The 144,179-nt window shown below is 40.1% G+C and overlaps 1 protein-coding gene and 1 pseudogene across 2 annotated transcripts; one reads left to right on the plus strand and one right to left on the minus strand.

Annotated features, from left to right (window-relative positions):
* Positions 1–47,755: 47,755 nt before the first annotated feature.
* Positions 47,756–116,776, minus strand: GPRIN3 (GPRIN family member 3). 2 transcript variants are annotated; one of them, XM_078068961.1, is made up of 2 exons: positions 116,519–116,776; positions 47,756–58,963 (listed from the first exon to the last, which is right to left on the minus strand). In XM_078068961.1, the coding sequence occupies exon 2, from the start codon at positions 58,847–58,849 to the stop codon at positions 56,498–56,500; it is 2,352 nt and encodes a 783-aa protein (XP_077925087.1). In that variant the 5' UTR covers positions 58,850–58,963; positions 116,519–116,776; the 3' UTR covers positions 47,756–56,497. The 2 variants fall into 2 exon arrangements, with proteins under 2 accessions (XP_077925087.1, XP_035941726.2); XM_036085833.2 differs by lacking the exon at positions 116,519–116,776 and adding an exon at positions 68,709–68,764.
* On the plus strand, positions 75,939–76,614 carry LOC118531684 (peroxiredoxin-1 pseudogene; annotated as a pseudogene).
* Positions 116,777–144,179: the final 27,403 nt, after the last annotated feature.

The raw sequence follows: 144,179 nt of genomic DNA on the forward strand, positions 1-144,179 counted from the left end.
AGGACAAAATAGTATAAGGTGAAACCTTAATTATTATTAAAAAATATAATTTAAAAAATGCACTTCTTAATCCCCAAACCAAAACTATTTGTACTAAAAACACTATATTCTATTAAAATGGAAAGGGCTCACGGGGAAGATGAGGCTGCCTTGAGAATCACAGCTGTAGGAGGCCGCTATCAATCCTAGGGCTGGAGGACACTGGGAAGAGATGCTTTTTTTTTACTAGGGCCCAGGGCAGCAGCCTCAGCAGCTGGGACCCAGAGGAGATCCTACTGAATGGTAACCTCCCTTTCTCTCCGTGCCTCTCAGAATCTGAAAATTCCCAGAAGCCAGTTGGCAAGGGAGTGTGAGAAATAGTTTGCAGGGATTAGCTCCCTGTGATACAAAGCAGAGCTAGGGGGAGAAGGTAATGTATTTGAGAGCAAATAGGTGAATGACCAGCACTGTCATATAACAAATCCCCATTGAAACACATAAAGTACAAAATACTCTGTTTCTGTGAGTTTGATTTTTTTTTTTAAGGATTCCACAGGTAAAGGATACCATGCAGTACTGTCTTTGTGTGTCTGGCTTATGTTACTTAGCAGAATGTCCTCAAGTTCCATCCATGTCACAAATCACAAATGGCAGGGCTTCCTTCTTTTTTGTAGCTGAATAATATCCCATTGTGTGTGTACACACACACAGACACACAGACACAGACACAAAGACACAGACACACACACCACAGCTTTGTTATCCATTCATCCATTTATGGACACTTAGGTTGTTACTGTACCTTTGCTATTGTGGATAATTCTGCAATGAACATGGAGGTGCTGATATCTCTTCAAATCCAATTAACATTTCCTTTGGATATCTACAGAGAAGTGGGATTGCTGGATCATGTGGTAAAGTGGAGGGAATAGGAACAGGTTGGTAAAAGGGAACCAACTTTCAGCTATAAGATGAATAAGGTCTGAGGAGCTAATATAAAACACGATGACTATAGTTTATAACACTGTATTACATAATTGAAATTTGCTAAGCGTAGAACTTAAATGTTTTCACCCCTTCTATCTCACAAAAAAAGACAAATATGTGAGGTGATGTATGTGCTAATTAACTAGATGGGGAGAGGGGATCCTTTCACAATATATATGCATATCAAATTACCACAGTGTACACTTTAAATGTCTTACAATTTTACTTATCAGTTTTACCTCAATAAGGCTGAACAAATACAAAATAGTTGTTATAAATGAAAACAAAAAGTGCTTATTAAGCCAAAGGAGGAGTATTCAACACTTAAAAAAGTATAATTCTCATAGCCCAATTGAGTGTTTTCAGTATTTTACTGCATTACATATTGAATTAATTACTTTACATCTGCTAATTCCTTTAATCTTCAACAAGGATTTAGGTACTATTATTCATATAAAACAGAAATAATAAAGATCAGAGAGATTTAGTAATTTCCCCAAAATTATTTAGTTAATTAAGCAAGAAAACTGAGGTTTGAACCAAGCTCTGCCAGACTCCCATACCACTTCTACTATGTCATGATATAAACATATTCACTAAATAACCACTAAACAAATGAAATATGCATATATATTATATACTTACTGAAAATTTGGGCTATATCACTAAAAAAATTATAATTAATCTAAACTAGATAAAACCAATGTAAATTTATGATATTTGGTCTCAGGTTCATGTTTTTTTACTGAACCAGCATTTCCCAGTATGTTCTCTGAATCATTTGGAAAGCTTGTTATAAATTTAGATTTCAGGGACTCACTGAGCAAGAGTCTCTGGGAGCAGTGCCTGGGAATCTGCATTTGAGATAATCTCCATCATGGATTCTTAAGCACATTAAAGTTTGACAATCCCTATACTGACTCTCTATTTGGTCATACTAACTTTTTTTACCAAGAGTTATTTTTAAATAATTTTCCTTAAAAAAGGACAAAAAAATCAAAACAACCAAAAAAGACTAGAAATAGCAAGTACTGGTGAGAATGTGGAGAAAAAGGAACAATCATGCACTGTTGATGGGAATGTAAATTGGTGCAGCCACTGTGGAAAACAGTGTGGAGGTCCCTCAAGAAATTAAAAATAGAGCTACCATATGATCCAGCAATTCCACTTCTGGGTATTTTTCCAAAGAAAATGAAAACATAACTCAAAAAGATATATGAACCGCCCTCCCCCCACTTCACTGCAACATTATTTACAATAGCCAAGATAGGGAAACAACCTTAGTGTCCATTAGTACATGAATGGATAATGAAGATATGGTATACAATACGTAGACAGTGGAATATTATTCAGCCTTAAAAAAGAATGAAATCTTGTCATTTGTAACAACATGGGTAGAACTCCAAGAGCCTTATGATAAGTGAAATAACTGAGACAGAGCAAGACAAATACCATATGATTTTTCTTATAATGTGAAATAAAAAAAAAAACATAAAACAAACTCATAGATACAGAGAAGAGAGACTGGCGGTTACAGAGGTGGGACAGAGGGTGGGGTGTGGAAGAAAAGGACGAAGGGCGTCAAAAGGATAGATGGATGGATGGATAGATAGATAGATAGATAGATAGATAGACAGACAGACAGAAAACAAAATGGCCAAAGGGAACAACAAAACAAAAACCCACAAAAACCAATTGACTACATTTTATGTAGAACCTTAGTTCAAAGATGATCAAGCCTATTCAGGTTGGTAGTATCTTTAAAGAGTAGTATGTCTTCTATAATTTAGACATCTGACTTCTGAGAAATTTTGTCAAGTTACAAACATCCCAGGCCAAGTAGTAACTCTAAAATTTGATAATCCAAATATGCAAGAAAACAGAAACTCCAAGGTACAATATTTTAATGAACAACCTAAACTCTTTTTTAACTATCAAATAATTCATAATAAAAATAAATAAATAAAAAATAAAGTACCATCTGATTATTTTATAGGATTATTTTTACTATCAGCAGCAATGGAAACCTAGTTCTAGTCACATTAAAATTAACTTAGTTATCTAAGTTAAATTTGCTCTTACTTGAACCCAGTATTCTGATTCTATTAATACATGAACAATTGGGACTTTGACATCAAATATATACATTTCATTTTTATCCTTCTGATATTGCTTTCCCCAGTCTTCTAGTTTGAGAAAATCTCAACATGCAATAAGCTGGTTTTATGATACGGAATCGTATAAGACTTATGATACACCTTGGGCAGTCAATACATTATACAACATATATATCATCTAATCCAAATCACAAAGCATTCACTCATTCAATCAGTCAGTGAATATTTATTGAACACCTACACTCTGCAAGGAGTTTCCCCGACTCTTTTTTTAATTTTATTTTTTAAATTTTTAAAAAAAGATTTTATTTATTTGACAGAGAGAGAGACACAGCGAGAGAGGGAACACAAGCAGGGGGAGTGGGAGAGGGAGAAGCAGGCTTCCCGTCCAGCAGGGAGCCTGATGCGGGGCTCAATCCCAGGAGTTGAAGGCAGATGCCTAACGACTGAGCCTCCAGGCACCCCAGTCTCCCAGACTCTTGGGATGCACTGGGGAAAGAATAAAAATCACTGCCCTATTGGAGTTTGCATTCTAGCAGATAGAGACAAAAAACAATAAGTGTAATAAAGAACCAAATTAAATAGTATGTTAGAATGTAACAAGTGCTATTGGATAAAAGAAAAAGTAAGGCAGAATCAAAAGAAAAAGATTTAGAGCGAATTCTCCAAATCTAGGTATTCAACACAACAAACAACAATAGCACAAAACTCAAAAAATTCTTTCTCAAAGGGTGGATTATCATTAATTCTTTTCTTGGCATAAATTTAGACTTTAGCCCAAGAGAAGTTTTGAAAGCTAGTAAACTCTTATTAACATTTTGTACTTGGTTTCCATCCGTGAGAATGTTAAAAGCAAGATTAAAATTAAAAAGGTGCTAGAAAAGTTGCTAGGCACTTTGGTATAAGTACTGCATGGTATCAGCAGGAACCAACTTGATCTTCTGGATGTGTGTGACACATTTGATGTGTTTGACACAGCAACTCTTGGAACATGTACCAAAAAGTTTTTGAGAAATTTGTAGGAAATGCCTTGCAAATGATCTACATTAACATTTTCAGACTTTGCTGACCAATCAGTTGCAACCACTGAAATGACAAACGTTTTCCAGTGTGACCTGGAACTCTAGAGGTCTCCACGAAGTCATGGGAGAAGGAATTTTCCCACCCAGACTGGAACCCAATTTATGAAAAGGACCAATAGCCAATGAGCAGCATAAGCTTGTATAATTTACTGGCTTTCTCCCAAGAGAGTACAAATGAATAGACAATTCAAAAACCAAGGATCTATTTTTCTTTTTAATCTTTACCTTTTTTAAAAAAAAAAATTATTTTATTTGTTTTTGAAGTCAACTCTACCCCCAACATGGGGCCTGAACTCACAACCCCAAGATCAAGAGTTGTGTGTGCTCTACTGACTGAGCCGTCCAGGCGCCCCTTTACCTTTTTTTAATATATAAAGTTATCAGGTTTTGTTTTAGTCTTGTCAAAAGATGAGTACGTGTTAATCAAAAGGGGAATGGAAGAAAGAGCTACCCCTAGCATGGAACCATTCCGTATCTTTTTCTCTGTCTGTGAACAAACAAAATTCTCACTCTATTGTCTAGTGCACAGATAAATCTAGCTTTGAACTCATTTCTGCTTCCATTCTGACCGGTCTTTGCAGTGACTGTTGGAAAATGATTCCTTTCTGTACTCCTTTTAGCAGCTAAAATGAATTTACAATCTATTGACGCTTAGTTGATGGTTTTAAAGGTGCTCAAATTCCAGGAAATGTTGTGTTATATAAGTTTTATATTGTCAGGTTGTTCTTTGACAAAATATTTTTTGGGTACACTCTTTTTGGGAATCATATTGAGGACATTTTAGGAAAAATAAAACTGTGTTGAGAAAGCATTGTTTACTTGTTACTGAATTGGTGTTTTCGAGTATCTTTTATGAATCAGGCATGTTGTTAGATACAAAGTGTTATTCCAAGAATTATATAATGTTTCTGTTAAAGAGGCTGTATTTGTGGTAGTTAAGAATATGGGTTCTAGAATCGAGTGGATCTGTTTTAATTCAGGCTTCATCATTTACTAGCTCTCTGTCCTTAACAGGATATTTAAAAGTGTTTAAACCTCCGTTTGCTCATTTGTAGAGTGAAAATAAAAATTGTATCTCACAGGGGTAGTGTGGGGTTTAAATGAGATACTATATGTGACATAAAGGTACTAATTTATATTTCATTTTCCTTATTGTATAGAAATCAGCAGGAACAGGACTGTTACTGTTTTATTTACTTCCTTTCTTTCCTCTCCCCTCCCTCCCTCCTTCTTCTTCTTCCTCTCCAGGGTGGCCTGAATTAAACTCCTCTATTTCTGTGGAGAGGGTGGAATGGGCATGAAGACAACTTCCTTTTATCTTTCCTTTTATGGTGATGGGTTTCACAACATGCTACCCCCAAATATGGCACCTTGGCATACTGCATATTTTAGGCTGAAGGAATTGGAAATAATGGCAGAAGGTCACTCTGATCTCCCTCATCCCTTTCCCTCTGAAACAGGTCATAAAACCCTCCTGTGAGAGGTGCCCTCCCTATACCCAGAGGAAAGGAGATCCTTATTTCCGAAGACAAAGGGATGCCAAAAAAAACATCTGAACAAACAGGCCTTGCTAAGTTTCCCCCAGTTACTACACTTAACCAATCCTATTCCTCCACAACCATGCACTCTTCATCAAACCTAGCATAAAACCCTCAGGTCTAACTGTTTCTTTGGGACTTTATTTCCCTATGAAGTTTCCCTGTCAGGTAAAACAAGTCAATGTGTATGCTTTTCTCTGGTTAATCTGTCACTGGCGGTATTATTTTTAGACCCAGGCAAGGAACCTAACGTAGGTGAGGAAAATTTTGTTGGCTTTTTTGTATGTGTGTAAACTGGAACTCATTGTGGGAAATACATTAAGAAGGGAAAGCAGAAGCAGCAAGAAGGAGAGAGATTTTTTTTCCCAGGGTGGGAAGGGCCTAGAGATCTTCCAGACCCAAGGGGAGCAGAACCCTGAGCCCAGATCCATGGAGGTTGTTGTGGCTGGAGGGGGCACGAGCTCGGTAGGTACTTGCAGGGTGCTCCTCATAGGCTGGACCCACACACCCAGACCCCCGGCTGTGAGATGTCCCCACAAGCAGGTTTGGCACAGACATGCTAGGGCTGCCTGTTGGCAAAAGACCAAAGGGTTTGAGCAATTTTATGAGTGTTTATGATGGCAGCAATAAAAATGGACCAAGGAACGAAGAAGCTGTTCCCTGTTTTTGGGAAATCACATAAACTGTACTCATTTTTGGGTGACAAAGGGAAGAAGTACAACTCCATAATGACTGAGATCGAATTTCCTAATCAGTTTGGTGGGATTGGGTTTGGTATATAATCTGATTTAAAGACAATAGATATATAACTTTTTAATTTTTTAATACCAGGCTCCTGTACATAGAACATTTAGCACAGTGCCTGGCAAATGGTAAAGCACTTAATCAATGACACCTATTATTATGGCATCTTTAATTTCTGTAGAAAAACATTTTTATTACCTTAATCTTTCTAAAGCATTAGCTGTTTGGAAAGCTTGTGAAACTTTCTGTGCAGCATTAACCACCAATATCTGAGTAGTTCATGTGCTTCCAAGTATTGTAGAACGGACATAACATCCCAGTTGCAGCATCACAAGAATGTAAAAAATACCATGTTCTGTTTAAATAGGGTATTTTAAGTGCATTAAAGATATGGAATGGGAATTGTCAGATATCTGAAATTATCACCCCACTGTCAGCTAAGGGTCCAATTCACGTGCTGATGTTAATGAGGCAGACCTCTTCTGAAGATTCCAGGGCCAGGCCATGAAGAGATCTATGTTTCTCTGGTCTCTCTGGCCATCTAATTGAACTTTGAAGCTCCGAGCTGGAAGAGACACTATTATGTGGGGGGAATGGAATAAATCCCCAAGGGTTCTAACCAAGTCCAAGTTTAAGCCAGCTGCAGGAAAGTTCACTTAACTTGCAGATCTTCGCATTTGCTTCTGACAAGCTCCTCCTTCCTGAGGATTGTATCGTCAGCATTTATCCCTCACCCTTACCCAGGGAATGGTCTTCTGACACGTATCCAAGAACCAGAGAAACACAGAAGTGAGATCAAATGGCTCTGGCACTGCCGATATGGAATCACCAATAGTCCAAATGTCAGAATTCTCAAAAAAGAAAAAAACTTTGTATTTTCTAATTCATTGTTTGTGCAAAGTCAAGTTTTTTATTTTTATTTTTTCGTATTTGTATTTTAGCTGTGTTACTGACTCCCTTTTTATTCCCAATAATTTTTCAGTAGCTTTTCTTGTCGTTTCAGGTAGACAACTATACTACCTGCAATATTGGTACCTGCTGCCTATATATATTTATGAGATGAAGAAAAATAATTTTACTGATTAGCATTTCTAAGCCCACCATAAATGAGCAGCCTAGTCTCTATCCTGACTTCAATCAAATTCTATTAAGGTTGCATTTTTTAACTTCTTTTTTTTTTTTTTTTAAAGAGTTATTTATTTGAGTGTGTGTGTGTGTGCACGTGCACAAGCCGGGGTGGGCAGAGGGAAAGAGAATTTCAATCAGACTCCATGCTAAGCATGGAGCTGGACTCAGGGTTCCATCGATCCACCCTGAGATCATGACCTGAGCTGAAACCAAGAGTCCCACGCTCAACCAACTGAGCCACCCACGCGCCCCAACATTTTTTAACTTTTCAAAAGCCGAAGCCCCTAACTACCTTATCGTTCTATCTTTTGCATATCTCACACTGAATAAAATGTCAACTTTTGCTTTCTGGTGTTAAAGAAAAAAGTAATTATTCATGACACTTGTTAAAGAACGATCAGGCAGACTGTTGAGGAGGGCTATTGCAATAGGTGTAGGGAGCACCACCATGGGATTTTGCAGAGGGCCAGAAAGATTGGGCTCAACTCCAAATATGGAAGCCCAAAATCAGGGCCTAGCTGAGAAGAGAGCTCAGATGAGCCTGACTAAATTTTGGTCAAGGAGAGATTCTTTGTCACCAGTCTTTTTTTTTTTTTAAACTATGAAAACAATAGATTGCATATATATATATTTTCTTTAATTTTTTTTTTTTAAGATTTTATTTATTTATTTGAGAGAGAGAGAATGAGAGACAGAGAGCATGAGAGGGAGGAGGGTCAGAGGGAGAAGCAGACTCCCTTGCATATATATATATTTTCAAACTATATCACTTTCCTTCCCAACCCCACTCCAGTCTGAAACACCCTGGCTGACTAGTTTGGAGGCTGTAGTTAAGAATCACTGTTCAGGGGCGCCTGGGTGGCTCAGTCGTTAAATGTCTGCCTTTGGCTCAGGTCAGGATCCCAGGGCCCTGGGATCGAGCCCCGCATCGGGCTCCCTGCTCCGCGGGAGGCCTGCTTCTCCCTCTCCCACTCTCCCTGCTTGGGTTCCCTCTCTCACTGTGTTTCTCTCTGTCAAATAAATAAATAAAATCTTAAAAAAAAAAAAAAAAAGAATCACTGTTCAGCTTTTCACCATGTGGAATGATTCCAGTGTTTGTTTGTTGAATCTTTAGTTATTTTGAAAGGTTTAGTAAATAGTATTAGTGTATCTTATAATCTTGAACTATAACCATATTACTGGAATGAACCCTTTATTTACATTATATATTGTTCTTTCAATATAGTGTGACACATAAGGGTTTTACTTTAAAGTAAGAAATTTCCTGTAGCCCCTTATAGCATGTAACAAATCATAAACTTCTTAACAGAATGGTTTCAGGCAAACTGATTCAAATAACTGATTAGATATTTAGAGTCAATTTTTGATCAATTAGAAGTAAAAGGAAAAGCAGGAATTCTGAAATTATAAAAAAAGAAATCCAATTTACAAGAATCTGAGCTACCTACATTTTCTATGCATTAAATAGCTTTGAATATAACTATTTGGGGGATAATTCCCTGAGGTAGGCACTTTGATGGGTTTCCAAAACAAAGCACCCAGAAGTTTAAAATGGTTCTGCTTACTAAGTTTTCAACCTACAGTGAAAACTGCAAGAATCATGTTTTGTAAAGAAAAGTAAAACAAATGTAGGGGCGCCTGGGTGGCTCAGTCGTTAAGCGTCTGCCTTCGGCTCGGGTCATGATCCCAGGGTCCTGGGATCGAGCCCCACATTGGGCTCCCTGCTCAGCGGGAAGCCTGCTTCTCCCTCTCCCACTCCCCTTGCTTGTGTTCCCTCTCTCGCTATGTCTCTCTCTGTCAAATAAATAAATAAAATCTTTAAAAAAAAAATAAAACAAAGGTAGTATTAGCTTAGAGAAATGAAAATTTCATGGACATTTTCCAAACCTCTTAACTCTTACGTTAAGTTTAAATCAGAGTCATTCTATCAGGTAGATTGTCAGTTACCTTGGCATAATAAAGACTGAGTCAGCCAGCACTTCCCAAGACCCTCCTGTGGTTATCTTTCCTTGATGGCCCATTTAAATTCTAAATCCAGTTTAGTTATCTCAGACTAGTTGCAATATAGTTGTCAGATTACTTAATGTTTTAGTCCAGTCAGGCTGCTATTATAAAATACCACAGACTGTGTAGCTTATAAAGCAACAGAAACTTTTTTTTTCACAGATCTGGAGGCTGGAAATCTGTTATCAAGGTGCCTGGATGGTCAGGTTCTATGTCTGGTGAGAGTCTCCGTCCTGGCTCATAAATGGCTGCCTTTTCCCTGTAACCTCACATGGTGGAAGGGGCTAGGGAGCTCTGTGGGACCCATTCTTTCAGGGCATTAATCCCAATCTCCTAGTCACCTCCCAACGACTCCATCTTTGGGAAGTAGCACCGTTACTTTGAGGATTAGAATTTCAACATTTGAATTTTGGAAGACATAAACATTCAGGCCATTGCATTCAGTTACAGCAGATGGCCAGATGACCATTGTTTATTTTGTCTTGCGGGGGAGAAGGGGTGAGAGAGGAAAGAAGTGGAGTACATTAAGGAATACTTAATGCTCCACTTCTCAGGGAAATGGACAATTTTCAGATAAATGGGTGAATTTCTGGATTTTTAGATTAATAGCTATCCCTTCATCTACTTATAGGGCCTGGAAGAAAAACAAACAACCAATAAAATGAAAATAATCTAGAAGACTTAACTTCAGTTAACTTAGTTTACTAAAAATTTTGATAAGCCAGTGTTTTTGTGCCAAAGAACAGAGTTTTGTGGCATTTTGACTAATGTACATGCATTTAAGGAAGTTGGTGGTGAAGAACTCATAGTCAGCATTTAAAGTGAATTTATCTCAGTTAGAACAATAAGGAGATGTGGTTTCCTCTTAGCAGGTTGGGAGGGTGGTAGTACAATCTCCTGGTGGGACAGTACCAGTGCCACTTCAGTTGGTGGGGTGAAAAAAGAACCTGAAGAAGAAGGCGAAAAGTTAGAAAAGAGAGAGGAAGGAGTAGAATTGTGAAGAACGCTTTTCATAATGCTATAATAATAAAGAGGACTTCCAAACTCATTGCTGTAAAATATATAAGAATATTTTAGAAATCACTTGGAAATTTTTATGGGCTGAATTGTATCCCCTCCAAAATTCAAATGTTGAAGTCTTAGTCCCTAGTGCCTGAGAATGTGACTGTATTTGGAAATAGGGTGTTAAAGAGGTATTTAAATTACAATGTGGTCATTCAGATGGACCCTAATCCAAAATAGCTTGTGTCCATATAAGAAGAGGGGGACTCAGACACAGACAAGCACCAAGGAACCATATGAAGATAGAAACAAAAGTTGGCCCTCTACCAGCCAACGAGAGAAGCCTCAGAAGAAACCAACCTGGCCAACCCACTGACCTCAAACTTCCAGGCTTCAGGACTGTGAGCAATACATTTCTGTTGTTTAAGCCACCCAGAGTGTGGTACTTTTATGGCAGCCTTAGCAAACTAAAGAAGCAAAGTTATATACCCATCTGATATGAAAGTGAAAAAAATGTAACAATCTGAAAAAGAAGTGATACGAAACTAACCTTGATTCCACATTCCTTTTTTCTCCCAATGAAACTTCATTTTTGGTAGATTGCTGTTGCAGGTCTTGAGTTGGTCAAGCACTGAATAACGTCATGGACAGGGAGAGGACAATTACACCATCATGGTGGAATCCTCACAAGCCCAGGATGACTGTGGTCCCAGGTCAGGGTTTCCAGGCTCCACCCGATTGAGTCCAGGCAGTCTTCCCTGAGTGGATGGAGGATGCTGAGGATGTAGCACTTTGAAGAAAGAAACCCAATCTTAGGAAGATCTATAGGAGACTCAGAGGTGTATTAGTAGCTTGGTGGCTTGCATTTACTTCAAATTATAGGGTTCCCTTTGATGGAGCTCAGGACACACTACATCAAAATATGGCACCTTGGCATATGAAACATTTTAAGCCGAAGGAATTTGAGAAAATGGCAGAAACAGGAAGGAAACTGACCTGAATCAGATCATAAAACCATCATGAGAGAGGTGCTCTCCCTATACCTGGAGGAAAGGAGCTTCCTTATCTCTGAAGACCAAGGGATGCCAAGAAGAATCTGAACAAAGAGGTCTTGCTAAGTTTCTCCCAGTTTAAGACACTCACTTCATACTCCTTAACCTATCATAGTCCTCCACGGCTATTCACCTGTCATCCAACCTAGCATAAAACAGATGTTTCTTTGTGTCTTCATTTTCTTATGAAGGCTCCTGCACATGTAAAACTTATATTAAATAAATTTGTATGCTTTTCTCCTGTTAATCTGTCTTTGACAGTTTAATTTTCAGACCCAGACAGAGACCCTAAGAGGGTTGAGGAAAACTTTTTCTTCCTCTACACCTTGATATCCTTCACATCTAAGTAGAGCTTTTTGAACTGTGAATTCCTCTAAGAGAAACAGCTTCCTCATCTCCCCTTATCAAGAAACAGTGCTGCACACAAATGAGCAGTAAGAGCACCAGCTTCATCCATGTTCCTCCCCCTTTTCCAGAGACATCATCCAAGGTAAATGGATTGAGGTAAGAGGGTGTATTTTGTTGTATTGCCTTAGGAAACTAAGTCAGGGTGGTATCTCTAGGAAAAAAGTTTTTCTTCTGACCTTGCCATGTATCTTCTTACATCTTTTTCTGTCAAGAGTGAAGCATGTCTTTGTAAAAACAGGATTCTGGCAACATGGATAAATTGGTATGACCTTCAGTGATCTGCCAAGTAGATGTCTGTCTCGTTAGACAAGTTCGTTAGTCTGAAGGCAAATAGGTGACAGGGTTATCTGCTCATGCTGAAAAGCAAATATAAAAGGGGTGACTGTGTTAGTGAAAAAAGAATAAAAGGAGGCTTTGACAAGGCACCTGCTTTATCAAGCGTCCTGTGCTACCCGCCTTTTCTGCATTTTTAGATGCGGAAATCTGGGTTACTATGGCTTCCAGTAGCAGTAATAAAATATAAGTTCTTGATGCATGTTTGCTTATAATAAAATGTAAATATATATATTTGCTTTAAGCACATTGGAGTAAGGGGCTCCTTCTATTTAGGTTTTGCTAACACTTTTGTAAACAGTTGTCCCCTTTTTAACAAACTTACCAGGCAGCACATGATCACCAGGAATTGCCATCCTGTGACACCCCTTCTTGGTTCACAGATTTTCTTGTTTCTTGCACTATTTTTTGTGCTTCCTAACACAAACTTTGATTATAGTAACCCAAATTGGGATTAAGGTTCTGACTACAGACCAGCTATAATAGGTACTGAAATACTATTGGTGCATTTAAATTTCCCTGGAAATATAATGACATGGAGAAAATTATGTTCATCAGAATTCTTCTTAGGAAGGGTTCTGTATGCAATTGGAAAAAATACTTCGATATTGCACCCTCCAGTTAGCAATGCACATTTGCACTTGCCAGCCTTCCTTTTAGAAGGGTGGCCCTGGTCGAATGGAGGATTTGATTTTGCTGAGTGGGGTATTAAGTGTGGGGCCAGAGTGGAATTGTTAGAGATAAAAAGAGAAAGGCCACCTGCTCTCCATGAAGCTTTAAGCATCACTTCCATATGACTATCAATGAATATGAAAAAATATATATGGTCCAATAGAAATATGGAGAAAGGCCGAATTGGCAGATCACAGCACCGGGAACCAAACAGCAAATAAACACGTGGAAAGATGCTCCACTGCACTGGTCATCAAAGAAATGCCAACTAAAGCCACAGGGATGTTGTTTTGTATTCGTCATATCATCAAAGTTAAAGCTGATCATATTAGGGTAGACAGAAGTTCATTATGGTATTCTCTATAAATTTTGCTTTGTTTGTGAAACATTTCAGCAAAATGGATTTGAAAAAATAATGATTTGAAGGGGTTCCCACGATGCCCATGTGTCTCAGTCTGGCTCTGTGTTAACAACTTGTTTCATTTGGCCTCGTGTCAGGGCAGGTGCAGAAAACAGTCTCATCAAATGTTCTCGTGGAAATTCCTTTAAGGCACTAGCATTTTAGGTTTCAGGCATTTTTTTTAAAGATCTTATTTATTTATTTGATCGCTGAGTCACCACTTGGAGGAGAGCCACGCAGGAAAGCAAGATAACTGGGAGCGTCTGCACTGAGACTGGGTGTGTATGCAAGAAGTACATCTTTATTGTGTTAGGCTGCTGAGATTTGGGGGCTGTCACAGAAATGAGCCTATTTTGACTTTCCCTGGAATTTCTTATAGTAAAATATAGTTACTTGAATGTCTCAGGAAGCCCTTCAAATGTGCCAGGACCTCTTCTCAGCTAACTTAGAATTGTTTTCATGATTAGCTAGACATTTAAAATAAAGGACTTTGAAATGACTCATCTGTTTTCCCTGCATGGTCAGTATAGGGGAGAGACAATGCCAGGAATTTGACATGCTTTACGAAGTGATAAAAAAAAAAAAAAAAGCTGAAGAGGAAACTAGATTTTATTTTTGAGTATCTATTTCATATGTATACAGAACTAAGCAGTGGAAACAACCAAAAGTATGTAACACGATGTATGTAAATCTCAGTATACATTCTTTAAAATATACAGGAAATTTTATTTATAAGGAAAGAGAACCTGTATGAAGCTGTTGCATTTCTTTGGGCTAAATTTTCTGACACTAGGGGGCGTTTAATCATTCACTTGTGACCTCTCTTTCTTCATTCCATTTCTGAAGAGAAACTCTGAAAGAGGACTGGACAGAAGAGCAAATCTAAACTATCTTGGAGGAAACTAGATTTTTGAACTCTGCTGTATATATCTCAAGGTTTGGTATTAGGATAAACTTCCTATTTCCTCTGATGTGTTCTGTGCAAATGATTTCCTGGGGCATGCATGGGTCGGTCTGCGCCCGCTCTTTCTAGTGGTGGTAGCTCACCCAAATACATTTCTGACTGACCTGACTTCTTAGATTTTATCAGTATTTAGCCTTGGATTATAGCTGCGACTAGGAGCTGGGATTTTAGTTTTGTTTTATATGGGGGGAGGGGTTTCCGCTTTTCAAGTTGGGTGACAAGATTTGAGATGTAGTGAATTTTTAAGGATAGATCTGAGCAAATCATACCAAAGTTTAGATACTGACTGGAGCATCGATCACCTGAGACCAGAAAGGAATAACTATGTGTGAGGGTAGATAAGAGCATCCCCGACGTGATGAAGCCATGGCTCATATATCCAACTGCCTCCTCAACATCTACCCACGGATGCCAAATAGTCCTCTCAAAATTGACATGTTCAAACATGGAATTTGGTTCCCCTTCCCACATACTGGTAAACAGCCCCTTCATCTACCTCAGCATCATCCTTGACTCTTCTCTTTCTTTCTCCCTTCTCATCCAATCTGTCAGGATATTCTGCGGTCCTTCTTTCAAAATACGTCCTAAATCAAACCCTTTCTCAGTCATCCCTTCCACTATTTCTTTCCTGGATTATTTTAATAGCTTCCAGACTTTTCTGCCTGTTTCTGCCTTTGCTCGAGGTTTTTCCCATGTCATTTGGATAAAGCCAGTGCTTCCAGGTTATCTCATCTGTGCCCTTCTCTCCTCCTAAGCCTTTTCTACCTCATCACTGATCCCTCACTCCAGTACTCACTTTGTTCCAGCCATGCTGACTTCATTGCTCTTCCTAGAACATAGCAGGCATGACCCATAAACCTCAGGGCCTTATATTTGCTGTTCCCCCCATTTGGAACACTCTTCCCTCATTGATGCATGTGGATTAAATGTCACTCAACTGTCACGTCACTGGTGAGGACTTCCCTGACCACCCTTAACCTAGCAAATCCTTTCTTCAGCACCCCATCCTCTGAAGCCCATACTTCCATCCACCCTGCCAATGGGTGCTTCCTAGCTCTTCCTACTTGTTTTCTTTTCCTCTGTAACACTTATTCCCATCTGATATTCTTATGTTTCCTTTTCTCTTTTTTTTTTTTTTTGGTTACCATCTTAACCATTTTTAAATGTACAGTTCAGTAGTGCCAAATATATTCACAGTCTTGTACAATAGACACAGAAAAAAACAGAAAGATTCTTTAGAACTCTTTCATCTTGCAAAACTGAAAATATCCTCATTAAACATTAACTTCCCCTCCCCCCAGCCCTAGGCAACCAGGTGTCTACTTACTGTTTTTATGATTTTGACTACTTTAGACACTTTGTATGAGTGAAATTATACAGTATCGTCATTTTTGATTGGATTATTATGCTTAGCAGTAATATCTTTGAGGTGCATTTGTGCTGTTACATGTGATAGGACTTCTTTTTTTAAGGCTACATAATATCCCATTGTATGTATACACACACACACACACACACACATTTGCTTTATTCATTCATCTGTCAATTGACATCTAAGTTGCTTCCACCTCTTGGCTGTTGTGAATAATGCTGCAATGTACGTGGGTGTCTACATATCTCTTTATGATCCAGCTATGAATTCTTATACACACACACACACACACACACAACCAGAACTAGGATTTGACTCTCTTCTGTTTTTAAATCTATTATCCTCCCATAGAATGTAAGCCCCAACAGGGAATGCTCTTTTACTTACCACTACATTCCCAGTGCCTGGAACAGATAGGCACTGAAAACATACCTGTTAAAATCAAATGAATATTACCTTTTTGTGTGCTGTGTGCCTCTACTAGACTGAAGGCCCCCCCCCACCCCAAGGGCAGGATCACTGTTTGTTTTGTTCACTGCAACAGCCTCAGTGCTGAGAATAGTGCTGGGCTTGCGCTAGCTTGTCAGTAAATGTTTTTAAAATGAATTAATTAAGGTCTTGACATGGGCAGATAGATAGTAGAGAAACAAATCTAAATTGCCACAAAAATATGAAAAAATAGTCATCCTCACTAGTAATAAAAATGCAAATCTCAATAGCATCATTTTGAGCTATCAAATCAGCACTTTTTCAAGCATGTTTTTTCAACTTCAAACTTTCAAGAACAGTACAATGAGCACCCATATACTCTTCAACGAGATTTGTCTTTGTTAGAAATATGCCAAATTTGCTTTTTTCTTTCTCTTTCCGTGTGTGTTATAAACAAACAAACAAAATTTACTGTACCATTTGCGAGTTTGTTGTAGACATCATGATACTTTACCCTTAAGCACTTTGGTCTGTATCTTATAAGAAAAAGGAAATTTTATATAATCACTATTCAAAACCACGCTCAGATAATTTATCATTAATATAATGAATGCTACTAGGTAACATATGGCCCATATCCAAACTTCACTTGTCCCAACCATGTTCTTTATCAGTATCTTTTTCAAACTAAAGATCTAATCAAGAATTATTCATTGCATTTACTTGTTGTATCTTCCCAGTCTCCTTTCATCTAAAGCAGCCTCCCACCCCCTTTCTTCCTCTTTCATGACACTGACATTTTTGAAAGTCCAGGCTAGTTGCTTTGCACAATGTCTCTCAATTAGGATTTGTCTGAATGCTTCTTTATCATTATATTCAGGTTGATCAATGTCTTAGTCTCTTCAGGTTACTATAACAACCATGCCATAGACTGGGTAGCTTATGAACAGCAAAAAAATTTTTCTTATAGTTTCTCATAGATCTGGAGGCTCTAAGTCCAAGATTAAGGTGCAGGCAGATTCAAATCTAGCGAGGAACTGCTTCCTGGTCCATATACATCTGTCCTCTCATTATGTCTTTATATGGCAGAAGGAGCTCTCTGAAATCTCATTCATCAGGGCTCTGCCCTTATGACCTACTCACCTCCCAAAGGCCCCACCTCCAAGTACCATCACATTGTGGTTAGGATTAACTTTGGCGGTGGGGTCACATTCAGTCAATTACAATAGTTTTTACAGTAATACTATCTAATTGGTATTTCATCCTCAGTGCATTCTATGAGCGGCACATAATGCCAGTTTGTCCCAGACTAAAAAACCGTTAACTCCAGGCTTAGCAAGAGTGCAGTTTATAGGGACATAGACTGCTGTGCATAAAGCTCACCAATGATGTCCACATTATCAAGTTTTTAAAAAATTGCATGAATGTTAGATAGCATATTTAGCAAGTAGATCTTTTCTTTTGGAAGAAGCAAGGTCCAATGTTTCCCCTCTCCTCTGGTAACAGAAAATGGAAACATTTGCTAAGCAGATACTGCAAATGTTAGTGAAGAGAATTATAAATCTGAGATTCTGAGCACTGCAACAGTTCTTGTCATTATGGTCCTTGGACAAGCCATTTAGTTGTTGGTCACCTTTTTCATTTTCAAAATGATGCAAAACCATGCTTGTTGCTTCCCTAATCTCTCTCACAAAGGTTGTGGTGGTCTGGGCCAAGCAAAGGCATTAAAGGGAGCACCGATTTTGTAATTTAAATGAAAGACACAAAGAGAGGCAACACTCCAGTATTATACAGACTGTTTTCATAATTAGCTTAACAGCATTCCTTGGAAACTGCAATTTCAATATATTGTACATTTACTAAAAAAGTAAGCAACAGATGAGACTGGTACAAGCATATCCTCAAGAGAAAATAAAACACTTATCTCCAAAATCTCTCCTACAATTAAAAATTTACCATCTTAAATACAATCCTGTAATTAAAATGAAGTCCGTTTTTATTAAGAAAAATTAATGGTTTTTTTGGTACAAGAGTAGTTTACAAGATGAACGGATCAAATTCTACCAGAGTAGATATTCTCATAGTCCTAAGTGTCAAGGCTTTGTTGGGGGGGGTGGGAGGGGTAAGGGTGGAGGTGGAGGCATTGCAATTATTACACTGGAATCTGTAGAAAACAGACACCATGTAGTTGAACAAAATTAACCATGTTTTAGCCAGTTACCTTCTGAGATAAGGTCTATACATTTTTAAAAAATGCACCTAACTCACCTAACTATTCACTGCCTTGACTAGAATCTGATTCTTGACAGATTCTATGCAATTTGTTTTTCCAGATCTCATGTTCCAAAGGGTCATGAGTGGGGCTGGCACTCTTCTGGCTGTCCATTGCTTCCAGACTTCGGCAATTCTACCTTTGTGAAGTTTAGGCATCTAGGCAGAACCATCAAAGTCCCTTCTCTGTCAATGACCTGGCAAGCTAGGTTTCCCAGGAAGCAGATTTGGAGATGCAGATTAACATAAAGGTTTATGGGGATTGTTGTTGGTGTGACCACTGGGTAGGGGGGAGAAGCTAGGTTCTGATGTGGTTTCAATGAAGACCTCCCTCTGATACCAGAGTAGCCTTTAGCGTTGTCCTAACTTGAGGCAAGGGAGCCACGCTTCCATATAACTGTTAACTGTCACCAGGTAATGAGATTCCCCAAGAGAACAACACAGCCTTGGGAGGGCTGACTCTCTCTAGCCAAGGAAATTCCAAAGAGAGTCTACAGCTGAGGGTTATCTTTCAGCAGCTAGGGGAATCTGGGTGGTACACTACAGCATGCCCTACAACTATCCATCCAACCATTTAGCCCTTAGTTCTTCAAGAATTATTCTTTTAATAGCCTCAAAGCATTCCAGGGTATCTTTTCATTGTGTGGACTTGCTTCACCTTCGAAATTTTTATATCCTCACTCTTACTGCTGTAGCTGAGTTAATATATGTTTGCCACACAATTTCCTCTTTCTTGGGACAAAGAAAGTTACCTTTCCCTTGTATTTACATTGAAACTGAGTCCAGAAATATGAGTGGATATAATGTGTCGCCTCCCATTTGAGACAGTTAAAGGTAGGTGTGAGTTCCATACACTCTCTCCCCCCACCCCAATTAATTGAATATAAAGATCCCCAGGATGGCAGAGGTACAAGATAGAAGTGTTCCAGGTCCATGGGTCACTTTTGGAAGAGACCCTTGAGGGACAGTTGTCTCTACCATATTGGACTGTGATGACACTGACTGAAGCACTGCTCTTCCACTTAAACAAAACAAAACAAACAACAAAAAACATCAAATAAACTCACATTTATATGGTCAATTAATTTTCAACAAAGGAGGCAAGAATATGCAATGGGAAAAGACGGTCTCTTTAAGAAATGGTGTTGGGAAAACTGGACAGCCATGTGCAAAAGAATGAAACTGGACTACTTACTTACACCACACACAAAAATAGACTCAAAATAGATTAAAGATCTAAATGTGAGACCCTAAACCATATAAATCCTAGAAGAGAGCACAGGCAGTAATTTCTCTGATGTTGGCCATAGCAACATTTTTCTAGATATTTCTCCTGAGGCATGGAAAACAAAAGCAAAAATAAACTATTGGGACTACATCAAAATAAAAAGCTTCTGCACAGCGAAGGAAGCAACCAACAATTCTAATAGGTAACCTACTGAGTGGGAGAAGATATTTATAAATGATATATCTGATAAAGGGTTAGCATCCAAAATATATAAAGAACATACACAACTCAACACACAAAAACCCAAATAATCCAATTAAAAATGGGCAGGAGACATGAACAGTCATTTCTCCAAAAAAGACATATAGATGGCCAACAGACACATGAAAACATGCTCAATATCACTCATCATCAGGGAAATGCAAATCAAAACCACAATGAGATATCACTTCACACCTGTCAGAATGACTAAAACCAATGACACAAGAAACAACAGGTGAGGCGCCTGGGTGGCTCAGTCGTTAAGCGTCTGCCTTCGGCTCAGGTCATGATCCCAGGGTCCTGGGATCGAGCCCCGTCCCTCTCCCACTCCCCCTGCTTGTGTTCCCTCTCTTGCTGTGTCTCTCTCTGTCAAATAAATAAATAAATCTTTAAAAACAAAAAAACCCCAAAAAAACAAGAAACAACAGGTGTTGATGTGGATGTGGAGAAAAAGGAAACTAATGCACTGTTGGTGGGAATGCAAACTGCCACAGCCCCTGTGGAAAACAGTATGGAGTTTCTTCAAAAAATTAAAAATAGAAAAACCATATGATTTAGCAGTTCTACTTCTGGGTATTTATCTGAAGAAAACAAAACCAATACTTCAAAAATATATAGATACTCCTATGTTTCTTGTAGCGTTATTTATAATAGCCACGACACAGAAGCAGTCCAAGTGTCCATCAGAAGATGAATGGATAAAGAAGATGTGGTATATATATACAATGGAATATTAGCCATAAAAAAATGAAATCTTGCCATTTGCAATGACATGGATGGATCTAGAGGTTATAATGCTAAGTGAAATATGTCACTCAGAGAAAGACAAATACAATATAATTTTACTTATATGTGGAATTTAAGAAACGAGCAAAGAAAAAAAAAGAGACAAACCAAAAAACAGACTCTTAACTAAACAAACTGGTGGTTATCAGAGAAGGTGGATGGCGGATGGGTGAACTAGGCGAAGGGGATTAAAAGTACACTTATTGTGATGAGCACTGAGTAATGTATAGAATTGTTGAATCACTATGTTGTACACCTGAAACTAATATAATACTGTATGTTAACTATACTGGAATTTAAAAAAATAAAAAAGAATGACTTGCATTTTGGTGTTTTTTCCCCCTGCTTTGCCTAGAATTCAATCCTCAGCTCAACCAATAAATGTAGAAATTAAAAAAAAAAAAGACAACCTACTGAATGAAAGAAAACATTTGTAAATCATATATCTGAGAAGGGGCTAATATCCAAAATATGTAGGTAAAGAACTCCTACAACTCAATAGCAGAGGAACCAAACAATCCAATTAACAAATGGGCAGAGGATCTGAATAAACATTTTTGCAAAGAAGACATACGGATGGCTAATAGGTACATGAAAATGTGCTCGACAGTACTAATCATCAGGGAAATGCAAATCAAACCACAGTGGGATAACCTCACACCTGTTAGAATGGCTATTATTAAAAAGATAAGAAATAACAAATGTTGGCAGGAATGTTGCATAGGGAACCTTTGTGCACCACTGCGGAAATGTTAATTGGTGAAGCCACTATTGAAAACAGTGTAGAGGTTCCTCAAAAAATTAAAAATAGAACCACCATATGATCAGTCATTCCACTTCTGGATATTTATCTGAAGAAAACAAAATCACTACTTCAAAAAGACATAGGCACCCCCATGTTCACTGTCACATTATTTACAGTAGCCAAGATATAGAAGCAACTAAAATGTCCATCGATGAATGAATGGTAAAGAAAAAGCGGTACATATATACAATATACAGCCATAAAAAGGAAGGGGGAATCTTTCCATTTGTACAATATGGATAGTCCTTGAGGGCATTATGCTAAATGAAAAAAATCAGACAGAGAAAGACAAATACCATATGCTCTCACTTGTTCTGTGGAATCAAACCCCCCAGCAACGCACCAAAAAAACTGAACTCATAAATACACAGAACAGATTGGTATTGCTGGAGGCAGAGGTAGGGTGAGGCAGGTCAAGGGGATCAAAAGGTACAAATTTTTAGTTGTAAAATAAATAAGACATGGGGATGTAACATATAAGATGGTGTAGTTAATAAGACTGTAGAGGATATTTGACAGTTGCTAAGACAGTAGACCTTAAAAGCTCCCTTCACAAGAAAAAAAAGCGTAACTGTGTGGTGATGGATATACAACAGAGTTATTGTGGTGATCACTTTACAAATACAAATATTGAATGATTATGTTGTGTACCTGAAACTACTACAGGATTACATGTTAATTATATTCCCCTGCCCCCCAAAAAGAAAGAGAATTAGTGTGCTGTCTGGTTTGAGCTGCTGCACTTTAGGACCTCTTTGTTATCACAATTTAGCCCGCACTCTAATCCAAGCCATTCATTTATATGAATTATTTTTTAAATTATTGTAAAAGTTTTACTTATGAGAAAAATACATTGTTCTCAATTCTTTGGTGAAAATTTGTTGTGAAGCTACACATTTGTATTCCAATATGGTTCACCATTATTGCATCACTTCCTTAATAAGGATATATCAGATTTTAAAGTATGAGACTTTTATTTCAGGAACAAAATACATTATGTTTAAAAGGGGGAAAAAAAGAGGTCACCTCTTTGGAAAGGAGAAAAATCCAATAAGAACAAAGCACAAATTTATAACTTAGTTGTGTGTTTTGCCGCTCTCAGTTGCATCTACATCCATCCTGCTTTCCTTTCTCTAGGCTTAAGGTAATGTAGTAACCCTGACTTTTATCTTATTTTTTTCCTCCCATGAAACCTTGATCAGGAATGAGTTTTCTTTTTGCAGCATCCTCAACACTTCTCTCTTCTTTATTCATCCTGGAAACACACCTCAGTCTCACTCTAAAAATTGCCCTCCGACTGCATGTGCTTTTGAGCACGGCCCACTTCTCTTCTCATATCCAAACACCCTCAGAGAATCAGTCTTCACTTGCTTACATTCACAGCCAGCCCTTAACACCAGCTGTCCTCGGACCACAGTTGATTGAAAGGGCAGCTGCGAAGCTCACTTGTGACTTCCAGTTGCCAATGCCAGTGGAAACATTTTAATTCTGATTTGACTAGACTACTTCACTGCATCGGAAATTGTTGATTAGCACTTTTTCTGGGAATCGCCTATACCATTTCTACTTACATCCATAATCTTTCTTTGACTCCTTTGCTGGTTTGTCTTTCTCTGGGGACCCCTAACATGTTGGTGAGTCCCAGGAATTGATCAAGAATCACAGCTTTTCTCATTGTATTCACTCCTCCTGAGTGATTTTATCCATTCTCATTTTTTTTGAAATAGGTAAAAGGTGGCTTGAACATGTACATCTAATGACTTTTAAATTAAAATATCCAAACCTGAGGTTGCTACAAAGGTTCAGACTTTCATTTCCAGTGGTCTCTTGGGCATCTGTCTAGGTGAGGAACAAACTTACTCTCAGAAACCCATATGTAGACATATTTGGCAAATTCCTAGTGCCTTATAATGATATTGATATATTACTTTAAAATACTGTCTCATATGGGTTAGCCGGGGGTGGGTATTAAGGAGGGCACGTTCTGCATGGAGCACTGGGTGTTATGCACAAACAATGAATCATGGAACACTACATCAAAAACTGATGATGTCATGTATGGTGACTAACATAATAAAATAAAATTAAAAAATAAAATAAAATACTGTCTCATAGATACTGTGAAAGTATTTATGTGCTGAATATCTTAGAGATCTTCCACAAACTTTCATAAACAGAGCATCTAAGTTTAATGAGCCCTATAAACTGTAACTTTTGGGATGGTGTTCTAAGTTAAAGCTCTAAAGTGGCCCATGGACCTGAGATAGTCCTGATTCTTCGACACCATATATTAAAAAAATAATAATTAGTCAAATCCCATCTCTGGAATGGTATTACACGTTCCTCAGGTGAAGCTTTTCATGAAAAGTGTTTTTGGAGGAACAAAAAGGACATAGAGCTGAGACTTCATCATTCTTAAAGAACAGGTTGCATATCTCTGTTGTGCTGGTTTGCTAATTAGTGGTAAGTTGTATTTTCCATGGATGACTGAATAATCTGTAATGTGACCTTGTCACTTCCTCATCGAGTTACAGGACCTTATTTCTTCACCCCGTTGAATACGGATAGGCCCTGTGGCAGCACTGGTGATAGAATATGGCAGACATGACTGTGTTGCATGGGTATAGCCCTTAGTCGCCCTCCTCTCAGACTCCATGCTGTGGGCAGCCCCCACCACATAAAGAAGATACGCACAGGTGTTCTGGCCCTGGCTGGGTTACCTACCAAGGGCAGCATCGAAACCAGCCATGTGAAGAGCAACCTCGGATGTTCAATCCATCTGTCTCCAGAACCCAGGAGACAGGACTCCTGAGAGGCTCGAAGGAAAAACCACCCAGCTGAGATTAGTCATACCTCAGAACAGTGAGAGATTAATAGTAAGATTGTGTTTTCAGTCCCCGAAGTTTTAGAGCCATTATGAGAATTGATGGCCTGTCACTAATGCCTGCATTTACAGCAGAATTTGGTCTGAGACTTGCTTTCCTTATGACCTGGTGTGGAAGTAGTGGGGAAACTTAGCCCTTATCCACCTACCTCCAAATATTGTTGGCTATTGAGGTACAACAAAAAGAACCTAAGTGTTGTATGTGACCGAATGGCCTTGGGGAGATAAGGCATCTTCAGCAGTGCTAACCCTGAGCAGTGTGGCTGTGGACTAGCAGAATTACAGCTTCACATGTTACCGTAAGTTGCTGGGCACTGACAGACGGCTGGGAGTGAAAATGTCAGCAAGCCCAGAGATCTAGAATTCTTTTGTCCTTGTGGACAAAGCGTCCGTATAGATTGCTAAGATTCTGCATTTGTGTGCATCTCCTTGCGGTGAAAAGGAGACAATGAGGAACTGTATCAGCCATTTTCATCCTTATTTTTGCATTGCTTATTTGCTGTTTCCAGAGCAAGCCAAAGCAAGAGCAACCTTGAATGTGTCCAAGTCAATAGTCTCATCCATCCTTAAGCCTGGACCAGGTGGCCTGGTACAATATCTCCACCTGAACACTCCACCGGCATCTCAAATGCATTGTATTCCAAACTGAGCATATCATATTTCCTCCTAAACCTACTGCCATTACTACCGTCTCAGTCTCAGTAGGTATTAATCTCCATCCACCTGTTCCCCAGATTTCTCCTTCTACCTCTCTTGCCACATCCAAACAGTATCCGAGGATGGCTAATACAACTTCCTTAGCAGTTTTCAGGAATCTCTTCCTAATGTTTCAAGATCATGGCCTTAATCAAGTCTCATTTGGATCTTCTGATTCATCTCCCTGCCTCCAGTCCCATTTAAAACTCCCCCTCTACTCTGTCAGCAGAGAAAGCTATCTATGATGCAAATCTGACCACGTTCTATCTTTGCCCCAAATCTGCTATCCTGACAGCAGCGCATGGCCTCCTTGCTCTCCTCGCTGGCCTCATTTCCCACCACTGACTCAGAACACAGCATGCTTACGACGCTGCCCTCTCGCAAAACCGAAACTTGTGTCTTAGGCATCCCATACCAAACTCTTTCTTGCCTCAGTGCCTTTGCCCAAGCTGTTCTCCGCCCGACGTACCTTCTCTCCATGCCCGTCCCCACCTTCTTTGTTTTCAGCCTGGCTAGTCTCTGCTTAGTCTTTAGAATGGTGGCGTTTGAAAAAAATCCTAACGCCTAGGCAATACCCCAGGCCAATTACAGTAGAATTTATGTGATGGCTCCCAGAAGTGAGTATTTTTTCAAGTTCCCCAGGTGATTCCTGTGGCAGCTGAGGCTGAGAACACTGCCTTAGAGTCATGATGCTCCTGTTCTCCCCAGATTGAAATGCTCTTTTATGATCCCGTAACGTTCTGTAATATCTCTATTATTGCACATTTCACAATGCATTATAAGGAGCTGTTTACAAGTTTGTCTCCCTAGAGGATATGAGCTCCTCTAGGGTAGAAGCTGCGTTTTTTTCAAATTTGTGTTTTTAGTAGTTACCTTAATGGCTGGTAGGTGCCAAACAATCAAACACTATGAATAGATGAATGAGAAACAACTAATGTTAGCAAACATTTTCAGAATAATAGTCATATAAAAAGGGAAAATCTCATCCTATTTTACTCCAACACTATCCATTTTTTTGTTAAGTCCCAAAGCACATAGGCATCAGTAGGGTTAGAATACACGGTTTGCTTTATGATTAGGAATGAAAGTCTTAACAAACCAATGCAAGCATGGCAGATTTTGAGTAGGGTCCCCTCAAAGAGGTACTGACAGGCCCAAGAATGTGACACAAGCTAGTGGGCGGCAGTGGGAGGTACAGTTGCTTCAAAGACAGAAATAGAAAAGGGAAACAGTTAGGGTTTACTCAATAAATTTGTAGGAAAAAAAAAACCCAAAATGCTTTTCTCCTACTTACTGTAGTTTGATGAGAAACTTCAGTGGGTTGGGCTAGATAGAACATGAATGTGTACTTTTGAGAATTGAAAACACCATAAAGCAGACAATAACAATTTAGAGCAGAATACTGAATAAAATCAGAATGACAAGCTTATCAACCTGTAGAAACGCATTCTGAAACCATTTCAATTCACTAACCCATTTCTGAGCATCTGCATTTCAAGTTTCTGTGAACTTGATCAAGAAAGTCCCTGACACCAGGAAACTTAGTCTAGTAATAATGGTAATGGGAACAATAACATAAATAGTTTGAGCATCTACTGTGTGATAGGCTTTGCCCAAAGATCTTTGTGTATATATTACATCTGAACTATGGCTAACAGTTATTTTTGCTTTTTTTGATGAAGAAGCTAAGGCTCAGGGAGATTAAGGCATTTGCCCAAATTTGGTAGAACTAGGATTTAAATTTCTCTCTCTCTCTCTCTTTTTTGTTGTTGTTGCTCTAACCCATTCTGCCTTCCTAATAGTGGACAGGAAGCATGTACAGCAGTGATAAAAGTTAGAACATGATATGTGCTGTCAGGAAACAGAAGGCCACGAGAGTACACAATGTCGGGTTTTACCCCTCACTACCGGGGCCAGGGAGGCGAACAAAGCAGACATCATGGGGAAGAGATCTGATTCAGCTTCTACGTGAGGAGTAGAAATTTGTTGTGGTTGTGCTAAGTTTAGTAGCTCTCCTCGAGTTTTTTTTTTCCTTTAGTTGGTTTTATTATGAAATATATTTGGATTTATGGAAGAGCTGCAAAGACAGCAGGAGAGCTCCCTGGTGCCCTTTACCCAATTTCCCCCACGTTAACATCTTACGCACCCTTGGCACAAGAATCAAAACCAGTAAATTAATATCGATACAATACTATTTACTAAACTACATCTTTTATTCAGATTTTCCCCACTAATGTCCCCTGTCTGTTCCAGGCTCCGAGGAATAGAATTTGATCAGGAGAAGATGGAAGAGGAGAATATTCCAGGAAAGGAGATGTCCCTGAACAATGAAAACCAAAACAGTCCAGGGCACTTCTTCTAAGATGATCAATAACATTTATTAAATCTAAATTACTGTTCTAGCAAGTGGAGAATTCCCCATTGCTGTTTTCCTTCCTGTCAGTCAGCTCTGTCTGGCTGAACATAAAGTGATAGAGAGGAAAATAATTTGTGTTATTCCCTTGCTGTACTGCTGTACTTTCCTTTTGCATCACCAATAATGCAAACTTCCGCTGTGCACATTTCCGTGGTAAAGCACTCTCAACGGCTTTTCTGTCTGGGTCTGACATCTCTGGCTTCGTGGCAACATACCACAGATCTGAGGAAAATAATGCTGGTCTAGGCCATGCTTCCCCAAATAACTTTTTCATTTTGCAGGGTGGAAGGAACCTGCTCTATAAAAAAGGATAAACAAAGCTATTAAGTTCATCGTAGGTCTTTTTTTTTTTTAATATTTTATTTATTTGACAGAGACACAGCGAGAGAGGGAACACAAGCAGGGGGAGTGGGAGAGGGAGAAGCAGGCTCTCCGCCAAGCAGGGAGCCCGATGCGGGGCTCGATCCCAGGACCCTGGGATCATGACCTGAGCCGAAGGCAGACGCTTAACGACTGAGCCACCCAGGTGCCCCATCGTAGGTCTTTGAAAAGGCTTTCAAAACAGTCATATTAACAAAACAACAACTAGGATCCCCATAGAGTGGTAATACCCCAGACATAAATTTCAAGAGTATGTCTCCATTGAAAACAATTATGACAAAAACATTCACCTAAGTCTCTGGGAAAATATAAATGATAGGAACTCTTAACTTTGCCAAGTTCTATGTGAAGAACCCAGAGAGTACTTTCTCAGAGAAATAGCAAACATGTCTCCAATTTAACTTCCTTTTTTCTTACTGGATTTGATGCATTTCAGCCACATTTAGCTACTTTTCCACCTTGCCCTGGAGATGGATCATCGGTTTATATAACTGTAAAGGTGAATCAAGGAAAGTTTATTTTTTAAATAAAAGGGTTACTGTCAACTTCCCTTCTTTGACTTTAAAACGTGTGACATATTCTGGCAAGATCCAATGCAGAGGCCAGGCTGCGAGCTAGGTGTGCCCCCGTTATCATGGACAATGACTCAAAGGTCACCAGACATTACTATTTCCTGTTGTTGGTGAAATTGCAAATGGGCACATTTTTAGTGACATTACTCATAACCACACTACAGTTGTTTAAATTGGAAGGAATGATAATGAGAGTAATTTGTGGGTAATTAAGCCTCTCTTTTCCACCTGTCAGTTATGCAAACTGCAAGGACATGAACAGCATAGTCATGTGTTGCTTCAATTAGGAAAAATTTCACGAGGACCTTGAATAACATGGGGAGCCTATTAGAATGTTAAAGAGGAGAAAGTTCAAATCTGTTACTCTTTTAAAAAGTTTTATTGAGATATAATTTACATATCAGAGAAGTCACCCATTTTAAGGAGATAATCCAATGAATACTAGTTTGTTTACAGTGTTGTACAATCATCCTCCAGAATCTAAAGTTCGAACATTTCCATTGCTCTAAGAAAAAACTTTGTGCCCATTTAGCCACTCCTTTTTCCCCACCCCCAACCGTTAGCAAACCACTAGTTTACTTTCTGTATATGTTTGCCTTTCTAGGACATTTCACACAAATAGAATCATGCATATTGATGTTCTTTTGTGTCTGGTATCTGTCACGGAGCGTTTTGGGTTTCGTGCACGTTGCAGCACACATCAGAGCCTCATTCCTTTCTAATGCTGAATAGTTTTCCATTCCATGGATTTACTACCTTTTATCTATTCACCACTTGATGGACATTTGAGCTATGTCCATTTTTTCACTATTGTGCATCATGCCGTTATGAATATTTGTGCACACGTTTTCTGTGTGGACATATGTTTTTATTTCTCTTGGGTAGGCACCTAAGAGTGGACTTGCTAGGTTAAATGGTAAGTCTAACTTTTTAAGGAAACTGCCAAGCTGTTTTCCAAAGTGGCTTACTTCATTCTACATTCTTACCGGGAATGTATGAGAATTCCAGTTTCTGCACATCCCTGGCCACACTTCTTATTGTTTGTTTTTTTGGTATACTCATCCGAGTGGGTGAGAAATGGTATCTCATTATGGTTTTGATAGGCACTTCTCTAATGAATAATGATGTTGAGCATCCTCTCATGTTCCTATTGGCTTCTCGGTACAGTTTATTGGTGTAGCTTCCTTGGTTTTGTGTCTATTCAAATCCTTTATCTATTTTAAAATTGGGTTATTTGCTTCTTCCACCTCCCTGTCTCTTCCTGGAAGAAAGCCCTATCTCAAATTTTAGTGTTCTTATTCCCTTACATCTAAAAAATTGTTTTTATAATGTATTGCATTGAAAAAATTGTTTTATCATGTAATCCTAAACAAAACGTTGTTTGGCTTCCTCTTAAGTTTTAAAAAATGGATTTATGTTGTATATAGTCTTCATTAATAGAATCTTGAATGTTCTTATAAATTAAATTTTCATGTTGGGTAAAACCAATTGTTTTCCAACAGTGGTACTAGAAAACACAGAAAGGTTTTCTTCTTTTTCTTTTCTTTCTTTCTTTCTTTTTTTTTTTAAGTGGGCTCCATGTCCAATGTGGGGTCTGAACTCGTGACCCTGAGATCAAGAGTTGCATGCTCTACTGACTGAGCCAGCCAGCAGCCGAAAGTTATTTAAAAAAAAAAAAAAAAAAAAAAAAAAGACTATAAATGAGAACATGTAGCAGCTGATTCTTGTCTTTTGGAATATTTAACAGTTATTATAAGTGACAAAAGTTGCCCCCAGATGCCCCCAGAATTTATGAACATCAACTACTGTACCAATTTTTTATTAGAATATAGAACTATTTGCCTCTAAATAGTCCTATCCTCCTGGGAATTTTTCAGTTTGCAAGACTCATTTTATAGTTTTCTCGTCTCTTTTTTTCTCTGAATCTGATAATTGCAACTTGCAGTCCTCTCATTGCTTTCAGCATGCTGTTTCCTCTCTGACAGAGATTTAAAAAACATAATCTAGAGTTAGGTTCAATAGTTAGGCTCTGATTAAGAGCCTGGGGGATTCCTTTGGAGATGGGTTAATACACCTTAGTGCCTAGATTATGTGAAATATATTTTGGTTGCTGAGGCCTCTTTTTGTTTCCTTCTTCTTAGCTTTTTCTGAGGAGAGATTTCAGAGTATAGTTTTGAAGTTGGATTTGGTTTTGAATCCTTGCTCTGCCATTTTATTAGCTATGAACAAATCACTCCATTTTCTTTATCCTCTAATGAGGGTAGGGATGTGTTCATCACAGTATGACATAAAATAAGAGGGTATCTCTCAACATCTAATATAAGCACTCAGTAAATTTGTGGACATTACCATCTTTTTTATAATATTAAAGAAGCTTACCAGCAATATCAAGCTCTCAAATTGCTCTTTGGTGATGGAGAACAGGGAAACCAGAAACAGTGTAGACAATAAAGACTGTACTTCACAGAGAAGATATGGAATGCTTGTTAGGACAAGAGAGGGAAGAATCAAGAACAAGTTTTTGATGGTGGGAGGTGGTAATGGTAGGAATGGTGATAGGGAAGAAGTATTTCAGGAAAGCCGGATCAGGAAGACTCCCACTTCCTGGTGAGGACAAGTTAATGCCAGGAGGACCATACCATCAAGAAAGTTCTGAAAGGGGGCTTAAGTATTATCCAACTCAGAATTCTCAAATTTTATCACCACCAAGATTTTCTTTTATTACTTCTTCCTCCACTGACTCCGTTGAGTAAGTCTGTTCATCAAGAGATCTGATGTGCCAGTGAATTAACTAATTTGTGTGGGTGAACAAAATCTAGAGAGAAGAATGATTTTTTTCCCCTTTCTCCTCTCCAGAGAATGGAGAGGGGGTGAGGTAGGGCCTCAGAGGCTACAGAAAGCATGGGGACTCTTCTCTAGCTCTCCGCTTGGCTAGGGTCCATAGGTCCATCTGAGCTTTATACAGAGAAGCCATTCCTCCTCCTTCTGTGCTGAATCTGGCTTAGCCTAAGTGAAGTAAAATCTATAAGGTATATGAGCTTGTCAGCAATTCAAGGAGACAACCTCACGAGCTTGGCAGACAGCCCTAGAAAGTGCCTGTAACCAGGGTGGTGGTATTTGCAATCTCAGACAGATTTGCAGACAGCAGACACTGTCTAGTTGACAGGAGGACAAGAATAGGATTTCACTGGTTTGTGGGCATTTGTGGAACTCCCCAGGTATTCTCAGAAGTAACTATGGGAGAGATGATTAAGGAGGTAGCTGAAGCTATATAGATGAGGGTGACAAATCAAATAATTTTTGGCTTCAATGATAACATATAGTCATTTAAATCCACAGAGAGATGAGGTTCCAAGATTTTTGAATTATTTAAATAATTCACAAATTAAAACAAAAATAACCAAATGTATTAATCTAGGATAAAATTATTTTAATTATATATTTTTTTACTAAAAATTAGATAATTACAATTAAGGTCTTCAGAATTACAATGTTATAGTTAGCGTATGCATTGCCATTCATGCATAGGCCCTTGGAGTTCATTAATCTTTTTATTACATTCTAGAATCTAGGGGTCTAAGGACCTTAAATTGGGAATAGTGATATAGTTTCCATTCAGACATGGATAAATAGGGCAGTGATAAAGCTAGTATCAGAACTCAGCTCTCTTTCTAACTCAGTGCTTTTTTTTTTTTTTTCGGTCTTGAACTGTTTCTTCTAACCCTTTTTAATATCCATAGCCCATAGCTGTCTGTTACAAGAAAGTAACTCAGCAAATGTATAGAGCAATTAGTGAATTGTATAGCAGTCAGATATGCTGGTAGCCCATTCCACTCATCTCAGCTGTAAAGATGAAGTATTTTGTTGTTTTGGATGGAGGCGGGGGAGGGAGAGATGGAGCGGGCTTGTGGCAGAACGGCTCCATGATTAGTAACTGGGGAAAGCAGGAATGCCAAGGTTTCCTTAGCGCTGCTGAAGACGCCGCAGTACAGATCTTGGGAGAACAGAGAACCAGCATGGTGGCAGGTTGGAACAGGGAGAGTAGAGACAATAGCAACCAGCTAGAGAAGGTATTTATGGGTTTAGTTGGCTGAGGGAGAGTGGAGGAGAACTGGCATCGGGGTGGTACCAAGAGTCTCAGAGAGGCTGGTCATCCAGGCCTTCCCAGCAGAGGGCGGTCACAGCTTGTTTTTTCTCAGGCAGCTCTTGGTTTCATTCCTTGGCTTTCCCTGCCAAATCTGAGCTAACTCTGGAGTCCCAGGACAGGGTGGAAGATAGCGCCCTCTCATTCGGGGGTGGGGGTGTGGGGATGGTGGGGAGTCTTCCCCAATCTGTATAGAGGGAAAAAGATTTATATTGGGATCTCAAATTCCGAAGAGGATCTTGGTGAAAATCTAGCTACATTGTCTTGTTCAGGGCACAGAATGGAGAGGCCATCCATAGAGATTATCCTTCTGCTTCTTTGCTTCAGGTTTGATCAGCTTTCTATTTGGAATATGTCCATTCAGACTTCAATATGTTTTAGACAAAGGCCTGACTGAAGGTATGGTTGCTTAACTAAAAGTGTCTTATAAGGGAGAAAAATATAGAGATGCTGGAAGGTGGAAATTTTTAAGTATTTAACAGATTTTTAAAAATGTATCAGGAAAAAAAAAACCCTCCCTGCTGAAGACTTCAAACACCTGGAAGGCACTTATTTAAATAACTATTTTGCTTATGATTCTTGATAATGAAGGGTAGCAGAATATGCTATTTCAAAATATGTCACTTTTAGTATATTGATTATTTCGAGCTGTAGGCACTTGAAAAACAGCAAGTGCAGGGAAAGGCTTTCTCTGACTCTCCTCCTTTGCCTTAAGACAGATCCCCCAAAGGGGGACTCAATGATCTCCCGCCCAGGAGTCTCTTCACTTGAGAGGAGACTAGAAGTCCATACCACTGCCAAACCAGCTTTCTCACAAACTATCAGATTTCCCATCTATTCTTCTAAGCGACCATTCATATTTCCTATAAATCATTTATGCTCTCCCCTAAAAAGTCTACTCCCCCCTTTTTCTTTTCTTATTAAGATGATATTTAAGCCTGAATTTTAAGTCACCTCAGAGAGTTACTCGTTTTTTTCCCTGGGTTTCTCCCATGTACACACGAGGTATGTATGTTAATAACTGTTTTTTTTTTTTTTTCTTGTTGATCTATTACTAACGGGGTCTCAGCTAAGAACTCAGAAATGTAGAGGGAATATTACTTTTCCTTCCCTACAATAATTTACTGAAGCCCACAGTCTACAACTCTTTTGTGTATTTAAAAATAAGAAAATGGAATGTTACGCTATTTTTAACAGCAACTAGGTTTCAGATGATTATGTTGCACAAAATATTTCAATTAATTGCCATTTCTTTCTCTTATTTGAATTTAGGTTTTAGTGTGTATTTTAGCCAAATTATTCAAACTCTTTTTTTCTGATTCTAAAGGGAAATTAATTCAAGAGACTCACCTCCCAATAAACTTCCAAGTTTACCATAAAGCCTTAATTATTGCATTCTTAATTGGGTACATTTAAATGTTATTCATTTCTGGCCATACTTTCAGGATGGATATAAAGTTACTAGTTACTGATATTACAACACAGTAAAGTAACTCTTTGGTTCCAAGTAGTAATATATGTCAAGTGTTCTACACCCAATTCCCATGTGTGTGTTTGGGGGCTGTTCCCTATATCACCAAGCAACCGGGATCCCAGCTGACTGTTTTGTAATTCAACTCAATTCTGACACTATTTATCTGCAGATAGCATCAGATCCCACAGGTTAAAGTGCTCAGTCTACAAGACTGCTCCCCTTTCAACTAAGAATTAAGTCCAGGTTGTCACCAGTGTCACCAACTGGCTATAGATCAGAGGTTCCAAATATTCTCCCCTTGGGTTTAATTTGCTGGAGTGGCTCTCAGAACTCAGAGAAACATTTTATTTACTACTTCACCAGTTTATTATAAAAAGATATAATTCAGGAACAACCAGATGTTAGAGATACATAGGGAAAAGTATGGGGAAAGGGTGGAGAGATTTCATTCCCTTTTTTCAAGTGTATGACTCTCCTTGGAACTTCATGTGTTCACCAACCTAAAAGCTCTCTGAACTGTCCTTTTGGGTTTTTATGAAGGCTTCATTACTTAAGCATGACTGATTAAATCATTGGCCATTGACAACTGATCCTTCGCAAGAGGTCAGGGGGTGGGACTGAAAATTTCAACCCTCCAATCACATGGTTGGATCCGCTGGTAACCAGCCCCTGACCTTACAAGTTGGGTCCAAAAGTCCTCATTAACATAACAAAAGAAACCCTTATATCTCTCATCACTTAGGAAATTTTGAGGGTTTTAGGAGCTCTGTCTCAGAAACAGGATGAAGACCAAATACAGTTGACTGTTGTATAACACTGGGGGTTAGGGTTGCTCATCCCCTATAGTCAAAAATCTGCATATAACTTTTGACTCCCAGAAAATTAACTACCAATAGCCTACTGTTGACCAGAAGGTTTACTGATAACACAAACAGCACATATGTTGCATGTTATATGAAATAGAGAAATAGGCAAGAGAAAAAAAAACTATTTAAAAATTCATAAGAGGGACGCCTCGGTGGCTCAGTTGGTTAAGAGTCTGCCTTCGGCTCAGGTCGTGATCCCAGGGTCCTGGGATAGGATCCCCACATAGGGCTCCTTGCTCAGCAGGGAGCCTACTTCTCTCTCTGCCTCTGCCTGCTGCTGCCCCCTGCTTGTGCTCTGTCAAATAAATAAATAAAATCTTAAAAAAAAAAATTCATAAGAGAAAATACGTTTACAGTATTGTACAATATTTATTGAAAAAATGCATGTGTAAGTGGATCCAAGCAGTTCAAACCCATGATGTCCAAGGCTGAACTATATATATATCTCTTATTATTAATCACAATACCACAAAAATCCAATTTGAAACTTGAGTCCACAATCTATATCCTAACTCTGACAACTCCTAACATTAACCTTGGTTTAAAGATTCCCATTGATGGATTTGGCAGAAACAAGTTTATATACCTCCAGCTGGATATAAATATACAACTTTAAATTTTTTTTAAGAGATTTTATTTATTTATTTATTTATTTATTTAATTTATTTTTGAGAGAGAGTGAGAGCGCACAAGCAGGGGGAGCGGCAGGCAGAGGGAGAAGCAGACTCTCCACCGAGCGGGGAGCCTGATGTGGGACTCGATCCCAGGACCCTGTGATCATGACCTGAGTGGAAGGCAGACACTTAACCGACTGAGCCACCCAGAGGAAACATTTTGTCTATTCTTCTAAGAGGATGAATATGATTATTTTTCCTACTCTTGAGTAGGAGAGAAAGGTTATTATTTTCTATGGACTGGGCCCTCCTTGCCTTGGAGGGAGGGTATGACAGACTATAGATTATATTCAATCTCATATGCTTTTCTTACAAAGTGATTGACACTCCTCTCAATGGGGTTTATGCTCCCTTCCCTCCTTGAATCTGGGCAGGGCTTATGACTGCCTCGACTAATGGAATATCTCAGAGAAGGGATGCTATGTGATTTCTAATCCTAAGTCATAAAAAGGATGCAGTTTCTTTCTCTCTCTCTCCTGGAGGAATAGAGGAGTTGTGTGCCCAGGTGTAAGGGGTATTGAGAGAGGAGTGGTAATGATAGCTAAAAACTCCAATATATTTGAGGAGCCAATTTATACTGTAGGTAGCATAAGAGCTCAAAGGACTTTGGTGTTAATCCTATTCATGTTATGAGGGCAAAAACTCTCTGAAATCTACAGATTAGTCAAATAGTGAAAAGAGGAGGTTTGCTCCTCCCTGACCCTTTTAAATTAAACTGAGAGAGTTTTCATTTTGAAGACTCTCCAATATCCCAAGAGTGGAAGTAAAGACTGAGAAAGAAAACCCAGGTCACAGTAACCTTGTCTTTCTCAGTGACTAAAATGTGATACACATGAGATAAACATCATGAGGTAGAATTGTGCAACCATTGACCATTTAGTACAAGGTCAGAAAACAACTGTGAGATCTCTCAAGAACTTGAAAGGACATGTTAGAGAGTTTTCAATTAATGGCATACATTTTGATTGATTCCTGTTGCTTCTTGGAAACTCATTTTGAGGGTCATCAACAAGCAAGACATAGACAGTGAGGAGCCCTGTCATCTGAAGGGGCTGCTAACATGCACTGGTGTCTTTTACTACATGAGCATAGTCATTAAATTGCTCTTGCCTTAAATCTTCACATACCATATTCCTGATGGCTGGTGTGTGGACAGGTGGCATACTAAGGAGGTCCTGTAATTCCTAGGGGGCATACTGAGCACCTTGGGGTATATTATATTAGAGAACCCTAAAGCTGAGCACAATGAGAAGTAAACATTTCTGTTTCACACCAATTTTGTGCTGACCTACATGGCTTCTCCATTCAAGGACATCATGTGATTTATTGTTTTTGTATTAATAAACACTGGTAGGTCATTTTTGTAATCCTGCACTGACATCTGGCATTCTTTGTTATGCTTATGTTCCAGAGATCTCAAACACAATAGGTCCCATATGTTTTATAGAAAAAAAAAAAAAAAAGGATACTCTTAGGTATTCTTTTCATCCAAATGTGTCGTCCTCAATTACTGGTTCCAAACATGATTCAGGAGCTTTGCATAATGAAGGTTCATCTATCTCTTCATATCATATCTCATCGTATATTGTCTCCTCATATTTTATATATACACATATTTTATACTATATATATATATATACTATTTTTCTTTTCAGTGTTCACACAATGATTTCTTGTGGTACTATCACTTAAAACTATTACATCTCACCAATTAATGTGTGACTAAAAAAAGTACATTAAAATTTACCAATATGGTGATATTATATATCTAGTGGCAAATAATTTGATATTATAATACACGATACTCTAATTACACAGTAGTGCAAATATACACTTTAACATTCTATGCACTGTCTTTTCCTGTTTCTATTTTTTATCTTCTTGACTGAACTCTATAAGCAGGAGTTAGCAATTCATCTTCTGAGCTCCTATAGTAACTGATAATTGCTTTTTTGTGTGTGTTGGTTTGTTTTTGTTGTTGTTTTTTATATATACTCTTGTGTTTTATGGTTTATGTATCCGGGAACCTCTGAAAGGTAGTATCTGTGGGTCATTCATGTTTCTAACACCCGTATGTTACATATATGCTTGGTGCAGATGCTTAATTTATGTCTACTGAATGAAAGCATGGTTCTTTTGATGTCATTTTGCTTAAATCTATTTTGGGTTCTTAGATTAAGATTCCGTTTGACTTTTAACCTAGTGTATAAAAATTCTCCCAATTCGAGTCAGGGTTGATATGCCCTGTAAAGTTCTCAGAAGTAGATATAATCTGTTTCTGCTTTGACAAAATTGAGAATTTATCTGCCAAGTCATCTGTGTCTGTGCTTATTTTTCTAGAATTTCTATTATTTTTCTGAGAGGAAGTATAAATATATTGTGTCTGTGCTTCCTTTCCTTCTTTATCCACAAACATATTGATGGTTCCTGTTTTATTACAATATAACTCCTTGGAAGATAAATCTAAAACCTTCTCAAAATTAAATGATTATATCACATATAAATTCATAATGACTTTAAATATCTCAGTCCATATATCTGGCCAATGTTATGAGTATTAGTATCTTTAGATGAGCATTTCACCTTAAAGGGGGAAAAAGTTACACCAAGCTTTGGTTCTTTCATAAAGGAAGCTATAATTTAAAATTTATACCTTCCAATAATTTTATTAATTCTCTTAAAATACGCTCAAGGCTTGTTCATATGATTTATGAGTTACATTTATAAAGTTCATAAAAATTTAATAATTATTAAAATACTTTTGAGGGTAGAAAGCAATCTCATTTCTACAAGAGATAAGAAATAATGTTCAGGGAAGTGGATCCAAGATGGTGGTGGAGGAAGACGCTGCATTCACCTTCTCCCACAGACACACTAAATCTATATCTCCATATGGAGCAATTCCTCCTAAGAAAGAACCAAAGGCTGATTCAACAGCTTCTGCACAATGAACAACAGAGAGCCCACATGAAAAGGAGGAGAGATGGAGACACAGTAATGACTGGAACCCCAACCCAAACATGTAGTAGGGAGGGATATCACTGATGGGCCTACACACAGACTTGCCTGCCCTGAGGCACACTGAAAAAACAGCAGTCTAAAGAGAAACTAGATTATAAGTGAAGGAAATCCATTTATTAACCCTAGAGTATCTGCCAAATGGATGGAGAACTGTTGGATTTCTCTCTGGGTTTGGAGGTGCTGGTGAGCACCATTTTTAGTTCCCCCTTTACCTTGATAGCACAGGTGCCCTATTCCACCCTGCCCAAGCCCATTCTAGCTCCAGCCCTCCCATCAAGGCCCCACTGGAGTAGCATGCCTTGGGACACTTCCAGTCTACACCTGCTCTGGACCTAGTTGTCCCACCAAGGCAGTGGTAGTGGGTTCTAGGACCCCTCTGGACCACATCTGCTTTGGCTCTGGCCACCCTGCCAGTACAGCATGCCTGGGCACCCCCTGACCTGTGCCTACTCCAGTTCCAGTTGCCTTGCCAAAGCTGCCAGGCACATGCGGGCTACACAGGGGAGGAGCCTATAGAAATCCACTCCTTCAAGACTGAGAGAGGTGGCTATTCTGCCTAATTCACAGAAACAAATGCAGAAAGTCAAACATGATGAGGAGACAAAGGAATATGTTCCAAGTAAAGGAACAAGATAAAACCCCAGAAAAACACCATAATGAAATGGAGAGAAGTAATTTACTTGATTAAGTAGTTGAAAGTTAATAGTCATAAAGATACTCACTGGATTTGGGAGAAGAATGGAGGAACACAGGGAGAACTTCAACGAAGAGATAGAAAATATTAAAAAGAACCAGTCAGAGCTGAAGAATATAATAAATAAATTAAAAATACACTAGAAGGAATCAATAGCAGATTAGATGAATTAAAGAATAAATCTATGATCTGGAATACAGAATAGCAAAAATCACCCAATTACAACAGCAATGAGAAAAACAAGAAAGTGGGGACAGTTTAAGGGATCTCTAGAACAACAGTAAGTGTACTAACGTTCTCATTATAGAGGTCCCAGAAGGAGAAGAGAGAGAGAAAGAAGCAGAAAACTTATTTGAACAAATAACAGACTGAAAACTTCCCTAATCTGGAGAAGAAAACAGACATCCAGGTACAGGAAGCACAGAGAGTCCCAAAGAAGATGATACCAAAACCAGATGAAGGTACCACAAAAAAAGAAAATTACAGGCCAGTATCGTGCTGATGAACATAGTTGCAGAAATCCTCAACAAAATATTAGCGACCTCTATTCAAAAACAGATTAAAAAGATCATTCACTATGATCAAGTAGGATTTATTCCAGGGGTGCAAGGATATTTCAACATCTGCATATCAATCAGTGGGATATATCACATTAGCCAAACAAAGGATAAAGACAAGGATCCCACTCTTGCCACTTTTATTCAACAGAGTATCAGAAAGTCCTTGCCACGGAAATTAGGCAAGAAAAATAAATAAAATGCATCCAAATTGATACGAAAGAAGTAAAACTGTTGCTATTTGCAGATGACATGATACTGTATTTAGAAAACCCTACCAAAAAAGTGTTAAATCTAATAAATGAATCCAGTAAAGTTATAAGATGCAAAACTAACAAACAGAAATTTGTTGTATTTCTATACACTAATAATGAGCTATCAGAAGAGAAATCAAGAAAAAAATCCCATTTACAACCACATCAAAAAGAATAAAATACCTAGGAATAAATTTAACCAAGCAGGCGAAAGACTTCTACTCTGAAAACTCTAAGATGTTAATGAAAGAAACTGAAATGAGACAAATAAATGGAAAGATATACCATGCTCACAGATTGGAAGAATTAATATTGTTAACACGTCCATACTACCCAAAGCAACCACGTTCAATGCTATCCCCATCAAAATACCAATGGTATTTTTCACAGAACTAGAAAAAAAGAATTCTAAAATTTCTATGGAACCACAAAAGTCCCTGAATAGCCAAAGTAATCTTGAGAAAGAACAAAGCTGGAGGTATCAGGCTCCCTGAGTTCAGACTATACAACAAAGCTATAGTAATCAAACCAGTATGGTACTGGTAGGAAAGCAGTCACTTGAATGAATGGAATAGAGAGCCCAAAAATAAACCCATGCATAAACAGTCAATTAATCTATGACAAAGTAGGCTAGAATATACAATGGGGAAAAGACAGTTGTTCAATAAATTGTGTGGGAAAACTGGACAATTATATGCAAAAGAATAAAACTGGAGGGGTGCCTCGGTGGCTCAGTCGGTTAAGCGTCTGCCTTTGGCTCAGGTCATTAACCCAGGGTTCTAGGATTGAGCCCTGTGTTCCCTCCTCAGTGGAGAACCTGTTTCTTCCTCTCCCTCTGCCCCTCCCCCTGCTCGTGCTCGCTCTCTCTCTTGCTCTATCTCAAATAAATAAATAAAATCTTAAAAAGAAAAGAATAAAACTGGATCACTATCTTACACCATACACAAAAATAAATTCAAAATGGATAAGGACTTGAATGTAAGACCTGAAACCATAAAACTTCTAGAAGAAAATAGGCAGTAAACTCTGACAATATATCTTTAACAATATTTTTTTGGCTCAATCTCCTCAGGCAAGGGCAGCAAAAGCTAACATAAACAAAAGGGATTATATGGGGTTTACAAAGTAAAAAGATTTTGCGCAGTAAGAGCAACTGTCAACAAAATGAAAAGACAATCTATTGAATGGGAGAAGATATTTGCAAATCATATATCCAATAAGGGGTTAATATCCAAAATATAGAAAGTACTTACACAATTTAAAATAAAAAAAATCCAAACTCCATAAAAATTGAAAAAAAATTAAAAAACCAAAAAACCCAATAAAAAACCAAAACAATAAAAACAAGGGTTTGAATAGATATTGTCCCAAAGGACATATACAGAAGGCCTAGGCACCTGAAAAGATGCTCAGTTTCACTAATCGTCTTGGAATACAAATCAAAACCACAATGAGATATCACCTCACATTGATCAGATTGACTTTTATCAAAAAGACAAAAAATAACAGGTGTTGGCTAGAATGTTAAGGAAAGGGAACCATTGTACACGGTTGCTGGGAATGTCTACTGGTACAACCAGTAGGGAGGTTTCCCCCAAAATTAAAAATAGAAATACCATATGATCCAGCAATTCCACTTCTGGGTATTTATCTGAAGAAAATGAAAACACCAGTTCAAAGAGGTATTTGCACCTTTATGTTCATTGCAGCATTATTTACAATACTCAACATGTGGAAGCAACCTAAGTGTTCACTGAGATAAAAGGATAAAGAGATGTGGTCTATATATACAATAGACTACTACTCAGCCATAAAAAAGAGTGAAATCTTGTCACTTGTGACAACATGAATGGACTTACAGGGTATTATGCTAAGTGAAATGAGTCAGACAGAGAAAGGCAAATACTTACATGTGGAATCTAGAAAACAAAACACGCCAAACAAAAAAGTAGAAGCAGACCCATAACACAGAGAACAAACTAGTGGTTGCCAGAGAGTTGAGGGTGGGATGGGCAAAAGGGGTAAAGGGTAGTGGGAGGTACAGGCTTCCAGTTACAGAATGTGTAAGTCATGGGGATGAAAGGTACAGCATTGGGAATATAGCCAATGGTACTGTAATAGTGTTGTATAGTGACAGATGGTAGCTACACTTGTGAACATAGCATAACATATAAACTTGTAGAATTACTGTGTTGTATACCTGAAACTAAGTGTGTGTCAATTATACTTCAAAAAAAAATTAAAGTGATAAAGAAGGACATTATATATTGAGAAATTCAAAAATTCATCAAGAAGATATAACAACTCTAAATGTATATGTGTGTAATAAATCAGTCCAAAATATATGAAGAAAAATGATAAAACTGATAGACATTTGCATAATATTTAGAAACTTCAACATCCCACTTCCAATAATGAATAGAAAACCTAGAGCAAAGATCAATAAGGAAACATAGGACTCCATAATAAAGTGATAATTCTCACTTCCAGATTGGTATATATAATACAGTAATATTATTATAAGTTTTGAACTTGAGAATATCAATTTCAAGTAAATCACAGGCTCATAACAAAGCAAGCAATATTCTTTGTCTGTGACATATAATTCTGTTTATGGGTAAACAATTCCTCTATATGGACCTCACATTTTTCCTCTGTGAAACGGTTTAATAACGTGTTGTAGATGTTGACGGATCTAATGAGCTAATTTGCAAAGTAGTATCTTTATAACTAACACTTAATAAGCGTAACGGGCATAGCTAGAAGAAGCCAGCCCAAAGAGAGAAATTTATCCGAAATCTCATGTTTTAGCATTAAAAATGGTGAATGTATCCTTTGACTCCTCTATCATAGGATTCTGGTAGGAAACACCAGACAGGTTGAGGTTACGTATATCACTCTTAGGCCTGAGGAGTCCAGGAAAGGCGGAGTAACCAGAATTCAGCCTACCGAAAAGGTCTGTCTGGTAGGGGTTCTGACTTTGTTGAACACGATGCAGACAACACAAAGCACCCGAAGAGGGGTATCCGGGAAATAAATGTCCCAACCTTACTCCTCCCTGCCACCCATCTCCAGCCTGCACCTCTGACAGGCTGAAAGCAATGGGTATAGCAGCATGGCAAGGGGGCCTGTGGGACCCGTCTATACCAGTCAGCCTGAAGTGCACAGCAAGATGCGAAGGGTTAGGCGGGTGGACAAGAGCGAACGGAAGATCTCCAGCACATCTACCTACGTACATTTATGTTTGTTTCAACATTAAAGTGACTTACGTACTTACCCATTAAAACTCCCATCTAACATTTCAGGAAAACTGTTTCTTCAGGATAAAAGGGTTCGTGTATCCTAGTTTGGGTAGCATAGAAAGAAACAAATTCTTGACTGCGAAGTTGATCTTTGGCAATTTGGAATCCCTAATTGAGTGCTGCGTTCGTTTTCTCTTGCTGTGTAACAAGTGACCGGAAAATCAGCAAATCCGAGCGGTACATATTTGTTATCTCACAGTTTCTGTGCTCAGATGTATGGGTGTAGCATTTCTGGGTTCTCCGGGATCCACCCGTGGGGCTTGCCTGACAGGAATCAAGGTGTTGGTGGAGGGCTATGGTTTTCACCCGAGCGGGAGCTTCTCTATCCAAGCTCACGGGCTGTAGGCACAATGTATTTCCTTGTTGCTGTAGAGCCAAGTAGCCGTCTCTCTTCTGGCTACCAGCTGGAGACTTCTCTCAGCTCCTCGAGGGTGTCCACAGTTCCTTGCCATGTGGCCTCCATTTGTAGTTTGCAACACGGAATGCTTGTTTTCTTACAGGCCTGCTGGAGTGTGTCTCTCCGATTCCCGGGACCAGCTGGAGAAAACTCTCCTTTTAAAGGGCTCACGTGATTCCGTTACATGCAGATAATCTATTTTAAGGTGAACTGATTTGGGACCTGAACTACATTTATAAAATCACTTCACAGCAGTGATTGATTGAATCACTGGGGGGGAAGGTGCGTGTACATCAGGGGCCAAGAATTTTGAGGACCATCATGGAATGTTGCCTACCACCGTGGGCCTGAATAAATCAAAGTGCAATCACCTGGGACCTTCCTGCCACAAGCTCTGCAAGGTCTAAAATGTATGGGATTTTGGGGTCTCCAAACTAGCAAGAGCTGCAAATGCAGATGCTTTCAGGGGCCAGAAAGGTAGCACGGCTCTGTCACATGAATTTCCAGTATTTTCTGTTCACACAAAGCTTCCTGTCAGGTGGCAAGGTCATTATTATTGACATTGTTTATTTCAGTTTTGGGGACCCCACCTAGATTCAGCAGATACAGGTCATTCAAATTGTAAATGCAGTCTCAACTGAAATTTAAAATGCCCAGTCTCATGTAAGCATCCTTATTTTGTTTATAATTTAAAGTTCTCTTTTTTTTTTATCAGCCCTACAGATCCACATGAAGAAGGGGGCTGTGACTGGGATTCTTGTTTCTTTCCACCCCTTAGAGATTCTAATCTGCCAAATAATCTGGTTGAAGACCAGGGAGAGAGAGAGAGAAACAGAGCGGATCTGGAAAGGTCATAATTTCCTCAGTGTTGCACACCCTGGCGGGTGTTTACATCTAACCTCTCTCATGAGCTGTCTGAAGATTCTTTAGAGAAACCTCCCCCTCCAGTCTCTCCTTTTCCTTTAAATGTTTGTGTGCAGGCTCAGGCGCACACACACTCCTTCCCTCCCTCCCTCACCTGCGCACATCACTGGAGATCTGCAACTTGCAGATCTCTTAGTGCAGGTGAGGTACTATCTTCCAGCTCTGGGACAGAAAGCTCCTAACTCAGCCCCCAGGCATTTGGAAGGTTTCCTCCAACAGCATTCAGCTGTGGGGAATAGAGATTTGTTAGTGCAGTTGAGCATACTTTCATACATTTATGATGCTTGCTTATAGAGTTTGACAAATCTCTCTGTTGTATTGTTCATTTTTCTGTAACTGATTTGGAGATGTTCTTCCTATTTTTCTAGATTCTAGTATTTTGTTAGGTACATGACTTCTCTTAATTTGCTTATGGAATCTTAGTTATCTAAGTGTTAAATTTTAGTGTAAATTTACCAATTGTTTCCCTTTTCCCTCCTTTTTTTTTGAATTGGTAATATTTTTTTATTAGCATTAACTTTATATTTTAAAAATCATATCTGGTATGACAAAGTTAAACAATCAGAAATCTTTTCCTAATTCTTAAAGATCTGACAACTCTAAATGCTTGAATGTATTATCCTCATGCTTTAAACAAAAAGGGAAATGCGTTAAAGTCACAATGTAGGTATTTCATAGTAGTACTTAGAAGCATTCTTGGTATTTATCTAGATTTGTAAAAAAAAAGTTTACTAACTAGAAGAAAATGGCAAAAATGCCAGCCTTTTTACAGTTGGGTGATACAGTTCAAGCAACGAAGAAAGCAAAACTGGCAGGAGTGGGGGAAGGAACTCACATTTGTTTTGCCTATGTTATTCGATCCACGCAATTTTGCAAAGTATGTACGCTATCCTCAATTTACAGATGAATGCCCTAAGCCTCAAAAAGACTAAATGACTTGGCCAAGGAATTTAGCTTTAAAGCTGAAATTTGAAACCAGATTTCCTTGGTTCTAAGCCTGGGTATTTACCACTATATCCCTTTGAACATCCCATTTACATGTCTCAAGTATCTAATCTGAAAAAAAAAATTGCCTGGAAAACAGTGTGCATTTATATACAATGCTTCCCAAGAGTGAAGACATATGTGAAAGTGCCCAGCAGAATGTTCGGCACATAGCTATTATTCTCTGTATTGACTTCGGGCAAAAAGAACATAAATAACAGGCAAATACTTTCCAGCCCTTCAAGAAATCTTACCTTGCTTCTAAACACCTGTAATATCTTTGACAATGACATTCTGCTTAGTTTTTCTTTTCTTTTTTTTTAATGGCAGGCCAAGTTTCCTGTGTGGTTTGATTGAGAGGTGTCAAGTGGGACTACAAAAAAGATGTAGGGAAATAATCATCCCTGAGATGCTAATACTCCCACCAGAAATCTTCCGAGCACTTTCAGCTTCCATCCTGACAATCTGAATTTCCACTACGTTAGTCCTCTATGATATATTTAGAAAAACTGGCTGTGGAACATTAAGATCATTCTAAGGGTCTAAAGATGTTTAGAACTCTGTACATTAGCTGACTGATAGTTGAGGAAAATTAAACAATGTTGGTATTCATGAGTTCATGAGGAATGTGGTAGACCGAATGTGATCCTATGTGGTTCACAAAGGCAGATTCTTTACAGGAAACTAGAGGGAACAGTCCAGTGAAGCCAGATTATGCTAAGAAGGCTGCTCTTGTGTTCACTGCTCAGCATTAAAGATGTGGACGGTGAGAACAGTTGGCTGGAAATGGCACCTAATGAGACAAACACCCGGTTGGTGGGACAGAAACAGCTCCAGGCAGAAGACAAACCCTCTTGGCCCCCCTGAGGACCTTTGTGTGATCTAACTTTTCCACAAGCAGTATTTATATCTTTGGAGATGCATGAGGTTTAATTTTGCCAAGAATGAATATGTACATACACAAGAGTTAGACCATGGCAGCCCTATTTTAGGCCAAAATGGTGTGTATTTATACCCACAGAGTAGTTGGAAGTTTTGAAACAATCATTGTTTGAAGTTCATAGAAATTCTCCTAAATCATTTTTTGAGAGTTGAGGTTCATAAATCTTCTACCTCTCCCACTCTACAGTTCCTTGATGAAGACAGATTCAAGGAGGCACAAAGGGATCTAAGTACAGTGTTAGTTTTATAACGGTTAAGCTAGATTGGAGGACATGGCTGAGCTTTCTATGTTCTTCTAGGAACTTAGACCGCAGGAACCCAACTTATTTACCCAGGAGTAGGCAGAAAGGCTGGAACTACCCAGCAAATACCTGGATGGCTCTGGGCAAGAGGCAGCTAAGCCTCCATGTGCGACAATATCAGCTTGGATACAGGGACTCCATACTGCCACAGGAGCAGATGCGTCCTGTACCCCCACGCCCTCTCGTATTTCCACGAAGGTCGAGCTCTCATCACTTTCACCAAGCAAGAGCAAAAGTAGCTGCACACGCACGCCCGCACTCACGCACGCCTGCGCGCTAAGTCAAGAGCGGGAAAAATCACTGCTTCTGATGACCCGCAGGTGTTGGTTCTATGGGGCTTCCATTTTAATTAAAGGGGGGAAAAAAGCCTTTCACTGTAAATACTTTCAGCCCCAGTGCAGCTTTCTAGCGGCCGTGTGTCACGTTGAAAATCCATTGATTCTAGGGGATCCTGGGTGGCTCAGTCGGTTAAGCCTCTGCCTTTGGCTGTGGTCCTGATCCCGCGATCCTGGGATCGAGCCGCACCCTCGGCTTCCCGCTCAGCGGGGAGTCTGCTTCTCCCTCTCCCTCTGCTGTTCCCCCTGCTTGTTCTCTCTCTCACGTGAATAAATAAAATCTTTTTTTTTTTAAAGAAGAAAATCCACATCTAGAGCTAAAAGAACATTTTGACAGCAGCGGCAAGAGCAACAACAAAAAACAAAGGCAGAAATTTTAATCTATATTATGTTTATTAGGGAAAATGAAATGCAAAAAATCATACTTAAATTTTTTTGAGGGTAAAACGAAGTCATCCGTTGAATTTCCTTCCCTCCTTCATTCAAAAATCAAATTGAAAATGAGAGCGGAAGTGTATATAATTAAAAAATTTTGATATATATCCTTATATAAATCTTAACATTCCATATTTTTTCTAGGAAATGAAATTTTATTCGTAGGTCGATTTCTGGAGGATGGGGGCTTTCTTGAATAAACCATTTTATGACTTTCATATACAGACATCATGAAAAGACATACGTTTGATTCTAATATTGATACATTCATAAATGGAATTCATTTTGAATATTACTGTTTCTTCAGCGATTTAACATTACACTATACTTTGTCTTTCTCAGCTGAACATTTACACACAAATGATTTTCACATTGACAGCTATAGTTTTTCTGGGTGGCATTTAAATTAATACACACCTTCCAAAATACTCACATGAATCTATCTTGTAAGCAATAGTAAATATTGACAAACATCAAGATTTCAGGTATCCTGCTCTTATAAACAAGTATGTTTTTAGCAGTTAAAAAACAGTCAGCTATGGTTATAATTGTAGTATTATTATTGGTTAACCTTTTATTTTTATCTAAGATATAAAGATGGCACATTCATTCTCTAAAACATAAATTTGTATTAAATATTATTAATTTTCTACTGAGAAGTGGTTATATTTGCACTTTGCCACACACAATTCTCTATTAACGGGAACTCTCGTATTTCCATTTCTATCTTCAACCTAATACTCAGCCAACATAATTTTTAGTGTCAGGGAATCAGGGTCAAATTTTATTAGATTTTAGGAACCAGATCAGACTTTTTGATCTCTAATAGAGTATTTCCTTTTAGAAAAAATGAAACTCAAACAACACCAGTTCGCCAGTTGGAATTGTGATAAATGGACAAATGTTGTCCAGCGTCGACGTGTGCTGGCTAATGTCTCTCACCTCGTTATCTAGTCCACACAGTATTACCTGTTATCAATAATAGTAACTTATTTGAGTCCACTTAAGGAACTGATTGTTCACATTCTATTATCCTACCAACATCATCTGTAGTTTTTTAAAAAAAAATTTATTCTGACTTCTCTTTAGTGTTGCTAATCATTGTTTTGCCGATCTCAAGAGAATGCCTACAATCATTTTCCACTTCTAGTGATTATACACTGTTTTGAAATCTAGGGGTATTTCCCTAAAAAAAAGATAGGGCTTTCCTCAGCCTGTGCAAATAAATACACTAATAAATGTACAAATGGAGCCTACAAAACATAATTGACATTCCCCAGGGTTTGTCATTACCAGATATAAAATTAGCTGCTTAAACAATAGAATTAAACCTTTGAAGCTGCTCAGGTGCCAGTCTGTGCCTGAGTAAGACACCGACAAGATTTTCATAGTGAGGCTGGCCTTTCCCAAGTACCAAATCTGCTACCGGGGAGTATTTGATTTAATATTAATATATGTAAAACAGAACAGTCATGGAAAGATGCAGTTTTCAATTGTTTTAATTTGTGATTTATTTAAATATTAACAGTATGAATAAAATGCATTTGTGTGTGTGTGTATATATATATATGTGTGTGTGTGGAAGGGGTAAGCTATTTACAGTTATGCCATGTATACATTTTTATGTGTAGAAAATGAAAATACTCATTGATTAGCCCTTTTGAGGCTTTTGAACAACTGTTTCTTTTTCCTGCTTTCCTACGACTCTTTGAGGATTTAGATAATTCATACAAGGTATGTACACAATCACACCCATAGTATGTACATCCTAGTCACACACTTAACACGGAGAGGATGTGTGAGGAATGTAAATCATCCTGGTGGTCAAAGAACTGACCTTACCTATGACGAATGGCATGATTAATTAACCTGGCATATTTAGTAACATGCCAGTGTACTGCCAACGTATTCAGCCTTTTAGATAATTATGTTATCGACTCTCAGAGATGATTAAAAAACAAAACAAAAAAACCCAGCCCTTTCTGACCTTCAAAAATGAAAGGACAAATTCTGTTACTGAATACATATGCACACTTCCGTTGGCTTTATTCATTTTTATACATGTGCCTACCTGATGGCGGAACTGGGTTTTGAAATGGGACACAGCATGTGATTTTTTTCTACACATAAAAAGAGAAAACCAACCACTCACAGACTGTACACACTTACAAAATGTATTGACACACCACAACCAGCTACAGTACTATGCACAACATATTGTTCACACATTAGTACAGCAGAGATAAATACATTTAGCAATTTAGTAATTATTAGTATATTTCTTTCTTGAGTTTTCAGGTCCTGTTGACCTTTCTCAGCCTCAGGAAAAGCTATCTCCAGATGTCCTTAAAACAAAAATTAGTCTCTCCTCTCCTCTAGGGATGGAGGAGCATAACTATAATACTGCAATCTTCTGATTTACCAACGTCGTTTTAAGATGTGATTGAAAAACATTATGAAAAATAATTCACTCAAAGAAGTGTCCTAAAATAAATGCTAAGGAATCTCAACTAAAATCATGAAGAGATCCTGATAAACATGGGTGTGTCCCTTCTACCCACTCAACATAGTTTGCTCTATACATAGTCTTTACATGATATTAAAGCAATGATACGAATCAGAAAAAAATTGTTTTCTGCTTAAAAGTTTTGTTAAAGAATAGACACTTTAATTTTTTAAATTAACAGAGAGTAATGCTAGCTGCAATGTTAAAAAACAAGCTATAATTTTCACCCCGCAAATAAATGGATAACATCTCCACATCATAAGAGATCAATAAGGAAGTTAGCATTTCTCTCCCATTTATTTCTCCTTAACACACTTAAATCACTAGGGCATTTCTCGTCATAATTATCACCATGCTGGTTGGTCATCAGAATCTTTTTCTGAAGTGTAAAATATGTGACTTATTCCTATTGTTTTGCAGCCAATTGATTCTGAGCTTGAACTGAAAAAAAAGACTCGAAGGATTAGTACTTAGAAATGCCCATCTGGAACATCATTTTCTGTAAGGCATTATTTGAGGCCCCTTTTGAAACGTGTACTCATGTTTTAGTTATTTTACATTTGGAACCCATTTTTTCATAGCTAAGGCTGGTAATCCTCTGGGCAGAGTTAACCGAATTGCTTTTCTACACGCAAGTGCCCAGGAAGAGTAATTACTCTATGTCTAACCCCTCCATTTCAAAAAAGTTTCGGGTTGGAGCTGTCTTGAATTCTAAGCTTGCAAGACTTTTTGACTCCTTTTTTTGTCTTGGTTAGAATTAAGACAGAGATGTCAACCATACCCCTGCTAATGCTCACCGGTGCTGTACCTCTTTATGGAGCTCCTAAATAAGCTTTCCTAGCAAGAAAGCAGAAATTATGCCTTTGCTTATTTGTGGGTTACAGTCAGTCTTCATGGAGCAAACCATATTATAGAACGGTGTGCCCATATAGATGCACTTGCTGGTATAACTGCCTCTTTTTGGCACATTATTGCTTGGCTTTAATTTCATTTTCAACAGTCTTTATTCTCATGATGAGTATCTGAGATTATCTGGGTCTTAAAAAAAATACCGAACTTGTGAATAACATCTTGTTGCACCATTCTGGCCTCCGAGGTCATTTCACCAAGGCCCATGGTGATTTAAATGTTCTTTAGAATTATCATCACCTTGATTTAACTGATAGTCGACAGTAATTTTTCAGGATTTTTTGTTGTTTCTATCTACAGGTATATACAGATGTATTGGATTTACTTTGAGAGAGGTTATTTGGTTGTGGCAAGTGAGTAGTTTAGCTGGTGAATGTTCACAGTTAAGAGTAGCTGTAATGACCTCTGGCAGATGTCACTGATTACTTGTGAGAGAATTTTTCCACCTCAATCCATCTTCATTTATGTCCTTGGTCATCACAAATCAAGTTCATCTGATTTCTGTAGCCAAGGAGAATTTTTTTTTTTTCCCCAAGAGTAGAATAAAGTTCATGGAAATGTTTCAGTATTTACAAGACTATTTTTTCCCCTTTTGCAAAAATGTCTAAAATTTTGTAGACATCCTTAAGCCCATGTGTCTGCACAGATGACAGTTATAATTACTCAGCCAGTTGCAGAATTTCATGAAGAAGGATATAGTTATAAGAATGGACAGGAGCTTCAGCATATCACCTGTTACTTGCCAGGTGGCAGCAGCTGACCCACATTTGGAGAGATTCAACCAAAAGGGCCACACATGGCATCAAAGAACATTGCTAACAGAAAACACAATGCTCAGATATCAATATAAAATAGCAAACACTGAAGCAGACATGGACAAGACTTCTGGTTCACCGTGTAGACAAAACAGGGGTGGGGACAAGACGGTCAGCTCATTTATCCAAGATACTGCTGAGTTCACCGTGTTATTATCACAAAGGGAAATTCACAGGCCTCATTTCTCAAATACCATTTAGGACAAAGCCAGAGAGAGTAAACAGCATCATCTCCATGGCGATTGTAGACGATGAGTAAATCAGACAGGTCGAGGCCTTCACACGGCTGCAAGGGCCCAATTTTCAGTAAAAACACATATACATATACGCAAACCTTATCCTAAGATATTGTTTTCCTTTATATTGATTCTTAAAAAGTAGACAAGGGATGTGGTGAATTACATGGTACTAGAAATTGACAAATTTTTTAACACTTGCACAATATGTAGGAGGAATAGAAGACAATTTCTCACATTTTGGCAGCAAAACAGTAACAGAGTGGATACAGCAAAGGCCAAACAATTTACATTAACAGCATACTCATATATATCCTCTGTAAACACATCTTAAAGTCACATTATATCATATTCTTCATGTGGTATATACAGGTACTCCCAGAATGATGGGAACTCCTAGAAATGAGAGGAATAACATTGGAATAAGCTAGGAACAATAAAACCTTAATACTCTCAGATGCAACCAAAAGTCATTTTCTTCTTCTGTTTTCTACTTTAAAATGGCAAGCTCCTATCAAGGATTTGGTTCCAAAATTCAAACTCTAGTGTATAGTTACACATGCATATTCACTACAGTTTATTTAAGTTTTGATACGTAAGCAATAACGTGAAGGATACTGGTATCCAAAATAACAATTATCAGACAATTCTAAAGATTAAGAAATCATCAAAAATCGAATTATATTCAATATAGCTGAACTTGTCAAGGTAGGAAAACATACCAATATTTATATTTTATAAATACTTCATTTTTGGATGCAAACAAAAAGGTTTCTTTGACCTAACAAAATGTTCATCTTATGCCATTGGTCCAAAACACAAACATAAATGAGGGTTTTACTGTATGTAAAGCAGCTGGTCTGTGGCATAAAGCCAATAATCCAGAAAGAGCACTGAAGATAAACATATGACAGCTGAAGCAATGACATTTTTCTTGTGGTCATTAAAATAGGAAAAAAAAAAAAATCAGTATTTAAATTCTAGTATTCACTGGGTACGCCGTAAAGCGTCCTAACATTTTAAATGTCTCATTATCTTCCAGACACTGTGTTCTAATCCATCTCTCTTACCCTACTGGCTTAAGAAATATTTTATATTTATTTACCCAATAAGATATTTCCTCCATATATTCCAATGGCTAAAAAGCATTTAGGAGGAGGAAAACATCTAAAAGAAATTAAGGACAAAACCAACTTTCAAACCGGTGTGTGTCATCCAGGTAAGTGAAGGTAGAGCCAAACGAGCTCAAAGAATCTGCCACGAAAACTGTTTTGCACTTTCATTTGTTGAATGAACCTAAGGAGTCACGACCGATGTACTGAATGTCAATGCTGTGCCACAGACTGAAGGGAAGGAAAATCTTCAAATGAAGGTTTTATGCGGTGAGTACTTAGGGTATCATAAAGCAAAAGCATGGCTTGTCTTCAATAGGCTCCTTATTTAGCCGTTTGATGGTCTAGTTCACTACCGTTTTGAAAAGCTGTTCCTTCCTGAAGAGTCAATAAACAACCAAACAAGACAGGTTTTGTACTATTTTGTGACAATCTCTGGAGTGTGGGAGAAGTAAAGGTGAAGAGTTAAACAGTGAAAGCTTAAGAAGGAAAAGCTAGTTCCAGTACCAAAGCAAACGAGTAAAAAGTTCTCCATCAAACAGGAAGACTTAACTTTGAGAGACACAACCGCAACACTAAATTTAGTTTTAAGTAATTCAATGCAATTTTCTTAATTTGTTTCATGTGCGACAAATGCCGACCGCTCTCTTAGGCCTCTGCCTCATTTTTAACTTGAACTATTTATAATTTGTAAATTTTATAATTTATAAATCTGGAATTACAAATTTATAATTTAACTTTGGCTATTTATAATTCACGTGGTTACGCCAAACTCATGAAAATAAATATTACCAGATGCTAAAGTCTTCTTTTTCTCCTAATTTAATGCAGGAACAGCCTGTTCTAGCCACTTCCCAGCACAGGATTACCTGGGGCCCACCCATCTGGAGCGGGTACTGTTGAGAGCTGCTACCGTGTACACAGCGTGTTCTCTGTGGATACATGGCACGCATGCAACATGGGAGGGAGGGAGGGAGGCAGGCAGGAAGGGGTTAGGGGTGAGATCACAGCCTGGCGGAGGCGTCTCCAACAAAAGCCACGTGAACTCACCTACAGATGGGTATTCAAGGCCAAAAGAGAGAGTTTTAGACTAAATCTCTCACCATTCATAGTAATTTGATTGCTCATTTGATGGCAATTTCAACTTCAGGTAGTGCTCTTAAAAGAGGCCAATTGGTAAGAAACGGATAAAGGCACCTCATTAAAAAAATTCATTAAAAGTTCCAAGCGTAACAACTGTAATTTTACCATCCTTAGGCCCTGGGAGCGCTGTGACTGGAGGCTATTTAGGCAGTCTTCACACACACTCCAATTGCTTTGAAAGAAACCAATGGCTATATACTAATTTGGGTTGTGCCCAGTTTAGCATATGGTGTTAAAGTTCAGGTATGATTTTTCCCTATATGTGCAGAATCTGCAAAAGAGAATTAAAAAAAAAGGCCAAAACAGAGATTGTGAGCTTCCTGCACAAATGGCATTTGTGAGTCTCCAGAGAGAGAGAACGCATGGCCAGACACTCTTTTCTGGCTCATCAAGGGGAATAAGCTCAGACAAGGTAACCAGCGAGCACCTCTCCCACGTTGAACAGTCTGATTTTCTAAATGCAAGGTGGAGACCAGTGATCTCCTTACAATGAATCTAGGAGGGGAAACCTTTCCAGGGCCCTATCTCATTTCCCTCTTCCACACTCCCCTAGCTCTCAAGCCACTGCTGGTCATCCCAGCCCAGTGCCCTGCAAGACACTCGCGGGTATGAAGGACACGCTCCTCCTCTGGAGACAGGTGCGTGCTGGGCTCAAACAGGTGTCTATGTTCTCAAAAACTATAGCCCACCCGAAGCTCAAACCACATTTTAGTAAAGGCCTATTTTATCGGATTTGAAGGATGAGATACGATGGTATTTCTCTTAAAATCAGTAAGTTCGCACAGGTTGCCTTTTTACTACAGATGAGAAACTTAGCAATTAGATGATATTCATCTACATAACAAAAACTGTGAGGACGCTTCTGTTCTATTTGGTGTTGACTATATTTTCTATTAGAAGCTACTGAACAAGTAACTATTGAACAAGCAAGTCAAAAGAAAAATAGAAACTGCATCCTGTCTACAGGAGTCGAAATTAAATATATTGCTTTTCCTTACTTCTTTTTTTCAACACAGAAAAGAGAGTGTTTGGTAAATTGGCTATTTATAATTCCTTACCGAAACCTTAACACTCTCAGCAGAGTGTTTTTGGAGAACACCTGCACAACACACACTGTAGCATTATTAATAATTCGATGACTCCTTCCAAGAATTCAGTTGATGTACTTCCTCTAAAGAAATATGAATTTAATCTAGTCAGAATCATAGAGATGCCCCTTGCCTTCAGTGCAGGGAAATCTGTATATATAAATTCATGTTTTATATGGGCAGTATTCATACTCAAAAGCTTGGTTAATTTTCCTAACATAACTTTCTTACATTTATTAACAGTATAACAAGGTTTACAAAAACAGCTATCTGCAGGCTGTTTACAAATATTAATTCATGTTTGGTATTTAATGCATTTACATGCTTTTACTTAATGTCATCTGGCCTAAGAGTGAGTCAAAATTTTCTTCACATTTTTTACATTTTAGTTCTTATCATCTATTTAAATTTTGTGTGGTCGTGGCATTCTTACTGCAATACGACTAGAAAGTCTAACAGTGTTTTTGCTAGTAGTGTTTTTGCTATTTTTAATATTAAGCAGGGATTTTAATGGAAATACCACAGTGTGATAAACTGAGGCAGTAATACAAAACGACACGTTTAATGGATAATGCTAGTTCCAGAAGCAACATCACAATACAAAAAACCCAGTGAATATTATTTCCTCTTAATCAAGGTCATGAACCTTCAGGGAAGCTTTCTTCTCTTCTCTTGTCCTTTCTTTCGAATTGAAATATTTTTATTTAGGGAGCCCCAATCAAAGGACCCAACAACGCTTCATGGCAACTTCCTATAGTTAATACTTGCTTTCTCTTCCTGGTCTCTCGGAAAAAACACTAAGAAAGCTCTGACATACACAGACACTCGGGAATACCGTGACTGCACACGAGGGCCCCCAAACACATTCCCTTTCAGTCTAACACAGAAGAAGGGGCAGGACGAACACAGCAGTTGGGGCGTCGAAAGTTCTGCAGCATCGACTGCAAGACCCTGTGCTGCCTTCCTTTGAGCTTTTTATTTGAAGAAGTATCTGAGGAAATGGATCTCCGGGTCTGGCTGCTTTGAGCTTTGATTAATTTCTCGTGTTCCCTGATTTGTCTTTGTAGATGGTTCTGGATTGCGATGCCCAGGGACTCCGGGTCCAGGGAGGCACCGTACACCTCCCAGGTCATGCCCTGCTCATCCCACACGACGTCCCTGACGCGCTTGGACTGTTTCAGCTGCAGCTTGGAGTCGGCGCCGAGCTGCTTTTTCTTCTCTCCCGGGGTGAGTCCCACCTGCGCGGCCGCCGCTGTCACATTCAGCTTCTGCTCCTTGAGGAACTCGCTGACGCGGCTGGCCCGGCGCGGGCTGGCTTTGACCAAGCGAGAAGGGGTCCTCTTGCCGGAACCTGGACTGGAGTCGCCCATGGCGTCAGACGGCAGGCTCAGGCTGGTGGCCGTCTTGGTCTGTCTGTTTTCTTCCCAGGTACCCTCCTGGTTCTTCCTGACTGGGGATGGCGTAGGACTGGCAGCTGATCCAGCGCCTGCACTTTCTTGAGATTTAGGATTGAGCAGCAGGGACTTGGCCTCTACCCTTGCCCTGGGATCGAGGCTATCGGTGCCCCGACATTCTTGCTGTTGTACTATGTGCGGAGATGCAGGCTCTCTTGCATCTCCTTTATCAGTGGGATCCGAGCTCCCAGACTGGCTGGCTTTGCTGGCAGGGCCACAAGAGTCAGAGAGTTTGCAATCTGGGTTTGTTCGGGGACCATCTGTGGTTTTCACTGCAGACTCAGATGGCTTGGTTTCAGATTCCCCCAATTCATGATCTGTTTCAGTTTGACTTCCTGCGCCGCTAGCAATCTGGTCAGCAGGGCTAGCTTTCCTGGAGCTAGAATTCACACCCGAAAGCTGTTTGGAGGTGGGCTCCGCCCTTGTCGGGGTCATGCCTGCTGACCCCCCATCTTCCTTACACATATCCTGAGCCTTACCGGATGCCACCGTGACAGAGGAGATTTGAAGGACCTCACCCGGTAGGCTCACCAATTTACGCTCCCCTCGGCAAGCGGGGGACACAGCCGCAGCTGCCTGGATGTGCACCTCTGGCATGATGCCAGGGCACCGGCCCGACTCCTGCGGGGCTAGGAGGTCGTCAGACAGCTCCAGTGTGTGGCTCCCACGGCCACTGCCATGGCAAATGACACGCAGCTGCTCCTGTGGTTCCACACGCTCAGGAATGGGGACGTCCTTTAAGAAAGCAGTGAGGATGCTGGGGCTGGTGGAGACGGACCTGCTCTCGACACGTGCCACGGCCTGCACCTCAGCATCTTGCCGAGCCCTGCTGGGGACTGCCCGGACCTCACCTGCAGCTTGGCTGGTCATCGTACTTGCTTCTTTGAACCTTGACACCTGGTGCTGTGAGGGCAGCAGCACCTTTCCCAGATCTGGAGGAAATGTGGACCCTTGGCTAGTGAGGTGGGATGCTTGGGGTGTCGCCCAAGTCACGGCCTGGCCGCCCGAGGTCGTGGCCGAGGGCTGTTTGTGCCCAGAACATCCGTCTTCTCTCGCTGGAGATTCGCAGGCCCTTGTCTGGGAGTCATGAACGGCTCCTGGCCTTTCCGCTTCAGGTCTGCCTGTAGGAGGGGAGGTGTGGCTGAACACGTTGGCTGCTGTATTTCCAGCTTGCACCAGTCCCTGGGCTGTTTCTTGAGAAGGAAAATCACAGGGCACTTGAGCTTTGCTGTTGCCCCGGGTGCTGCCCACAGGACAACTTGACTTTTCAGGTTGCTCCCCATCTGAGGTTCTCTGTGTTTTCAGCAGCGTATCCTCAGGTCCTGCTGAGGGGCTGGCATTGAGCTGGTCACCCGGGATGGCCTGGTGGCTGTGTTGACTGGCTGGCATTGTAAATGCTTCGTCTAGAACATCCTTTCCTGCTGCAGAACACGGAGCTGGTGCTGTGGGCTTGCTGCTTCCTGGCGGCTGGGTATTGCCAGGAGAGTTGCATGGAGGAGACGCTTTTCCCACCTCGTTGACGACACCAGGAGAAGACATGTCCGGCTGGGTGGTCTCATGCTCGAAGGCCTGCGTCAAGGCCTCAGCAGCTGCCCTGGGGCTGAGGACTGGCGCTTCAGGAGGGCCAGAAAGGCCATTGGTGTTCTTACAGAGGAGCGCTGGTCGAGGCCGAGGTGAGGCAGGCTGCACTTCTCCTAGATCCTCTTCTTTTCCAGAAGCTGTGATCAAGGAAGTTTTAGCCGATCTCAAAGGGTCAGGTACAGTCCCCATGGAATTTTTCTTCAGGAAAACCTCAGAGCTCTCTCCGGAGCAGTGCTCCTCCGGGAACCAGTCTTAGCTCAGAGTGAAGACTCAGTCAGGGAATGATTCCTCTGACGGATCAATCTGCGAATGAGGGAAACGGTATCATTAATACGATACAGCATTTAAGGACTGAAATACACCAACCGGTCATTTGTACAAGATCTTACAAGCACATTAAACCTTTTTCTCCTATATCTGTGGATATAAAAATAGATCTTCGGAAGAAAGATTTTGAAAAAATATTTTAATTGTACAAGTATTATTTTGGTGCATTAGTATCTGCTTGCATCCCATTACTGTCTAGCAAATAGGTTTTTAATGCATTTACCTAAGCACATGATAACTATCCAAAAGTCATTTGTGTAGTTTGATTTACCCGCTACCAGAAAATCCTATAAAGCTACTGTAATCAAATCAGTAAGTATTGAAATAGGCCTGAACAGATATGTGAAATAGAGTATCTAGAAATAGATCCACATATAAATGAAGATTTAATATATGACAAGAGAGGCATTTCAATTTAGTGGCAAAATGATGGATTATTTAATATAAGGAGCTGGCAAACTGTTAATGCATCTGGAAGAAAAGAAAACTAGATCTTTATCTTATACCAACTCCAAAAATAAATCCGAGATGGATTTAGATGGATAAAAGGTTAAAATGTAAAATAAACAATTAAATAAATAAAAATCCTGTAAGAAAATCTTGGAAACATAATCTAGGGGCAGAGAGAGTAGGCTTCTTTTGGCAAGGGAGAAAATACAGAAACTATAAGAAAAACCATAAACATAAGTGATTGAATAAAACCCAAGAGTTCTGGGGGCACCTGGGTGGCTCAGTGGGTTAAGCGTCTGCCTTCGGCTCAGGTCATGATCCCAGGGTGCTGGGATCGAGCCCCGTGTCGGGCTCTCTGCACTCTCTGCTCAGCGGGGAGCCTGCTTCTCCCTCTGCCTGCCTCTCTGCCTACTTGTGCTGTCTCTGTCAAATAAATAAATAAAATCTTTTAAAAAACCAAGAGTTCTGTATGGCAAAAGATACCATAAACAAATACGACAGATTTGAAAAACAAATGTTTAAAACCCTAGAGGACAGGCAAAAATATCTATAATATAGCAGAGGCTCAGTCGTTAAGCATCTGCCTTCGGCTCAGGTCATGATCCCAGGGTCCTGGGATCGAGCCCCGCATCGGGTTCCCTGCTCAGCCAGGAGCCTGCTTCTCCCTCCCCCACTCCCCCTGCTTGTGATCCCTCTCTCACTGTGTCTCTCTCTGTCAAATAAATAAAATCTTAAAAAAAATATATATATAATATAGCAGAAGCTCTTAAAAATTTACAGGAGACGGGGCGCCTGGGTGGCTCAGTAGGTTAAGCGTCTGACTCTTGATTTTGGCTCAGGTCATGATCTCAGGGTCATGAGATTGAGCCTCGTGTGGGGCTCCACACTGGGCATGGAGTCTGCTTAAGATTCTCTCTCTCCCTCACCCTTTGCCCCTCACCTCCCAAGCCCCCCACCCCTACTCGCACGCTGGCTTGCGTGTGTGCTCTCTCTCTCTTAAAAAAAAATTTACAGGGGCACCTGGGTGGCTCAGTCGTTAAGCGTCTGCCTTCGGCTCAGGTCATGATCCCAGGGTCCTGGGATCGAGCCCCGCATCGGGCTCCCTGCTCGGTGGGAAGCCTGCTTCTCCCTCTCCCACTCCCCCTGCTTGTGTTCCCTCTCTCGCTGTGTCTCTGTCAAATAAATAAAATCTTTAAAAAAAAAAAAATTTACAGGGAGACAAAATAGTTCATTGGAAAAATGGACACAGAATACAAAAATGCAGCTTGCAAGATAGGAAACCCACTCAGCAAGCTCATGGAAAGATGATCAAATTCATTTGTAGTCAAAGGAATGCAAATAAAGTAACAATGAGATTTTACTTTACATCAATAGCACTTGCAAAAACTTTTTATAAAAAAAAGAGTTATAACATTATGGCCTGGGGAGACCTAGTGAAAAGCAGTAGTTTTATTAAGTGTAGGTGCAAACTGTGTACTGTTACAGCTTTCTTAGGGAAGCAGTTTAGTTTTTAAAACGAAAAATACACATGTCCTTGACTCAGTGATCCCAAATCTATCCACAGAAATCAAATACCAGCATATCTAGACAGAGATACAAGTATGCTTATTGAAGTACTATTTGTAGGGGCAAAAAACTGGAAACAAGTGCTCTCCATGAATGGGGGGAATACTGGAACTGATCACGACATAACTCTACTGTAGAGTGTTATGGGACCATTAAAAGAAAGCAGCTATTTAGGCTGTGAGTTTTCACTTGGGAGGGGTCTGCCCCAGGTATGGCTGAGCAAGAAGGGCAAGGTAAGGGAAAGAGTACATATGCTTTCATTTTTGTAAAACAATGACCTAAAATACTACACTAAAACACACACTGACCTAAACACACAATGACCTAAAACACACACTGTGTGTGTGTTTGTGCGCACAGACATTTTTGTATATGAATATATAAATTCTAAAAATATTTAGAATGAGACATAGTAGGTCTTAATGGAGGGAGTGTGATGAGTTGAACACACAAAAAGAGAGATGGAGGTACTGAAAGACTGAATTTTTTAAAGTATATCTGAATTTTAAAATGTATATCCAACTTATTTTCTCCTCCAAGTCAGCTCTTCCTTGTAACTTCATTATGCAATTAACCGGTTGAATATTTTCCCATCCTTGGTCTTGACTGCTTTCTGCTCACTCAAACCCTTTCCTCAGGTTTATATTCCATTTCTTCCTTATTGGAGTTTTCTGTTGCAATCACTTGCTGGGCCCCAAACCCATCTTCTCCTCTCCTCCTTTCTCATCTGCCTTTAGTATGCCTTTCCTCCCACTCTCTGCCCTCCTCATCCTCAAAAAGCCTACCACCCATTCTCCAAGACTCCACTTAAATCTCATTTTCTTTCTAAAGGCCTCTAAAGCTTTCAAGTCATAAAGGCTCTTTCTCTTTTTAAGATCATACAGCTATGGTTATCTGGTTATCTGGGTCCTTCTTATGCACTGTTTTTGTACCTGTGTTACTTGTATGAATGTCGTTATTTCTCCAAAAGGACTTCAAGTTCCAGGAGGGAAGAGGACAGGCTTATTGATTCTTTTCTGTTCACTCCACAGGAGACAGTGCAAAGTCTTGTGCATAAAAAGGTGTTAATTGATCCCATTTCCCTCCAAAATGGCCATTATTATCGCCCTGCCAAACTTCCAAATAATAGGAAATTTTAACCCATGACATGGAATATTAACCAAAACACAATTTAAGAGTGCTGTTTTTGAAAGAAAATGGTTGTATCTTATTTATGAAACTTTATCTGTAATTCGGTGTTAGACAATTAAAAGCAAGGACAGTGGACACCTGCTACCAAAGCAGGAAGGTTTCAATAAGCCAGGAGTACGGAACATCTCCCGTGTTCTATCGCAGGGGGGCCAAGAAACCTGGTTTGCCAAAGACGACTGTGAAACATAAACAGCTCAAAGTTCAGCAACAGAAGTTGGAAACTGAGAAAAAGATGATGGATTTCAGAAAACTCTCAGAATTCACTGCACTGACTTCCATTTTCCACAGATAGTAGCTGCTTATACTAGTTTAACTTTAAAAGGGTGTTTTCTTTTGTTTATTTGTTAATAGAGGTATAATTATCCATTAACTCAAGAATCAAAAAGAAAAACCAGATTCCTTGGCTAATACCTGTAATTCGAAATCTCTTGATTTATGGGTAGGTAAGAAATCAACACTTCTCTCAAACAAATCTGCTAAAGTAATTGTCACAGCATCTTCATGCACCCAGAAGAAGCCCCACCTCCCCTCTTTTCACCTCCTCTCTCCAAACAAAAGCAGAAATCTGTAGTCTCCAATAGGTCAGACAAATAGGACATTTAAAAGTGTAATTACTTGGTGGTTTAGAGTAAGGAGTATATATCTTTTAACATCAAGCTGAGCCCACTAAGGTAAGATTTAATAACCTGTAAAAATGAAATTACAAACAGGTAGCCCAGAGGCTGAATGAATCCCTGCTGCAGGTGTGTGTGTGTGTGTGTGTGTGAGAGAGAGAGAGAGAGAGACAGAGGAGAGAGTGAGCAAATGCACATGTGCTAGAGGGTGGGAGGCAGGGTGTGTGTACTGCGTGGTTTCCCCCTTCTCTTCCCTCCCTTTCTTCCCGCCCCCCAGTCTCTTTCCCCTTCCCCTTTCTTTTTCAAGTTGAAGAGATCCTTCATAAAAAGCCAGATTTCTCTTTTTGTTAATCTTTACAAACTCAGAAGGTATGCAGTACTAGACAGCAACCACTAGGTGGTGATGATGAGGGCTGGCCACCTTGATGAGCATGGACTTTCCAGGTGATGCGTTCCCCACCTACCTTGCTTTCCTAGTTAGTATTACTTACCTGGGCTTGTGAGGGCAGCTACATTTGAGAACTTTGCTCTAAGTGCACTGACAGAGTAGACTTCCCAACCTAATTTTTAGTCCTCTGAGGGCAGGTTGGCATTGTGTTTAAGAACATGGACCATGGAACCAGAATTCCTGGATTAGAGTATCAGTTCTACTAGCTAGCTCTAGCTCTGTGTGTTTGGGCAAGTAACTTAACCTCTCAGGGAATCCCTTTAATCTGTAAATTGAGGGTAATAATAATAGTACTGCCTCACTGGGATGTTGTGAGGAATAGATTTATTTATTTTTAAAAGATTTTATTTATTTGAGAGAGAGAGAAGAGAGCATAAGCTGGGGGGAGGGGCAGAGGGAGAAGCAGACTCCCCACTGAGCAAGGAGCCTGACGCAGGACTCGATCCCAGGACCCTGGGATCGTGACCTGAGCCAAAGGCAGGCGCTTAACGGACTGAGCCACCCAGGCACCCCACAGAATAGACTTAGCATTTAGAACAAACAGCATCTTGGCACATATTAAACACCTTATGAGCATTAGCTTCTTTTGAAAACCTCGATATTTAGGCTTTGATCTGTGTTAACGAAAAAATTATTCTGACATTTGTGAAAATGGTAAGGAAGATTTTATTCAGGATTACTGGGATAGGTGTCAAGACTATTGCATAAGGAGAGAAAGATCAAGTTCAACTCCAAATACAATTGCAAGAATAAGTGGGAATTTATAACTAAGGAGCATGTCAGTGGATGCAAAATTACTAAGAGGAGACATCAAAGGCAGGGGGATTCTTGCTGAATGCAGGCCAGATGATCAGCAGTCAACTAGGGGATAGTGGGAAGGTGAGAAATTTGATCTGTTATTGAGGATATCAGATATTAAGGGTAGGAAGATTCTCTCTAAACTGGCTTAGCAGGATTCTTGCTAAAACTGGACTTTGCAAGAACAGGCATGGAAGCCCAAGACCTAGGCCTAGTCAAGAAGAAGACTCAGAGAGGCACCTGGGTGTCTCAGTCGGTTAAGCGTCTGCCTTTGGCTCAGGTCATGATCTCGGAGTCCTGGGATCCAGCATCACATCGTCAGGTTCCCTGCTCAGTTTCTCCTTCTCCCTCTGCCCCCCACTCATGCTTGCTCACTCTCTCTCTAGTGCGCCCTCTCTCTCAAATAAATAAATAAAATCTTAAAAAAAAAAAAAGAAGAGGGCTCAGAGGAGACTGATTAAAGTCAGTCCAAGGGGGAGTCCTTGTCATCTTTGTCATTTGCAATGATGAATATGAATTTTCTTATGAGCCTCTCTGTAGCAAAATGAATTCTTTCTGAATTGGCCATCAACTGCACAGGGGCTAACGGCACCTCTGAATCTGCCTTGAAGTTTGATGGGTACTAGACTCTTAACAGCATGTCCCTTTGGTCCTTCTGCCCTTAAAATCATGAGCAAGGATTTAAGGCCTTTTTGCAGCATGCAGCAAGCCTGCAAGGTGCACATTCCACCTTTTACAGGGAAGGAAACTGAGGCCCGAAGTTAAGTAACCTACTCAAGGCTGAAGACCTATAATTTCTTTTTTTTTTTTAAGATTTTATTTATTCATTTGAGAGAGAGAGAGAGAGAGCACGAGCAGGGGGGAGAGGCAGAGGGAGAGGGAGAAGTAGGCTCCCCGCCGAGCAGGGAGCCCGATGCGGGGCTCGATCTCAGAACCCTGAGATCATGACCTGAGCCGAAGGCAGACGCCCAACCATCTGAGCCACCCAGGTGCCCCAAGACCTAGAATTTCTATTGAACTGAATTTTAATGCATGCAAATGCCTGGGCTCCTTCTGTGCCGCTTCCTTATCATCTGTAACTCTGGAAAGAAAATGGAAAGAAAGCGGGGGGGAAATATATATATATATAATATCCAGAGGAGAGAGAGACTTTTTTGCAAGAGGTTTACAACTCAGGGGCAGCCTGGATGGCATTAACACAGACTACAATGACATTCATAACTGGCCACTTTATGAACAGCCCACCTTGTTGAAGGCTGCCACGGCCACCATTCATCCTGAAAATAGTGGGTGCCACTACTGTGCCACGCTGCCTATTTTCATAACAGACACCCACGCTTAATAAGACAAGCAGCAGGGAATCTCAGCCCTTTGTGCTCTGCTCCAAAACTGTTCTGGTGGAAAGAGCATTAGACAGAGAGAATGGAGAGAGCCTGGCAGTCTTGGACCAGCAGGATGCTGATAGGCTGCAGGTCCCCGCGATAATCCCGTGGGCAGCAATTACCCTTGCCTACTTCAGAACCGCCGCATTGCTAGAACAAGGACTTCAGGATGTCATCGCATCTCTTTAGTGACATTTTAGGCAAGTGTTACAGGGACCTTGGTGCCACCTCTGTCTCCAGACAGCTTTCAGCCTTCAGGTGAATATGCAAAGACCCCTGAAGAACAGGGAGGCAAGAGGTAAGAGACTATTAAACCTTAAGAAAAGGATAAAGAAAAAAAAAATGTCATCTGGCATCCTATTCAACCTGATTATTTTTCTCCCTTTTATCGAGAATCTTCGCCTAGATATTTGCATTCTGAGCCCAGCAGATCCTGCCAGTGCACAGTTTTAAGGAGAGGTGATTCAATCCCAAGAAACACCCACAAGCTAGGAAAAGCAGCTCATTCTTTCTTTAAAAATTCCTACCTTCACACTAACAGCTGCCTCAAATGCACTTCAAAGATACTCGCTGAAACACTGGTTCCTCCCTCCGACCTGCGTCTAAAGCAAATCAGAATGGCTGAAGAGAGAAGGCGGCTTTGCTAGTGCTCATGGCGCCAGGTAGACGTTCAACCCTAATGGTCCCTGTAATCCAGGCGCAGAAAAACAAACTGCATCCCTGTCCCTATTCGCTTCTTTTGTTCAACGCCATTCTAGAAAAACAAACGCACAGCTTATTATTATCTTATTGAATTCCATTGTAAGCAGGGCCGAATGAAACCCAAGAAGGAAAAGAGGGCTTTAGGAAGCATGAAGACCCCAAATCTATCCCCCGCCTTTTTCAAACACAAAACCAGAATGGGCGGCTTTTAAATTCACAACAGACAGAATCACAGGGCTCAGCAGGCGCTTACTGATTTCCTTTCTGTATTCCAGACACTGTCCTGTGGGTGAACGTGTTTGATCCTCAGAATAACTCTCTGAGGATGGACCTACTAGGAGTTCCACTTTGCAGGTCTGGAAACTGAGCCAAGACCAACATGCGCTAAGTGTGAGAAACCAGATTTAAATCCAGACCCTCTGACTCCAGAGTCCACACTAGGGGGGAAATCGGGCACTTTTCATGGAGGCAAGCGCCATGAGCCCGGGGGAAAGCATCATCAGACAAGGGAAAACAATAGAAAAACTCAAGAAACATAGCCTTGAAACTGATGAAGAAGCGGAAGGCAAGCTGAGGGCAAAGCACGAGCTGATACCCTGCAACCCGACCCCAGGTGGGATCTTTGTGACATTCCTCAGGCCCTCCGGGCTGCCCTAAAGCTAAGGTTAGGAAAAACAAATGGTTAACTTCTAGAGATTACAGTCCTGCAAAACAGGAGTCTCCCTCAGTTTACAAATGTCTTAGTGATTCACAAGAAAAAAGCATTCTTATCAATGACCTACCTTCCAGAAGGAAATGTAGATAAAGTTAAATGTCCTTATAATCTGCAGCCCATTGACATATACTTGAGACAGGCAGAAGCTCCCAGTGGTCTTAAGGTTAATACGCTTTGCTAGAGGGAAAAACAACCTTAACTTGACAATGGCAAGGCCTCCAGGATCTTGTAGGTCCTCTTTAGCATATGAAAGTTCTTTTGAAAACCTCCTCAACTGCCAAGTATATAATTGGCCACCTCTCCCAACCCCCGTGCAGCAGCTCTTTCTGCCCACAGGTCCTGTTCCCGTGCTTTCATAAAACCACCTTTTTGCACCAAAGACGTCTCAAGAATTCTTTCTTGGTCGTCGGCTCCAGAACTCACCCCATCAAACTTCACCTACAGTCAAAACTACATCACTTTCACCCCTGAGAGCTTTTTCTGTATCCTTGCTTAATAAAACTCTATTGCTTTACTCACTCTCCTTTGTCCGTGAGATTCATTCGTGGACTACATGAGACATGAACCTCAATCTCCTGCTTCAAAACCCTCTTACTAATTCAAACGAACATAAGTAATTTGGACATTTTAAGGGCCACAGACTTTTCTGAGAAGCTGATGAAAATTAGGGACCCCTTCTCTAGAAACACAGACGTGAGCGCACAGACACACAAGTTTGCAGATAATTTTAGGGGGTTCATTCATGCCTGGAAACCTCCCCCAGACTGTCCATTAATAGCCTTTTTTCTAAGGAAAAGATTTCACAAAACTCAATTTACCTGCCTCGCATTACTGTTATAGCATTTAAAGGAAATAAGTTAAATAGCATAGTTTTGGGAAGATAACAGATACATAATCATGAATTATTAGTATTTTAAAAAATTATTATTTTGGCATCATTTACCTAAGAAGGCAGGAACTGTGCAATATATTTTATAAAGAGTCTGTTTTAAATGGTCCAGCCGAAATGTTTACTTTTTATATTCTCCCAAACCCCTGTCTAAAGACTATCATTGGAAGAGGAAACCTTTAGCTAATTCAAAAATTAACCCAATAATGAGGTTTTTCTTTTTAGATCATGTGTAAGACATGAAGTTTTGGGTTCTTAGCAAAAGCAAGACTCGGGTCTTAGTAACCTTGAAAAATTAACCCCTTAATAGCTCCATTTTCCTACATGTGGAGATAACTCATAGCTAAATATCAAAGTTGCTGTTTAAAAATGCCTAAAATAATATTTTTTTTAAAAAAATTGAACTCTTCTGGGGGAAAATGATTAAAATACTCGTTTTGTTATTGTCTCCCTTCTTTAATCAAGCTGGCTCTTCTCATTTCCTTGGTTTGCCTGATAGATATCCAACTCTGAATGTTTTCCTCTTCTTTTGCAACTCAGCTTTGAAGGACTTCAATTGCGAGCTTATTTTAATTGCAAAGAGAATGCAGCAGGATCTCGAGGCTAACTGATGGTTAAGCAACACGCTATTAGCAATAAACTAAGCAGCTCTGCATTTGCATTTTAAAATCCTGTGTGAGATATGATCAAAGCTGCCCTGCATCCCAATTTTCTCAGGATATATTTAGCGCCACTCAGCCTTACAAACAAGTATTCTTGTCCTTGCTTCGTTCCTCCCTGACCTTGCCTTTTTCCTTGGCTGCGGCACTCCCCCCCTTCGCCCCCCCAACACACACACCATGGCGATCTCATTAAAACCAGGCCTCCACTCCACCTGCTTTCCCTCTGGCAAAGGCAGCTCCGGTGTGTGCCCAGTGGGAACCTAAGCGGAGACCCTTGTTACCCAGCTGCGGGCTGAAGACTTACTAGTGATTTCTGCTTTTAGCTCCCGTCAGACAGGGGCCAGGAGTCTCTCCTCCCACACTTGGGTCTTTAATCATGTTGAAGGATGAGAACGTGCCTGGTGGAGGTACTTGCGGTGAAGGAACTAGAAATGGAAAAAGCTGTGCACGGAGCTGGTCAGTCGGGGCTCTCGTGTTCCTCAAGAACAAGGAAACCAGGGAGAAGGCAAAATGTGAAGTAGACAAGATTCCTCGGGGCCTCGCGTCTGGACCTTCTGCAGAGCTGCTTTTTTGGTGTTTGTAAGGAGGACCCGAGTGCTGGGCTCTTGAGAATAAGCAGTTTCTTTGCTGAGGTCAGAATCTTCTTTGCGTTTGGTCTGTGAGTTGTGATTAAAAAAAAGAATCAACAACCTGTCACTCTCCTGCTTTATAGTCTGTAAAACACTGTGTTAGGCATCATGAGGTACTTCCAAGTTTTGATTTTTGCCCTTAAGGGAGATTTCAATCCATTTGACGAGACAAGACAAATTCAGTCAGAAGTTATAAATGAGCAAGATAGTATATAATTAAGTGACTAATGCTGGGGTAATAAACTCTACAGTAGTTCAAATCAGGGGAAAGGCCAACACTTTTTCTTCAATTGACATTTCCTGGTACAATGTTTTCGTAGGCTAGAAAAAACTGCCTTTCGTAGTCTAACGAAAAATGGACATTTGAAATTAAGAGAAAGGTGAAGCAAGTAATAGTAAAAAAGAATGGTCTTTGATTAAAAAGAACACAATCCCTGGGCACCTGGGTGGCTCAGTTGGTTAAGCGACTGCCTTCCGCTCGGGTCATGATCTCGGACTCCGGGATCGAGTCCCGCATCGGGCTCCCTGCTCAGCGAGGAGCCTGCTTCTCCCTCTGACCCTCCCCCCTCTCATGTACTCTCACTCTCTCTCTCTCTCTCTCATTCTCGCTCTCTCAAATAAATAAATAAATCTTAAAAAAAAACAAACCATAATCCCTTAAGTCACACTGAAACAATTAGGAAGTACTGCTAAATCCAGTCATTCTTTTAATAAGCCGAGTGCCTTCTTTGTGTCAGATATTCAGGGTACAAATGTAAATAAGATATATTCATGTTTTTGAGGAGCCCAAGGTTCCTGCAAATCATTAACTTCAATACAATATAAATGTTGTAACAGAAACAAACAAAACACAAATGTACTATGGAAGCACATCATTTTATTTGGCAGAGACCTTAGGTTAGAGAGAGTGAAGAATTCCTAAGGTTGAAAAGATGTATTTAACGTGATGGAGAGGAAGTCGATGTTTATCTAGGTCAGAGTTGCTTACCCCTGCACCACTGACATTTTGGACCAGAACTTTGTGCAGAGGGAAAAGGGGGGGGGGGGCTGTCCTGTGCACTGTGTTTCGCTGTGTCTCTGGCCTCTATGCACAAGGTGCCAGCACCACTGCCCTCCCATTTGTGACAATCAAACATGTCTCCGGACATTGCCAAAGGGCTCCTGGGAGGCAAAACTCACCAGGTGAGAACCACGGATTGAGCATGTGAGCATATTCACCGTTGATAATAAAGAACATCCTTAGAATGAAGACCTGTGAGTTGAAGTAAGAAATTGTGAACTTCAGCTACGTAGGAATTAATGATGTACTCTTCTGCTCTCCTGTCAGAGACAGTGTTCTTTATAGTCTACTTGTGAGAATGCAAATTAGTACAACTTCTATAGAGAACAATTTGCTAATACTTGTCAAAAATACAAGGTCACATACACATTGACTCAGCAACTCCACATTAGGTGCTAACCTTATGGGTAAAATAAATAAATATACTTATTGATATATGTACAGGGTTATTCACTGCATGAAATAAAAGATTAGAAGCAATCTAAAAGTCCACTAATAGGGAGAGGGTCAGTTATAAAAATTATGGTACTTTCATATAATGGTATACTAAGCACCCATATTTAAGAAGGGAAAACTCTTTATGTATTGATATAGAACGATCTCCAAAATATATTAAGTTAAACAACAAACACGCAGTGATAATTTAAAAAATCTTAAGATACAAAGCAGTATGTTTAATATGCATTTGTATTAAGAGGGGGCAAAGAATATCTTTTGCTTGTGTGTACATCAAATATCTCTGCAAGGGTAAGTAAGAAATTGCTATCAGAGGAGGGGAACTGGGTGCCTGAATTTTAAACTATATAAATGTATTGCCTACTCAAAAATAATAAAAAAAATTAAAAGCTGGTGCTTCTCAACTAGGCAAAACTGAACATTCACCCGTGCTGAAGCTTTTCTATCAGGGATGATGGATTTATGCTGGTCTACCCTTCCACACTCTTTCCATCTGCTCTTTGCTATGCAAGCAGGTTAGTCTGGCCATGAAACTAGTTAAAGGAAACCATAATTCCCTTATCTATCCTGGCTATCTACAAGCTCCACACTAGGCAATGTAATTATTTTTCAAAGTCAACAGCTGACAAATGCTTTTTAAAGTGATGCCTGTTGGGCCACCAAAAAAAAAAAAAAAAAAGTTTACTTAAGTTTCTTTTCCCAGACTCTCTGACTCCTGTTTATCAGTTGATTTCTTTTTCACCCTCTTTCCTATTGCTGGTAGCTCTAGCAGCTGGTTCTCAAATTATATACATCCCTCAAACAATAAATTCAAGAATGACCGAAAGCCAAATTCTATGAAATTGGGTCAAAACATTGATGAAAATGATTATTTTGTCTATATGATGAGAATTGACTAAATGTAAAGATATAAAGTTTAGAATACATATTTTAATTGCCAGTTATCAAGTCCACCTCTTCAAACGCTACCAGGCTTCCCTGAATGGATCGCATCTCACATGAGGCCACCTTACTTGCTCTTGATCATCAGTTCCAAAAACCTGCCCTCCACTTGCTGCTAATGTTATCTTTCTAAAACAAACATACAGATATGACACTTCTCGGTGCAAAACAATTTAAGGGTTCTCCATTAACTGTAAAATAAGATACACTCTCCTTAGCCCAGTTTAAAAAACTGTCCTTCATTCTCTGATTCATTTCCCTTTCATGACTGGTGTCCTCTCTCATTATCACTTGGCAGACCTCGTATGTTACTTTTCTTCCAACAGGTTTCAAAGAAGACTTATCTTCATTTTTACAGAGGAGAAAACTGAGGCTCCAAAAAATTCAGCTCACCCAAGTTGTGTGTTTAATAAGTGGAAGAGTTGGAATCCGAGACCAAGTGAGTCGATTCCCAAATTCTACTGCCTCCAAGAGCATGGGAATGGGAGGTAAAAATGAACTCACTATATATGCGGATAAAAGAGAAGACAGCAAGTGAGTAAATTTGAAAAGCACTTTTGAAAGATAACTTCCCCGAAGACCTTCTCTGATAACATCAACCAAAAGCAACTATCCAGTCTCTCATCTCCTATAGCAGCTTGTTTATTGTTTTAGTGACCTCAGCGCACTGAGGACATTTTGCCTCATTCTCAGTTCTCCAGGCAGGAGGCACAGCCCGCACAAAGGCAAAAGCTTGTGGGGCAGAGTGAAGAGTTCAGCCTGACAACTGGAGCTGTGTAGGAGGGGAGGTTAGAGAAGGAAGGTGCAGGGATCACACAGGGCTTCTTGAGGTCTTTGTGCATGCGTCTGTCACTCTCTCAGGCAGGTCCTTCTAGACTAGGCTACTGCTAAATTGCAAGTCTTCTGACTTCCCACTCTGTCACTTCGAAAGTTCTACTATGATTACTGGTTTTGTTTTGTTTTTTTCCATAGCACTAATCACTTTTTAAAATGCTGAAACATTTACCCTACTTATTGTGAGTATCATATATTGACTGTTTTCTGGACATGCAGGCTGGAATGCAGGCTCTAAGAGGGCAGCATTTTTATCTACTTTTGCTCATTTTTATAGCCCAAATGCCTAGTGAAGTGAACGACCCATAATAAGCTCTCACAAACACGTGTTGAATGAATGGATGTTGCCTTTTGCATTTCAGCCTACCTTTATCATATGCCATAGTTTCTATGATTTTCATTTAGTTTCTACTGGCATTTGAAGATAGATTTTTCCTTGAGGACATACATATACAGCCAAGGTAACCGTATATTCCAGAAGTTTTGGGGGGAGGAGTGTAGTTAAAAATACTGAGTTATATTACCACCGTAAGTATTCTTGTACATGCCTCAATTTTCATTTAAGAAGATGTGGTCTTAACAAAAAAGGACACACACGGTATATATATATCTTTTGTTCTTTTTTCCTGTTGGCTAATTTAGACAACAAATTCTATTCCTCCAAAGATATCTACTGTGTATGGAGATGGGCATCTTCTTATTCCAACTCTAGATGGGGTATGCCTTATTTGGGTGCTTGTATGTAACTGATTACAATGTCTCTTTTTGCTTAAAATACTGAGGAGAACATGTAATATATAAATGAATTTATAGAAAAATACCAAGCATTAAACACAAATGTTTCAGATGTCTTTCCAACCTAGAAAATACTTACATTTGCTCTTCAGATTTTTAAAAACATTTCTTAAAACTTTGTGATGAATTCACTAAGGTAATAGGTTAGGAACATATCCTAACACTAAAATCCCAGATTACTATGATTTGGTACAAGTTTAAACGTTAAAATGTTGTTTGATTTCCAATAACATTTCAGCTGATGCTTATTTACTATACTATCATTGGACCAACCTTCCTTCCTTCCCTTTTTCCCTCTTCTTCTCCCCCCCACTTTTTTTTTTTAGTTGGTATAAATCTAATATAATTTATTTGCCAATATTTTATAATAAATCATAAAGCAAGAAAATAAATTAATATGCTGCTTTTCATCACCTACATTGTAACCATCTTACATACTTTGTAGCCAAAATTATAAGACATGAAAATTTTTAAGAAGCTTCCTTGGTGAAGCTGACAAGTCTACAGTGTTAAGAACCACCATATTATATCATAACCTCGTCAGGTAAATTAACACAAAACACCATATTTGCCTATTTAATTGGCAAAGATTAAGAATATTGTTCAATGTTTGCAAGGGTGGGGTGAGAATGGCATTCTCAGTCATGTTATAGGTGCACAAATTGATGAAGAACACTGCAAATATCTATACTCTTTGAACCAATAATTCTACCAAGAAGTGAGCCTAAAAAAGCAAACAAAATAACTGGAAAGGGTTTATGACCAATGGGTTTCATTGTAGGGTTATAAGTAGAAGCTCTCTACACAACCTCCACCTAGTTGATGAGCTTTCTACTTCCAGGATAAGATTTACTGATGGAGCTCATGACTCATGGAACCTTGGCAGCTGGTGAGCCTGCCTGGTTCTGCTCCTGTTAACTCATGCTGTATGAAAACTGAGAGTCAGTGCCTCTTCTTGAACTTGTTCATACCATTTGTCTTTATTCTGGTCACCACATAATTTGACTATATTCCATTAAAAAAGGGTGAAACTAGAGTGCAAAAGTGTTTTTGTTTCTTTGAAACTAAGTTGAATGGTTTGATAAAAACCTGACAAAGGTGGGTCGCTAAAAAAATGTAGCTATTGAGTTAGGAGTAAGACAGCTGTAAAAGAGGAAAGTAATTATGAACACTTAACATTCTTATTCTTAATTAGGGATATTTTGCTTCACTGTAAAAACTGAAGTAGAAAAATACTGAGGGTCCATTATGAATTTATGTAAGAAAGAGGATACAAAACTCCAACCAGTGGTTCCATCCTCAAAGAAAATATCTGCCCTGTGTCCAAAGGCTAGGGAATGATGCAAATTCAAATGTTTTAAGTTGGAAGAAAAATCTTAAGAATATATGTATTGTTTTTATAATTCCTCATTTTTCTCTGATTGTTGATCAATTGTATCAACAAATTATGATGCTATAGGTATAGGCTGCAAGAAATATATATCTAATATGCAGAAAATATTTATGTAGAAAAAATATTAGAAGGAAATATACTAAAATATATGGGTCTGATTTATGGTGAGATTATGGGTGATTTTTAAAACTTTATTCTTTTGTAATTTTAAAACCTTGTAAATGTGGTCTTATTCAACGGTGTAAAATGTAGCAAAAAATGTAAAGAAAAGTAAGAACGGAGAAACAAGATTCCTACCAAATCGGACCCCAAAGCCCCAAGGTTTCACATTTTATAATCTGTGTTAAATCTCTGAGTTTCCCCTTGCTAAGAATATTCACAGTGCAAAAAGTGGGAAGGCTGAAGCTGCACTTCTAGATCTTGTTTTATCTCAATGTTCTCTCTCAGTTTTCAGATATTACACCTGCTCTTTGCCTAACCCAGTTCTGCATGAGTTCCAAGTACATAATTAGACTCCACAAGGTATGTGGGAAGAGATCTGGGGTTAAGCTTGCTCTGCTGAGGCAGTCCTGTATGTTCCTGCTTTAGAGTGAGTACTTAACCAGCTTTAGAAGGTCAACAATCACCCTGACCTACAGGCACGTGATGGCTCTGCTTCAAGAACATTAACATGCCTTTTCTGGGAGTTGCTTATCACTGCTTCTCATTGGTCCTTGACATTCTTTCCTATCTGGGCCCCAGTCAGTCTCTGTTATCTGGTTTAAGCCTTTTAGATGCCACGGTTATTTCTTTTCTACTTCTGGCTTTGAGAAGTATTATCTTCTCTGTTTTTTAATGTCTGTAAGTGCTCCATGCTTTGACCTTGAATGACTGGGAATCTCTGAGCTGTACAGGGGGAAGGAATTCAGAGAAACAAAGAGAAATGTACAGATGTGGGGAGAATATACCATTCATTCAGGGAGGGTGGGGGCTGTCCTGGAAGTGTAAACACTGAGTACCCCGAGCAGGGGTATCACTGAAAATAGTTATCAGCTAGCACACACCTGGATGTGCCTGACTTGTCAGTTTGGATGCTCTTCGTGAAACAACTGATACTGGTATGGAGTCACATACAAGTGGCTGTGGGGAGCCAAGAGCTGAGATGTTAGGTTGGCTGAGACCGGAAAGTCTTAACGGCATTGTTAACAGATTTGGGCTTTTTGGTAGGCAGTAGGAAGTTACTACATGATTTCCAACAGGCCACTGAAGCAATTAGGAAGTTTATAAAGGAAGCCGATTTTAATTTGTACCAACCAGCAGGGAAGAGTCCACAGGTAGGGAGGTCAATTATGAGGCTACTGCTACTAAGAGGTAAGGAGGAATCTATCGATGTTGTTAGAATAAATATAAAGAAAAAAGAGGGCGTCTTCTTCCTGCCTTGTCTTCGGCGTTTTTGTTCTCAGAACTGCCGATAGCAAGATGTCTTCAGGAAATGCCAAAATTGGGCATCCTGCCCCCAACTTCAAAGCCACGGCTGTTACGCCAGATGGCCAGTTCAAAGACCTCAGCCTATCTGACTACAAAGGAAAATACATTGTGTTCTTCTTTTACCCTCTTGACTTCACCTTTGTGTGCCCCATGGAGATCACTGCTTTCAGTGACAGGGCAGAAGAATTTAAGAAACTCAACTGTCAAGTGATTGGTGCTTCTGTGGATTCTCATTTCTGTCATCTGGCATGGATTAACACACCCAAGAACCAAGGAGGATTGGGACCCATGAACATTCCCTTGGTATCAGACCCCAAGTGTACCATTGCTCAGGACTATGGAGTCTTAAAGGCTGATGAAGGCATCTCGTTCAGGGGCCTCTTTATCATTGATGATAAAGGTATCCTTAGGCAGATCACGATGATGTATCCTGTCGGCCGTTCTGTGGATGAGACTCTGACTGGTTCAGGCCTTCCAGTTTACTGACAAGCATGGGGAAGTGTGCCCAGCTGGCTGGAAGCCTGGCAGTGATACCATCAAGCCTGATGTCCAGAAGAGCAAATAATATTTCTCTAAGCAGAAGTGAGTGCTGGGTCATTTTAGGGCTGGGTGGCAGTGGGTGGCCATGAAAACAAAATCTCTTTTGTACTATTGTCATGCTTAGAACATAAGACTTTAGACTCTCTGCAGATGTGGTATGGGGACAGGACAGGCCTTTCCTGCAGGGGTTGGGGAGGCCAGCCTTTCTTCCTCTGGAGAGACTGGCCTGAGCTGTTACGGGGCAGGCCAACTGTTATGTACAGTAGTAGGACATCACTTTTTGTCTTTTGTTGTTTCTATTAAACTTGAACTGAGAAGAAAAAAAAAAAAAGAAAAAAGAAAAAAGGGATATGAAAACTATGGCTGAGGTGGCATTGGAGTGTCTAGTGATGGGTGGCATATAGGAAGCCAGGCTAGGAAAAAAAATCAAGGATGATCCCAAGATTTCAAATCAGTGATTAGGAGAATGTTGGGGGAGGCCACCAAGATGACTCAAAACAGGAAACAAAGCTAGAGTAGATTCCTAATGGGTGGCTGTGTGGAGGATGGGGGAATGGCATGCAAGGGGAGCTTCAGCCACTCTTACCACTGCCGTCTCTCTCTCTGTCTCCAAGTCACTCCCAATAAACATATAATCCAATAGAAATAGTGCACTTAATATGCAGCCTCCATTTCCAATTACGTTGGTCCTGCAATTCCCTTTTATATAAAAATTCTGGAGCCATTACTAAGGTGCATGAGCAGTGAACAATGGAAATTGTAGGCTTACAGCCAAAGTGTGCTGGAGCTGGCCCACAAAACTGGTTGTGTTCATCTCTTTCCTACTCTGTTATCATGAACATCATCATATAGGTAGCCTGAAATTGGCCATGGAGGGAATATTTACACCACAGAAATTGGCAAACTGCAAATCTGGATGTTTTTCTCCCAGAGAGCCTGTTGTTGAATATTTCATACCTCTCTTGAGCAATCGGCTATGAAATTTTTTTAAAAAGTAAAATTTTATAAAAGCTCTTGAATGATTATAAGGCAACAATTAAAAATATCAGTTGGAAGGAGAAAGAGCCGCACATATGATTTTGAGGTATGCTCGATATACATGGCTATCAGGGTTCATGAAAGGTGGGACGGTGGGATTTACTCCCACCCAGAGGGATCTCTGAACATTTCTAAGTTAATCACTGGTTCCCTGAGGGGAAAACTTCTGATTTTTCAAACAATATTTAATACTCTGGCACAAATTATGTTTTTCAAAGATGACCACTGTGGGTGGTTCCTGCTCTCATGCTCCCAACTGACTACGGTCCCACTGGATTTCCTCTACAAATTTGGTTAACAATTCAACTGAGCAATAATGAATTTTTTTCAGCGGGCTAGCATGCTGAATGTGTGAAGCAGTTATTAAAGAGCAAATCACCTCAATACTGTATACCACTAAACTTTTTCAGGGCGCCTTTCCGGAACTAGGTCTGTGTTAAAATGTCCACCCCACCCCTATACAATCTCATCTTCTTGGTGTCTCCTCCCTCTTCCAAAAGGCTACTGTAGTTTGTTTACTCTTCTTATAATGAATGATTTCTAAGGCTTAATTCCTCAGCTATGAAATTTATTACAGAAATTGTTCATTAGAGGGCACCTGGGTGGCTCAGTCATTATGCGTCTGCCTTCGGCTCAGGTCACGATCCCAGAGTCCTGGGATCGAGCCCCAATGGGGCTCCCTGCTCAGCGGGGAGCCTGCTTCTCCCTCTCCCACTCCCCCTGCTTGTGTTCCCTCTCTCACTGTGTCTCTCTCTGTCAAATAAATAAAATCTTAAAAAAAAAAAAAAAATTGTTCATTAGAGCAGGCAGGATATAAGAGGTGATTATGCCTGAATGACATTTTGGTTGGATTAAGGTTAAGATACCCATTATTTAGAACCATATTCTATTCAGGGCAAAATGCAGTTCTTCAAGCCTACTCAAGTATTAGAAAAAACAATAGATTGTACAATAGGGATTCCCATTTATTCTCAAGGAAACTATTAGGTGCTACAAAAGAATCCAGTCTCTTGCTATGTGGTTTGATACATAAGTGGTGCTCAAAAATGTTTCTGGAAAGAAAGGAATATTTTTCTGTAGCAGTAGGGTTCCACCGCATGAAGCTTTAAACAAATATTTGAGGAACTACGGGAATACTTTTGCTTAAAATAGTTTTAGAACTGTCAGATAACATTTAATCAATAGCATGGAAATCTTGAGCATTTGTTCATTCTCTTAGTAATCTTGAGTATCTTTATTTCTCATTTGGGGAGAAAGTACTTCACAAGATTTGTTGATTATCATTTTAAAATTACCAAAATAGAACAGATAGTGACATTAAAAAGTTAAAGGAAGTGAAGAAAGGGAAGTGGTAAATTTATCCACCATAAAAAGGACAAAATAGTGGGAGAAATACAGAGAAAAGGGCTTCTCCTTATCTGGTGGTGACGGTATAGCTTGCTCCCCAGGGACGAAGGTGGATTAACACTGATGACTTCTGAGATCTATGTAAAATCTGGTGACTAGATAAGTCTCCCTGTGATTTGCTTTTATGCTAAGGAAACAAAGGTCAGTTAACTAGAATCAAATAACTTACCCAAATTGCCAGACAAATGTAGTATCTTGCTGGCTTTAGAAATACAAATGGTTTATGTTTTCTTATTCTTGCAAACACTTTGTTTTGCCTGTATGTATTTCACCATATTTGGCATTTTTAGATGTTTGCTTACCATGGCATCCCTCCTACAAATCTCATGCATAATGATACACAGGAGAAATAAAAACTAATCACATATATTGCTAAGGGCCAAGTGAATGAAACAAAACAAGAAGGTGGAACTAGGTGCAGCTAAAAAAGATGTGTGCGTTGCAGAAGTGGCAACTGAGGGAGAAGGCAAACATTACAGAGGCTGCAATGCTCAGGGATAGGTACAGTGGTCAGGTTGTGAATCAAGAGGATTTGATTAATATTATGAATACAATATGTCAGACTAAGGAAAGTTGAACTATTGTCTTGAAGAGTGTACACTCCATCATACAGGTTAGTGATGTGTTACTGATGTAGAAACGTATTTTATTGAGCACTTACTTTGCTCCAGGTTTTCTTATGTCCTAAAGGCTTCATAAGCATTATCTCGTTTAAAACCCACAATAATCTTGTGAGGTAGTACTCATTTAACTCACTTTTTTTAAATTAGTATTTTTTTTTAAGATTTTATTTATTTATTTGAGAGAGAGCAAGAGCGAGAGAGAGAGAGAGAGAGACCATGAGCGGGTGAGAGGTAGAGGAAGAAGCGGACTCCCCACTGAGCAGGGAGCCTGATGTGGGGCTTGATCTCGGGACTCCAGGATCATGACCTGAGCTGAAGGCAGACGCTTAAGTGACTGAGCCACCCAGGCGCCCTACATTTAACTCACATTTTATAGCTGATGAAGCTCAGGAAATTTAATTAACTTACCCAAAGTCAATAGCTAATAAGCAATCCCACTGACTTCAGAGTTCAAATTCTTTCAGCTCACAGAAATGCTAGGACAAGGAATGAAGTGCATAGGATAGGAATGGCAGCACAAAGACCAGTTGGCAGTACATGGGAAATATGGGATAATTAGGGGGAGAGGAGTATAGAAGATGGATAAGTGGTTAAAACAATAGCCTGGACAAGCAGCGAGAACAGAAGTAGAGAGAGAAAAACATGGATGCAGCACATCTTCTGAGGGAAGAATTACCAGGACTTGGACTCTTACTGGTTAGGGAGGATGATGGAGAAAACAAGGACCTGGAGCCTGGGCCTGAATATTGGTGGAAAGGCTGTAAAAATTGTTTCTAATAGAAGACTTCAGGAAGTGGATGGAAGGGGGAAGGCAGTAGTCACAAAATGGCAATTGCTGGTGCTGGGTGTTGAGATAGGTTATACTGTACCACACCACATACAAATTCCTAGTCCCATAAGGAATCTTCTTTCAGTTTTATGGTCAGTCATACCATTATGGTGGTCATAATAATGATAGCACTTACAATTTTAAGATTTATAAAAATGAAATATTTTTTTCACATTTCAGTTATTTTGGGGGTATTCAACTCAAACTTCTATTTCTGCTGATTTTGTCTGGTACTTTTTCATGTCATGTTTCTAATTATTTTAAAATAATTGTGGCTAATGGGAATTTTGCTTCAGTGGAATATTTAGGATATCACAAATTTTTTTCTGTAAATATATCAGTTATACCAGTGGATTTCAAGCTTTTTGGATACAATCCAATATATAAAAAGTTGTATCACAACCCAGTACACACATTCATATCCAAATGTTTAGTCCACTAAGATAAAATGTTACTAAAAACAATACTTATCTTCTAATATTTTATCTTCCATTCCATTTAAAAATGCTGACTGAAATCTACCAAACTGATAACCATAGTGAGCCACAGATAGAAAAACAGGGAGATTAACTTAGACTCCGTATAAGAGATAACCATGTTTAGCTTGAGTGTCTGGTGCCTAGCACAAAATCTAACAAACAGAGCTTTAGAAATGATGAAAACAAGAAAGAGGGAGGGAATCACAATTTTTTGGTAGGTCATTTATTTTTCTTAGTTTTTTAAAAAAGATTTTATTTATTTAATTGACAGAGAGAGAGAGAGTGAGAACAAGCGGTGGGGGGGGGGGGGGCAGCAGAGGGAGAGAGAGAAGCAGGCTCCCTGCTGAGCAGGGAGCCCAACGTGGGGCTCGATCCCAGGACCCTGGGATCATGACTGAGCCAAAGGCAGACGCTTAACTGACTGAGCCACCCAGGCGCCCCTATTTTTCTTACTTGCAAAAAGATTTGCTAAATCCATTACATGGCAATTTTACTCAGTTTATTTCATCTGCAAATTTAGTAAATTTGTTCCCAAGTCCTAAACTCAAGTTAGTGGATAATCCCAATTATAGCATTAGTCCAACAGTCACTACAAATTGAGATTTAAATCTCCAGAAGGTCATGGACCTTGGATGGGAGCTATAGGTGTGGCCACAGGAGCTGCAGCCTCTTTGGCAAGTGCCATGTCCTGGAGACTTCTACATTTCCCAGTAAGAGACCAGGCAAACTGTGTGCATGCGTGTGTGTGTGCACCCCCACATGGGGCTACAGGGGTGGGGGTGGAAGGCAACTAATCTAAGAGTAAAACAGTGTTTGTCTAAGAAGAGAGCTTGAATACAAGCTAGGGTTGGCCCTCTGATTTGAGTAATTGAACAGAAGCTGGATATCTAATTTTAAATTTTTACCAATGATGTCTACATTTTACTATTCAAGATATTATAATCAATAACAAAATAATAACAACCTGCCTAGAGCCAGCAGCCACTTAATGCTAGAGGGAATTAGCACATTCTTTGACCTTTGGTTGTATTTGAGTATCTTGGAATCAGTAGAAAAAAAGGAGTCAAAACAGAGATAAAAGGCTAAAGGATAACTTTCCTCTTCCTTCCTCAGAACAGATTCCCTGACAGTTGGATAAGATTTGCTCTGGCAGTTTTCTGCCCTGGCCAACATGATAATAATTGCATCCATTTTTGGAGGAGGAATGGAATGCAACCCTCCTTCCTCCTCACTCCCTTCCTACCAGCTCCGTGAGGAACTGCAGAAAAAATTATTGTGCAACCCCTTCCTTGGTTGTTATTTATACCTTCCTTCATGAAACAGACCTTTGTTTGCCTCCTTGTCCACGTCATCAGTAATGATGTCCCCATCAGTAATGACGAACTGTAACACCGTCACTGTAATGCAATCTGGGAGCCTAATCAGACTGGTTAATATTTGCAGATACATTTCACAAAGAAACAGGAAAAACAAAACCCCAATCTGTCTAACTGATCTTAGCAGTGGACCGGTTTTATGTAGAGCTCTCAGTTCCATAATGAATAATGTCTATAATTAACCTAGGCCAGGCAGGCAATTTCAAGGGAAAGTTCTGTGAGCCTTACCTGTCTCAGGAGAATTGAATTCCAGGAAATTCTTGCTTAAATTAGTAGAACAGGGATAAACAGTGTGATCTGTCTTGACACCTAGAACTATCTTGTCCTTGGGCCACATAAAAAATAACATAGAGTATTTTTTTGATACTAAATAATGAATTTTGAACACGCCCATCATTCTTTCACAAATATTTACTGGTCACCTATTATGCACCAGGTATGATCATGTACAATTATATTCTATACAACTTTTACTCTTATTTATTCTGCGAATTGTCTATACCCTGATCTTTAGGTCCCTTTTGGAATATTTATTTTAATTCGATTATTGTAGCTTTTGCTAATGGTATTCTAATGCATATTTAATGGAATCTTTCTTAATTATAGATCCCCTTCATTAATTACGGTTGTACTAGCCACTTCTATTTTTACCTAGACTTTGGATTTCCTTTTCCTTATTATTTATATATGCAAAGAGATTAGATGAAAAGGATGCCATCAGCAGTTAGTGTCTTTTTAAAAATTTCTTACAACAGAAATAGGTATATCTGAAATGATACCCTGTTTATAGGAATTTATAAAAATGGAAGGATGGGCCATAATGGCCCATGAGGAGAGGGATAGAAGTGAGGTAGAAGGATAAGGAGAAATTAATTATTATTTAATTAACTAAACAAAGAGGGTCCTTCATAGGGCAGTGCTCATAAACTGAGTTGAGAAATATGATTAATTCAACCATCAGCAATATGAGGGGAAGGTACAGAGATTTCCCATGTACCCCTGCCCCACACATGCACAGCCTCCCCCACCATCAACATTCCCCACCAGAGTGGCACATCTGTTACAACTGATGAACCTAAATTGACACATCATAATTACCCAATGACAATAGTTTACATTAGGGTTCATTCTTGGTGTTGTACATTCTGTAGGTTTGGTCAAATGTATAGTGACATAGATCCATCATCATGATATCATACAGGGTATTTTCACTGCCCTAGAAATCTGTGCTGCACCTGTTCATCCCTTTCTTCACCTCTCCCTGCCCCACCAACTCCTGGAAAATAACTGATCTTTTTACTGTCTTCCAATATTTTGTTTTCCCCAAAATGTCAGATAGTCAGAATCCTACAGTATGTACCCTTTTCAAATTGGCTTCTTTCACTTAGTAATATGGATTTAAAATTCCTCTGACTTTTCATGGGATTTCATTTCTTCTGAGCACTTAATAATACTTTACTGTCTGTCTATACTCCATTTACCCACTGAAAGACATCTTGGCTTCTTCCAAGTTTTGGTAATTATGAATAAAACTTCTATAAACATCCATGTGCAGGTTTTTGTGTGGATATAAATTTTCAACTCCTTTGGGTAAATATCAAACAGTGCAACTGCTGGATTGTATGGTAAAAATCTGCAAAATTGTCTTTCAAAGCAGCTGTGCCATTTTGCATTCCCAGTAGCAATGAATAAGTTCCCATTGCTCTCCATATTCTTGTCAGTATTTAGTGTTGTCATTGTTTTGGATTTTAGCCATTCTAATTAGTATACGGTGGTATCTCATTTTTGTTTAAATTTGCATTTTCCTGATGACATACAATGTGAAGCATTTTCTCGTAAGCTGGTTTGCTATCTGTATGTCTTCTTCAGCGAAGTGTCTGTTAAGCTCTTTGGCCCATTTTTTTCTGATTGTTTTCTTAGTGTTGAGTTTTAAGAGTTCTTTGTGTATTTTGAATAACAGTATTTTATCAGATATATCTTTGCAAATATTTGCAATAATGTCTCTTGTTAACCAAATATCAGTCTGTGTCTTGTCTTCTAATTCCTTTGACGTTATCTTTTGCATAGCAGAAGTTTTTAATTTTAATGAGGTTCAGCTTATCAATTCTTTCATGGATGATGCCTTTGGTGTTGTATCTAAAATGTCATTGTTATACCCAAGGTCATCTAGGGATTTTGTATTCTACATTTAACACTTAGGTCTATGACCTATTTTGAGTTAATTTTTATAAAGGGTGTAAGGTCTGTGTATACATTCATTTTCCTTTCTTTTGTTTTTTTTTTTTAATTTTTGCATGTGGATGTCCAGTTGTTCCAGCACCATTTGTTGAAAAGACTATCTTTGCTCCATTGTATTGCCTTTGCTCTTTTGTCAAAGATCAGCTGACTATATTTGTGGGCCTATTGCTAGACTCTGACAACAACAATTTTTCATTGATCTACTTGTCTATTCTTTCCCCAATATCAGACTGTCTTGATTACTGTAGCTTTATAGTAAGTCTTGAATTTGGGTAGAGTTAGTCCTCCAACTTTGTTCTCCTTCAAAACTATGTTGGCTATTCTAGGTCTTTTGCCTCTCCATATAAACTTTAGAATGAGTTTGTCAATACCAAAATAACTTGCTGGGATTTTGATTGGGATTGCATTGAATCTATAGATCAAATTGAGAACTGACGTCTTGACAATGTTGACACTTCCTATCCATGAAAATGGAATACCTCTCCATTTATTTAGTTCTTTGATTTTGTTCACCAAGTTATTAGTTTTCTACATATAGATCTTGTATATATTTTGTTAGTTTTATACCTAAGCATTTCACTTATTTGGGGTGCTAGTGTAAATGGCAGTTAATTTTTTTTAAAGATTTTATTTATTTATTTGACAGAGAGAGAGAGGGAGAGACTGAGAGAACAAGTGGGAGGAGGGGCAGAGAGAGAAGCAGACTCCCCACTGAGCAGGGAGCCCAACTCGGTACTCGGTCCCAGGACCCTGGGATCATGACCTGAGCCAAAGGCAGACACTTAACCAACTGAGCCACCCAGGCACCCAATGGCAGTTAATTTCTTTTAAAAGCTAGACATCTTTCTTATGTTCCTCTATAGAAATCACAGTAATCTGTTACTCATGAGAAATATATTCTCCCTTCACCCACCCTAAAGTCTTTAAGGATAAAAGCAAAGAAACATAAATGCATTAAAAGATAATGTGAGTGTACTGCAAAGTGTAAAGAAATGAGGAAAAAAGTTACAAATTATTGTCAGGCATACTGACATAGTGCAGTGTTTTCTAGCCTCTTCCCTATTACTCCCATGATGGCAGTTCAAAGGCAAAGGTATCATTTCTCCTACCCTCATCTGTGGAGTGGGCATGTTGGCTGGGTAGAGCTCTGCCTGCTGAAAATCCAGCAGAAGATGGGCTCCTGCAGCTCTAGATGGAGCCCATAATTAATATTCCCATGGTGGGGGTGCCTGGGTGGCTCAGTTGGTTAAACATCAACTCTTGACTCTGGCTCACGGTCTTGGGGTCATGGGATCGAGCATGGATTCTCTCTTTTCCTCTCTCTGCCCCTCCTGCCCGCCCCCCACCGGACCTGTGCACATGCACTTTCTCTCTCTCTCTCTCAAAAAAAAATTCCCATGGTGGGGGATAGGGAGAATATTTTTATGAAATGATAGCTCCATAAGGAAATGTGTCAAATATGCTTGTTTAGATGGACCTAAATATAAAAATTTTCCATTGTAACAATTTTTAATGTCTTTTTTTTTTCTTTCTGTTCAACAATTCATTCTGATACATAAGTTTCTCACGTATCTTGGGAGGGGCCTTCAGCTCAAACAAAATTTCTTCTCCTAGAACCATTTAATTTAGTGGGGGTATTGTGGCCTCAGAAGAGTCCCTTCTCCAACACAGTGGCTTCTGAGGCCAAAGCTGGGTTCTAAGAATGGTTCAGGAATTTTAGATCCCAGCCCAAATGGTGACCAGGGTGGCCAGTGTTCCCTTTATTTGTGAGCTAAACCCCTGGGAAAGTGGCAGATTCTGCCCTTGTGGGCCCTCTGTCTGGGTGAGGGGCAAGATGATCCTGGGGGAGGCATGCGAGACCTGCAAGAGCAGAACACTCATCACCACAGGTCAGTCTGCAGTTTACAAACTGGACAGGCCAGAGGAGGGGCCAGGACCCCCAGAGAAAGCAGTAGTGAACTCTTTTCTGCTTCAGAATTGCTTGTGCTTTGCTCGTGCTGACCCAGATGTCATTCCATGTGGCTGCCTACCTATTATCACTCCCCTAATCAGATCTACTGCTTAGCTTTGCCCCCTTTATCATGAAACCTTGTAGAGTCAGTCAACAATACTGACTCTCAGATTACTTGTCTGCAGGAGACTGTCATGTCTGCCCTGTCCATTGACTCCCAAGCCACCTGCTGTGGGCATCTTAGTCATTCCAAATTCCTTTTTTCCATCGTCTGTCCTTGGGTGTCTGAGGCCCCAGGATATATCATCATATCACCAGTTGTCCATTATTTGACTCATAAAACCCAACCTTCATCACTGGATTCCACCCAGTGTCACACTGTGATCATTGGTAACCTTGAGGTAGATGGATCCAAAAGACTCTGCTTTTAGCTTAATTGACTTCTTAGCCATATTCAACACATGCCCCTTTCTTCTTTGAAACACATGCTTTTCATGGCCTCCATGACCCACAGTCTATTTGTTTTTTTTTTTTTTCTTTCTGTCGTGTCCATCTTGGGTCACATTTTGTCCTCAACTCTGAATGCCAGAGTTCAGCAGATTTATTCCTTGGCCTTTTATACTACCATCTTTCCTCCCTGGGTTATCATACCTAATCCCACAGCTTTATAATCCACCTTATCAGTTACCTATTGCTGCAATATTGTTATGTAACAAACTATCCTGGAACTCAGTGTCAGACAGCAGGGAGTATTTTCAGAGTGAGAAAATTGAGGCTCTATGAGAAAAATTAACTTCTAAGAGACATAAGTGGCATGAGCCTCTAAACCTGATTACTGCATTTTCCACTGTCTTAAGAGAACTTACAAAGAAACCATCATAGCCACCTCACTTCTATCAACAGCCATTGCCGAGCAATCACAAGTGCCTTTAATGTCTCTTGTTAATCTTCTTTATTTGATTCTTAAATGAGAACTTTCATCCATTTGCCACAACTATAATATATTCAATTTTCCTTCTCTCTTCAAACCACTGTAAATGGCTAGTCCCTATGGAATTATTCATTATATCTCATTTTCAAGTTTGGTATAATAAAATGTTACTCATTTGGAATAAAGGAGGTATCCATTAGGATTCCTTGGTAGCACAAAGCAGTAAATGATCCTGGCTAACTTACAGAGAAGAGAACTTTGTTGGAGTAACAATAACAAACACCTATCTCATTTACTCTGATTAGCCACTCTTCTAAGCATTGGGCTCATTAATTCCTAGAAAACCCAAATCCAAGCTGTGTGGCTCCAGAGTCTTAGACACTAGAGCCTATCCAAGATTATGGGGAAGTAATAGAATTAAAAGGAAGGCTACAAAGGTAGGTTCAGAAGACGGTAGAAACCAGGGTATATCCCTCATCAGGGATAAAGAACTTTAATTACCCCCCCAAACACCTGTATCAGTTAAAGCCTCCAGATTCAAAGTCCTCGGAGAGAGACCCAATTAGTCCTTATATAGGAGAGGGCAGGGCACCTTAACTGATAGTTCTACTAAGGCTGCATGAAAAGGGGAAAAATCAATTCCCCAAGAGGAAATGGGAGTGTTGTTATAAAAGCATCGGGACTTGGCAGAAGTGGGCAGCAAAAAGTGCCCATACATGGAGCGTGAAGGAAAAGAAGATTTTTATTCATATTAACAAAAAGTTCATGGTGGCATTTGTGTGAGAGATCCCTCAATTCCTTTAAGAACATATCCTCAGTAGACAACCTTACTTGGAAGAGAGATCTGTACTCCTTTCTGGCTACTACCCCCATTCCAAGCCCACTCTGTAGAGTCCATGTTCTCCCCCTTGAGCTGGATCACAGAATGGTTGAATATCTATCATCACTGAAACACTCTTCCCTAACCCCATGCAGCTATTAATTCCTATATAATTCCTATATAGCTCTGCTTCCTTCACAGTCCAGCTTCTTGAAAAGCAGTCTACAGTCCTTATATCCCCCTTCCTGCACAGTTACTCCCCCATCTACTATCATCTTGATTCTTCCTTCATCATTCCTGCATTCTATCAACACTGCCCTTGCTAAAGTCACTGAAGACTGGACTTTGCCAAAAAAATCAACACCTTCTCTCCTTATCTCGACTTCTCTGCACACAGCATTTGACATTTGGAGCACTCTGTCCTGGAAGCTCTCTTATCTGTGATATGCTCACTTGGTTTTCCTCTTTTCTCTACAGAAGTCCTTCTTAATGCCACTCTTTGGTTCTTTTTTCCTCCGTTCATTTCCTAAATGTTGGCATTTCCTAGACTTTCTGCTCTTCTCACTTCATACATTCAACCTGGGGGACACAATTACTTATATATTCATCAATCTCAAATTCATCTCCAGCCAGAACTGGTGACCTAACAAAATTTCCAAAAGAGCAGCTCTTCACTTAGAAGTGTTACTGATACCTCAAATTAGGTATGTCCAAAAACTCATCCACTCTTAACCTCTAAGCATATTCCTTCTTCTTATCTCAGCCAATGTTACCTCTGTCTTCTCACTTGAGCCAGAAACTTCAAAACCAGTCTTGCCTCTCTCTTTTCCTTTCTCACATCTCACTAACCACCAAGTCTTACAGATCCTTCTTTTTAAATATCTCCTCTATCTACCACCTCTTCTTTAGTCTCCCTATGCTGGTATAATGTAGGCACTTATCATTTCTTGCCAGAATTGTTTTAAGAACTTCCTATATAATCTCTCTGCCTCCAATCTGTACCTTCTTCAGTTTTCCACACTGCTGCCAGAGAGATTTTTCTAAAATGCAAATATGATCATGTAGCTTCCAGAATTAAAATCCTTCAATGACACCCACACATTCCATGAGGAAATTCAAATTCCTGCACTTAGCACACAGGTTCTTTGTGATGAGACTCCTGTTACCTCTGAAGATTCATAACTTGGTAGGATCCTGAGTGTTTCAATCCAACCATTAAGAAGGATCTATGGTTGCCCAAACATGTCAAAGTCTCTCCACCTTCATCCATACTGCTTCCTGTTTCTTGCATGCCCTCTATACTGGGTTGACCACTGTCTCCTAAAATTTAGGTCCACCTGGAACCTGTGAATGTGACCTGACCTATAAACAGGGTCTTTGTAGATATAAGGCAGTGAAGAGGAGGTCATCCTGGGTTAGGGTGGGTGACTGGTGTCCTAAGAAGAAGGAAATTTGGACACACACACACACACAGGGGAGGAGGTCCCACGAAGACACAAGCAGAGGTGCATCTACAAACCAAGGAACACTGAGGATCACTGAAAACCATCAGAAGCGAGGAGAGGGACGTGGAACAATTTCTCCCTCAGAGTCACTGGAAAAAGCCAACCCTGCTGACACCTTGATCTCAGACTTCTAGCTTACAGACCAGTGAGAGAATAGATTCCTATTGTTTTAAGCCACATAGTTTGTGGTATTTTATTATGGCGGCTCTAAGAGACTAATATACCCTCCCTACTCTTTCTCCCTTGCTAACCTCAATTCAGCTTAGCATCTCTCTGGCAAGCCTTCCTTGTGCTTTCTCACCCTCAAGCCTTGGATGCCTTTCTTCTGTTTTCCCATCGCATCTATGGTATCTCTGCTATAATGCCTCGCTATGCTGTCATTGTTAGGTTTTTGTTCTTTGTGTTTTCTTTGTTGGGTGATAAGCTCCAGGAGAGTTGAGAGGCTGCCTACCTGGCAGCCCCAGGATCCTGCAGGGTACTGGCAAGAAAAAAAGGTGTGCAGTTAACATTTAGTGAATGTTAACATGCCTCAAAAGAAGTGTGATTTTATTTCCTTCAAATGGAGTATTACAAATCATCAAGTAGAGAGGATATAAGTAAATGGGAAAAATAAGATCTCACATTAGGCCAACAAGGTGCAATGCATTGATAATGAAATTACTTTAACTTGAAAGAAGAGCTGTTTGTATTACTGAAGTTAATTTTATTCACGAGTCAGACGAGAATTGTGTTCTTGCTATCTCAAATTATGAATTATTTGCTCTGCATTTTTACTAGAAGTTTTGACTAGCAGTTTATAAAAATAAATATCATATGAATATCTAAGTAACAGAACTATCCTTCATCAAAAATGAAATAAATGGAAGTCAGGAAGCTTGACATCAGCCTGACCACCGGGCAGTTGCGATCTCTCACTTGCTTCAGTGGTGTGCATTCCTTATTGGGTAAACCCGCAGGTTTACAGGCTCTCATTAGGATCCATCCAAAGCGTGGAGGATGTTAGCCTGAGACTCACTTGTCAGAAGTGTCGGCACTTCATTCACTAAAAATGACCTCTTCGTGGCCTGAAGTGGCTTTGTGGGCTCTCGCCGCTTTGTTGTTATGGGAATTATAAATCAGTTTCAGCATTTATGTGAAAGACCTCACAAATATGTGGAAGTTTGCCTAATAAAGATATGAAAAGCTGGACTCACTTACTTTTAGGAATTTCATTAATCTCATTATTTGCCATACATACAATTATATTTCCCTCAGATGGTAATGCAGGCCATTTTTTTCTAAAAGTGATAAGAACGTCAGCCACATCTATTCTGGCCTCAGAAGACCACCTGTGATTAAAATTAACAAAGGTTGCCAAGGGCTTTAGTATTTTGATTGTAGAAGATCTTGCTTAATTGAAGGCTATGAGATGAGATTAAAGCAGGGCTTTCACAATAATTACTTTTCTTATTCACTCAACTGTTATGCAGCTAAACAAAGGGCCTGAAGTACCATCCAACAGGTTACATATTTTGGTTATGTCAACTTGTTGAACACAGACGAGTGCTGGTCCTGTGGTAGGTATCAGAGAGCCACAAAGATGAGCAAGACTCAATCCCTGCCTTCACGGGCTGGCATCTGCTGGGGACTGGGGACAAAGGAATTTCAGTGCCAGATTTCAACAGTCACATAGGAGGAGAATGACCCCGTCCATCTTGTACAGTCAGGGAAGGCTTCCTGGGGAACCTGGGGAGATCTGAGACAATACTGAGAAGGAAAAAGCAACCGAAACAGTGTAAATAATCCCTCAGATCACGGGACACATAAATGGGCTTTGGGAACAGCTTAATGAAGAGTGGGGAGGAAGGAGAAATAAGTCAGGCATCAGGCCTGAAAGCTGGAAATAATGATATTTAGGTGTATTTTATATATGTGACACTTAAACATGTATACTAACTCATTAATTCACTCATCAAACATTTATTGCGTAGTCGCTATGTCCCAGGCACCGAGGATATAACGGTGAATATAGCAGTCTTCCCCTTCAGGAACTTCTCATCTGGTGGGGGAGGGGGGTGGGCAGAAACGTAAAGGCTTGGTTGGAAACCAGCTGGTGAGCCCCTTGAAAGAGGGAGGTGCAGGGTGTTTCGCGAGCACAGTGTTAGTGCATCTGACGGAGGAGCCACCAGGGCCTCTGGGTGTAAAGGACAGCAAAGCCGCCTTGCGGGTCCAGCCGGAGTCTGCCACTGGGAAGGCAGGGCATTTCAGGTGCACAGGAACAACAGTGTGTGAGCAGATGGACGGAAGCGAGAGACAGCCTGTTGGGAGGAGTGGCTGCGGGGTGGGGGGGGTTGGAACAATAAGTAAGTGAGCATTGCTGGAGCTCCAGATGCAAGGCTGATGGCATAAAGCAGCCATCTGTCAAGAGATGGAGCGAGGGGCAGCTACCAAGGGAGACTGTGCTGGACGGGCACGTCTTTACCCGGGTCACGGGCAGTCGCTCAGGGCTTGATGGGGCAGGTGTGTAAGGACCTGAGGAAGAGGGACCTGTGGGAAGGCTACTGCAGGAGGAACTGTGAGAACTGGGGCAGTGATCGCAGGAATGGAGAGAGAGGGACGGATCTAGAAATATGGAAGAGGTCAAATCACCTGTGCACTGTGACTGACTGAATGGGAAAGAGGAGACACAGGCAACATCCAAGGCTTCAAGATGAGGCAGGAAGGTAACAGGATGCTACCGTCAGCGCTGCGATAGCGGTATGCACAGAGTACCACCCCACAGAAGTCTGTGAGGGAAGGGACCCAGCCTACCTTGAGGAGAGCTCTGGAAAGCTTTGCTGAGCGAAATGATCCCTGAGCTGAGATCTGAAGGATGCAGAGTCATCCAAGCAAAGGAGAGGGTTGATGAAAGGAGGCTGTCCAAGGCAAAGGAAGCAGCATGAGCAGAGGGAGGAGACCGAAAACAATACATAAGAGAATGATCAGCAGTTCCGAATTCCTATATCCCGTACCTTCTGGAAACATTTCTCTGTGTGAGAGGCTATATTGACATGGCGGTTAAGAGTGTGCTTGTAGGATCAGATGGTTTGGATTCACACCTAGCTTGCCACTTACCAGCTGTGTGGCCTTGGGGAAATGCCTTAACTCCTCAGTGCCTAAGGCTTGTAACACTTGCAACCCAGAGATGAAAATAGCATCTACTTCACAGGGTTGTTGTAAGCTCTCAGAAGAAGGCGAGGCGCTCAGTGTCAGCAGGCAGCAACAGTACCGGTGAGAGAGGTGGTGGAATGCCTTGGGTTTTCTTACTAATACGAACTTACCACCAGGTCTACCTTGCAAGTCCCCTGTCCCTGCTGTATCCTCCGCTTCTCACCCCATCCACTCCACAGCCCTGGGATAACCCAAGGATCATGGTCCATAACTTGAAATGTTAATTTTGTAAACAATGTGTTGGAAACCTCAGGCTGCATTTGCAAAACGCTCAATTCTCTACTCTGTCATACAATTCACTTCTTTTTATTTTTCTCAGATCTTACTAACTCCTTTCCCCATAGATACTCCTAAAACAAATTGCTCAGGATTCTCCTGTGTGCAAACCGAAACTGACACTGATGGGAAAGAGGCAGATGAAGTACCTCAGTGTATCCAAGAAGAACAATGGAGGACTGGGTGTTCGGACAGGAATCATCACAGACAAGCCGCTTGTTAGAATTTTTGCCTAAAATTTTTGCCTAAATTTTGCCACTCTTTGCCTAAATCTGCAACTCTGCTGTCCCAACTGCTTGATTTATCTTCAGTGGAAAAAGAAGTAATACACTAGTTTTTCATTTAAACTAAGCATTTTCTAGCTTGACTTCATCAGTTGCTCATATTCTCCCTCTCTCCCTTTTTCCTTTGCAGAACGTATTTTTTTCCTTAACTTTTAGACATTTTCCTTTTTCTAGAGGTGGCTCAACCACACTCATTTTTCTCTCAGATAGAAGGAATATGTTCTCCTCATGCATACAGGCATAAAAATCAAGAGAACGCGATGCTTGAGTTGCCGTATTCTCTGAATGTGTTAACAAGAGTGGTAAGAGGAAGCAGAAGTTAGGCGGAACACTAATTTGCAAAATATAAAAATGTTCACTTCAGAAGCCCAACTTGCTTCAACGAAACTATGGTTTTTGCTAATCTTCTTGTTAAAGTTGTACAGATGATAGTATCAGGTGGGTGATGCGCATTATTATTAGTATTTTTTAACAATTTATTTATTTTAGAGAGAGAGAGAGCATGTGTGAGCAAGCAGAGGGAAGGGCAAATGGGGAGAGAGAATCCTGAAGCAGACTCCCTGCTGAGCCTGGAGCCCGACTTGGGGCTCGATCCCAGGACCCTGAGATCAGGACCTGAGCTGAAATCAAGAGTCAGACGCTTAACTGACTGACCCACCCAGGTGCCCCGGATCATGCTCATTATAACCACTGTATAATAAGAATCCCCCAAATCATGTACTCAACTTTTTGATCTCTTATTCTCTGTCTGGGGCTTGCTTCAGAACAGCTTTGCTATTTCCCTTTCAGCCAAATTCACCTTCAGTGATGCCTTCCTATATTCTGTTTATATCACATCAGATATACTTCGTTTTCGTCTGAGAATCCACCTCACATTCAGAAAGCTTACTTTAGAAATACTATAGTTCTTTTGTCTTTTTTGTGTTTTTAGAATGTGACTCCAATTTCAATTTATTTCCATCTCCTATGTACATCTCTTCTTATACATTAATTTCCTGTCTTTCTTGTATTTTTTGTCATTGGTTCCAGAAGCTTCTTAACTTTCAGGATGATTTGAAAATAAAAATCTCAAAGAAGAAAAGTCACACCAAGTACTGACAGGAAAACTGTGCTTTCTCTTATTATATTACACATAATAAATAACCTTAGATACAATAAAGACACTTAAAAAAATCCCAACTGTTAACTTTACAAGGATTTGCAAGATGGTACCACACGAATACTTACAAAGCAAGTTATTTTTAAAATCTCCTACTCCAGCCACAAATTCTTAAGGAATACTGAACCCAATGGAAAATTGAACTGAATTCAATAAACATTTATTGAGGATTCCCATGTCCTGGGTATTGTGCTAAGCTTTGTGGGGGCTATGCAAATATATATAAAAATCTGTAAAAGCTGGCTGATGTGCTTCAAAATTGAACATTTTAGGGACAATATCCCCCTAAAAATGACATGTGCTAGACATGGGAGAGGAAAGGGCTGTGGGAACGCAGAAGAGCAAACATTCAGTTAACACTAGGGTGAACTTAAAAGGATTTTTGGAGGTGCTGGTAAAGACTTTAAAATATATACATATACTTTTATTTCCCTAAGCCTTTGAAATTTGGGGTTTATATGTCATTAGAAGTTACATTACTGTAGTTACTACATCCAAACTGACCAAACTGGACTGTGTACTGTTTCCTAGCCCAGGGTAAAGATTTGAGTTAGGTTTTAAAAACCGAGCATTTGGGACAGAGGGAGAGAGCCCAAGCAAAAGATTCAGAGACAGGAAATCAAAGACTAACCGTGGTCCATTGTGCCTGGAGCTTAAGGTTGTATGAAGGAGAAGAGCTGGGTAGGGGTGTAAATGGGGTTCGGGTTGAGATACTCATTGGGAAACATGGCTCTAGGCCCAAGTCTATGATGAATAGACTTCAATGCCAGGTTAAGAAATTGAATTTTATTTCAGAAATTATTTCAAAGTTCTATACCTTGAAATGAGTGAAAAAATGAATGATTCCATTAACTAGAATGTGGAATGAAAGAGGAAAAATAAATGTGTGTGTTTAGAAGTGTTTTTGAATCTTAGGAAAATCGTAATACAGCGTGAAGTTAGGAAAGATTTGATCGGCTGATTCCTGATAATTTGATTTTTAGTAATTACTTCAAATATAGAAGAAAGTTTGCTCCAGTTTCTGTGTTGGACCAGCAAACATGTCAATTGATGGGGGTGGGAGGAAGTTTTATCAGTTTCCTTGGGAGTTCACATACTTTTGATTATTGATTTGAACATGTGGAATGACGTGCTGTCAAATTTCAGAGCCTTACGGGTCCTTAAAGGTCACGGTATCCTGCTCCTTGCCTTGGATAGGTTTCCCCAGAGGAACTGCAGTGGCCCCTGAGCCTCTTCTGCTTTCTCACCGTGTGTCCCTAACCGCACACATTTTCAAGGTGGCTGATTCGAGGTGAGACACGGGTGTGATCCTGAAAGGGAGGATTTTTTTTTCTCTCTTTAAAAAGCAAACTGGTTCTTATATGAATCAAAGCAGAGATGCTCAGCCTCTTAGATAAAAAAATTTAAAAATAATCAACACAACACAAATAGATTTGATAACGGTTCTACGCTGTTTTGAGCACTTATTCCTAAGATAATGTAAAAGTGTGTATATCAAACCAATTCTCTTTTCCCCCCTTCCTTAAAGATTTTCTGTGTCAACTAGGTTTTCAGTGCCACCTTCAGGACTGAAATTTAGCATTAATTCCATACAAATGATATATTCCTCATTAGGGCAGAAGGAAGCAGATGAGCAAGTTCTTCTTACCCTGTGTAACTTGCTATTATTCAACATTGGCCTGGATAGAATTTTGTTTTTCCATGCAGGGCACCCTAATGAGAGTTACTGAGAAACAATATGCTCTTGTCAGAACAGTATGAAGCGCTTCTAAAACTGGGATGGAGCTGCATTTTACCCTTTAAAGGTCAGGAGACATTATTATGCAGCAGATTTAGCCTATGATTTACCTTTTAGAAAGGCAACATCCCACACATACAGAACCCACAAGGTTTGGGTTACATTTTAAAAAATTCCTAAAGGATACTGAAAATGAGAATTAATTTCCAATAACAGTATAAATAATAGCTCTAATTTTTAAGCCTGCTATTTATAAGATATTAGACTAAGTACTGTCTCTTATTTACTCTCCACAACACACCAGCAAGGAAGGTATTATTTTCTCAATTTTAAAATGAGGAAACTCAATTTTCTTTCTCATCCCTCTTGAACTCCGGCTCTGTTTTCAGCACTGATCCCCTCTCCCCTGACACTGTCCTTTGAGACTTTCCCTTCCACTTTTGGACAGTCCTTTTGTAGCCTTAGATCAAACTTACTCCTTTTCTGACCCCTAAATCCGGGTGTTAGCAGGAATTTTCCTCTTCTGTCTTCTTTCCTGTCCTTGGAAATCTCTTTCACACTTGCGATATCTAATGGTGCTGATCTAATAGCTGTAATTCCTGCATTACCCTCTCCCCATGATCCCCCTCCATTTTATTTATTTATTTATTTTTAAAGGTTATTTATTTTTAAAGATTTAAAGATTTTATTTATTTATTTGACAGAGAGAGAGAGAGAGAGGGGAGGGGAGCACAAGCAGAGGGAGAGGGAGAAGCAGGCTCCCCACTGAGCAGGGAGCCCAACTCTGGGCTTGATCCCAGGACCCCGGGATCATGACCTAAGCTGAAGGCAGACACTCAACTGACTGAGCCACCCAAGCACCACCCCCGCCCCGCCCCCCGTCCTCCTCCATTTTAATACCCGCAGGCCAGATATCTGACATGCATGTCATGCCAGTATCCCAAACCACATCCCACCCAGGATCCGAAATCATTCCGCCAAAATGAACTTTTCCTCCTGACATCTCTATTTCTGTTAATGGCACCAACATTCTCCCAGTCAGATCTGGCTTAGAATCCTGGAGCCATGTTGACAGCTTGACTCCCTCGACCCTGATGTTTATGCAGTCCCAGTTCTGTCCCATCTCTGCTACAAGTATCTGCAACCTTCTTTCCAACAGCTGGACTCAACATACCTCTCACATTATATAGCTTTTAAAAATATGCAAAACCTTATGTGATTTGTCCCACACTTTAGAAGCGGAGCTAGGACTTGATCCCGGGGGCTTCTGACTCCTGTTTTCCAGGTGGAATATTGTAATAACTGCTTCTTCAAGTCCTGCTCGAGCTGGTACAGGTGCCTCAGGCACGGTCTCTCTCCTTGGCTCCAACACAGCTCATACCGTCACTCATAGTCACTGTCTCATAATCGCTGACAAATGACCTCGCTGAAAAACACAGATCTAATCACCTCATGCTCAGCTCAAAATCCTTCAGTGCCTTTCTCTACTGAAAAGTGTTCCAGTTACTTAACTGGCACTGTAGACGCCCTCCGGTCTGATTTCAACAGTTTTGGAACACTGCTTCCCACAGCCCCCCTATACTCCGGCCAAATGGAACTACTCTCAGCATCTCAAACAGGCTTGAAGCATTTTCCTGCATTCCCTCTGCTCAGGCTATGGCTACCTGAAATGGATTCTCTGCCTTTGAAAATGCTGTCTTTTCTTTCTTTCATTAATTAATTCCAAAACATCGATGTATGAACAGTGTATCAGGGACTATGCCAGACATGGGGGGAAACTGGTGGATAAGACAGAAAGGATCCATTACTCAGGGACCTTAGAATCTACTGGGTTCTTAAAGTTCAGGACAAATGCCATACACTCTTTGCAAAATAAGTCCTTCCTGATACCTGCGGTAGGAAGTGATGGCTTCTCCTCCCAACAGCCATAATACAGCGAGAAAACCTATTACAGGATTTATCATAATCTGACTGAATGAAGTTATTGGTCGTATCTCTCATGCTAGGTTGTAAGCTCCATTTTTGATGGAGACTCTAAGTAGCTTGATATTTAGCCTTCATAGCACATAGCACAGCACTCCGCATATAATAAGACCTCAATAAATGATATTGGAATTAACAGTTTCTCTCAGAGTCTGTGAATACGAGACTGGGGGGAGAGAGAAACACACTGCATTCACACACAGTCAGCAGAGGACACAAGCAAGCTCACAGTCCTCTAGCACACCCCCACCAGACGGTTAACGTAACATTATTTTAGGCAACAGAATTTGTCAGCTGATATCCACAGCCCCATGATACTTGCCTTCCTCCATTTAAAGAGAGTTTTGAGACCGAAACTAACCCAAGATTTCTGGACATCAGAGCACAGATCTGTTCAGTCTGCACATTTTTCTGTGTCAATAAGCAGGAAATAGGATTAGCATCTTCCCCATATGGTCTGTTTTTCTGACTCCAGAACCGGGAGGATGTTAAACTCTGGACCATGATTTTAGGCTGAATTTGTTTTGTAAGAATTAAAAATAATCACATACAGTTACATTTACTCTTTTTGGTGTACAGTTCTAGGAGTTTTCCAAATGCATGGTTGTATGACCACTACCACAATCAAGATACAGAACAGTCCCATTACCCCCTAGAGAAACACCCCTTGACTATTCCTTTGTTGTCAACCCTCCTCCACTCTTAACGACTCATCTGTCCTCCACTCCTATGGTTTTACCATTTCCAGAATGTCATATAAATATAAAAGTACATCATTGTTTCGGTCTAACTTCTTTATTTAGCATGACATATTTGCAATTCATCTGTGTTGCTGTGTGTATCCATAGTTTGTTCCTTTTTATTGCTGAGTAGTATTCCATCGCATGAAATCTGCCGCTGTTGGCTCATTCACTCCCTAACCGAGGGACATGTGGGTTTATTTTCTGGTTTGGGTGATTACGAATAAAGCCACTACAGATATATTTTTGAGTTACCAACGGTTTTCACATCACTTAGGTAAACAGGAGTGAAATTGCCGGGTCCCATGGGAAGTGAATGTTTAATTTTACAAGAAATGGCCAAAATACTTTCCATCGTATGAGTGAGAGTTCTAGTTGCTTTGCATCCTTGGCAATGCTTGGTATTCTCATGGCTTTTGTTGTCGTCGTCGCTGTTTTGGTCTTTTGTTTTTGTCATTCTAGTTCTGTAGCGTGAGACAGAATTTTAAAACTTCATCTTTTCAGACCCGTCATATCGCCGCTTCCACATTAAGGCCACCCTCAATACTTCTTCCTCCCCTTTCACTTGGACTTTACGCTATGCCTCCCACGAGATGACGGATTCCTTTGTGGGTAAAGAACAAGGCTTAGCCATCTCTGTCTTAGGATGTGCTGCCACACCACCCAAATGCAGGGACTTGCAGCGGCAGCAAATAACACATGCTCCTGAAATAAACGCTTCTCTGTGATCAGATTAGGTCAACACATATGTATCCAAACCTAATCTCATTTGCCCAAGTTTATCACTTATCTGATGTCATAGCAATTTTAACACAACTGTGCACTTTCCTCCCTTTTCATGGAAATTGGGTATTTCCATTTTCATTTGTTTTTGTGTATACCTGTCTAAATTATAGATGTCTGTTTTCTTGCTTTATCAAGGGGCAAATTGGAAAATATGGTTCGGATGGTGAAATACTTGAGTAACAGATTTGTGCCAACATGAAAAACAAGATTTTTCTTACCAGTTCTTAAGTAAGAGATTATGATCTATTTATTTTACAAATTATGTCGCTTAACTTGCATTTTTAAAAATGAGCTATAATTGACATATATCATTACAATCGTTTCAGACGTACAACATAATGATTTGATACCTGTATATATTGTGGAATGAGCACAACAGTGTCTAGTTAACATGCATCACCATACTGCTGCAATTTTTTTTTCTTGTGATGAGAACTTTTAAGGTCCACTCTCTTGGTAACTTTCAAATATGGAACACAGTATTATTCACTGCAGTCACCACGCTGTATAGTGTATCCCTAGGACCAATTTATTTCATAACTGGAAGTTTGTGCCTTTTGACCCCCTTCACCCATTTCACTCCCACCCCCACCTCTGGCAACCACAGTCTGTTCTCTGTATCTATGAGATCATTTTGGTCATTTTTTGTTCTTTTCTTTTATTAGATTCCACTTCTAAGTGAGATCATAGAATATTTGTCTTTGTCAGACTTATTTCACTTAACATAATGCCCTCAAGGTCCATCCGTGTGTTGTTGCAAATGACCAGATTTCTTTTTTAAGGGCTGAATAATATTCCTCTGTGTGTGTGTGTGTGTGTGTGTGTGTAATCACATTTTCTTATCCATTCATCCATCAATGACACTTACGTTGCTTAATGTGACTACTGCAAATAATACTGTAGTGAGCACGGCTGCGCAGATATCTTTTCAAGTTAGTGTTTCATTTCCTTCAGATAAATACCCAGAGTTAGAACTGCTGGATCCTATGGTACTTCTATTTTTAATTTAATTTTTTGAGGAACCTCCATACTGTTTCTCACAGTGCCTGCACCAATTTACATTCCCACCAATGCTGCACAAGGGTGTCCTTTTCTCTATGTCCTCTCCAATGTTTGTTATTTCTTGTCTTTTTTGATAATAGCCATTCTCACAGGTGTGAGGTGATCTCACTGTGGGTTTGAATTTGTGTTCTCCTGATTACTGGTGATGTTGAGCACCTGTTGGCCATCTGTATGTCTTCTTTGGAAAAATGTCTATTCAGATCCTCTGCCTGGGTTGACTGTTTTTTTGTTTTTGTTTTTTGCCACTTGCTTGCACTTCAATGTACTTTTTAGGTGAGAGAGAAAAAGTTGGAATTACAGGGGGGAACCTGTCTGTAAACATTATTTATCTAGTGAGTTGGGGAAAAAGGGCGGGTTGCAAGTCACTGATAAAGACTCAAAGCATCTCAAAATGGATGTGTCTTGGAAGTGTCATAGGCCAACCCGTCAGTCATTACAGGAATCCTGACTATAGCATTTGGTTGAACTCTTTCACCATTGATAAGCTCACCACTTCATATGGCACCACTGCATACATCCTTACACCCAAGAGTTTCAAAACAAAACAAATTAAGTAAAAAAAAACACTGGGAAGGCAGCTTCTGTTTTTCTGTACCATTATATTACATTAGCCTTCTGTAGCACCTATGGAAACCTAAAAATGGAGTTTGGAATCTATTGTGGCAGAAAAGATGTTCATCCTTGCATCTTCCAGCCATGAACAGAGTTAATTTCATTAACTTTTACATTGCAAGATGATATATAGGAGATGAGCTCAGTAGCTTAAATGACATGAATCTTGGAACTTTTTTTTTTTTTTTATAGATAACTCTTTCTGAAACTTTAGTTTGTGAATGGAAGTAAACCAACAACTTATAGTTGTACATAGAAGAAAATTTGTGTAAGTCTATAGAAGAAAATGTCTTAAATATAATCTACAAGCAGACCGGACTTTGAGTCTTGCAGCAGAAAGGACTCCTGCAGAACTCAAAAACAAGGGACTTTCTAACCTTAGACATTTCTCTTTCTATTGGCTAGTTTCTGGGGTGGTTTTGTACTAAGTGTCCACCTAGCTCAGATGGAAATCCATTCCCAGAATTCCCCTCCCTAACTAGTTCTTCAATATAGTTGGCTACAAGGGAAAACGATGTGAGATCTGGAGGCAGACGTTGGACAGCGGCATTATTACGCTTGGAAGGGCGGTGTGGTGCAACAGCGGCTGCGCATGGATCCGCCGGCTCACCGTGGTGACGTCCAGCGGTACCCAGGCTGCAGGTCCTAGCCTCCCACCACAGCCTCTCCCTCAGCCTCTGCCCCCCGGCTCCACGAACAGCTCTGCAGTGAAGAGGGCCAGCTCCTTCTACGGTTCGCCCAGGTCACTGAGTTTGCAGGAGATAGGAGTCCAACACCGATTCCCGTCTGTTTTGCAGGTTCTCGTTTGTCCTTGCTGGGCTCCATGTCATATCCAGCTTTTCTTTACCACTGCCAGCTCTGTGAACCTATGATGACCTCAGGCCCAATACCAGATGCTTCCCACAGACTTTTTTTAATAAGCTCCCATGATTGTGTAAGGTCTAAAACTTATAATAAATCCATTATTCCATATCCACCACCGTGGTTCTGCTTTCCTAACTGATATGGCTTCAGTTAGATTGTTCCTATTCAGAACAGGTACTTGGTTACAAATATTCTTTTTGTGCGTGGCTTTTTTTTTAAGAAAAATTATGATAGTATCAAATGCAATAGTACTGATTTATTCAGCCTAAGCGTGTCATTTGATTTTACCTTCGTTTTGAGAAAGAGACTTGGAATATGCTGTTTGCTCAATTCCACTCAAAACTACTGGGCTGGAGAATTGGGAGTCTGATCCATGAGGAGAGAACAGAGAAAAACTAACAAACTAATTTGAATTTTGTTGCAGTTACTAGAGTTAAAAAACCACCTGGCTAACTAGCTGCTTCTTCAAAATACATTTTAATGTGACATTTGGAAAGTTTTATCTACTCACGATAAAACATGAACATTCAAAATTTGAAAAACAATTCCAAGTAATCACTTTTCATCACAATGTATGTGCACTGAGAGTAAATACAGTCACCAGTGCTTTAACTTCTTTAATATTTCTTAACAGTAAGATTTTTATGGTCTTTAAAGGCAGAGAAGCATCTTTTCATCTTTACATCCTTACGTATTAGCACATAGATAAGACCTTATTAAACATCGACTGATCTAAGAGCAAATTTCAGCTTCCTGTTTTTTACAAAAAAGAAAAGAGCAGCGGTGCATGAGCAAACAGCCACAACCAACTGCATCCTCTGATGCTTTTCTCACTATTATATAGAAACTTCGGCAGGAAACCACAGCTATATCCTTTTCACCAGTATAGAAAAATCTTATGAATTGCTGGCAAGCATAAAACAGCTCTACTGACATTACATAGGTAGTGGAGACAATTTATACTCACCACATCCAGGTGTTTTACAACATTTCCACAACGTTTCTCAAGGACAAATTCCCAGGAAAAAGTAGTCATAATAATACTTAGACCTTAGCCACTTGTTTAGGGGTAAATTATATAGAAAAACAACAAATGTCATTGAAACGCAGCTCCTCCCTCAATGTAACGGATTTAAAAAAAAAAAAAAAACGACAAATGCTAAAGTATTTTCATTTCACTCAAACGTGTAAGAATTTCTAATTGACCAAAGATGCATTATTCTGTACTCAAAAATCTTGACAGTACTATTTTTTCCCTTTGTATTCAAAATAGCCCAAGAATTAGACCTTTCTATCTATCTATCGATAATGTACAAACCGCTTTAGTCCATTCTCATGTATAATTCCATTCAGGAGTTGCACCGCACATTTTAAATTTGTAATATGAGCTTTGACAATGTGTTTTATCAATGAAGGGACTTTCCAATGAAGATCTCTTAGTCGTTTAGGAAGTACAAAGAAAAGATTATGGCAGAAGTCCAGGGCTCCAACGACTGTAACTTCAATGGGAATCACAGACATGCAGACTCATTTAATACAGAAGTCCGAGAAGACAGACCTCTAGCTTTCTTGCATGTCTACAACACCTACTACAGAAAGTCTCCACAGGCTGTTTGTTCCATGAATACATGTGTAAATAAATGAATGCGTAAGTTCTTGGTGGTGATGGAGAGCGGGGGATAAGAAGGGCATCTCCAAGTTCCAGAAAAGGCTGAAGAGACCCCAAATGCAGAAAACAGGCCCAAGATAGAAGGAAAAAAAAAATGAAAGACCGTTTCTAAAAACTCGAACATTAAAACTAGAATTGTTCTTAAGAATTTCTGGACTAAGCATTTCATTTCTAGAGAAAACCTGAGGTGCCTTGGGCAATGACATGACTTCAAGTACCTCTTTCCCAGATTGTGACATTTGCGTGCCACTTGCATGATTTTTGCCTTATGGTGCTTCTTACCTACACTATTTTTTACTTAACCTTTTTCCTTCAACTGACTTTAACTGGTGCACCAGTTGAAAATATTAGCCTGGTATAGTTAATGAATTCCTAATTCTTAATTCTTAATGAATTAAGAAATGGTAAAACCACATGTTTGATGTGCTAGTAATATATTTTTCATGTAGCATATAATATACCTAGTATATGTATATGGTATATTTTAGTATATGGTATGTTTTCAAAATACAGCATATTTTAAAAATATACTTTTAAATGTATTCTTAATATATTTATACTAAAACAAATTCATAACTATTAAAATAAAAACTAAATCTATATACTATCTAAGATCATCTTACAGGTCACTGATCAAAATCGCCTGCATTTTGAAAACTGGTGCACTTTACCATGCCATCCCCTGGAACAAAGCATTTGGATTTTGCAACCACACAAAGTGGTAACAACATTCCAGGTTGATGACAAGAGTCCAGTAATAAGACCAGTGTCTGTAGGTGACTTCTGCCTACTTTTTTTAAACTAGGAAAAAAAGAAATCAATTGCTTATTAAGGAACTAAAAATAAATTAAGGCAGAAGTCATGGCTTTAAAAACAATTAGTGGATTTTCGTTTTCAAAATGGACAGAGATGATGTATTCATCCTCCTGTCAAGTATCATTAATTATTAGAAATATAGTTTTAAGAAGAAACTTGTCTCAAATGAGCTTTCTGTACATAGACTGCCTTTTTTTCAGCCTTTAATTTGCAACTAGAACACTTAGCTGCAAGCTATAATGAGGAATTGCTCAACTTTCATAAGTAAATGAGTATCTATGATTAAAACATCAATCACGGAAACACTAGTTCTATAAATAGTGTCTCAGTCCAAAGTCCATAGGTCGGGCTAAACACAGGCACATGCTTCGTTGTTCTTGTTCTGTGTGTGTGTGCGCACGTGTGTGTGCACGTGACTCCCTGATTTGTATTTGGTTCTTCTCTTGAGAAACAAAGAAACGTTGTTTGCTGAACATATGTGTCACCTGGATATTTTGATAAGAATTTTTGTTTTTCAACCTAACCGCCTATACAATGATTTATAAAGTTTGACCCTAAAATGTTTGTCCTTGAACTCACTCTGTTTGCTTAAAGAATGACTTATCTCTGATTTAGAAGCTTTCAGTTTGGTTTTTCAGCAACACAAAATGCAATCCGAGTTAGGAGAAATCCATCTACAAAATCCAACCTATTCCTCTTCTTTTGACCCAGTGGTAATAATAATTAATAATGTTAATACCATTGCAGTGTGGCCCGGTAGTGAAGCCTGTGACCTTTGAAGTTGGACGACTGAATATGCACACAGCTCAGTCGGTTACTATCTGAGGGACCTTGGGCAAGTTTCTAATCTGTTTCCTCATCTCTGAAATGGGGGAAGTAATCGTACAAACCTCATAGATTGGTCTAGATGAGAAATGGGTTTAGCAGGATGTCATTAACAAAAAAGCCCAAAGAATGCAGTTTTGAAAGAGCTGGAATTCATAAATTACACAGATCTGTAGTCTCTCCATCTCCCGTTTCCTTACAGTGGAGCACAGATGGATGAAGAGAAATGTACTAGGGTTCTCTCATGCCCTGGAACCAAGATGGCAAAAGTGCCGTGGGTGGTTCCCTTAGGCTCGTGCTCCCCCTTTACCCCCCTTTCTTCCTCGTCCCCATGTGTTTGGCTGGTTTTTTGTTCTTTTCCATTTATCATCATTAGTTCTGAAATCTAGGTGCCGCCCTGTTCTCTTATTTCCCCTATGCCACAAGAAAGGTCCCTTCTCAGTAGGGGTGAATACACAAAGGTGAAATCACTCACCAGGCATTCCTGAGACATGAATTACCACTTGACCTTCCAGGGTCTTAACACGCTGAAGAGGAAGACCAGGGAAGAGGGATAAGCACACCTTAGAAAAAAAGGATAGCACGAGGACATGGGGTATTTCACGGAGCAACTATGAAAACACCCAAGTGTTTTCAGTACCCCGCAATGGGCACATTACCCAATAATGATCTGATTCAAGATTATTTTCCAAGGGTGGAGGTGATCCTCGAGAGTCTAAGCAATAATCCAAAACAGTGGCCTTTAACTTGTCTTAAAATACCCTAGCGTATTACAAACCATTTATGAGCAATGGCAAAGTACCACTGACAGCAAGTGATTTATTAAAAGACTAGTTTACAGCAGTTTTCTCTAATGTCAGCTACGCTAATCTCAATGATAAAGTAATTTCTATAATAATGTTACTCTCATTTATCTCACTTGCATTTGTAGATGTTTTCTCGAATAGAAGAAAAAGGGAGGGAATGAAGTTATATTGAGGTTCTGGTATACTCTTGGGCAGGAAATTTCCTATAGCATATAAACTAGCTGCCAGCAGAAACTTAGGAGTTTTCTTCATCTTACACCTGCCCCATCTTGGTCACATTTGCTACCCTCTGTTTCTTAGTTGTTTTTAGCTGAATGAAGTTGAAAGTACGTATGTCTACATTTTTATTTTTGATGACATTAAGGAAGTATAGTGTGGGAAAAGGCTTCCTCTCATTTTCAAGCTGGCCTGGCTGGGAAGAAAGGAACCCAGGTGTGGTGAGCAGGTGGCGAAGCTGCAGAGAGGAACGGAAAGTAAGTGAATTGCTAGGGCCTAGAGGAAGGAAGCGAGAGGTTCAGGGGGTGTCTGTTTGGGACAGAAAAAGAAGCCTGCTTGTGAGGCTGGTCGGGGAATTCCCAAGCAATTCCCAGGAAAAGAGCCCACTCTAACTTTGCTGAGCCATATTTATTAATATGTTTATGTAGGCCAGGAGTCTGGGAATTATTTGAGAGTTCAGGCTATGTTTTATTCATTTTTGAACCCCCAGCACATAGTGCAGGGCCTAACATATATATCAAGTACTCAATACAAATGGATTAAGTGATCCAAGCATCCGTCTTCCTTAAATCAGAGCTTCAGCCAGTCCCCTTTCACATTCTATACTTCATCTCCTAAATAAATTCCTATTTCCAGGTTGAGGAATGCTTTTATTTCATTTGCAAAGCAGAAGTAACAGATACATCCCCAATCCATCAAGCTCACAGCATGAACTTTTATCATCCCTCCCCAAGAGTTAGACTCACTACTCAAAAGCCACAAACCCCAGAGGGATGTTCTTTAAAAACTCATCATTACAATTTTGAGCATCCAAATAACCACCAGGGGAACAGGAGAAGAATTCTTCATACGAGCAGGAACGTTTCAGTGTAACTAAATCTATGTTACTTAAAATCACTAAGGAAAAATGAGCTTTATCCCTAAAGAATTTTAACACCTGTGGTCTTTTATATATATTATCAATACATTTTGGGTGATAGGAAGCCTAATACTTACAGACGTGGACCTCATCCTACAAGTAAATGCACTCTGTCCAAAGCAAGCGTGGAGTCGAGGTAGCATGTGTCCTCTGTTGGCTTCCCCTGCTACTATTCTCAGCACTGTCTTCTTGGAGTGAAGCTGCCGAAGCGCCGGCACTTGGGGATTAATAATTAGATGTGAGGATGTTTTTAGAAGCGAGGTAGGAGGCACGATGAGGGGGTGGTACGCAGCGAAGTGTGCACGAGGAAGGAAAGTGGCAGTCGTTGAGAAAGAATGAGATTTCAGAGGGCTATTAATTAAGAGCTTTCTCTACTTTAGAGCTCTGCCTGAGTTTTTCATCTTATTGTCTCAAAGGGCATTTGTCTCTATTTACAACACGAATAGATCAACTCTGCCACAGTCAGCTCCTTGTGAGCCGTACCAGCAGGGCAGGTCCACACGAGCCAGTGGCCAGACTGGGCAGCGATCTGGGCGATGGCTTGACAGCCCAGCCAACCGTCATCGTTAGGTGAGCATTTCTCAGCTGTACACAGAGCCACAAACCAGGAGACGAGCTGATCCTACTTCTACAGTTTGTTCTCAACTGCCAAGCCGACTAAATAGAAATGCACCGTTACTTGAAAGACTGACAGATGCTTTGGGCTTCCAGGAGGCTCTGCAAGTTTGGTATATACCTAAAGAGTTGTACATAACATAAAGATATGGTGCATTTCAAAATACACTGGGGCGCCTGGGTGGCTCAGTGGGTTAAGATTCTGCCTTCGGCTCAGGTCATGACCCCAGGGTCCCCGGATGGAGCCTCCTTCTCCCTCTGCCTACTGCTCTCCCTGCTTGTGCTCGCTCGCTCGCGCTCACACTTTCTCTATCTCTCTCTAACAAATAATTAAATAAAATCTTTAGGGGTGCCTGGGTGGCTCAGTCGGTCAAGCAACTGCCTTGGGCTCAGGTCATGATCCTGGGGTCCTGGGATCGAGCCCCACATCGGGCTCCCTGCTCAGTGAGGAGCCCGCTTCTCCCTCTGCCTCTTCCACTCCCCCTGCTTGTGCGCTCTCTCTCTGTATCAAATAAATAAATAAAATCTTCAAAAAAGTAAGTAAAAAATAAAAATATGTAAAGCAATCTGATGTAAAATTGTAGTTACTGGTTAAGTTAAAAGTTAAAGAATAAGTAAATTGTTATTTAGACGGTTCATTTTGTTTGCTTGTTGCCAAATGTGGGACAGTAAAAACCAAATAAGCAAACAAACAAAAAAACAAAATTCACTATTCTCTTACTAACAGATGGGGTCAACTCAGTTTGTATTCATTAACCTTCCACAGAATCTACGTATTTTGATGACGGAAGCTTTTTAGACTCTCATTATAGTTTACGGGAGTTAACTACATTCATGCAGTCATCTCTCTACTTTGTAGAGTCCCATCAATTTCCTGAGCCAGTCACAGCACTGGAGGGCTCGATGATCCTGAGCAAACACCTAGTGCAGACTTCACAAACTCAATTCCTATTAAATGAAGTTGTTGAGTACAAGTGACTTATATGAAGCCTCAGTGTTGAGAGACAGTAGGGAGTGGTGGGGACTGGTGTGAAATAAAGAGAGAGCTCATACTGTTATTTAGCTCCTACCCAGAGAATAAGCATCAGTGTTTCATTTTGTATAATATATCTCTTGATTTTTAAATATTGGCTTGATTAAAAAGAAATACCTGCAAGCCAAATAAAACATGATCTTCCTGCTGGGCCCACAAACTGCCAGTTTTTAATTTCTGATCTGGTCCATACATCTTCAAACCCAAGGACTGGACAGGTTAAGTGAAGTGCCTCAGGTCTCTCAGCTGCTCACAGCCAGGGATTCTTCTGCTCTGAGAATCTATATGTATAGACGTGAACTCATCCCCATGTGAAAGGAGACTGCATAGGCATTTTCACTCACTTAATGAGAGCTCAGCCCCTGACCCTGACATTGACAGATTCCTGTTCTCGGACTGCTTTCAGAACATGTTCAACATGGAAACAAGACCGAACCTCCACACCCATTTGTCATAAACAATTTTGACTCATTCAAGGATGCAAGGGGAAATGCACATCCATTTATTAACCTTAGCACTGCTTAAAATTCTCATTAGCATTAAAATTCTAGTCACTTCATTTTTACCTGCGTTTTTCAACGAGGACTCATTTATAGGATTCAAAGAAAGGCATGCTTAGGAAACAATATAACTAAGTATAAATTAAAAATTCATGCTTTGTGTAAGAAAATAGTTAGAGACAGGGCATAAGAATCACGGAGGGGTTGCTGAAATCATTGATCTTTAAACCATGTTTTGAGGGCAGTGAGAAACTAATTTAGGATGAAGGCCTGAGCATTCCAAAATAATGTAATGGCAAAGGCAATGACCAAAGTTCAACAAAGTGGAATCCACAATGAATCAAGTATCTCTTGCGTTTTTGAACAACAGTTTTAAAAAAGTGTATCAGGAGAAAGCAAACTCACGAATCAGAGTAAAAAAGAAGGAAAACAACTAAAAATTTCTCTATTATATTCAGCAGCCCTGTCCTACATGGCCATAATTCAGAATAAAAATCTGGAACTGATGCAAAATTCTGAATCCTGATGATATCTGCCATATTGTACTTATTAAGGCAGATGCATTGGCACAGACTATTACATTTTAGACAAACTGTCAACAAGAATTGAAACAAAAAAGATGCTCTGATTACTAAGAAAATACAGGGAACACAAATGCTTAACTCCCTCAAGCATTTAATTTATCCAAAGTTGTACATTATAAAGGAAGAGAAGAGTCTCCCATAGACCTAATATGGTTGTTTTAATTTTAGGTTATTTAGAAATCAATATCCTGAAAAAACAATCAAGAGTTGATCCCCAATAAAACATCTTGATTATTCCCCCCTAAACCAGATCTCCCACTTTGCTGGATCATTTGCAATTCAGGCTTAAAAAAGGATCCTCTGCAACTCCTTTTCTCCAGAAAATCAGTAGATGCAAATGTGATTTTTTTTTTTTTAAAGATATTTTTTATTTATTTATTTGACAGAGAGATAGCACAAGTAGGCAGAGTGGCAGGCAGAGGGAGAGGGAGAAGCAGGCTCTCCGCTGAGCAGGGAGCCCGATACGGGCTCGATCCCAGGACCCTGGGATCATAACCTGAGCCGAAGGCAGCTGCTTAACCAACTGAGCCACCCAGGTGCCCCGCAAATTCATGCTTTGTGTAAGCTTTTTAAAGGAGCTCTGGGAGCTCTCTGTCCAGCTGTTACTGAATTAGCAAGAGCACCGAGGTCCCTGGAAGTGCCTGTGACTTTGGGAATTTTTACTCTCTAGCCTTGAGTTTTTTTCAGGGTTTGCTTGGGTCTGCAAGTGTCACAAGCTGTAACTACTGACTAAAGCAATCTTTCTAGGACTGGCTTGAGTAGCCACTGGATCTAAGACCCAAGAATTAACATTTTTAAATTGAATCTGGTGTGTAAGGCCAAGAAAGTGCCTTGCCTCTGATCACACAGCTGATGCCCACCATTTTTCTGCCACATCAGACCCCTGGGACAGAAATCACTGCGCTGTCACTTAGAAAGGCTCACTGCATTGACTCTCAATTTGGGAGGAAGGGCTGCAGGAATAATCAGATTCCCTTCCCCCCACCATTCTGGAACATTCAAATCCTCTCTTCAGACCCTGTTCCTTCTCCCCTTAGCAGAAAAGCAGTAGAGAATTAGAAAGAAGAGGTCTAGATTTTAGCCCCAGCTCTATCAATGATTAGGACAAATTATTCACTCATCTGGGACTCACCTGTGATCTTTTTATTTCCCTGTAAGTAAAGGCAGGACTAAACAGTGGTGTTCAAGCCTGGCTATTGGAATCACTTTAGGACCATCATAAAATAGAGATTGCTAAGCCCTACCACCAAATTCGGATTCAGATTCCATGGGTCATAGCATTTAACCTTCCAGCTAAGGGTCAGTTAATATTGCCTGGTAATAATAATTCAGCCCCCCCCCCCCCAATTATGCTGCTAGTTTTAAAATAAAGCCGACAATCTAATTACAGACATGAAAAATTAGAAAGCTGTTATTGTGTTGCCAACTCCAATAAGCCCAGATAAAAAGCTGTGAAAATTTTTCTCACTGGCATTCAAGACAGTAAGTAATCTAAATGGTACGTGCATTTACATTTTCCCCCATGAAATTCAATAAATGTCTTTTCAATTCAAATGAAGCCTCTAAATGTTTTTATTATTCTGGACTTGACTCTTATGCAAAAAAGTTAGGCTTATCACTGATCTAAACATTCTGATGTGGAGAAGGAAGATGAAAGAGGAGTCCCGGACATCTTTACAAAAAAGTGAAATCTTCATAATTGACTCAACTCCAAATCAACTAATTTAGGCACCTGAGTCTCTATTTTAACTGATGCTCTTCTTCTGGTTAAAGGCATAACTTTATTCAAAAGGGTATCAATATCATAACATTGTTTGATTCCATAGGAAAGACAGCAAGAGCTGAAAGAAGCCCACCAAACACCTTAAAAAACATCAGTAAAGACTTTCTCATCTGATTTTATCTCCTTGAAACAGCTATCAGGTTGCAGCAAAACACACTGATGTTAACTTCTCAAAATGCATACAATCATTTTTAAATATTTAACTAAAATGATGAACAAGTCATAGAGCAACAAAAAATAAAATCTGCCAGGTTCTGCCCTTCCTCTTGGGGTGATGAGTACCTGGTCGTCTGTTTCATCTTCATGAAGCTGTCGGTTCCTAGCATGGGGCTTTATACCCACCAGGCACGCAGGAAAGGAGACTTATAGGAGAATAGAAAGGTTTGCCCGATTCGAGACAGTCACTTGATCACCCTTGTCCCTCTGAGCCGATGATGGTACTCATGTTCTGAGACATGAAATGCTCATGCTACAGTGTGGTGTATCATGTGATTTCAATTGTTTATTAAATTCCATCGAAACAAGGCCTAGCCAGTAAATTATTGCAAAAGAGATTTTTTTTTTAAAGGCAGGAAATGACAGATTTATGATGTGATGGCCATTCTGTCTAGATTTCCTTAAAGCAGTAGTATTAGGAAAAGAAATCTTAGATACAAAATAAATAGCAACTCTTGAGTCAGATTTTAGTCTAAACAGAGATTCTGCTGCAATTGTCTCCCCCCAACTCGATACTCATTTTTTCTTTTTTAAATGATTCTTAAATAAAGCTCATATTACCCCACCTCATTTTTTACTTCCTCCTTCTATACCACCACCCCTTCCTCATGGCCCATCCAGATCCATTCATCTTTCATAAACTAGCTCACGTTCTACCTCTTCCTTGAAGCCTTTCTAGATGAATGCAGTCCACAAGGTCTTCTCACCTGACTTCACTGCCATGAATTACTGGTAAGTCATAAAGTCTTGCCTTTCTCAAGACAGTTTGGCTATTCAGAATATTGTGTAAATGCTTGTGTATCAGATCTTCCAGTTGACTCTTGGGGTCTTGCAAACTGGAAGCATCTCTTCTTCATCACTTAGAGCAGTAGCTTTTGGACTTTTTGGAACATGATGCATAATCAGATATACATTCTACATCATAGTCCGATGTGTATATATACCCATAAATAAATATATATTTAATTTAAAAGTTCCGTGAACTATAGTTATCCTTCTATTCTGCTTTACTCTATTTTATTTTTTTGAAAATAAAAATGCCATCAGACCCAGTACACTGACTTCACAATGGGTTGTGACCAGTTCTAGAAGGGCGCTGATTACTATGGGACCACTGTATGTATTTCCCTCACTTAAAACATAATTTAAAATTGTATGAGACCTTTTGGCTCTCTTTACCACATGTTTCTCAGTTACTTTTTTTTTTAGTTCAGTTTTTCAGACCACGATACTTGCACCTTTTGGAGACATCTGGGACAATTAAATCCTTGGCATAAACAGTATTTTCCATCTTTTTGCCCTGAGCACTGTTATCATAAAAATAAGATCCTCTGCATTTCTATAAAACTCCAATCTCCATTCTCTCACTCCCTTTTATTTTCACAATAAGCAAAGTAGGTAGTAGACATTTCGTGGATGAAGAAAGTGAGGCACAGAGAATTATGACTTCTTTAAGGGCTCGTCTCCCTTTTAATCAGGTTATTACAAATTAATAAATGGGTTTCTAGATATTTGAAGGGTATAAAGTTGGGTGATGTGAACAACATAGCGCCTCCATATAAATGCGTGTACCTAACTTACCCAGGTCAAACGGTTTACTGACCAGATGAGTTAGAGGCTCTACCAGACTTCAGTTTGAGGGTCAATCAGCTTCCTTTCAGCCTCATCTCTCCATCTTTGTCTACTAGCAGTTTTTCACCCACCTAGAGCTACTTGTTATTCCTGGGCCTCTTCATCCTTTGGTCCCTGTACCAGGATTGCTCCTCTCTCTCCTCTTTACCAGACTAGTTCCTCTTGTCCTTCAGGTTTCCAGGCGCTGTCCTTGTCCTCTCTACGTCCACAACCTGGCTTCCAAAGCACCCTGTGCAGGCCTTGTCAGAGCACTTAACTAGCTGGTACTCCCTGCCTCCCAAGTTTTACCAGCAGGGGCTGTGTCTTGCTCACTCTTCTGTTCCACAGTCTAGGACCATGGTGAGTTCTGGATAAACAAATGTTGAATGCATGAATGAATCAATGAATGAGCAAGCGCATCCAGGGCAGAAACTGTTACCACCGAAGGAACTCAAGTGTGAGCTGGGGCTGGAATTGTGTGTCCTGAATCTCGGAGGCCACTCTTTTAGGATTTGGGATTCCATGACTGATATTTTCACGCTTCCTCATCCGCTGTAGATTTTCTGACTGGAAATTCATACAGTGAAGGAGAGCTGTGTCTAATATATTCTTTTAAGTATATCGGAGGCACAATCAAGAAAATGTCGCAGACTCAAATAATTAAGGCAAGTGTGTTGAGGCAGTTAAAAAACACCCAAATTTCAAAACAGCTTGTTGGACCCCACCCCGACCTCCAATTGAGATGGATCTGATTCAGGTCATGCTTCAGGCCTCCACTTCCCACGCGAAGCTCTGCACTTCTGATTTTGCCCTCATCATTTTCATAAAAGTCTAGTTAGTAATTAGGTGAAGCCTCATCACAACACAACATACTCTCATGGATCACCATGAGTTCCCCTGCTCTGTTTCCAAAATAAATCCCAGAGATATAACATCTAGACCTGCAATGGCAATTACTATTTTTTTTTCCTGTTTATGAATCAACAACCCATTTCCTCCCCCCCACCAACACATAAAAACTTGAAAAGTGCTCTTTGTGATTCTATTTAAAGAACATTCTCTAATACAAACTCCTGTCGTTCGCAGAGAGCCACAGAGCAGATTTTCTTCTTTATGCTGTGACTCATGTGTCTTTATTCCCAGACTCAGGGCAGGCCAGTGGTGAACACAATGGAAAAGAAAGAATAGTTTATAACTGGAAAATAAGCACATTCGAGAGAAGTACACTCAAAGCATTATCAAAGTAAAATATGCAGCCGCACCAACAAGAGCAAACAAAAGCCCACGCAAGAGATGTGTAAATATTTCATGAAGCTAAGCCTTAATCAACTCTCTCTCCAAATCTTGCTGGTGTTGTAAACACTTCTGTTTCTTTCAGTCCCATCATGACCCAGATTCCTCACAAAAATAAAATGAAAATATGGACCGATGGTTCTTTAACAAACGTGTTGTGAAAAATATTCAGATGAGCCGTATCCAGGTATTGCTTTAACTGGAAGAAGATACCTTAATAAAAGGGAGTTGCTTCTTGGTGACTCTGAGCTTCTTTCTCCCCTCCTCCTCTAAACCCTTGCCTTTTCCCCACTGCCTCTCCTGGTTTCTGGACATTCACATCATCTTAACCTTGAACTGCCTACACTTCAAGCAGAGATTTCTCCCAATGCTTCTTCAGGAGGCCCTTTAAATCCAACAGCGATTTGCTGCCTTCCCACCACCCAAAATTCACTTCCCATTGCCCAAGTGCCCCCCCTTCCCCTGCACCCCCCCATCCATTGTCGCGTCTGAAATTTTGGGTATATCTTTTAGATCTGCCTGGATAGGATGAAAATCTGTTTTGTGTATTGGCTGGCACTGTTCGGATCTTTTCTAAAATCCATCTCCAAAGAACCATTTATAGCCTCTAGTCTCTACCCTGATTTAATGTGGTTCCAAAGTTCACCTCTAGATACTGAACTGGTCTCTACAATGATTTCCCTTTATCAACCTCTGCCTGCTCTCCTTCTCTCTCCACCTATTTCAAGAAAAACTATATATGTAAATGTGTGCGTGTATACACACACACACACGCAACTATAGTGTTTTGACCCTAAAGAGAATAAGCATGGGAAAATGAGAAAAATGCAAGTATAGTATTACCAGACAGACACACAGACAGACAGACACACACACATCTATTTGGATATTCACAGTGTGCAGACCCGATTGCTTATAAACCCTCCGCCCAACAACGAGAACAGGCATCTTCTCCCATTTACCTTCAAAGCCAGAGCCTAAGGGAGCAATGACCTTGCAGAGAAATTCATCACCTGCGAGAAAGACGGCCCCTCCCGGAGCGCAGGATGGGATGGGGACAAGAGCAACAGGCAAACGATCACCGGGCAAAATGTGGGACCGAACCCATCCCCCGTCAGTACGGAGCACACCGCAAAGCTCCGGTCCCAACGGGTTGGACGCTGGGCAGAGGTGGCGCGGGGGGAGGGGGGGGCGTCTCCTCCCGCGGCTGCCGGTCGCCTACCTGCTGTCGCCCGGTTCTCCCCGGCGCGGCGGGGCCACTGCCTGCGCTGTGGCGGGGTTTTCCCGTCGCATATCCCAAGCAGCGGCTCTCGGCGCCACACGGATGGCTCCGGCGGCTCTGGAGCGGCGGTCCTTTTCAGACCCGTTCCGGGAGCGAGCTGGGTGCTTGCAGGAACTGAAATTACTATGCAAAGAGCAGAGGCGGTGCGCAGGAGCCGGGCGGAGACCGCGGGGACCGCCCCCACCGCGGGTCTGCAGCCGCCGCCGCCGCCGCCGCCGCCCAGCACGGAGCCAAATTGGAGGTGGGAGTTCACGTGCCCGACCGCTCATCCGTCAGGCCCGGAATGCGCCCACCTGTCCACGTAGGGCAGCGGCGCCCGGCCAGAGCCTCGGAGGAAGGGGCTGCAGCTTCCCAGGCGGCGGCCGCGGCGGCGGCGGCGGCAGCAGGACGCCGAGCTCCGCCCCCGCCGCACCCCAGCCCAGCCTTCCAGGTCCCCCGGGAAGGCTTTGCAGCGGCGACTTGCTGCGCGCCAGGGGCGTAGCTGGGTAGGGGCCGAAAGGTTACGGTTCTGCTGCAAGGTGACCAGAGGCAGATGGAAAGTTAAGAAAGAGATTACGGTAGAGGACTGGGGCCGAGAGCTACTCAGCAGGAACGCTGGCCCTTGCTCCTTCCCACAGGTCACCAGACTCCATGGCTGTGTCTAGACTCTAGCAGACGGTTTCTAATAAAGCCACGTGCAGTGAAGATCTGAAAGCAAGGAACCCCCCGACGTTTAGTATGTGTTGCAAAATGTACAGTGTCCTGCGTATTTGGAGATGGCACTGCGGACAGTTTTCTTGTCCATCCTCCCCCCCCCACCCATCCATGGGCGTGGATGGCTTTGCAAATTGTCCCTGCTGAGTGGCTTCAGTAATACTAAATGGATGTGTAATACGGTTAGCAGCTGTAGATGGTGCAAATGATACAATGAAAAGAACTATTATTAACTGAATATTGTTGGCAGGCACTTTGCAAAATGCCTTATACGTGGCCTTCTCTAATTCCCACAACAACTCAGTGAGGGGGTTGCTATTCTCCACTGCAAAAAAAAAAAAAAAAACGGGCTTCCATGATTTAGACACTTTGCTTGAGGACACACCGTAGTAACCTGCACGACTGGGATTCAAACCATTCCAAAACATATCCTCTCAACCAGTGCACAGGACTCACCCAAGGATCTTGTTGAAATGTGGATTCTGATTCAGTAGGTCTTGTGTGGGCATGCGGATCTGCATTTCTAAGAGGCTCACGGTGCTGTCTACGCTGCTGGCCAAGGGACCACTTTCTAAACTGCCAGGCCAGGGTTTTCAAATAAATTATTTCATGCCAGCTCTAGTTGATTGAGAGCAACTTTCTGAAGGTGGGTTAAGAAGGACTCTAAGTCTGTGCCTTGGCTCTTGGTCAAACAATGCAGTAATCAGTTCATCATGTTCAATTTGGTTGTGGAGAGAATGTTGTGACAAGTGTGCTGAGTGACCATCCCTGCAGTAGGCCCCTTCCCAAACAAGGGCAGTTATGTTTTTATGGTGGTTATCCTTTATGTTTTTTCATTTAAGGTATTGGTGCACCAAGGACAGGTGTCTTTCTTCTGGTTCTCACCCTCGCTAAGAAAAGCTTGGTCAAAGTTTTACACCTAACATTTGTGTAACACAAAACACTTTACAAAGTGCTCGCATAAACGATTTTATCTGTCTTCATAACAACACTGTAAGGCAGGAATAATTTCATGTTACAGGGGAGAAAACTGAGGTAGAGTGATTTTCCTGAGATTAACAATTAATATGCAGGCAGTAGGGGCTAGACTGTGACGGATTTCTAGTTCAGGAGTTGTTTTTACTAAACCACTGTCTTAGTTCCTACTGCTGCTGTAACAAATTACCACAAATGTAGTGGCTTAATATAGCACAAATGTATCATCTTACAGTTCTGGAGGTCTAAAGCCTGAAAGATAGGTCTTATAGGGCTAAAATCAAAGGATCAGCGGGGCTATGCATTCCTTCTGGAGGCACTGAGGGGATACTCTTTTCCTTCCTTATCGTTCCCAGCTTCTAGAGGCAGCCTACATTCCTTGGCTTGTGCCCACATCACTCAGATCTTGATTTCTATTGTCTTACCTCCTTTTATTCTGGTCCGTCTGCACCCCTTTAAGAAAGACCATTGTGATTACTTTCGGTCAACCCAGATAATTCAGAATAATCTCTCCATCACAAGATCCTTCACTTAATCACATCTGCAAAGGCACTTTTGTCATGTATAGTAACATATTCATAGGTCCCAGGGATTAGGATGTAGATATTTTTTGAGGATCATTATTATGCCTACCAAAAACTCACTTAGTACTTATCCTATAGTTTCTACTATGCCTTACTCATCCCTCTCTTCTCTTGATTTCTCAGACTGCTGGGACGTTCTTTCAATGGAAAAATTCACTTGAAAGTCATTCAAGGGACCATAACAAATGTGCAGTGGCAAGAAACACCCCAAGAACATGAAAAGGCCATGAAGATCCATAAGAATATGGTCATGAAAAGGACATATAGGATTAGGGCATGCTTACTGGTCTGAATGACACTGAGGTAATCCTTAGGGGAAGTCCTAACCACTATTAAAGGCTCTCTTTAGCAATACAGAATTTTTCAAAATTCTGCTTCTCAAAGAGTACACTGTTCCAGGATAAATAAGGCAAGTCAAAACTGATGCAAAATTGAATATGACATCAAATTCCAAACTGAGTGATAGTTTTCAAAGTGATGAAAAACATTAAACCAGTATGTCAAACAAAATGAGTAAAAATTATTGAACACCTTTTATGCTCAAGGCATTTATAGAAGCACTCTGATATAGAAAAGTTTATCATTTTATTGGGACACAGAATTTATGAAAAGTGGAATAATAAAGGATTTCAACAGAAGAAATAAAAGGAGAAGCAACACGAGATGGTACATGATTAATTACCAAGTGAATTAGATAAATTTGGAAGCTAGGTTTATCCAGGAGAGTGGATATAAAACTGGAAAGGTAGGTTGGAAGGTTGTGTTGCTCAGGATCTTAAGTGTCAAACAAAGGAGCTTAGACTTCCCCTGCAATAATAACAATGATAATAACATCTTATGCTCGCATAGTGCCCAGTAATTTACCAAGCACTTTTTACATATTTTCAGTCATCTGACTTCCTCCCCTAAGCTCCGCCCTCCTACCCCCCCCCACACGTGCATATGCGCATATGTGCACAAACACACACGGAAGGAAATGCAAGCGTCTTATCAAAGAGATGTTCTTGACCATTCTATGTAAAAGTGCAGCTCCCCTCCCCACTTACCTGCCATCATTTCACCCTTCTTACCTGCCCCTCCCCACCTTTATGTTTTTCCACTGGGCTTACTACTGCATCCTGATAGAGTATATATTTGTTTATTGATATCTACTATCTATGAGGGCAGGGACTTCGTCTCTAGTTTACTTCTATATCCTTATCGCCTAAAATAGTTTCCAACACTTATTAAGTGCTCAGGAAATATTTGTTGAATGGATCATTATCTTCAATTTACAAATCAGGAACCCAAATCCCAGATGTTTAAATGACCTTCATGATATCCAACAGCTAAAAGTGCCTTTCCTAAGATTGAAGCCCAACCTCTAGCCCAATGCTTATCTGATAGTATATTTCCTTTTTGAGTGAAAGCTGTTAGTAGTGTTTAACCAGGGGCAGCAATATATTCTAAAAAGATAAGAATTTGAGACTAGAATCTTCTCTAAATGTCACATCTTTCCAAAAAACTTCATCAGTTTAGCTGGATTGGCAAGAAGCACTGGCAGGACAGAGTTACCAACAGTAGACTCTGGAGGGCTGCCATCATTGCTATGTTAGTTGGCACTGCGTAATACTGTAAGCTGTTTTCTAATTGTTCTCTTTTAATTCATGTGTACATGCCTTGACACCCTGGATTATAGACATTTTGGTCTCAGGGACCATAATCTATTTCTTTTATATCCTGCATTCTGCCCAGTACTGGACTCTAAATAGACTTACCACTGCATGGCTACAAGAAGGCTGCCATCCCTACAAAAATTCTATCGTTACGAAATACATTCAGAACAATGCAGGGGATCTGAATATGCCACTACAGAATATGCCCCTCTGGCAATAAGGATTATTTTGAGCTGGAGGCCAATGGGAATCAACAGATGCAGAAAAAAAGCCTTCCTGGACCTTTCCTGATCTGACAAAAAGCAAACTTCTGAGAAATGAGGATTGCCATAAACCCCCTTTCCTGGGGAAGTTTTATGGCCGTGAAGAAGTTGGAGAGCCCACCCCAAGATGGGTCTGCGGACAAATCTTACTAAAATAACCCTGGTCTTTCATTAGGTTTCCCTCATATATTTACCTTCCCACAGTTTGCTGTCCCTAAAAGCCTATACTCCCTTTTCCTTTGTCTTGTCACTTCTCTATAAACTTATTCTTCTTTGTTAAGATAAGCCCAGCAGTTTGAGTTATGCACCACTGAGTTTCTACCCCATCTGTGCATGGTGCACATGCAAGTAAACTCTGTTTCCTTTTCCCTTGTTAATTTGTCTTTGTCTGTCTATTTGTAGGGCCTCAGCTGGAGAAGCTAGGAGGGTAGAGGGAAAAGATTTTTTTTCCTCCTCTACAACAGAAAGAAAAGAATTCCTGTGGGAAAGGGAACATCTATTTTTTTTCATGCAAGAAAAATTATTTTCCAGAACCCACTCTCCTAGTCCCAAGTATTTGGCCAGAATTCGGTCACCAAATCACCCAGGGGGCTCTGAAAATGAGCACCTAGGGAGGAGGAATGGGCTTGCCTTGATTTTTTTTTAGGCTAGACCATCCTGGTGCCCCAATCAAAACTGAGGTTCTGTCAGTAAGAGAGAAGGAAGGTCAGCTCTGGGATCATCCCTTAGCAGTGTCTTTCACAGAGAATCAGTATAGAAACACTAAATCATATTCAGGTCCGTTTTGATATTACCTGACTGCATTTGGATTTTTGGAAGACCATAGCAAGCCATATAAGTCAGGTTCCTACTTATTTTCCTCCCTCCCCTCTTTCTTCCTCTCTTCCTCCCCCCTTCCCTCCCTCCCTTCCCAACCACCTCTTCCTGTTCCCCCTCTTCTGATAGTAAATAGCCTTCTGCAGCATCATTTTTTGCATACTTAGTATTCCATCGTAAATTTAGTCACTATCCTCTTGCCAAATGTTTAGATTGTCTCTATCTTGAGTATCTTAAACTAGTCTTGTTCAGTTGATTGGATAAGAGAAACTCAAATCCCTGCTTGTCCTACTGGCATCATCTCTTACTGCTCCCTAACCTCACATTTCCTATTCTTGTAATAGTTTCTAGAACACACTAGTATATTGTTCTACAACACAAACGACTTTGCTTTTATTTGTGCCCCCACGCTCCCCCTGAAATGCCCTTTCCTCATAGCCCCGTATCAAATTCCTATTCACCTGTCAAAATTCAGTTTAGCTTTCACCTCCTTCAGGAACACTTGCCAAAACCACCCATTCTCATATTTAATTATTTCCTCCCCTGTGATATGCTTGTATCAAGTACCAATCTTTGTTATAGTTAACAAAACATGGTACTCTAATTTGTGTTTTTGTCTTCTGTCTCCTTAATAAACTCAGAGTTCCATGAGTACCAAGTCTTTGTATTATACGATTTTATTTTATTTTTTTAAGTTTATTTATTTATTTATTTTAGTAATCACTACCTCCCAATGTGGGGCTCGAACCCATGACCCCGAGATCAGGAGTTGCATGCTCCTCTGACTGAGCCAGCCAGGCGCCCCTGTGTTACACTATTTTCTATTATCAAACTTAGCACATCGCCTGTTGATTGTTCACATTTGTGGAATTTAAGGCAAACAATTTTTTAAAGAACTGACTCTGCTCCAGCTGTTGTGCCAGGCATTTTAAAATCAATTACTTTAATTAAAGTGAGAGAAGACAGAGTAATCATTTCAGAACAAAAGATTTCTAGCTAACTCTTAAGATGAGGAGGAGTCCTAAACGGCTTTAGGCTCTGTTGTCACGGGTATGCAATGTGGAAGCATTTGGTTTTTACCTTTGGCCATTTCAGTCATATACACTTGCAGATAACCCTCACCTTCTACTTAAAAACTGCATGACATGGGGCGCCTTGGTGGCTCCGTCGTGAAGCGTCTGCCTTCGGCTCAGGTCATGATCTCAGGGTCCTGGGATGGAGCCCCACCCCTGCTCCGCGGGAAGCCTGCTTCTCCCTCTCCCACTTGCCCTGCTTGTGTTCCCTCTCTCGCTGTCTCTCTCTCTGTCAAATAAATAAAATCTTTAAAAAAAACACAAAACTGCATGACATACATGTGAAAGTCTATTTCATACAGGACTGTTTTTCAAATGATTATTTCTGCTAGGTACTTTTAGGCTACAAGGAACAGAAATCGTGCTCAGTTCACCTCAGCTGCTGAGAACTTGTTTAAAGGGAAATAAGGGTGCACAGGGAACTGTCTAGGGAAGACACCTGCTGTTTCCATCCTCTTGGCATCCATTCACCCCTTGCTGATGATTGCATCTCAATTTTCCATTGAAGAGCCGCATACTCTCAGTCCATGTGATTAGGTGGGGCAGACCCTGACCCCGGGGTAAATACTGTGACTTAGGATGGACTGATAGGAAAACCACCTGTCCCTGGCCACAGTTAATTGGTTCATGGATGGGTGCAAGACCCAAACTATTGCTGGAACTCTTGGGAAAGATGGGGTCCCCTGGCTAATAAAGTGTAAAACTGCAGCTGTTAATAGGCACCATTTGCAGACAGATTGTATGAGGGAGACACGAAGACAAAGGAAAGGAAAGCAGAGCTGGGGGATGGAGAGGAAGTGAAGCAGTTCTTTTTCTGGTGATATAATATAAACCATTACATTCAGTCATCCTTGAATTCAAGTTCCGCCATTGAATTTTACATTGGTTAATTATTTTCAAATTGGGTTTGTCTCCCACAACTGAAGAGTCCTTATAGGCTCTTACAATAGCTGCAAGGGAAAACTTTATATATTGCTCAGGATACAGCAGCAGACCCATGATCCGCAGTGATGCTTACGGCCCAGTGAGAAATTCTCTGGTGACTTGGTCGGTCACACTATCCCTTTAGAAGCAGCCATCTGCTCTTGCTTCTCTTTCTGAAGCCTCTGAACAGTCTTCTGAATACTTTTTTTCTGCCTCTCTGCTCACACCATTATTACCTGAACCTTCTTTTTCTCTGCACACATTACATTCAAACTTTCCAGGAAAGAGAATCTGATTGACTGCTTGATACATTCTATCAAGTGCTTCATATAGTCCCTTAACTGTATTTTAAATGTATCGAATGCTTAAATGTACCGAGTGCTTTCTTGCAAGTTGTTCCCTCTGGCATGATTTGCTACCCCATACCTACCCCCTTCATTCCTTCATTTGGCTCATACCTCTTTAACTTTCAAGTCTCAGGTAAAGCCATTTCTCTGGAAGGCTATTTGAGTCCCTGGGATTGAGTTAAGTACTTCTACTTTGTGTTCATAAAGCACCTACCCGTTCATCGCCGGGGATTTCATTGCTTATTTACTTGTCTGCCTCTTTACTACCACTCTTAGACTGTAATTTCTTTGGGGATAGGAATTTGGTCTTGGTTTATGTTTAGCACCTGGCACAGTCCCTAGCGCACAGTAGATACAAAAAAACAATATTGCCAAGTTCTGAATAAAATATTTGCCAATGAGATTATGGTCTATTCTAAGTCTCTATTAAAAATTTCATTGACCAAAATAGCAATGGGTCTCCAGAGTTGGTTCTCTCAATTTATCTAGGGTGTAACATCAGGGAAAGGAATATAACTAATGCAAACAAAGCAGTAGAGTGCCAAAAGTTCATACACACATTTAACTTATGTCGATATAAATGCACAGTATTGGGGAGAGGTAGTGAGAGAAATACAGAAATAACAATGCATATAGTATGCATTTGGCATGACATTTCACCATTTTGCATTTGACCTGGAAGCCAAAAACCTGCTGTTCCCTCAGGGGGGCCCTCATAATGGGGTCTTCTTAGCAAGCTGGGGAGGATTCTGGTAGTTAAAGGTACTTTTTCCCATACAGTATGACGCCTAAACACAAATTAACCATTTCACTTGGTATTAGATCAAAGGCTCACAAATCTAATGCTGAAAGAAAGGCTCCAAAGGAGGAGTTAGTACTTTCTTCTAATAAAAACAAACAAACAAACAAACATAATAAATAGACAAATAAGCTAGTGTCGAATATATCTTTTGACTGCAGAGGTTTGGATGTCCATGTTACCTCAGGTTTTCCCCTACATGTCCTCAAACTTTTCAGTCCCCAAGCCAGTTCTGACCAAGACAGGCTGTAGACTCACATCCTGCAGCTGGTGGGCATATGGAAATAACCTCATTGAGTTTCCACTTTCTCACTAAAGCTTCATTTGTTGCTACTCCAACATGCTTGTCTGAGACCCTGACCCTCCTTAGCTCTTGCCAGCCCTTTTTCTCCAATGGCAGTGGGCTGCCCCTTTAGGTGGCAACTTTTTTTAGGTGCAACTTTTTCTGGTAACTGGGTGGAGTCCAACTCTAAATTGGATGGGCCTCCTGGGAAGAGACTGCAACTAGCATGTGGCTTCAAATATAACCACTATCTAGAGACTGACTGCCCTGCCTCATTCACTTCTAAGTCTGCTCTACCTTCCTCCCACCTTAAAGATGTTAGCTCTCTGGAATGAAATTTGCCCATTCTTTTAAACACTATTACTTTTTTTCTGAGTCAGGCCCATAAATCAAGTTAGTTTCCCTAGTCCAAATTTTTCCCCTTCCCCATCCACTGAGATCACCAACATTCTCCATAAAAACACAAAAATTATCTTATAGTACTCTTCAGCCATTGAATGGATACATATAATGTGGTATATCTATACCATGTAATATTACTTGTCAATAAAAAACTTACATGTGTTCTAATTAAAAAACAGGCAAAGGATCTGAACAGACATTCCTCCAAAGAAATACAAATGGTCAACAAGCACATGAAAAGTTATTCAATATCATTAGCCACAAAGGAAATGCAAACCAAAACCACAAGGAGATACTACCTCATACCCATTAGGATGTCTATCGTTATACAACAGAAAACAAATCCTTGCAAGTATGTGAAGAGAATGGAATGTTCATAGTTGCCAAAGGGAATTAAAGACGGTGCAGCTCCTTTGGAAAGCAGTTTGGCATGTCCCCAAAAGGTTAAACATGGAGTTATTATATAACCGAGCAATTACACCCTAGGTATATATCCAAGAGAAACTAAAACATACGTCCACACAAAGACTTGTACACAAATGTTCATAACAGCATTATTCATAGCAGCTAAAAAGTAGGAAAAACCCAAATACCCATCAACTGTCTACATATATCCATAAAACAGAATTTTATTTGGAAATAAAAAAGTATTGATATAGGCTACAGCACGGATAAGCTCTGAAAACATGTAAAGTGAAAGAAGTCAGTCACAAAAGATCACAGATTATAAGATCCCATTGATAGAAAATGTCCAGAATACACAAATCTATAGAGATGGAAAGTAGATTAGTGGTTGCCTAGGGCTGTCTATAGGGCAGGGGAAAGGAGAAAATGGGGAGTGACTGCAAATGGGTATGGGATTTCTTTTTGGGATGATGAAAATGTTCTAAAAATTAGATGGGGGTGATGGTTGTGTGACACTCTGAAGATACTAAAAATATTGTACAATTTAAAAGGGTGAATTTTATGCTACGTGAATTATATCTTAATAAAGCCATTTAGAATATCATTTTAACAGCTAGTTTAGCTCAATGGAATACTTTTTAAAAATCCCTAACTTCTTTTATTCTAAGGATGAGCTCACGAGCAACCTTTTCATCTCTAACTCAGTTTCCTTAGTGTATTACCCTGATCAATGATACATATCCTGCCAAATATGTCAACCTATGCAAATAAATTCATACCTTGGTTTGCATATCCATGTCTTGTGACTTTAGTCCAAATAATTTCCCCAGAGTTTGATCACACTTGGGGTGAACAGATAGAATTGATTTTAGCAAACTGCAAAGCTAAACACCTGGCCTGTGTTAGCCTCATACAGGTACTATAGCCCCAAGAGACCCTGCCTAAAATAGCCAACCAGTCAGCCAGCTGCCTCTTGCTCTTTCTTTTTGACAGCTCTAACCTACAACATATTGGATGGAATATTATTTTTCAATGCAGAACCTTAAAGATTCCTGATGGAAATGTGCAGTATTGCATCACAAAAGAAAAATAAGGGCGCCTGGGTGGCTCAGTTGGTTAAGCGACTGCCTTCGGCTCAGGTCATGATCCTGGAGTCCCTGGATCGAGTCCCGCATCGGGCTCCCTGCTCGGCGGGGAGTCTGCTTCTCCCTCTGACCCTCCCCCCTCTCATGTGCTCTCTCTCATTCTCTCTCTCAAATAAATAAATAAAATCTTAAAAAAAAAAAGAAAAAGAAAAAGAAAACAGAAATAAATTAAAAATAAGATATAGTTACTGATTTTGTTTTCTGTAATGATATGAAGCCCTTGCAAGAATAAACAGTGACAGTGACTTGGCATTTAGCATCACCACTACATCAGTCATTAATAAGGACTGAATTAATGAATGAATAAACTCACATTATAATCACATTGTGGACTGATGAATGTAATCAGTTTTTCCAGACTGGTTAAATTGATCTAGTTATAAAATTGCACAACTCAAGGAATATAACTTGTATTCTCTATAAATGATGCCTTCTGGATTTGTGCAGAATGGAAAATCTGATTTATCTAACAGCTCTTCTAGAATGGTAGTGGAACCTGGAACCTCAAAGGAAAAACGGGTCTTCATATCCTATCTTTCCTCTTACCTCACCTAAAGTTAATAGGATTGTACCATGTATCTCACTTCACTTCCTGAAACCTGAAGTCCCTATAGTACTCATTATCGACAAGTCGATTGGGTTGATGCTTATCCAAGATCCCAGAGAAATTTAGACTATATTTGGCTCTTATGAACTTATACTCATATTCATTGATAACTATGTTAACATTGTAATACCCAGTTGACTTAATTTTCTATGGCTGATATTCACCATGATGTGATAGCTTAGACATTACTGATTTTTAGCTGAGGATCTAAATAGAATCCATTTTATGGATTCACATCTAGTTTGGTTGCCATATCTTAAACCTGCTCTTTCGGCATGGGGGAAGATAGGACCAAACACCTAATCAGTCCATAAAGTGCAAATAACATGGTGGAACAGAACTTCTAAAAGTCATGATTCCCTTTCCTGGGAGACATGGTCATTGACCATGGTAAACATGAAGATACACACACACACAAACACACACACGCACATACACAGAATTATTTTGTATATATATCTTATATGTGTATTCTTATATATATATATGCATATATGTATGAATATATGTGTGTATGTATCACAGAAAATATATATATGTACATAGGGGATCCATAAAGCCTAGATTTATAGATAATATGTTTTATTTTTTATAGATTGAAAGTATCTCTGATAAGATTACATTCTTCTAAATGTTACCAGATTTTTTGGAAACTTTTTATACATATGAAAGATGAATGCAAAAAAGGACTTCTCTGGTTAAGAAAAATATTTGATTTTCCTAATCACCAAATGGTTCATTGTTACTATTTGTAATTTCCAGGATGACTTATCTCCCTAATGATTCATTTACTATAAGGAATCTCTCTATTTCTTTCTATATAAGACAGTTCTAAAAGTTATGTCAGAAAGCATATTAGTATGAGGGGTGCCTGGGTGTTTCAGTCGGGTTAAGCATCTGTCTTCAGCTCAGGTCATGATCTCAGGGTTTTGGGATCGAGCCCTGCATCAGGCTCTCTGCTGAGTGGGGAGCCTGCTTCTCCCTCTTCCTCTGCTTGTCACTCTGTCTCCTTGTGCTCACGCTCTCTCTCTCTGTCAAATAAATAAATAAAATCTTTAAAAAAAGCATATTAGTATGAAGTGGACCTTTTTTCCAAAAAGCAATAAAGCTACCATTAGGCCTGATATCTCTGATCATGAATTCAACAACAAAATGATTCAGAGTTAAAAACTAGCAAATACTAAAATCTCTACAATCACTTAAGATTATGTTCTAAATTCTATAAAATGACATAAATAGGATGTGGGGTACATGCACCCTGACGTTTATAGCAACATTATCAACAATAGCCAAACTATGGATGGGTACATCCATTATTCAAGGGATCTCAAAATACAACCGTGTACATATATAGCAACATATTAAGACTATATTATATTACTGTATCATAGTGACTTATTTAAAACAAATAATCCAGCTCTAATAGCCTTTGCACGGATTATACATGATTCAAGGAATAATTTTATTTGCATTCTTATAATTCAGAAGGAGCTGGGAGGAAAAATGTTTTGCCAAATTCTTACTAAGACTGCGTAGGGAAGTTTGAGTGGATATATTTTTTTTCTCTTGATAAGTTTTCCTGAAGCAAGAAGTCTTCAAAACCATGGAACAGTCCTGACAAGCAGATATTTGTTAAGATTCTACCATATGCCAGACACTGACTAAAGCAACCAGGACACACAGGTGAATAACACACAGCCCCGCCCAGGAGGACTTCAGAGCTCCGTGGCGGGGACAGGTGTATAAGCGGTTGTTTCCCACACAGGCAGGAGCTACGCAGGAGGCAGGATGGAACACGGGGCAGCTGGTGTTTTGAGAAAAGAGAAGATCCTTGAAATGAGACTTCAATTCAAGATGGAGAGGAGGTAGTGGGATGAAGAAGTGGAAGGCAGGAGAGAGATTTAAGAGACAGGGTATCCTGGCCCGTGCTCAGAAGATAGAGCCACTGTGGTGTTTACACATATTTGAAGTCCTTATTAAGAAACATAGTTCATTCAATAAAATGCGTACTCAGTGTTTTATTATGCATTGGGCAATGTTCTGGATGCTCCAAATACAGCAATGAACAAAACAGACAGAAGTCTCTGACTTTAGGAGCTTACACCCTAGTGGGGGAAACAGATAAAAATTGAATAAACAAATATACATTATAATGTCAGGTAGTGATGAATGTCATAAAGGGGGGAAAAAAAACAGAGTAAGAGACTAGAATGACAGGGTGCTCTTTTAGATGGGTGGAGGTGGTCAGGGAAATCCTCCCGAGAGGTGGTTTGGAGCAGAGTGAAGTTAGGGGGCAAGCTGTGTGCATACCTAGTGACCAGCTAGATAGCTTTTCAGATACAAAGGCTCTGAGGCAGGACCTTGGCTGGGTATATTTAAAGATCAGCAAGAAGGCCAAAATGGCTGGAACACACTAAATGAGGCAAAGAAAAATAGGAAATGAGTTGGTGGGAGTGGCTAGAGGCCCTCTTATATAGAGCCTTTATCTTTACCAAATCTGTTTTTTCTACCTCCCAGTTACAGAGCTGTACTGTAGTCCCCAGAATTCCTTGCAGTTAGAGATATGTAGCCATATGAAAGAGGTCTGACTCCCAGCATGTGGTGGAAGTGCTATGTTCCCCCTCCGGACTTACTCACATAAATGTTCTGCCTGCTTTTCTCTCTTCTATTGATTTCATGGAGGACTACAAGGCCCTGGGAAGTCCTGGGCCTCTGACTAACCACACAGAAGACTGACCGCTGATTAGAAACATTTACTTTGGATTTTTTTTTTTTTTTAACGTAAGCACAAAATTCAGTTAACTATGCTAAGCCACCAAGATTTGGGAGTTTGTTACAGCAGCCGTTGACTCTCACTAAAGCTTTGTGGCTGGTGGAGTTTGAGAAAAAGGCATCTACTGAATTTGATATATGAGTTCATTTTCTTTTCTTCATTCTTTGTCTTATATCCACCACCCCTCAAATTAGGAAAACTTTAAAGAAGCAAAGTGGCCATAGGAGATTAGTCTGATGGGGTTGTTTTTTGTTTTTGTTTTTTAAAGATTTTATCTCTCTATGAGAGAGAGAGAGACAGAGAGAGAGAGAGAGAGAGAGAGCACAAGCAGGGGGAGGGGCAGAGGGAGAGGGAGAAGCAGACTCCCTGCTGAGCAGGGAGCCCAACACTGGGCTCCATCCCAGGACTCTGAGATCATGACCTGAGCCGAAGGCAGACGCTTAACCGACTGAGCCACCCAGGTTCCCTGAGAGCAGAAGTTTTATATTCCTAGCACCTAGAATAGTGCCGGAAGCAGAGAATATGCTCAATTAAAAAAGAGTGAAACAGTGAGTGTCTCAGTAGTACTGTGATACTTCAGAAAGATAGGAGAGTTTGAAAACTAGAAGAATGTTCCTACAGGGAGAAAAAAAAATACTTAAAATGCTGTTGGGAACTATAAAAATAACTATGTCTTAGCCACATGTTTACACCTGAAAGATGCAGAAGAATTATTATATAAATTTTAAGGTAAATTAATTATTGAGCCAAATTCTCTAATACAGAGTTCTTTCCTCATATACACTTTTGTTATTTATAAATAATGTGGTCTAAACTTCAGTTCTGTTTAATAAATAACTAGGTTTTTCTTTTTCTACACTTCTGATCACTCCCACTATTCCTCTTGGAACTGGGCAGGGAAAGGGAAAAGGGAAAGAATTAGGGAATCATTTAGGGGTTGTTGTGGGAAGAAGGCTGCACCTGATGATTCCTACAAGCCTTGAAGTTCATGTCCACATCCCTCAGCGACACTATGACAAAGAAAGGTGACTATCTCCCCTCTCTTAAAAAACAAAAGCCTTTGGGGGTGCCTGGGTCCTTGGATTAAGCCCCACATCGAGCTTCTTGTTCAGTAGGGAGTTGGCTTCTCCCTCTCCTTCTCCTTCTCCCTCTGCCCCTCTGCTCTGCTTGTGCTCATGCTCTCGCTCTCTCTCAAATAAATAAATAAAATCTTTTAAAAAAATAAAATAAAACTTCTGCTCTCATGGAGCTTGGGGAAAAAACGAAATTTGATTACCATATAGCTTAGCTTGGTGTTACTTGTATTAGTTTCTACAGTTACTGTGTTAAGAAATTACCACAAATTTAGCTTAAAACCACACACATTTAGAAGACTGGAACTGCCGAAGTGTCCTCTGTCCTTGAAGAGCGTATTCTTGGAGCTGATACCTCTGTTGACCTTGAAGAGACGGGGCATGTCCTAAGCATTGGTGATGGTATTGCCCGTGTACATGGGCTGAGAAATGTTCAGGCAAAAGAAATGGTAGAGTTTTCTTCAGGTTTAAAGAAACACACACACACACACACACACACACACACACACACACACACACATTTAATCTTACAGTTCTGGGGATTAGAAGTCTAAAATGAGGGACGCCTGGGTGGCTCAGTTGGTTAAATGTCTGCCTCATTAAAGGAGAGGCAGCCCAATGGGCAAAAAGCCCCCAAAAGGGCATTGTGGAAAACAGAGAAAATTATGCAAAGGGGTAAGAATAAAATACTGATTTTCTATTGTGCTTTTAGTGATTTTAAAGTGTACTGCCTAACAACAAAATAATAATAAGAGAAGGAAAATCCATGTAGCATGGAGTAGTACTTTAGGTTTCATCTTTTATCTAAAATATAATAAAATAAAATAAAATATTATATATATATGTATATAACATATAATATATATATACCACTAATATAAAAATGAGTACAGCACAACCTTGCTTGGTAATGCTAAGAAAGACCCATCTTATTCTGGACTCACTGAGTACATTACTAATCACACAGGTTAAGATGGATGAGATCAAAGGGTTTAAAATGTTTCTCTTTTTGGAGCCTCCCCAGATTCTGGCTGGAAGGGTTAGTCTCCTCATCCTCTATGTTGTCATTGGACGAAGACATAAAACCGATGATATTCTACTGAGATATTTCCTGATATTCTACTGACCTGATGACAGAGAAATCTAAGATTTCACAGGGCTTCCTGAAGTGGAAAGACACCTCTTTGATGTTTAATTTTAGAACTTTATGAATCCATGTAAGCAATGGGACATGTGGGACACATTGTAGCCATTAAAACTATCAGGTGCATCGAGAAAAATGAGCTCCTCCCAAGCTGAGCTGACCACCACACAAAGAGGTGAAAAGACAACAAAAGTTACCTCAGGGTGGGAGTGGTCTGTCGGGGTGACAAGGGTGAAGCTATTCGTTTTTGTGGAGTTTTGCTTTTTTTTTTTTTTGGTATTTTTTTCTCTGATTGTAGCAAAACAGATTAATTTTGTAACTTATAAGATATTTTAATACTACTCCCCGCCAAAGACCGCAAATAGTCATAGATGAGCCTGGTAATGGGTATTTAAAAATTCTGAAGTCTAGAAATATTTCAGTTAACCAAAATTTGATCAGAATAATAGAGTATACATGCATCACACAGAGATACTTACAGACGTATGCATATGTTTGCCCGCATCTCTCTCTCTCTCTAGATATTGATCATCTACCTATGTATTGTTCTATAGCAAATGGCCAGAGAAGTTGTTGCCAAAAATGTATAGTTTTAAAAATATAATTACAATAATAACGACATTTGTAAAGGATAGGGTGAATAGTAACAATATTTTCTTTTATATGTTGCTTCCTAGCTGAGTCCTGGGAAACAGAAATAATACATTTTTTACTTACAGATTACAATATATATACTCGTCACCTTTCTGTCCATGGTGGCCCATTATAGCCTTTGAGATTAAATGTGCCACTCCTACTAGGGTAAAGATGAGAGTTTAATTCGTCACTATCATAGGAAAAAGATACTGGATTCAGAATACTATTTTTACATAAATTTTATATATACACCAACTCAATCAATAGTCTCACCCAAAATGTAAAGCCTAATTCCTTTTGGGTAATATCTCAATGTTACAAGATTATTGAACAACCCTGGACAAGATTTAACTTCTAAGTTAATATGAAGAGTAGGTCAGTTTTTACTGCTGTAAGAATCAACATGATTATGTAATATTTTATAAAAGTTAAGAAACAGTAACAAATCTCTGATCTTTTGAGTCTCTGTCTATACCTTGTTCTAACCTAGAAACTATTCCTCTGACAGCTCATGTTTAAATCTTATTAGGTATACACTTAAAATTATGCCAAAACTCCACCCCTGCCAACCACACTATCACCCTCATCACCTCCTACATTCCTTCTATCTTACTTAGTATTTCTAAAACCTTTTTAATCTTATTGTTTCCTTCTCCCACTCTACCCCATAGTTAGTACTTATTTTTGCTCCACTTTCTGGATTTGAATATTATTCTGATTAAGAAGTGTCAAGATTCAATCTCCAGATTTTCCTTGGCTCAAACATCTCCTTAAGCCCACTCAAATGCTTATCTCACCAGGGTCCCCGAATGCCCTGCTGAGTTTGAGAGTCGAGTAATGTGGATTTCACTATTTTTATTATTGAAAATGTTGACTATGGGCTAAGTAAAAAGCACAACTAAAAACAAGTCTCACTTTGGCCTTCTCCAATTCTTCTTTGTTCTGGAGGCTCTACCAATGGGATGGGAGCAAATCAGCTCCACTGCCCAAGCAGGGGCCGTCTCTCCAAGGTTAGGCCTCATTTTCAAACCTCCAGTTTAGATGTAATATGGTGAGAGGACAGGGACTGTAAAGTGGAGCAAGATCAGAGGAGAAGAGGAACCTGTAAAGAACACCTGGCTCTGTTGAAAGGCAGGTGAAAGCAATCTCGGTCCTTAACTTACCTGTTAAGTTACCTGCTGTTGACCTCCCTGTTCCCTGACCTGTTAGGCAAATTCTGGGCTTCTCAGACTCATCATCCGTAAAGGGAGTATCATGAGATCCATCTGGTACGTTTGTCATGAGACTGGGTGTCATGTATTGAAACACGTAGCCTAGTACCTAACGCATAAGTGGAATTCATGGGATGGCAGTTTGTGTTGTTAGTTTTTACTTCGGAGAGATCCTGGCTTATCAATGAATTGAGAAAGAGTTAAATTTTTCGGAGACACTGTGGCAGACACATCCTTATCCTGGAGTATTGAGTGAATGTGAGAGGGAGTTTCAAGGACTTGGCTCTGACAAGATGTGTTTTCCAGCACACGGTTGGAAAACCATCAGCATCACACCCACTCAGTGCTTTTCTCACTAATGTCCCCAAATGCCCTGCCACATCGGAGAGGCTACTAATATGGGTTTCACGGTTCTTTCTATTGAAAACGTAGAGTTCATGGGTCTTAGTTTGCGCTGCTACAATAAATACCAGAGATGAGATGTCTTAAACAACAAACATTTGTTTCTCACAGTCCTGGAGGCTGGGAAATCCAAGATCAAGGTGCTGGCAGATTCAAGGTCTGATGGGGGCCTGTTTCCTGGTTCCCAGACAGCTATCTTCCTGCTGTAGCCTTCCATGGTGGAGAAGGCAAGAAGGCTCTGTGGAGTCCCTTGTATGAAGGCATTAATCCCATTTGCAAAATGCCCTCATGACCCAATTGCTTTCCAAAGGCACCATCTCTTAAGACCATTACATTGGGGATTAAAATTTCAGCATACGAATTTTAGGGGAAACAAACTTTCAGTCCATTGCAGATAGGTTAAGTAAAAAGTACAACTAAAAGCAACAGTTTCTTTCTCTTGATCCATTAAGCACTACTTGCTCCTCCCCTAGGACATGATTTCTTTTTTAGCTAAAGAGCGACATAGTCCAGCCATGTGAATGGCACCTGATAACCTCTATTTTCAGTCAGAGTATCTAGGATGTAATTATGACATTCAACCCCAAATTAAGGCAGAATATGGCTCTGTTCCTTGATGTACAACAGGAAGGGAGAAGTGAGAGGTAGGTTAGTGTGTTTTCTTTGAAAGGCCAATTAATTATATGGCCATCATTAACTCAAGGAACTTAGGAATGTCTTGAGGATCTTCCTTTTGAAATAGTTTTACTCACTTCATTTGGAGAAAGTTACGTACACAAGACTTACTGTGAGAGACAAAGAGATGAAAGAGCCATCGAGTCCCCAGTAGTTGGCCTTATTTTCCCAGGTCCTACTACAGAGAGCTTGTTGGCTTCGGATGACAGTGGGGGTGAGGGAGCAACACCACTGGGTTCTGCTTTTCCTCTGACAATGCATATGACTTCAGACAATTCAAAATCTATCTGGGTCTCATATTTTGCATCTAGAAAATATGGGAGTTAGACTGGATGACTGCATTCCTTCTGGCCCTAACATTATATCAACATTCTTATCTGAATTATTGTTCTGACCCTTCACATCCTCCAGGGATTCTGGGTGCAGGAAATGAAAACTGGACAGGAAGTTAGGAGTCCTGCTCTCTTACTGGCTAGTGGGGTGATAATGGCCACCACTCTCTGGGCCTCAGCCTTCTTTTCTGAAATGGGGTTTAGTGGAGAACAAAGCAGGCATCTTTTTTGCCCACAGAACAGGGCTGAGGGGCGTGAGGAAGAGAGCATAGAGCAGATGATGTCAAGATTCTTTCCACCTCTTAAATTCTCTGAGTTATCTTGGACATTTTGTCTACCATTACTCAAGCAAAGCTAAAATGAGAGGATTTTATGGAATCTAAATTCCTGGTTTTTGTTCTATTAGGTTTTTTTTTTTTTTAAGACTGACTAGTAAGAACACAATTCCTAAAAGTATTTTAAAAATCCAATCTCCTAATAATATAGATTGCTTATAAGCCCAGGGATCAAAGTGATTTATAGAAAAACAGGATTTAGCCATAGAACTATTTTCTTTTTCAACTGTATTTATTGAGTGCATGAGTTTACTGAGCAACACTTACTTAACATTACTTCAAATTCTTGCCCTTATTTGTTAAGAACAACAAAGGGCAGAAAAACCCACATTGTGTTACTGTATATTATGAACCTTACAGATTTCTGAGAATTACAGAGAAAAATTCATCTTAATGATTAAAGAAGGGCAGTGCTTTGTTCTTTACCATGGGGTAATTTGTATGAATGCAATTAACTGTCCTTCCCAATTCAGAAAATCCTGCAGGTTAGAAAGGACATGCCATTATTTTCTGCTCAGTAGCTGGAGATTGATAAACCAGAAATCAGATGATTTTATGTTCACATTTCAATTAAGCAGCAAGGAAGATAAACAAATAAAACTAAATATAGCTTTATAGAAAAAAAAAAAACCACTTTCCAGTTGTCTTCCTTAAAATTTCCCAAGCTCAGACTACTGTAAGAAATATAAACTCGAATGCTTTCTTCCAAATTGTGTATCAAGAGGTCACTAGCCCCCATTTTATAGATTATCTGGGATCAGCTCAATTGAGTCATTAGTGGATAAAGACATTGTATCTATATGTGAGTAAATAAACAAAAGAATACATGGATAAAATCTCTAGGCTATGACTTTTTAAAATATGGTATTTACTCATTATGAATTCCTATGATTCCTCAGCGTATAGCAAGCACTGATCTAATGAATTCTTCTTGTTATTACCATTGTTAATTTCTCTGTTGTTTTGTTCTTGGCCCATTTACATCAAAGTCCAAAGAGCTAGAAGTGTCTTTAAGTAGGGTCTTGATATTTTTTAAAAGTTAAATGAATAATTCAAAATTCTTAGGATTTTTCAAATATAGCATAATTTTTTCATAAAACATAACCTCTCATTTTAAGAGTATAATCCTAGCACACTGCAAAAAAGAAAGAAAATAAAATCATGATTTACCTAAGAGGGAAAGCTGGCTTGGATGCTCTAGCAACAAAAGCTATTTTCCTTGAATGAACAAAATATTGCTTAAGATTTCCACTTCATAAACTTGGTGTCTTTTTCTCCAGTACTTTCTTCAGAGATTTATGACTAAATCACTCCCTGATGAATTCTCTTCAGAAGACATCTGAAGCCAGGTAAACTGCGAGTGGATAAACATCCTGCCAGAAGCAGCTAGGGCTTCTCATTCTGTCAAATCAGCACAAATGGGTCGTAAACTGGAAACCTGCCCATCTCGCCCTTGCAGCACAAAACCATTATGAGCAGAGCCTTGAATGATGGACCTTGAGAGGGCCTCCAAGACATCCCGAAGGCAAGAATATCATTGAAAAAAAAATAAAAAGGGCATGAGCTCATTTAGAATATTCTGAGAAGGTTCTGTAAATATAAAACAGTGTGTGTGGAAATCCATATGTAGCTGGGCTAGGGGGTCTTGAGGGGGGAGGCACTGAAGACTTGTATAATAATTCCAATTATTATTCCTTGATCTCTCTGCCCCTCCCCAGAATTCTCAGTGGGACCCTGACTCTCTCCTTCCTTTCCACCCTCACTTAAGGGTTCTGGGGACTTCATGTTCTTCCCCAGTGGCCGCTGTAACTTAGCTGCTAAAGAAGCCCAGATCATTCTTGGCCCATCATTGTTACTGCTCCCGTGGTTCTCATTCAACATTCTCGTTGCCTTCCCTTCTGGTCACTACTTTCCCTTGCCGTCAGAACCTCTGCCATTAGTACTAACAATGATGGAGACAAGTTTCTCCATCATGGATTACTGCTTTCTAGGTCCCCAAGGCTCAACCTTACTAATGTTGAAATAGGAAGTTTGACCATGATTGCCAGAGCCCAAGGGTAGCACAGCAAATGTACTCTTTGCCAGTGATTTCTCAGTGACACAAAATGAGGCACATATTTTATCAGCCTAGTATCTCTGCCTTCTCTTATGCTATATTTCTCTCCTTCTATCCTCCCTCTTTGTGTGGGTGTGCTAACATAATTAGCCTGAAGATCCGGCCCTCAGTTTCCTCCCCTAATGCCCAGGAGAGCCTGCTAATAGAACTTTTGGTGGTATGGTCTGATTCCCGAGACTCTCCAAGGCAAATAGAGTGATCAGAATCTGTATTCATTTTCTCTTGCTGCTGTAACAAATTACCACAAATGTAGTGACTTGAGACAACACAAATTTATTACCTTATAGCTCATAGGACAGGAGTCTGGCATGGATCTTACCAGACAAGTTTATGAAGTGGAAATCTTAAGCAATATTTTGTTCATTCAAGGAAAATAGCTTTTGTTGCTAAAGCTATGTTTCTTTTGGAGGCTCTAGGGGAGAACACCTTTTCTATTCAGACTGTTGGCCTAACACAGTTCCTTGTAGTTGAAAGGACTGAGTTTCTCCTTTTCCTGCTGCCTGCTGGGGCTCATTTCTAGCTTCTAGAGGACACCACATTCTTTGGCTTATAGCCTATTTCCTCCATCTTCCAAGCTTATAACAGAGGTGACTACTCCTCATGCTTAGACTCTTTCTTCATTCTTCTTCCATTCCATTTCTTGACCTCTGCCTCTCTCTTCTGCTTTTAAGGACTTATGTGATTAGACTGGGCCATCTAATCTGAAGGTCTTTATCCTTAATAACATCTGCAAAGATCTTTCTTTTGTGTAAAATAACATATTCTCAGGTTCTAGGGATTTGAATGTGCACATCTTTGGGGGGAGGTCATTATTCTGCCTACTGCAAGATCTGCTCAGTGATTCTTGTCGTCTTGGTGTTTCCAAAACCTTGACTATCTAATAGAAAGTTATAGACTCAGATTATGCTCTGTATTAGAAATCTTTTGATTGAATTAAGAGATAGAGATGGGGGGAAGATATTCATTAGATTATTAAATGGAAAAATCCAAATGGCTTCAGATACAGATGGATCCAGGAATTTGCCTTTCTTTATCATGTGATATGTCATTCCTCTGCTAGTTACAAATTTAAGCCGGTTGTTTCATTGTCCCTAAGCTTTTGCCCTGTCATTCTAGCAACCTAGTGGAAAGGAAAGTTCTCTTTCTCAAGAGTTCCAACAAAAGTTTGGGAGATAATCTTCATTCACTCTGTTTGGTCATATGACCAATCCAACATTGGAACCAGTTGTGCTGTAGTCAGGATAATGCAGGGGTTTGATTGGCTAAGCATGGAGTCAGGCCCACCTTAATCACATGGCAGAGAGTGGATGGAGGTGCTAATGCTCAAAGCGGGTGTGAAGGCCGGGCAGGCAAAAACAACAGAAGTCTACCATTTTTTCTCAGAATTTGGGGGAAATACTACATAGAGATTAAAATCTAAAGATTAAAATAGAAGTTGCAGGAGAAAGAAAAAATAGAAGTAAGTGGTCTTTATATGATGAATATTATAAAATATTCATGTGAATAAATCAAAGTGACTTAACTTTCATGTAAATATTACATGTTTATGTGCACCCTTCCATATATTTTCTGTATGATTTTGTGTAGATTACTTAATCTTTCTCATATGTAAAATAAAGTAATAGTTCCTCCCCCCCCCCCACCTTTCAGAGTTGTTGCAGGGACTAGAGAGAAGGCATATGAAGAACCCACCACAGTGTTTGACATCTCGTTGATGTCCAGTGAATGGCAGATATCGCTATCGTCATCATCATTTTAATAAATCTCAACCTTTCTCACTGTCAGAAGAACAGTTTAAGTTACAGCACTTCTACATTTAAGTCTTCCTTGAGGGCAAGTAAGCTACTTGTAATGCTTTGCTTTAAATGTCAGACTTTAAATGAAATTTTGATCAATTTGTTCTGAAGCCGTTAGACCTTCTTATTGATTCAGCTCTGAGGAAAACCCCAATAGTTTTAAATGTATTGATGCTGGTTGAAGTTAATTTTAATTTAACATAAACCAAGGGCAAAGTGAGGTCAGACTAGCCATGTTGCCAACATGAAATTTGCACCCTTCTAAGATTTCTTTCACTGTTGCTCTCCATTAAATCAAGGTTCATTTTTTTAGCCAGGATGGATAGGATCTTGAGCCTGTATGACTGTCTTCTCAATCCCCTCTTTCTTACAGAGGGACATCTCCTACTGTTAAATAGGATTGTCTGTAAGTTTTTTAATGGCATGGGGTGTTTCTTATTCACTGTTTTATCTGTCCAGTAGCTCTGTGCTGAGCTAAAATTAGCGGCCCACTAAGAATTTCTAGGATACTTGTTTAGAAGTAAGGATGTGGAATACACATGTATGCGTTTGTATGTGGCTTGGTTACAAAGTTGGGGTAAGTATAAGTGAACTGGGGTGGGAGAAAAATGAAGGAAATGTTAGAGAGTGATAATAAAAAGGAAAATGATTTTAAACTAACAATAAGAAATCAACTTGGGGTCCATGGCCAGTTTCAGGGGGTGCCGTGAACCTTCTGACATTCTCTGCAAAATTTCAAGCATATGTTTGTATATGTGTTTTCTGGCAGAGGATTTTCATAAGCATATAAGCTATCCAGGAGGGGTATCCAGGAGGGGTATCCAGTGTTACTGGGCAGGGTGCAAGGATCTTATGTCATAGAGTCATCTTGGCAAATGCACTTCAAATGATTTATATTGCTATTCAGATTTTCTTTAAAGGCTGAAGGACAAGGGAATCCCTCCTGCACATCAATAACCCTCCTCCCCTCAAAGGATTCCTAAAGTGATAGATTAATCCAATGTTCCCTAAGGCCTGTTGGGATGTCCTAGCCCATGTTATTATCAAGAAATGTGACATGGTCAAGAGTTTGCACTTTGCCAATCAAATCCTTAGCTCAAGGTTCTAAATCTGAGAGTTCATATCACTTCTGTTGTCTGGGACTAGCCTTGTTAATGAGGAGCCAGGAGAAGCATGCTACCTAAATAAACATGATGTGTGGGCGACTGGTGAACACAGGTGTTGAAAAGATGGAAACTGGGCCTGGCCTCTCTGAGCCAGAACCCAATGGGGTTAGAGAGTGAGAGAATTAACCTGATCCTACAGGCTGCACCTGGGGTGGGGGGGGAGGAGTTTGCTGGTGAGGGATATTCCACATGTAAATAAGGAGGGGTGGGTAAGTAAGAAGAAACATTCCAAGAGGCAGGTAATAATAACAGCTAACATTCAGTGCAAGCATATTATGTGTTGTACATAGTCGTAAACATTTTATATCTTCTCATTTAATCCTTCTAAAGCTTTGTCAGGTAGGTTCTATAATACCCCTATATTTTGCAGCCAGGAAACTGAGGCCAGAGAGATTGACTTGCTAAAGGTCTCACAGCTAGTAAGCAGCAGGGTAGAGTTTGAATGCAGGCAGAGGGGCTCCATTGTCTGCTCTCATCACCACTACACAATATACCTCCTTATTCACCTTGTCCTATTCTAGCTCTTTCCTCTGGCCAGCAAGAACTGGGCAAACACCAAAAGCTTCAGTCCCTCTTGAGCCCCATGTCAATGAAAACAGCACTGAAAATATAGGGGGAACTTCTTTCTCTCTTGTACTTGAAATCTTAAAAAGTCTGCTGCTCCCTCAACCCGTCTCCCCACTAGGTCCCATTGGAAGAGCTGAGTTTACCTGGGTTCCCCGGTGAGCATAGGGCGGCAGCCTCCCTCCACTCGCAGTCCTCTTGTAGATGGTGTCTCTGCTGTTTCCTCTTCTGCCTTTGTTGTTTGCTTCTCCTGGACTGGAGCCCTGTCCTGGACTCCCTCCCCATTAGCTGGGGCCCTAAAACTCTCACCTTCTCTTCACTTAGCTTTTTAAAGCTTCCCTCCCCTAGGAAGTGATAACTGCTGACAGTGTTACTTGTCTAGCCCTGAAACAAAACCGCCCAAGACCTCACTGCACTGCTGGATAGAAGTCTCGGCAAACGTTCTGGGGTAGGTGGTCTGGGCTCAAGTCCCAGCTGTGTACTGTTAGGCAAAGTAATTATGCTCCTGAATCCTCAGTTTCCGCGTTGGTAAAACGAGGCTAGTAAAATACCCCCTCATCGACATTGCCACGAAGACCAAATAAGATGATGCAGGTACAGTTCCTGGCATAAACTGAGCACTCAAAGAAATGTTAGCTACTATTTACGTCCTTCCACGAGACCAGGCCGTAAGTTCAGCTTTGTGGCTTGTGATGTTGATTCTTCCCTAAAAGGGTTTAGCTTCTCTGTTCCTCTTTGTTCAGACCCTGCTCTCTGTCAGTACGGGGCCCTCCTTTGCCGTGTGCTTTGTGTCCGGGCTTCCGCAAGTTAGGGCAATCGTGGTTCTGAAAGCTGGGGGCCTTGGTCAAGATAGGACCAATGGGGGTCAAGATAGCTCAGGGTTTACAAGAGGTTCACATGGATTAGGGGAGGAAGAAAGAATGGGTAGGAAGTGCTGTGGATTCAAAGGCTATAAAATCATAGGGTTTCTCTCCAGTGAGCCTTTAATGGGTCCCATTGAAGGCATGATTTAATTGATGCTCCAGTAGAGAGTGGAGCTGAGGGTCTTCATACATTTCCTGGCCTTTCCATGTCGTTTTCAGGACCAGGTGAGGGATTGGGCTCGCAGGGGGATCTTGCAGTATACGAGTATTAGTTTTCTATTACTGCTGTAACAAATTGCCACAAATTTATGGCTGATAACAGCACACATTCATTATTTTACATGGTTCGGGAGGTCAGAAGTCTAAAATAAGTCTGCAGGGCTACGTTGCTTTAGGAGGATCTCTGTGAAAATCCATCTCTTTGCCGTTTCCTGCTGTGTTCTTTGGCTTGTGGCTTCTTCAACGTAGCATTTTCAAATCTCTGTCTCTCTGTCTCTCTCTCTCTGACCTGTTTCCATGGTCACATCTCTGAGTCTCCTGCCTCCCTCTTTCACTTGTGATCACATCATACTACCTGATAATCCAGGATAATTTCCCCATCTCAAGATTCTTAATTACCACTGCAAAGTCCCTTTTACCATGTTAAGTAACATAGTCACAGGTCCTGGGGACTAGGATGTGGGCTCCTTTGGGAAGGCATTCTTCCCTGCTTTGTGGAGCAGGACAAGCTCATGCAGGGGAACAGCAGGCTCTGACAGATAGCCTGGCATCGTAAGTTTTTTTCCAGTGAGAATCTTCATTGTTGCCATGGCGCGTGTAGAACCATGGTCCTACTAACTGTGCTTAAATTATAACTCTACTATTAGATAAGGAGACTTCATGTTATGCAAAAGCTTGCAAAATATAGGATTTAGGATGTTTAAAATATGTGCCCATCCTAAAATGCCAACAACTCTTTTTGGCTATAAAATGAAATGTTGATATTTTATATAAAACACACTCACACGCAACACACATTTTTTTTTTTAACAAATAGAAGAAAACCCATCCCAAATATAGGCTCAGAAATTTACTTCAAAGATAAAAATATTAAATTCCCAGAGAAAAATTAAATTGCCAGAGAAAGCAAGAGAAATCACAGAAAAAGGATAATTCCTACATGGAAATTGTCACTAGTCCCTGAGATCCATGGTGTGTGTTTAAGACACCCAGGAGGAGGGGTGTAGGTCCTATTACAACGTCAGTTTTTAGGACATTTTCCCCCTTAAAATGGCCCATCAGTGCCCTGAATGGATTGGTAGATATGGGAGAAAATTTTGGTAGAGAGGGTAGATAAAGGTGTGAAACTATTTTTTTAAAAACTTTCATGAATATCATGGTCATCTATGAACATAAAGGACAACTTCTATTCTACCCAGACCCCCGTTGGGGATTGTATTAGTTTGCTGGGACTGCCATAACAAAGTACTATAGACTGGATGGCTTAAGCAACAAAAATTTATTTTCTCACAGTTCTGGAGGCTAGAAGTCCAAGACCAAGGTGT

Source organism: Halichoerus grypus, chromosome 3 (genome assembly GCF_964656455.1).
Source record: "Halichoerus grypus chromosome 3, mHalGry1.hap1.1, whole genome shotgun sequence".
Classification (NCBI taxonomy): Eukaryota; Metazoa; Chordata; class Mammalia; order Carnivora; family Phocidae; genus Halichoerus; species Halichoerus grypus.

Excerpts from the sequence above, each read along its gene's own strand:
- GPRIN3 (XM_078068961.1), bottom strand. The coding sequence starts at position 58,849 with ATGGGGACTGTACCTGACCCTTTGAGATCGGCTAAAACTTCCTTGATC.